The 125,885-nt window shown below is 39.6% G+C and overlaps 4 protein-coding genes across 8 annotated transcripts; 1 reads left to right on the top strand and 3 right to left on the bottom strand.

The window, feature by feature from the left end:
* Nucleotides 1–5,077: 5,077 nt before the first annotated feature.
* Nucleotides 5,078–76,481, bottom strand: rinl (Ras and Rab interactor-like). 4 transcript variants are annotated; one of them, XM_061925363.2, is made up of 11 exons: nucleotides 76,350–76,481; nucleotides 76,054–76,269; nucleotides 67,036–67,147; nucleotides 53,865–53,937; nucleotides 34,638–34,726; nucleotides 25,478–25,563; nucleotides 19,718–19,946; nucleotides 11,033–11,701; nucleotides 8,227–8,544; nucleotides 8,031–8,162; nucleotides 5,078–6,230 (listed from the first exon to the last, which is right to left on the bottom strand). In XM_061925363.2, exons 2-11 carry the CDS (start codon nucleotides 76,231–76,233, stop codon nucleotides 5,908–5,910), a joined length of 2,211 nt encoding a protein of 736 aa, XP_061781347.2. In that variant the 5' UTR covers nucleotides 76,234–76,269; nucleotides 76,350–76,481; the 3' UTR covers nucleotides 5,078–5,907. The 4 variants fall into 4 exon arrangements, with proteins under 4 accessions (XP_061781347.2, XP_061781348.2, XP_061781349.2 ...); XM_061925364.2 differs by lacking the exons at nucleotides 76,054–76,269; nucleotides 76,350–76,481 and adding an exon at nucleotides 68,354–68,414; XM_061925365.2 differs by lacking the exons at nucleotides 53,865–53,937; nucleotides 76,350–76,481 and having other exon boundaries at nucleotides 76,054–76,163.
* Nucleotides 40,111–44,769, top strand: LOC140676722 (uncharacterized). 2 transcript variants are annotated; one of them, XM_072911952.1, is made up of 8 exons: nucleotides 40,111–40,192; nucleotides 40,680–40,765; nucleotides 40,859–41,079; nucleotides 41,561–41,736; nucleotides 42,121–42,195; nucleotides 42,590–42,704; nucleotides 43,453–43,643; nucleotides 44,527–44,769. In XM_072911952.1, the coding sequence occupies exons 3-7, from the start codon at nucleotides 40,908–40,910 to the stop codon at nucleotides 43,563–43,565; spliced, it is 651 nt and encodes a 216-aa protein (XP_072768053.1). In that variant the 5' UTR covers nucleotides 40,111–40,192; nucleotides 40,680–40,765; nucleotides 40,859–40,907; the 3' UTR covers nucleotides 43,566–43,643; nucleotides 44,527–44,769. The 2 variants fall into 2 exon arrangements, with proteins under 2 accessions (XP_072768053.1, XP_072768054.1); XM_072911953.1 differs by lacking the exon at nucleotides 40,111–40,192 and having other exon boundaries at nucleotides 40,513–41,079.
* A 6,172-nt stretch (nucleotides 76,482–82,653) lies between the features above and the next one.
* sirt2 (sirtuin 2 (silent mating type information regulation 2, homolog) 2 (S. cerevisiae)) lies at nucleotides 82,654–97,428 on the bottom strand. The gene is made up of 16 exons (XM_061925361.2): nucleotides 97,256–97,428; nucleotides 97,084–97,130; nucleotides 96,919–96,967; nucleotides 94,947–95,057; nucleotides 94,827–94,868; nucleotides 94,649–94,755; nucleotides 94,436–94,492; nucleotides 94,267–94,335; nucleotides 94,056–94,185; nucleotides 93,936–93,995; nucleotides 93,773–93,828; nucleotides 93,621–93,697; nucleotides 93,487–93,538; nucleotides 93,326–93,393; nucleotides 89,504–89,570; nucleotides 82,654–84,402 (listed from the first exon to the last, which is right to left on the bottom strand). Exons 1-16 carry the CDS (start codon nucleotides 97,269–97,271, stop codon nucleotides 84,283–84,285), a joined length of 1,128 nt encoding a protein of 375 aa, XP_061781345.1. The 5' UTR covers nucleotides 97,272–97,428; the 3' UTR covers nucleotides 82,654–84,282.
* A 3,224-nt stretch (nucleotides 97,429–100,652) lies between these two features.
* On the bottom strand, nucleotides 100,653–108,875 carry dmac2 (distal membrane arm assembly component 2). The gene is made up of 6 exons (XM_061925928.2): nucleotides 108,817–108,875; nucleotides 108,384–108,574; nucleotides 105,371–105,451; nucleotides 101,469–101,608; nucleotides 101,200–101,362; nucleotides 100,653–101,106 (listed from the first exon to the last, which is right to left on the bottom strand). The coding sequence occupies exons 1-6, from the start codon at nucleotides 108,832–108,834 to the stop codon at nucleotides 100,968–100,970; spliced, it is 732 nt and encodes a 243-aa protein (XP_061781912.2). The 5' UTR covers nucleotides 108,835–108,875; the 3' UTR covers nucleotides 100,653–100,967.
* Nucleotides 108,876–125,885: the final 17,010 nt, after the last annotated feature.

Here is a 125,885-nt window from a genome sequence, read left to right as displayed (position 1 = left end):
GAGGTGGCGACTTGTCCAGGGTGTACCCCGCCTTCCGCCCGATTGTAGCTGAGATAGGCTCCAGCGCCCCCCGCGACCCCAAAGGGAATAAGCGGTAGAAAATGGATGGATGGAATCCGATACCAAGTAATTACAGAATCATACATTGGTCCGATTTAAAGTACTCATGTTGTCCAGGGACATATTTATTATAAACTTAATTTACATTTAAGAAAAGGGAAAAAAGACTTTGCAACAGTAAAACATATCTATGTTATCATTGTAGTATCGACTGGATACGTTCTTGTACTTGATATAATTACACAAGATGTCATGTGTAGATCCATCCATGGCAGTTGTTTACATTCACCCTCTCTTCTCAGAGTTTAGACTCTTGCCCTCAGGATGCAGGTGCGCCCCTAGTAATAGAAAGGCCAAAAACCACAGATACATAAGATCCTTTCTTCCCTCAGCTGTTGACTTTATAAATGAGCTTCTTAAACAAGGTTAGCTGCTATGCAGTCACTTTAGTTTATGTTACAAATGTTTTTTGTTTTTAGCTCAATGCCTTCATGATGGTTTGTATGTTGTATGTATTTTATGTATTTGTACCTTGTTTTTACTGCCGTACCTTGTTTTTACTGTTGAACCTTGTTTTTACTGTTGCACCTTGTTTTTACTGTTGTACCTCGTTTTTACTGTTGCACCTCGTTTTTACTGTTGTACCTCGTTTTTACTGTTGAACCTTGTTTTTACTGTTGTACCTCGTTTTTACTGTTGAACCTTGTTTTTACTGTTGCACCTTGTTTTTACTGTCGTACCTTGTTTTTACTGTTGAACCTTGTTTTTACTGTTGCACCTTGTTTTTACTGTCGTACCTTGTTTTTACTGTTGCACCTTGTTTTTACTGTTGTACCTCGTTTTTACTGTTGAACCTTGTTTTTACTGTTGTACCTCGTTTTTACTGTTGAACCTTGTTTTTACTGTTGCACCTTGTTTTTACTGTCGTACCTTGTTTTTACTGTTGAACCTTGTTTTTACTGTTGCACCTTGTTTTTACTGTTGTACCTCGTTTTTACTGTTGCACCTCGTTTTTACTGTTGTACCTTGTTTTTACTGTTGCACCTCGTTTTTACTGTTGAACCTTGTTTTTACTGTTGTACCTCGTTTTTACTGTTGAACCTTGTTTTTACTGTTGCACCTTGTTTTTACTGTCGTACCTTGTTTTTACTGTTGAACCTTGTTTTTACTGTTGCACCTTGTTTTTACTGTTGTACCTCGTTTTTACTGTTGCACCTTGTTTTTACTGTTGTACCTCGTTTTTACTGTTGAACCTTGTTTTTACTGTTGTACCTCGTTTTTACTGTTGAACCTTGTTTTTACTGTTGCACCTCGTTTTTACTGTTGTACCTTGTTTTTACTGTTGTACCTCGTTTTTACTGTTGTACCTTGTTTTTTACTGTTGTACCTCGTTTTTACTGTTGAACCTTGTTTTTACTGTTGTACCTTGTTTTTACTGTTGAACCTCGTTTTTACTGTTGAACCTCGTTTTTACTGTTGTACCTTGTTTTTACTGTTGTACCTCGTTTTTACTGTTGCACCTTGTTTTTACTGTTGTACCTCGTTTTTACTGTTGCACCTTGTTTTTACTGTTGTACCTCGTTTTTACTGTTGTACCTCGTTTTTACTGTAGAACCTTGTTTTTAATGACTACTGCTGCAAACCAAATTGCCCCTCGGGGACAATAAAGATTTTCTAAGTCTAAGTCTAAGCCTAAGTCTAAGTCAGGAGCGCTAGCTTTTGTTAGCGGTGATGCCGCTTACCTATTGTATCCTCCTACGGTGTGTAGTGAAGCATGTTTAGCTATTCCTCGTCCTGCAGGGATGATACTTGTAAGAAACGTACTTTATTTGTCGCCATGGAGGCGAGGATTAGTGATTTAGAAGGAGCCGAAACACTGCGGACTGGGGATGGACGTTACCCGCTAACTCGCTAGCCAAGTTTTGAAGCACCTCTTGTAGGGCGGCGCTTCAGTGTTATAGCTTGACATCTATCGTTAGTTTTTAAGCCAAAATGCGTCCGTTCTCCCTTTTCTGTCTACACACTGTGTTTGCTTGTAAGTACTCTGTGATTGTGCGCTGCCGAACATGCTCCTCTGCTCGTAAAACCAGCAATGTCACGATATGACGACGGCGTGCCGTTATGCCCGTTAAAAAAAAAAAATAATAAAAAATTTAAAAAAAATATATATATATACCGGTGTATATATATATATATTTTTTTTTTTCAGGGAGTTCCCTTAGAACAGAGTTGTGTATAAAGAGAAACTCCTGAACAATTGGTCAAAAGGCACTCAGGTGACTACCGTACTTCCAACTTTGAGCTGATCCTATTTGTTTGCCTTGCTTCCTTGTTAGTTTTTCGCCATGTAAAAAATGTCCTGTTGTGCAGCATAAAGTCCTGCGTGAATTCTGGAAAGCGTTTCCATAGCTTTACCAACAACCCGGAAATCAGGCAATTATGGGAAGTGACGGTTCGCTGTCAAACACTGGAGAGCCAATAATAATAATAATAATAATAATAGAAGAAATTAATACATTTAACAGAATATTTGACAAAAACAGACTAACTTTGAATCTCAGTAAAACTAAAATAATGCAACTTAGTAACAATAGAAGAGAAAGTCAAACGCAAATACAAACAGATAGAGAAAGAGTAAAAGAAACCACATTTTGGGTGTAATAATGGATGAGAAAGTGAACTGAAAATCTCATACAAAAAAACATACAACATAAGGTGGGAAGAAATATGTAAATAATGAATAAAGCAAAACATGTTCTGGACCGAAAATCACGCCATATTTTTTATATTCTGAGTTATTGTGCAGAAATATGGGGAAATGGGTCGAAAATGTACACTTATTAACTTAGCATGATACAAAAAAAGAAAGTTTAGTTCGAATAATACATAATGAGTGATACATACAGTGATTACAATGCATTGGTGGCAGACACCACAGTTGACATACTTCACACAGAAAGCACTATTTCTGCGTGATTGTTGGTCTAAAGCAGGGGTGTCAAACTCATTTTAGATCGGGGGCCACATGGAGAAAAATCTACTCCCAAGTGGGCCGAACTGGTAAAATCACGGCAGGATAACTTAAAAATAAAGACCACTTCAGATTGTTTTCTTTGTTAAAAAATAGAACAAACACATTCTGAAAATTTACAAATCATAATGTTGTTGTTGTTTTTTTTACACTTACATGTTGCGGTTAATAGTATTCTACCTTTATTTGTCGTTATCTATATTTTCGGAATAAATTATGTGATAATGTTCATCAGTCAATTTTCAATCAATCAAGATGAAAAAATAATATAAAAATCAAATTACAGGATGTTATTTATGTAGTTTGCTCATTTTCCTCGATTGGTGCACTAACATCATGTGGTTTGAATTTTTTTTTACACATGTAGCATCATCTACAAAGATAGAAATAATTTCTATTGCGACATCTAGTGGACACATTTAGAACAGCTGCTTCTTTCATTTAAAAATTTCGGCTCATTTTTATACTTGGCAAACTCATCCCGCAGGCCGGATAAAACCTGCCTTACGTTTGACACCCCTGCTCTAAAGCTAAAGAAGATTTTGGCAAAATGAGAGGAGCAAGTTATTTTTTGGTCGTTCTGTGTATTTTTTTTTTTTTTACGTTTGTTGCCCCGCCGAGTGCGTGTCAGAGTGCCTGCTGGTGGCAGGAAGGTAGCAGCAGAGTACGTCGAATAGTGCTGCAAAATTATACTTTGACAAAAGTGTATGTTTAGAACTACAAACCCCGTTTCCATATGAGTTGGAAAATTGTGTTAGATGTAAATATAAACGGAATACAATGATTTGCAAATCATTTTCAACCCACATTCAATTGAATGCACTACAAAGACAAGATATTTGATGTTCAAACTCATAAACTTAATTTTTTTTTGCAAATAATCATTAACTTAGAATTTCAAGGCTGCAACACGTGCCAAAGTAGTTGGGAAAGGGCATGTTCACCACTGTGTTACATCACCTTTCCTTTGAACAACACTCAGTAAACGTTTGGGAACTGAGGAGACACATTTTTTTAAGCTTCTCAGGTGTAATTATTTCCCATTCTTGCTTGATGTACAGCTTAAGTTGTTCAACAGTCCGGGGGTCTCAGTTGTGGTATTTTAGGCTTCAAAATGCGCCGCACATTTTCAATGGGAGACAGGTCTGGACTAGAGGCAGGCCAGTCTAGTACCCGCACTCTTTTACTATGAAGCCACGTTGATGTAACACGTGGCTTGGCATTGTCTTGCTGAAATAAGCAGGGGCGTCCATGGTAACGTTGCTTGGATGGCAACATATGTTGCTCCAAAACCTGTATGTACCTTTCAGCATTAATGGTCCCTTCACAGATGTGTAAGTTACCCACGTCTTGGGCACTAATACACCCCCATACCATCACAGATGCTGGCTTTTCAACTTTGCGCCTAGAACAATCCGGATGGTTCTTTTCCTCTTTGGTCCGGAGGCCACGACGTCCACAGTTTCCAAAAACAATTTGAAATGTGGACTCTTATCAGACCACAGAACACTTTTCCACTTTGTATCAGTCCATCTTAGATGAGCTCAGGCCCAGCGAAGCCTACGGCGTTTCTGGGTGTTGTTGATAAACGGTTTTCGCCTTGCATAGGAGAGTTTTAGCTTGCACTTACAGATGTAGCGACCAACTGTAGTTACTGACAGTGGGTTTCTGAAGTGTTCCTGAGCTCATGTGGTGATATCCTTTACACACTGAAGTTGCTTGTTGATGCAGTACAGCCTGACGGAACGAAGGTCACGGGCTTAGCTGCTTACGTGCAGTGATTTCTCCAGATTCTCTGAACCCTTTGATGATATTACGGACCGTAGATGGTGAAATCCCTAAATTCCTTGCAATAACTGGTTGTGAAAGGTTTTTCTTAAACTGTTCAACAATTTGCTCACGCATTTGTTGACAAAGTGGTGACCCTCGCCCCATCCTTGTTTATGAATTACTGACCATTTCATGGAATCTACTTTTATACCCAATCATGGCACCCACCTGTTCCCAATTTGCCCGTTCACCTGTGGGATGTTCCAAATAAGTGTTTGATGAGCATTCCTCAACTTTATCAGTATTTATTGCCACCTTTCCCAACTTCTTTGTCACGTGTTGCTGGCATCAAATTCTAAAGTTAATGATTATTTGCAAAAAAAAATGTTTATCAGTTTGAACATCAAATATGTTATCTTTGTATCATATTCAACTGAACATGGGTTGAAAATGATTTTCAAATCATTGTATTCCATTTATATTTACATCTAACACAATTTCCCAATTCATATGGAAACGGGGTTTGTATATTTAGACGTATTATTTCGGTTTATTTGGTCCGAAAAGCGAACATCAAAACGACAGCAATTGCATGCATCTGCAGGTCGCACACGTCCTTGGTAGCAGTCATGGCGCCTGTTGCTTAGTTGGCCATGCTCTCTTTATACACGACTCTGCTTCAGAACACGCATTACTGCCCCCTGGTGGCGAATAAGCGCCACTGACGTTGTACAATATTTTGTGTTTCATTATTCTTATGGTTATTTATTTACTGTCAATTTTCATCAACTTGGCTATGATCCAGGTGTCAACTATACAAAAATATAAATCAAAATCTAAACATCTATTTATGCTATGATAACAATCTATACATTTTTATGAGTATAACACAAAGTCCCCAATGACATGTAAGCAGTAATATACTGTGTGTTCTTTCATGTGTTTACTGAACAAAGTTAGTCATATTCCCATGATATCAATTTGAATATTTACCATAATTTGGCTTTCTGGGTGGGATGTGAGAGTAAGTTTATGAACAGACACATTTAATCTTGTGTCCAGTTGTCATTAGAGTCCAGCGTCTCATCCGTGTTCATTTCTGTCTGCTGCTGTGGATCATCCATCACACTTTTCCCCACTTCCCCGGTGTCGCCGTCCTCCGCCTGCACGGCCTTCTCAGGACTTGTCTGTCTGCGAATGGTCCGCTGTCGCTTACTGTGCCGGGATTGGTTGCTGTGCACGGTGCGCCTGCGATGCCATTGGCTGAGAGAGTGCTGGGCTTCCACGCTGAGTTGACGGGCGGCCAAGCGCGGCCGATAGCTGCTGACGTAGTAGAGAGCGGCGTACAAGGTTGTCAGGTAGTAGCCACCTGTTGATGAAGAAAGCGACAATTCAATCTCGAAAAGTACAAAAATGGACAAAAGGATTCTACGTCTTAAACGGGGGTGTCAAACTTGTTTTTACTGAGGGCCACAGTGCAATTATGGCTGCCCTTAAAGGGCCGCATTTAACAGTAAGTATATATGAATATACAAACCCCAAAACCAGTGAAGTTGGCACGTTGTGTAAATCGTAAATAAAAACAGAAAACAATGATTTGCAAATCCTTTTCAACTTATATTCAATTGAATAGACTGCAAAGACAAGATATTTCATGTTCGAACTGAGAAATTATTTTTTTTGGTACAGGGGTATATTTACCACTGTGTTACATGGCCTTTCCTTTTAACAACACTCAGTAAACGTTTGGGAACTGAGGAGACACATTTTTTAAGATTCTCAGGTGTAATTATTTCCCATTCTTGCTTGATGTACAGCTTAAGTTGTTCAACAGTCCAGGGGTCTCCCTTGTGGTATTTTAGGCTTCATAATGCGCCACACATTTTCAATGGGAGACAGGTCTGGACTACAGGCAGGCCAGTTTAGTACCCGCACTCTTTTACTTTGAAGCCACGTTGATGTAACACGTGGCTTGGCATTGTCTTGCTGAAATAAGCAGGGGCGTCCATGGTAACGTTGCTTGGATGGCAACATATGTTGCTCCAAAACCTGTATGTACCTTTCAGCATTAATGGTGCCTTCACAGATGTGTAAGTTACCCATGTCTTGGGCACTAATACACCCCCATACCATCACAGATGCTGGCTTTTCAACCTTGCGCCTATAACAATCCGGATGGTTCTTTTCCTCTTTGATCTGGAGGACACAACGTCCACAGTCTTCAAAAACAATTTGAAATGTGGACTCGTCAGACCACAGAACACTTTTCCACTTTGTATCAGTTCATCTTAGATGAGCTCAGGCCCAGCAAAGCCTACGGCGTTTCTGGGTGTTGTTGATAAACGGTTTTCGCCTTGCATAGGAGAGTTTTAACTTGCACTTACAGATGTAGCGACCAACTGTAGTTACTGACAGTGGGTTTCTGAAGTCTTCCTGAGCCCATGTGGTGATATCCTTTACACACTGATGTCGCTTGTTGATACAGTACAGCCTGAGGGATCGAAGGTCACAGGCTTAGCTGCTTAGGTGCAGTGATTTCTCCAGATTCTCTGAACCCTTTGATGATATTACGGACCGAAGATGGTGAAATCCCTAAATTCCTTGCAATAGCTGGTTGAGAAAGGTTTTTCTTAAACTGTTCAACAATTTGCTCACGCATTTGTTGACAAAGTGGTGACCCTCGCCCCATCCTTGTTTGTGAATGACTGAGCATTTCATGGAATCTACTTTTATACCCAATCATGGCACCCACCTGTTCCCAATTTGCCTGTTCACCTGTGGGATGTTCCAAATAAGTGTTTGATGAGCATTCCTCAACTTTATCAGTATTTATTGCCACCTTTCCCAACTTCTTTGTCACGTGTTGCTGGCATCAAATTCTAAAGTTAATGATTATTTGCAAAAAAAAAAAAAATGTTTATCAGTTTGAACATCAAATATGTTGTCTTTGTAGCATATTCAACTGAATATGGGTTGAAAATGATTTGCAAATCATTGTATTCCGTTTATATTTACCTCTAACACAATTTCCCAACTCATATGGAAACGGGGTTTGTAGTTGTAAGTCCATGTATCATCCCAAAAGTGATGAAAATATTTGATGAAGATTGAAAAGTTACTTAGTACTGCTTTAATTAGTGTTAGTGGAGTCTGGGTGTATCTTCCATACCTTCTCCCTGAAGCTGTGCGGGGTCCAGCAGCTCCATCATGTAGTCTGTGTCAATCTGCAAGTTGAGCAGGTCACTGCGCAGCAACACCCACGTCAGGCAGGGCAGGAAGTCGTCAGCTCCCAATACAACATCTGTAAGACAGGAAAGGAGGACTGGGACTATACGCCATCTTTCGTGCGACAAAAGAAAAAGTACCTGAATTGGCATTGGCACTCATGCTGTGGTAGATGCTCTTGCAGACTTTGAGCAAGATATGGACCTTCTTGTTGGGGGAGTAGGCCTTGTGCATACTTGCCCATCTTTGCTGGATCCGCTCAAGGGTGACTAAGTCCGGAACTCCGGCGCCCGGCGCTCCCCCCAGCGCCTCCACGCCGTTGTCTTCCAGAACACGCTGGTTGTGCTCCAGACGCTGCAAACTGCCGTCGTTGGACCGCTGGATGTGGATGCAGGAGTAGAGGTGAGCCGACACAGGCTTTAAGGCCACCTTGTGCACGGAGAGCTCCACCAGGGGGTCTATTGAATAGGGAAAACATCACTATGGTTACCAATATTAATCTATGTGTGTATTGGACTGTACAGGCAGTTGTGCAAAATGGTACCGATATCTGATACTGACATTTTACAAACCTGTTTAAAAAGGCTGCAAACATGTTCAAGTCTCTCCCAAGTTTGGGACTGAACTTAGGAGGGCAGTCTGGTGTCAAGTGCTCAATAGATACATTTTATTTTATTTTATTTTATTTTATTTTTTTTTTTTTGTCCTGTCCAGCTACTCAGGCAAATGATATAGTTGATGTACAGTCGTGGTCAAAAGTTTACATACACTTGTAAAGAACATAATGCATACTTGCCAACCTTGAGACTTCCGATTTCGGGAGGTGGGGGCGTGGGGGGCGTGGTCGGGGGTGGGACGGGGGCGTGGTTGAGGGCGGGGGCGTGGTTAAGAGGGGAGGAGTATATTGACAGCTAGAATTCACCAAGTCAAGTATTTCATATATATATATATATACATACATATACATATATACATATATACATATATATATATATATATATATATATATATATATATATATATCCTGAAAATATGCAAACAAAACTGTGTTTAGATAATTGATACTTCAAACTTGCATAAATAAATCTTAAGGAATATAACATAACTTGGCTTCTGAGAGCTTCAAAATGTAATGAATAAAATGCTAAAGTTGTTGATAAACAAGCAATTATTTTAATATTTAAATATGGTCATTTTAAATGAATTATTATGTTAATTTGAAATTAATTATTTCCAATACGTTTATTTTAATGTATAATTCTATGGCTGGATGTAATAAGGAGTCCGAAAAAATACAAATAAAAATACAATTAATTTTGATGTTTTTAGCAAAATATAGTAAAAATTTATTTATTTTTTTAAATTAATAAAAATGTTTATTTTTAGGTAAAATAAACATAATACAATGTATCTCTGGTCTGGATGATTTAGTTCTTGTCACCCTGTTGTCCTCCCGTCATAAAAAAAGGCTGTCCTCACTCAGGTCCGCATGGAGCTGGAGGGGGCGTGGCCTCCAGCTCCGGCTGAAAATCGGGAGGTTTTCGGGAGAATATTTGTCCCGGGAGGTTTTCGGGAGAGGCGCTGAATTTCGGGAGTCTCCCGGAAAATTTCTACAACTCTGATTTTTTTGTGATAGAGTGATTGGAGCACATACTTGTTGGTCACAAAAAACATTCATGAAGTTTGGTTCTTTTATGAATTTATTATGGGTCTACTGAAAATGTGACCAAATCTGCTGGGTCAAAAGTATACATACAGCAATGTTAATATTTGCTTACATGTCCCTTGGCAAGTTTCACTGCAATAAGGCACTTTTGGTAGCCATCCACAAGCTTCTGGTTGAGTTTTTGACCACTCCTCTTGACAAAATTGGTGCAGTTCAGCTAAATTTGTTGGTTTTCTGACATGGACTTGTTTATTCAGCATTGTCCACACATTTAGGTCAGGACTTTGGGAAGGCCATTCTAAAACCTTATATTTCTAGCCAGATTTAGCCATTCCTTTACCACTTCTGGCGTGTGTTTGGGGTCATTGTCCTGTTGGAACACCCAACTGCGCCCACGACCCAACCTCCGGGCTGATGATTTTAGGTTGTCCTGAAGAATTTGGAGGTAATCTTACTTTTTCATTGTCCCATTTACTCTCTGTAAAGCACCAGTTCCATTGGCAGCAAAACAGGCCCAGAGCTTAATACCAACACCACCATGCTCGACGGTAGGAATGGTGTTCTTGGGATTAAAGGCCTCACATTTTCTCCTCCAAACATTTTGCTGGGTATTGTGGCCAAACAGTTTGTTAAAGAAACAAGTCCATGTCAGAAAACCAACACATTTAGCTGAACTGCACCAATTTTGTCAAGAGGAGTGGTCAAAAATTCAGACAGAAGCTTGTGGATGGCTACCAAAAGCGCCTTATTGCAGTGAAACTTGCCAAGGGACATGTAAGCAAATATTAACATTGCTGTATGTATACTTTTGACCCAGCAAATTTGGTCACATTTTCAGTAGACACATAATAAATTCAGAAAAGAACCAAACTTCATGAATGTTTTTTGTGACCATCAAGTATGTGCTACAATCACACTATCACACAAAAAAAAAAGAGTTGTAAAAATGATTGGAAACTCAAGACAGCCATGACATTATGTTCTTTACAAGTGTATGTCAACTTTTGACCACGACTGTAGATGCTCATATCGGCTGTACGAATTTACTTTACAAAAGAAAAGTGTGGGATAAATAAATAAATTTTTCAATTAACAAATGTTTTTTTTGCTGCCCATTAGACTATTGAGACCCCCACATTGCCCAGGTTCAAATATACAGTGAAAAAAATAGCATTATTGCATTTAAGTATTTTAAAATCAACATTTTTTAGGTCAGGCTTTTGCATTGGATCTGTCCAAAACTGCGAAAGAAAAAGGTTCCCTGAAATGATATCACTTACCTATCTCTGAGTCACTGAAGTCGGTCATACTGTCCAACAGCGCCTGGATTTCAGGGTAATCCAGGAGAGTCTCCCTCAGTGATGTAAGCGATGACCTCACTTCCTGTAAGAACTCTGACCCCGTGATGTCGCCCGGATCAGTTCCTCTCTCCAGCGTTGCCTCCACAAATTCTTTCACGGCCATTGCAAAAGGTCCCCGTTTCCTGTCGCTCAGCTCCACAACGCGATTGGTCAGCCTCTTCTTCTGACACACCAGGCTGCCGAGTGCCTGGCCCACTGCGGAGAGGCGATTTATGACTTTGTCAGCCAGCCGGTGGGCCGACGGGTGATGGGACGTGGGGCTCGGCGACCGATGTTCCTGTTCTTCTTCTATGCTGCTGATGGACAGCGAGTCCAGCTCAGGGTACGGTGGCGGGAGTAACGAAGAGGGCCTGGTGGGCGGTGGCAGCCAGAAGCCATCCTCGATCCAGGAGACCCTGTGAGGGGACTGAGACCCGACGCTGTCACGGTTCAGCAGCTCAGTGCTAGAAGCAGACAAGCTCCCCGTGCTCCCTTTGTTGGAGAGGCTGGAGGTGGAACCTTGGCTGGACCTCCTGAGGACAACGCCTCCTTGAGGGGATGACACCGACGAGGTTGACTCGGATTCTTCAGACTTGCGTCTGATCAGACCTGGATATCAAACAGGATGATTAACACCTCATGCCTGTCACATGGTAAAACACGGTAAAGATTAGGGGTTTCCCGATCACTTCTGATGCAATACTGATATGGGAGCCTTAAGTATCGGCCGATACCAATATTGATCCGATACAACATCGGCACAAGTCATGCATGCTTTTAAAATGTTGTATTGTGGACTGTTTGAAAAGGCTTTAAACAAGTGAAATTACTCAAAAGAACAATAGCAGGTGAGGGTGCTCAAAAAAATCGATTCACATCTTAATCTCAATTTTTATTTATTCCGATTCTAAATCGATTCATCATTTTCGAGAAGTGACAAAACAAAAAACATTTTTCTTTTTTGTGCAAATTTCTTTTTTCTTTTTAAAAAACAAAACATTTTTGGATTAAAACCAGTGAACAACTATTATATATATTATTGTTTATACTGTTGCTTTATTACATTTTTGGTTTTCTTTTTTTAGTATTGTATTTAAAGTTAAAGGGGAACATTATCACCAGACCTATGTAAGCGTCAATATATACCTTGATGTTGCAGAAAAAAGACCATATATTTTTTTAACCGATTTCTGAACTCTACAACGTGACGTCACATCGGGAAGCAATCCGCCATTTTCTCAAACACATTACAAACACCGAGTCAAATCAGCTCTGTTATTTTCCGTTTTTTCGACTGTTTTCTGTACCTTGGAGACATCATGCCTCGTCGGTGTGTTGTCGGAGGGTGTAACAACACCAACAGGGACGGATTCAAGTTGCACCAGTGGCCCAAAGATGCAAAAGTGGCAAGAAATTGGACGTTTGTTCCGCACACTTTACCGACAAAAGCTATGCTACGACAGAGATGGCAAGAATGTGTGGATATCCTGCGACACTCAAAGCAGATGCATTTCCAACCATAAAGTCAAAGAAATCTGCCGCCAGACCCCCAGGAAAAGAGTGCGGATGAGAGTATGTCCAGAGGTGGGTAGAGTAGCCAGATATTGTACTCAAGTAAGAGTACTGTTACTTTAGAGATTTATTACTCAAGTAAAAGTAAGGAGTAGTCACCCAAATATTTACTTGAGTAAAAGTAAAAAGTATGTTGTAAAAAAACTACTCAAGTACTGAGTAACTGATGAGTAACATACACACACATATCATATATATATATATATATATATATATATATATATATATATATATATATATATATATATATATATATATATATATATACACACACACACATATATACATATATATATATATATATATATATATATACACACACACATATATACATATATATATATATATATATATATATATATATATATATATATATATATATATATATATATATACACACACAGCGAGCTGAATGTAGATAAAAGTAGCGGAGTAAAAGTAGCGTTTCTTCTCTATAAATATACTCAAGTAAAAGTAAAAGTATGTTGCATTAAAACTACTCTTAGAAGTACAATTTATCCCAAAAGTTACTCAAGTAGATGTAACGGAGTAAATGTAGCGCGTTACTACCCACCTCTGAGTATGTCTACAGAATATATTAATTGATGAAAACTGGGCTGTCTGCACTCTCAAAGTGCATGTTGTTGCCAAATGTATTTCATATGCTGTAAACCTAGTTCATAGTTGTTAGTTTCCTTTAATGCCAAACAAACACATACCAATCGTTGGTTAGAAGGCGATCGCCGAATTCGTCCTCGCTTTCTCCCGTGTCGCTGGCTGTCGTGTCGTTTTTGTCGGTTTCGCTTGCATACGGTTCAAACCGATATGGCTCAATAGCTTCAGTTTCTTCTTCAATTTCGTTTTCCCTACCTGCCACCACACTACAACCATCCGTTTCAATACATGCGTAATCTGTTGAATCGCTTAAGCCGCTGAAATCCGAGTCTGAATCCGAGCTAATGTCGCTATAAACTTGCTGTTCTATACGCCATGTTTGTTTGTATCGGCATCACAAATGGACGGGTGTATATAACGATGGTTAAAATCAGGCACTTTGAAGCTTTTTTTAGGGATATTGCGTGATGGGTAAAATTTTGAAAAAAACTTCGAAAAATAAAATAAGCCACTGGGAACTGATTTTGAATGGTTTTAACCCTTCTGAAATTGTGATAATGTTCCCCTTTAAAGTCCCAACGATAGTCACACACACACTAGGTGTGGTGAAATTATCCTCTGCATTTGACTAGAGATGTCCGATAATATCGGCCTGCCGACATTATCGGCCGATAAATGCGTTAAATTGCAATATTGGAAATTATCGGTATCGTTTATTTTTTATTTTTTATTAAATCAACATAAAAAACACAAGATACACTTACAATTAGTGCACCAACCCAAAAAACCTTCCTCCCTCATTTACACTCATTCACACAAAAGGGTTGTTTCTTTCTGTTATTAATATTCTGGTTCCTACATTATATATCAATATATATCAATACAGTCTGCAAGGGATACAGTCCGTAAGCACACATGATTGTGCGTGCTGCTGCTCCACTAATAGTACTAACCTTTAACAGTTACTTTTACTAATTTTCATTAATTACTAGTTTCTATGTAACTGTTTTTATATTGTTTTCCTTTCTTTATTATTCAAGAAAATGTTTTTAATCTATTTATCTTATTTGATTTTATTAATTTTTTAAGTACCTTATCTTCACCATACCTGGTTGTCCAAATTAGGCATAATAACGTGTTAATTCCACGACTGTATATATCGGTTGATATCGGTATCGGTAATTAAAGAGTTGGACAATATCGGAATATCGGATATCGGCAAAAAGCCATTATCGGACAGCCCTACATTTGACCCATTCCCATGTTCACCCCGTGGGAGGTGAGGGGAGCAATGAGCAGCAGCGGTGGCCGTGCTCGGGAATCATTAGGTGATTTAACCCCCAATTTCAACCCTTGATGCTGAGTGCCATGCAGGGAGGCAATGGGTCCCATTTTTATAGTCTTTGGTATAACTCGGCCGGGGTTTGAACTCACAACCTTCCAGTCTCAGGGCGGACACTCTAGCCACAAGGCCACTGAGTAGGTTATACATTTGTATGTCTTTTCAATTGCTTGTTCAATTTCCAACTAAGTATTGTAAAGCTTTAATTGGGTTGGAGTTGCTCTATTTTCTTTCATTATATTGATTAACATTCTGTGATTTTTGTAAATAAAATGTTTAAAATAAATAAACAAAAATATGTTGTTTTAGGCCAACGGATGTGCGTCGTATAAGTCCAATGTCAGCTGCAAAGAGGAGCTTTTGTAACTTGTAACCTGTTCTAAAAAGGTTTTATTATAATTTACATACTAAAAAATATATTACAAGAATCGTGTTGAATCGAGAAGCAATTCTGAATGGACTCGCCACCCCAAGAATCGGAATCAAATCGAATTATGAGGCACCCACAGATTCCCACCTTTACTGGTAAGTATTAAAAACACTCACTGTCTGGAATGGACTTATGTCGTCTTTAAGTTGAAGTGGAGTGTTTTTTTTTTTTTGGCAAACCCCAGTGGCCACCATGATTCATGAAGTTAAGATAACAATGCAGTAAGTTGAATGATGCGGACACGCTTGTTACTGGGTACTTTATAATATGCTTTTGCCTTGGGAGACCGAGGCACCATATTTGGTAATGCAAATGCATTCCAATACTGAGTTGATCCAGGGAAATATTATGTTTGGAATTGGTATTATAAGTCATCTATACCCAAAGCAGATGTATTCAGTATGTATTTGATGTTAATTTGAAAATATACTTCGCTGAAAAATGTAATTTTTTTTATTTCAAATGGGTAATTTTACTTTAAGTGTTTGTGGGCTGATTGCTGCTGTGGTGCCAGGTGTGGGTAAATTCAGTTTGTTTAGCTCAATTGAGCCAAAAGTCTCACAATTTTCCTGACCGTGTGTTACGTGTTTCGCGCTTGTTTGATGTGTAAAGTGTAATACTTGCCACACACAATATAATGCCAATGCCAAAGCCAATATAATATGATACATGTTTGATATCAGACCGATGTCTGTAAATAATATTAGATTGGGACACCGCTGCTAAAGATAATTAGGTTACTATTGTTGCGTCCGACCAGTCTTCCTCTCAGGGAATAAAACACACTAGTCAATCCCAAGTTCTTTTGGATGACATATATGTTGAGTAAGAAGGACCACCGAGACAGAATAGCAATATTATCAAGTTTTACTAAAACTTTAGGAGACCAGTCCATACAAATGCGGTAATAGCAGCATCAAGAAGCGGTCTGAAAATCAAACGGAAAGAGTCAGCTAAATTAGTATGAAAACAGCCCTCTGCCGCCCAGAAAGAAATACAGCCTTATTGTGCTAAACTGGCTCCTCCACAAAAAGGGAGTACATTATACTCCCAATCATACTTGCCAACCCTCCCGAATTTTCCGAGAGACTCCCGAATTTCAGTGCCTCTCCCGAAAATCTCCCGGGACAACCATTCTCCCGAATTTCTCCCGATTTTTCCAGCCGGACCTGAGTGAGGACAGCCTGTCGTCACGTCCGCTTTTCCTCCTTATAAACAGCGTGCCGGCCCAGTCACGTTATAACATCTACGGATTTGGAGCTCAGTGCGCAACTGCACACACAACAAGAAGGAGACTATTAGATATGTCTCCATCATCCATAGGTTTATTTATAACCCATAAAGTAGGCAGGCACGGAGCTATTTCTCAGCGTGTGTTTATTCCAGCCGGCACGTTAATACACTGACACAAAACATCCGGATTCCCATCATGCATTGCTTCAAAACTACGGCAAGTAGTAATGTCCAAAAACATAACAGAGATGAAGCAGAAGAACGAAGAAGAGACAGTCACGGCGACGACGAGTAAGAAGAAGAAGTATGTTTGCAAGTTCCAAAATGATTGGAAACAAAAATTTCAGGTCATCCAGGACAGCTGGAAGGGGAAGGGGTATGCTAGGGAGAGATGGAAGATTCCAGACTCTGGTGCATTTGATGAAGGCACTTTTGTGCGTGCCACACAGCAATGCATCGTCAGAGAGGGTGTTCAGCATGGTTAGAAAGATAGTGACAGAGAATAGAACGAAGATGGACAATTCAACCCTAAACTCACTCGTTTCCTGCAAATTAAATTTCACAGATGCTGCCCATACCTATGCTCCTTCAAAGGCTGTGCTACTGGCTGCAAAGCATTGCACTTCAAATACAACAATGAGTAGAGGAGTGCTATGTGTGTGTATACGTGTACATAAATGAACACTGTCAAGTATTTATTTGAATATATATATATATATATATATATATATTCAAATAAATATTTGAATTTCAGTGAATTCTAGCTATAAATATACTCATCCCCCCCTTGTTTATTTGAAGTTCTGTGGTCTCGTTCATAAAGCTGGTGTACACATAGAACAGGAACATTTGCGTACCATCTTTTTCACACAAAAGTAGGCAAACTATAAAAAACACAGCCAGACGTTAAAATTTGTACCTGATGTACACACTTTTTGCAGACATGGCAAAAAGGCGACACACATGTCAAAGTGGTGAAGTAGAAATAAAGGTTTATCAATAAAAGGGAAATAAACTGTTGTGTAACATTTATTTTAGAGCTGTTACATTTTTAACTCCTGCGATTAATCACAAAACGTTATCTCAATAATCGTGTATATACACAGATTAAACACGCAATTTACTTTGACCGCTTCTTTACCTTAACCGTGGATGATTACGGTCAGTGATCGGGTCGATGCATACGTGTGTGGTGTACAAGCTGGTCATTTCAATAAAATAAACCCAGACATGACCTTAGATAAAACTGTTAGCCAGTTTTGAGCAAATAAATGACATACCGTATTTTTCGTGCGACTTATACTCAGGAGCGACTTATGTGGGAAATTATTAACACATTACCGTAAAATATCTAATAATATTATTTAGCTCATTCACGTAAGAGACTAGACGTATAAGATTTCATGGGATTTAGTGATTAGGAGTGACAGATTGTTTGGTAAACGTATTGCATGTTCTATATGTTATAGTTATTTGAATGACTCTTACCATAATATGTTACGTTAACATACCAGTTGGTTATTTATGCCTCATATAACGTACACTTATTCAGCCTGTTGTTCACTATTCTTTATTTATTTTAAATTGCCTTTCAAATGTCAATTCTTGGTGTTGGGTTTTATCAAATAAATTCCCCCCAAAAATGCGACTTATACTCCAGTGCGACTTTTATATGTTTTTTTCCTTCTTTATTATGCATTTTCAGCAGGTGCGACTTATACTCCGGTGCGACTTATACTCCGAAAAATACGGTATTTTATTTGAACTAAGCAAAATTATCTGCCAATAGAACAAGAAAATTTGGCTTGTCAAGACTTTCCAAAACAAGTAAAATTAGCTAACCTCAATGAACCCAAAAATACCTTAAAATAAGTATATTGTCACTAATAACAAGTGTACTACTATATGAGTACGTATTTTCTATTGTTTCATTGAAAATAAAACAGCAAAGCCCATTTGGCTGTCATCTGTTTTAATATGAGACACAATTGTGTCAAAGTCATGATTTTTTTTTTTCCATGCTTGAAATAAGAAATTATTACTTTAAAAAAGTAGTTTTATACTTGTGAGTGTTGATGACACAGCTTTGCATCAGTTGATATTCTAGTTTCAAGCATGTTTTACTCAATATAGGTCATAAAATCTCAGCAACAAGCTGTAATATCTTACTGAGATAATTTAGGACCAAAACTCTTAAAACAAGTAAAACACTCTAACTAAACTAATAAATTTCCCCCAAAAATGTGACTTATACTCCAGTGCGACTTATATATGTTTTTTTCCTTCTTTATTATGCATTTTCGGCAGGTGCGACTTATACTCCGGTGCGACTTATACTCGGAAAAATACGGTACATTCAAGTAAAACATAAAAAAAAAAAATGGTAACACTATAGTATGGGGAACATATTCACCGTTAATTAGTTGCTTATTAAAGTAAGAAAGACTTAATTTAGAGTTATTTGGACACTAGGGGAACATATAAGGGTTAGGGTTAGGCTTACTAATAAGCAATAATTCTGAGGTTATTGAGGGAAGACTCTTAGTTAATGACTTACTGGTTGTATAATAAGGCCATGCAGAATAAGACATTAATAAGTACTTAATAATGACTAATTAAGAGCCAATATGTTACTAATGTGCATGTTAATAAGCAACTAATTAATGGTGATTATGTGTTCCCCATACTAAAGTGTTACAAAAAAATAATATGTATGACATTCTGACAATAAAATTGCATTGTGTCCAAACTTAATTGAAATTATGCAAGTGAGTAATAACCTGTGATTAATGGCGGTTATTTCAAAATGTGATTAAAAATGTAAATGTTTGACAGCACAGATTTATTTCCTTAATCCTTGCTCTCTTTTTAAACACACGAGTGGTCAGGATTATGTGTGGAAATGATGACTTTGCCCATTTTCATGATAACTACTACACAAAATTAGTTCCCAATAAGATTAATAACAATTCTTAATATTAACAATACCTATTAATTATTACTAATATTTCCATGCTGTTAATGTCGACATGATCTTAAATGTGAATCCACCTTCAAATCAAAAAAAGTTTTACGACACTTATTTTAATCTAAAATATTTGCATCAATTAGATGCATGTCTTAAAAACATAATGGATTAAAATGAACATATGTATGTTGTGCCAGGCGCACTCAAGCTGGCAGTATAAGTAAAAGCTGTCCTCAAATGCATCATCTATAATGCACATGAATATGTTGAGTGTTTTTGGTACATTCAGTTAAATATGCTGGCCTGGAAGTTGATCAAACAAATTACAATTACAGAAAAGGAAGGAATTAACGAATTAACAAAACAACTTCCAATTGCGCAAACCAAACGTTAAAGTGTTTTGCACTTCCAGTCCACCGTAATTCAGCAAAGGACAAAAGTGTGACAATCAGGAACAAAATCTACCTGAGCCTTCAGTGCCAACAAAGGCTTCTTGGTCCAGAGAGACGGCTCGGCTGCTCCTCAGGCCGGCACCAGCCCACTTTCGAGTGGAACTGAGGCGCCTCTCTCGCCTGTAAGTTGGCGTCTGTGTTGGGCATTGCACGCTGGTTGCCTGATGTGTCAGCCAATCATCTCCATGCTCAAGAAGATAGAGCGGGTTGATGACACACAGAGCTCCGTTGGCTGAGGTTAACTACAGGAACACACACAAAATGTGGACAAGCTGTAAATGCAATGTATACAGTCGTGGTCAAAAGTTGACATACACTTGTAAAGAACATAATGTCATGGCTGTCTTGAGTTTCCAATCATTTCGACAACTCTTATTTTTTTGTGATAGAGTGATTGGAGCACATACTTGTGGGTCACAAAAAAACATTCATTAAGTTTGGTTCTTTTATGAATTTATTATGGGTCTACTGAAAATGTGACCAAATCTGCTGGGTCAAAAGTATACATACAGCAATGTTAATATTTGCTTACATGTCCCTTGGCAAGTTTCACTGCAATAAGACACTTTTGGTAGCCATCCACAAGCTTCTGGTTGAATTTTTGACCACTGCTCTTGACAAAATTGGTGCAGTTCAGCTAAATTTGTTGGTTTTCTGACATGGACTTGTTTCTTCAGCATTGTCCACACGTTTAAGTCAGGACTTTGGGAAGGCCATTCTAAAACCTTAATTCTAGCCTGATTTAGCCATTCCTTTACCACTTTTGACGTGTGTTTGGGGTCATTGTCCTGTTGGAACTAGTGATGGGATCGGCAGTTCTTTTGACTGTACTGAATCACTAGAATCAGTTCCTTAAATTGAGTCGTTCAATAAATTCGTGCACCAAATCCCCCCCCCCCAAAAAAAAAAAAAAATAGGAGGGGGGCGGGGGTGTGTGCGTAGTACAGTACAGTGCAGACATTCGCGGGAGAAGCAGCAAATAGGGTGAACGCGAGTCCCTACACAGCTCTGTGCATGCAGTACACCAGGCAGTGAGTGACTGACACAGCGCCACAGTCAGCACAGTTCAGTAAGTGAACCTGAATCACTTCTGCAGCAGCAGTTCTGTGTGCAGGTCGGCGAATCATGAGTCAGTCAGTAACAGCTTCCCCAGCGGCAGATCTCGGTGTCTGTCAGTTCGCGAACGACACAAGCCCTCAGCACCCAATGAACGACGCGCACAGTGACTGAACGAGAGCCTCAATGTAACGTCGTCCTCCGCGACACAGTCATCTCTCTGTGTCAGTAGGTTCGCGAGTCCTGATTCTGTCGTTCACTGAGTGATTCATGTCGTTAATCCGCGGTGAACGAATCGTTCGCTCAATCCCTCCCCCCGCCCCCAAGATTCGTTCGTTCGAACGAATCGTTCGCAAACGACACATTAGTTGGAACACCCAACTGCGCCTAAGACCCAACCTCCGAGCTGATGATTTTAGGTTGTCCTGAAGAATTTGGAGGTAATCCTCCTTTTTCATTGTCCCATTTAAAGCACCAGTTCCATTGGCAGAAAAACAGGCCCTGGGGCCGTATTTATCAAGCATCTTAGAATTACTCCTAAGAAGTCTGCTAAGAGTTGACTTATTATGAGTAAAGAAATTCTTCGCTGAAAGCTGCACTTAAAAGTTAGTTATCAAGCGTCTTACTCACACTTTCAGCGAAGTGTAGGACTGAATCTTAAGTGTCACACTCAGAGCTGAATTATGACATCACTATGTGCCGTAAACGGAATTTTAGGTGACGTCATTTCTGTGTCCACAGAAATGACCAATCACGGAAGGGAATCCCTTGTCTAAGAATAAAGAAATATCTTAGAAATATTTAAAGGGGAACATTATCACCAGACCTATGTAAGTGTCAATATATACCTTGATGTTGCAGAAAAAAGACCATATATTTTTTTAACTGATTTCCGAACTCTAAATGGGTGAATTTTGGCGAATTAAACGCCTTTCTAATATTCGCCCTCGGAGCGATGACGTCACAATGTGACGTCGCATCGGGAAGCAATCCGCCATTTTCTCAAACAACGAGTCAAATCAGCTCTGTTATTTTCCGTTTTTTCGACTGTTTTCCGTACCTTGAAGACATCATGCCTCGTCGGTGTGTTGTCGGAGGGTGTAACAACACGAAGAGGGACGGATTCAAGTTGCACCAGTGGCCCAAAGATGCGAAAGTGGCAAGAAATTGGACGTTTGTTCCGCACACTTTACCGACGAAAGCTATTCTACGACAGAGATGGCAAGAATGTGTGGATATCCTGCGACACTCAAAGCAGATGCATTTCCAACGATAAAGTCAAAGAAATCTGCCGCCAGACCCCCATTGAATCTGCCGGAGTGTGTGAGCAATTCAGGGACAAAGGACCTCCCTAGCACGGCAAGCAATGGCGGCAGTTTGTTCCCGCAGACGAGCGAGCTAAACCCCCTGGATGTCTTGGCTCACACCGTCCCGAAGATGATCAAGAGAAGAATATCGACCCTAGCTTCCCTGGCCTGCTGACATGAGGGTATGTCTCCAGAATATATTAATTGATGAAAATTGGGCTGTCTGCACTCTCAAAGTGCATGTTGTTGCCAAATGTATTTCATATGCTGTAAACCTAGTTCATAGTTGATAGTTTCCTTTAATGCCAAACAAACACATACCAATCGTTGGTTAGAAGAAGATCGCCGAATTCGTCCTCGCTTTCTCCCGTGTCGCTGGCTGTCGTGTCGTTTTCGTCGGTTTCGCTTGCATACGGTTCAAACCGATATGGCTCAATAGCTTCAGTTTCTTCTTCAATTTCGTTTTCGCTACCTGCCTCCACACTACAACCATCCATTTCAATACATGCGTAATCTGTTGAATCGCTTAAGCCGCTGAAATCCGAGTCTGAATTCGAGCTAATGTCGCTATAGCTTGCTGTTCTTTCCGCCATGTTTGTTTGTGTTGGCTTCACTATGTGATGTCACAGGAAAATGGACGGGTGGTTAAAATCAGGCACTTTGAAGCTTTTTTTAGGGATATTGCGTGATGGGTAAAATTTTGAAAAAAACTTCGAAAAATATAATAAGCCACTGGGAACTGATTTTTAATGGTTTTAACAATTCTGAAATTGTGATAATGTTCCCCTTTACGTGGACAATGGGAGTGTATATTTTGACAATAAACTACAAAATAATACAAAACAAACAAAAATATTGGCAATGAATCAAAAATAAATGTTTCCTTTTCTTTCCAATTCATTTTCCCAGTGGCGAGATATCGAAGCATTGTGATGACCTTTAGTTCTGCTGTGAAAGCTCTGCAGCGTGATGTTGCTGATGAGATGACACCCCTTATTAAATCTGTGACAAAAATAATACCCGCTCTGTCTAAACGATACCGTTTGATCAGCTGCTCGTCATCAAACAAAGCCAGGACATCCTTCCGCTCCCTGAACGTTCGCGCATGTATCTCTCGCCTCAGTGCCATCCCTCGCTGGCAACTCCTAACCACTTCGGACACCTCTGAAGGTCTCTTAAATATCGTGGAGAGTAAGAGTGATTCTTAGACTTAAGAAAGTTGATAAATAGCTTTTATTCTTAAGTTTGAGAGTAGGACAAAATTTCGCAAATTCTCAGGACTTAAGTGTAAAATGGCACTCTAAGACGCTTGATAAATACGGCTCCAGAGCATAATACTACCACCCCCATGCTTGACGGTAGGAATGGTGTTCCTGGGATTAAAGGCCTCACCTTTTCTTCTCCAAACATATTGCTGGGTATTGTGGCCAAACAGCAACATTTTTGTTTCATCTAACCCCAGAACTTTCCTCCAGAAGGTCTTATCTTTGTAAAAAAAAAAAAGTGTTATCTTTGTCCATGTGATGTCAGAAGCTTGTGGATGGCTACCAAAAGCGCCTTATTGCAGTGAAACTTGCCAAGAGACATGTAACCAAATATTAACATTGCTGTATGTATACTTTTGACCCAGCAGATTTGGTCACATTTTCAGTAGACCCATAATAAATTCATTTAAAGAACCAAACTTCATGAATGTTTTTTGTGACCAACAAGTATGTGCTCCAATCACTCTATCACAAAAAAATAAGAGTTGTAGAAATGATTGGAAACTCAAGACAGCCATGACATTATGTTCTTTACAAGTGTATGTAAACTTTCGACCACGACTGTATATACTTGACATTAGGGATGTGCCGATTGATTGGTATTGACCGTTTTTATGTGGAAAAAGTATGTGATCGGCCATTACCGATTAATGCCAATCACAAACGCTGATCCTCTCTGGCTAAACTAATACTATTCACTTCCATTAGGGCAAATAAAGTGCATTTCTTAGTATCTTAAGTATCATTGTCAAGTATTATTATCATTGGAGGACAAAGCTAGAGAAAGGATAACATGACAACAACTGTTGACGTGTCAGCATTGTCACAGTAAGTGGTGGTGTCCGTACCAAAGGGTAGTACCAGTATAGGATCGATACTAATGTGATCAGATCGATATTTTTACGTACTCAAAATATTTTGTTGTTTTTGTCACGGTTTACAAATTAAGGGAATAATTTCCTAGACACCACCAAAGGGTTTAAATGAGTAACTAAGTCAGTAGTTCTTAACCTGGGTTCGATCGAACCCTAGGGGTTCGGTAAGTCGGCCTCAGGGGTTCGGTAGAGCCTCCGCCGCGGAGGTCAAGACACACCCAACTCATCGTGTAAACAAAAACTTCTCCCTGTTGGCGTATTATGGATACCCCGAAACAATGTTCCCTCTAATTTTCCATATGTGTGAGCAAACGCAAAAACTCCTTGAGCATTCAGTGGAGCACATGTGAGCGACGTCAGACGTGCACATGCACTGTGTTCACACCTGCAGCACACCTGTCCCAAACCTGACTAAATAACAAGTTCAATGTTTTATTATTATAATCAAATGACAGCAGTCATTTCCATGAGATTATTTTCTAATATAAGTGTTTTGGCCCACTTACAATGACTATAACATATTGTTTTTCATGAGCTGTGTACTAGTATTATATGTCTGGGTGGGGGGTCCTGCTTTGGAAGTAATGTGTACCCCTTTCAGATATCGCATTTAGTTCCCACTAAAACATTCACATGTTGCACAATGAGATGTAAACATTCATGTAACTTTCTGTTTGTAACATATATCTTTATTAGTATTTCTTTCATATAACAACATCATTTTATGATTACGGTTCGGGTTCGGTGAACGCGCATATGAAACTGGTGGGGTTTGGTACCTCCAACAAGGTTAAGAACCACTGAACTAAGTAGTTTTTGCTTTGGTTTAGTTATTTTATACAATTGACTTAGTTTTGCTGAAACAAAAGAGAAAATGACCTATTTTAAATATTGTGTTGGTATTGATGAAATGTCTCACCATAAATACATTGAAAAATGTACAGTTGATACATGATCAGTATTGGTATCAGCCGATCTCACCCATGGATGATCGGCATCGGAATTGGCAGCAGAAACCCTGATGGGAACATCCCTACTCAACATGAATACACCTGCAGTTCACCATCCCATTTATCCGTCCCTCAGTATAACAATATTTCATTGCATATATACACAACTACAGTACATTGAAAAAAAATTATAAATCAAATTACTGCACATTAATATCTTTATAAAGGCATTTGCAGCGCTTGTATTATAAGCAGCTCTAGTTCAGTTCTTGATTTTGAATTTCCACATTATACTCATTATTATTATTATTATGTCATACCTGTATGGAGCACATCATGGTATTTGGCTCCAACTCCTTCACGTCGGCATCCGTCATCAGGTCAGGCGGTGTGCCGAGCCAGGTTTCTACATGACGAAAGTCATATTATATATTCGTCAAACATGTTGATGGTCCATGACAAGGAATCATTGATTAGGCACTTTTGCCATCAGACAGTTTACATAATTTGAATGGAGGAAGGCATGAGTACAGATTTTAAAGCGGATTTCCTGGATGTGGCTGACATAAATATTAAAAACTCTAAAACGTATGTTCTTATTGTTCCTATAAGGACAGTGATTCCCAACCACTGTGCTGTGGCACGTTGGTGTGCCATGAGAGATCATCAGGTTGGCGGTAAAATATCCAATTTCATTTAATTGGTCTGAAAATGATTATTTATTTACTACAGTTTTAAGATTAGATTAATGTCTGACTAATTGAAATGTACATATCCCACCAGTATTTACTCTATTAGTGGAAATTGTTCTAAAATATCATTATAATTTAATCTGTCTTGCGTTGTTTGTACTGTATACATTCCATTAGGTGGTACCATATCTGCAGGCTTTGACAATCAAATCACTATTTACAAAACCCAAAATCAGTGAAGTTGGCACGTTTAGTAATTCGTAAATAAGAACAGAATACAATGATTTGCAAATCCTTTTCAACTTATATTCAATTGAATAGACTGCAAAGACAACATATTAAATGTTTTTTTTGGCAAATAATCATTAATTTAGAATTTAATGGCAGCAACACATTGCAAAAAAGTTGACACAGGGACATTTTTATCACTGTGTTACATGGCCTTTCCTTTTAACAACACTTAGTAAACATTTGGGAACTGAGGAGACCAATTTTTGAAGCTTTTCAGGTGGAATGCTTTCCCATTATTGCTTGATGTACAGCTTAAGTTGTTCAACAGTCCGGGGTCTCTGTTGTGGTATTTTACGCTTCACAATGCACCACACATTTTCAATGGGACACAGGTCTGGACTACAGGCAGGCCAATCTAGTACCCGCACTCTTTTACTATGAAGCCACGTTGTTGTAACATGTGCAGAATGTGACTTGGCATTGTCTTGCTGAAATAAGCAGGGGCGACCTTGAAAAAGATGTTGCTTGGATGGCAACATATGGTGCTCCAAAACCTGTATGTACCTTTTAGCATTAATAGTGCCTTCACAGATGTGTAAGTTACCCATGCCTTGGGCACGATTACACCCCCATACCATCATAGATGCTGGCTTTTGAATTTTGCGCCTTCAACTGTCCGGATGGTTCTTTTCCTCTTTGGTCCGCAGGACACGACGTCCAGAGTTTCCAAAAACAATTTGAAATGTGGACACGTCAGACCACAGAACACTTTTCCACTTTGCATCAGTCTATCTTAGATGAGCTCGGGCCCAGTGAAGCCGGCAGCAATTCTGGGTGTTGTTGATAAATAGCTTTCGCTTTGCATAGTAGAGCTTTAACTTGCACTTACAGATGTAGCGACGAACTGTAGTTACTGACAGTGGTTTTATGAAGAGTTCCTGAGCCCAGGATGTCGGTTTTTGATGCAGTACTGCCTGAGGGATCGAAGGTTACGGGCATTGGCGCTTAGGTGCAGTGATTTCTCCAGATTCTCTGGACCTTTTCTTGATATTACGGACCGTAGATGGTGAAATCCCTAAATTCCTTGCAATAGCTCGTTGAGAAATGTTGGTTCTTAAACTGTTCAACAATTTGCTCAAGCATTTGTTGACAAAGTGGTGACCCTCGCCCCATCCTTGTTTGTGAATGAGTGAGCATTTCATGGAAGCTGCTTTTATACCCAATCATGGCACCCACCTGTTCCCAATTAGCCTGTTTGCCTGTGGGATGTTCCAAATAAGTGTTTGATGAGCATTCCTCAATTTTCTCAGTCTTTTTTGCCACCTGTGCCAGCTTTTTTGAAACATTTTGCAGGCATCAAATTCCAAATGAGCTAATATTTGCAAAAAATAACAAAGTTAACCAGTTTGAACGTTAAGTATCTTGTCTTTGCAGTCTATTCAATTGAATATAGGTTGAAAAGGATTTGCAAATCATTGTATTCTGTTTTTGTATACAATTTATACAACGTGCCAACTTCACTGGTTTTAGGTTTTGTACTAGGGCTGTGAATCTTTGGGCACCACAGGATTCAATTTGATTCGATTCTTAGGGGTAATGATTCGATTCAGATTTGATTCTCGATTCAAAACGATTATTGTATCAAAATGTATACTTTTTTAATAACATTGGATGCAAGTTCTATGATTAACTACATTCCTCCATAAAGTAGATAAACAGCTCTGATCAAGTTCTATATTACTTAAAAGAAAAGTGGTTTTGTTGAAAGAAATGCTTCCAAACAATAATACAGCAGATATGGGCATCTACATCAACAATATGAGTTGCCAGAGTGTCTGGACAGGACAGATTGCCCCCCAAAAAATATGTTTTTAATTTTTTTTAATCGATTTAGAATCATTACAAATAAGAATCCTGATTAATCTGAAAATAGATTTTTTTTCTGATACCCCTACTATTTTCTACAACCTAAACACTTTGTGGCACAATAGAAACTATGCAAAGTCCAGCAAACTAATACTTTCCACCAATATTTGAACAATATACAAAAGCATGCAAATAAGAATTAAATGTATACGTTGTATGTATAAATGTATATGTTGTATATAATATTGTTATAAAATTGTACTACCCTACCGCCTGAACTACTTTTTTTCAGTCGCTAATACATCCTCTTTCTTGGTACAGCAGTAAAAGTGGCGCACACATGTACTATAGGCAGCGTGGGCAAATTTAATATAAAATCACTTGCAAACTGCAACTCCCAACTGGGAATCGGTTCTCAAGGTTCACTTAAAAGAGCCATTCAAAAGACTTGACTCGTTCGCGAACAGCACATTAGTTTAGTGGGGCGTAGCTGACATTGTGGATTATGATACTCGCAGCTCGTTTGAACACAACCACCTTTTGGGTGCAAACTTCGTCTTTAATAATCTGTCCACCGGTAGAGACCTGGTGTAGTGTCTGGACTAACCTCTGAGAGGCAGAAATGAGCCACAGGTTACGCAGTCGGTCAAAATATACAAAAAAAAGAAGAGCTAGGCATAACTGTTAGCACATATGCTAACTTCATTTCAGGGGAATTTGTGCCAACTCTTTTGTGTTTAGACACAATAAAGGCAAACTGCACTTGGAGAAGCTTGCTGAGAAGGAAGAATTAAATTGAATTTGAGAGATCCAGCAGGGACACACAGAGCAGGCAGGTCATTGTTTTGACTGCTCGAAGAAAACAACATCTTAATCTACGATTTGACTCCCTCGAAGGGCCTTGATGCTATCTGGAACAGGCTGTTCTGAAGAACTCCCCCGAGGACTCCTCAACGATGGACGTTTTTGACCTTCCTTTTTTTCCAACAACACCTGGTGTCGAACTTTGAGATCGGCCCCAGTCCACAAAAACATTTCAACATCTCACCCAAGTTAATTGGGCATACATGCACGCACCCGCCCCTCCCCCAATCAACGCCTTCACCACTGCTTAATTCCTCTGGGGTTGTGGATGGCTGAGTGGCGCTTTATAGCGGCAGCCGGCCTCCAGGGCCCCAAATCCCCCCCCTCCCCCCTCTGTTGCGAGTTGTTGTGATTACATGTATCATGTTTATGTGTGCCATGCTATGTGCAGTTTTTTCCTCTGACTCAGTCTGGACCCCTCCTGAGGGTCCAGCCTTAGACTAATATTTTTTTTTACTCTTCCCCCTTTCCCAATGTCACCTTTTACCCCACCTTTTTTAAGGAGTGCCGTAAGTGGCTGATCCGTTGGCGGTCCCGTCTTGTCCCCTTGTAACGTATGTCTGCTCTTAGTGGCACTGTGCCAAAAATGTAATTTCAGTTCTTATGTGTCTTGTACATGTTAAAGAATGGACAACAATAAAGCATCTTAAATCTTGAATCTTGATCTTGAATCTTTTTTTTAAAATGTTGCCTATCATTCACAATCATTATAAACATGGCGACAGATGGATTTGTTTTAATGCGTCCTAACTTGTAAATAAATGTAAATAAAAGTCAATGGGAGGTCCTCTGTTTCGCCCATAAAATCCAATAAATAACCATTCAAAAAGCGCCAACAATACTCCATTTCCATTTCGTGGCTTGAATATTAACCAACTATTAGTGACATTGTAATTATAAGCGCGAACGCAGACGGACTATAGCGGCGCCGTGATCACAAGCCTGTGTACAATTTCGATATGATAGACTGGTGAGGTGTTTTCTAACGACCTAGCTCTCTGGAAGTTTATTGTAGATCATAAATCATGCATCTTTGATTGATTGATTGATTGAGACTTTTATTAGTAGGTTGCACAGTGAAGTACATATTCCGTACAATTGACCACTAAATGGTAACACCCCAATAAGTTTTTCAACTTGTTTAAGTCGGGGTCCACTTAAATTGATTCATGATACAGATATATACTATCAGATATATACTATCATCATAATACAGTCATCACACAAGATAATCACATTGAATTATTTACATTATTTACAATCCGGGGTGTGGAGGGGGGCGGGGGGTAGGTTTGGTTGTTATCATCAGTCATCAACAATTGAGAACAGAGAAATGGATATTGGAACAGTGTAGGTCTGACTTGGTAGGATATGGACAGCAAGCAGGCCCGGCCCTAACCAATCTGGCGCCCTAGGCAAGATTTTAGGTGGCGCCCCCCCCACATCGGCAGTGAAGTGTATATACTCACAAGAAACCGAATAGCTTTGTCTTTGACCTTTTTTTTTTTTACTTACAACTATACCTAATATATAAAGGGGTGGACAAGTGACTATTACCTGCAGGGCAAACATTAGCTAACCAGAAGGCAATAACAATGTAAACAAAAAACACCTGCTTAAAAGATATAATACAAATGTCCCTGAGGAATGTAAGGTGGGAGTACTGTAATTACCTAACGTTACATTATTATTTTCCATAACAATTTAGCCCCCTCCACAATATTAACCCGACGTTAAAACAGAACTAGCTATTTATTGATTAGCAATTGCCGAATCATGTAACATTAGCTTAATGCTAAAAAGCCAGGTTACTATCACATTCTGTAACAGACAAATCATTTCATGTAGGCTAACGTTACCTACCTGCTAACTCTGTCTTTTCTCGTTTCTACTCTTCTTTTCTCTTTTTTCTTCCCTGGGCACCTGACAGTTTTGACCGTTTTGACATCTTGTGTTGATTTTTTGATGTGGTGACGTCCAAAAAGAGTCTTGATACGGGAAGGGAGGGGGCGCACCGTGCGGGGGAGAGGGGGGTGGGGGGGGGGGGGCGTAATGTTGTAACAAATAATATTTCTATTAAATAGGCTTTACTTTGCATTTTAATTAACGTGGGATTATTTTTTGTATTTAGAAATAATAATACCAACTTTTTTTTTTTCTTTTTTTTTTCTCCAACATTTGTGGCACTGGCGTGGCGCCCCCTGATGGACGGCGCCCTTAGCATTTGCCTATACGGCCTGTGCCACGGGCCGGCCCTGACAGCAAGTAGTGGGCAGAGAGAGAGAGAGAGAGAGAGAGAGAGAGAGAGAGAGAGAGAGAGAGAACAATCAGAAGGCATAAGAAAAAGTATCTGCATTTGATTGTTTACATTTGATTATCAGAGGTGGGTAGAGTAGCCAGAAATTGTACTCAAGTAAGAGTACTGTTACTTTAGAGATTTATTACTCAAGTAAAAGTAAGGAGTAGTCACCCAAATATTTACTTGAGTAAAAGTAAAAAGTATGTTGTGAAAAAACTACTCAAGTACTGAGTAACTGATGAGTAACATACACACACATATCATATATATATATATATATATATATATATATATATATATATATATATATATATATATATATATATATACACACATACATTGATATATACAGTATATCATTTATATTTATTTATTTTGCCGTATTTGTTTACATGTTAAAGGTGTTTTAATGAATATACATGCATGTTTAACACATATAGATTCCTTTCTTTCATGTTGACAAGAATATAAGTTGGTGTATTACCTGATTCTGATGACTTGCATTGATTGTAATCAGACAGTAGTGATGATAACGTCCACGTTTTCAAATGCAGGAGAAAAAAAGTTCCTCCTTTCTGTCTAATACCACATGAAAGTGGTTGGTTTTTGGTATCTTATTTGTCCAGCTTCCATATTCGTTTTCACACACTTTACAAGAAATACATTGGCGGCAAATTCCGTAGCTTGCTAGCTTGTTTGCGCTGGCTTTCGGAGACTCTTATTTTGAAAGCGCAGGCGCGATGGAGCGGCACTTTTATTGTGAAGACAGGAACTGTGCAGTCAGTCTTTAGGCTTGTGACGGGATGTACGTTTGAAATAAAAAAGTGTCTTTTTTCCTTCACACTTTTGATTGATTGATTGAAACTTGTATTAGTAGATTGCACAGTACAGTACATATTCCGTACAATTGACCACTAAATGGTAACACCCCAATAAGTTTTTCAACTTGTTTAAGTCAGGTCATGTGACCGCCTGGCTCTGTTTGATTGGTCCAACGTCACCAGTGACTGCATCTGATTGGTGGAACGGAGTCAAACGTCACTAGTGACTGCATTTTATTGGTGGAACGGAGTGAAACGTCACCAGTAAGGCAGGCACTTTGAAGGTCTGTCTGACAGACCAAAACAAACAAAGCGTGCATTAACAGATCGATAAAAATTAGTAGCGAGTAGCGAGCTGAATGTAGATAAAAGTAGCGGAGTAAAAGTAGCGTTTCTTCTCTATAAATATACTCAAGTAAAAGTAAAAGTAAGTTGCATTAAAACTACTCTTAGAAGTACAATTTATCCCAAAAGTAGATGTAACGGAGTAAATGTAGCGCGTTACTACCCACCTCTGTTGATTATTAACAATCCCGGGAGGGTGTTAGTTTAGGGTTGTAGCTGCTTGGAGGTGAGCTTTTATTGCGGTTTTGAAGGAGGATAGAGATGCACTTTCTTTTATACCTGTTGGGAGCGCATTCCACATTGATGTGGCATAGAAAGAGAATGAGTTAAGACCTTTGTTAGTTCGGAATCTGGGTTTAACGTGGTTAGTGGAGCTTCCCCTGGTGTTGTGGTTATGTGGTCTCACCTAGACAGAAGAAGTCTGAATAGGTATTCCGACAAGTTGGTATACTTTGACAGTCATTTAGGACCCGGAAATGGCGAGGACGATACGAAAAGACGTTTGGTCACCCCACCCCATTTCTCCGAAGATTATGAGTCATTCTTCAACTAAATGGGAATATATCAACATCCAAGCAGTCGGCATCCTAATGACAGCAGACGTTATAAAGTAAGTGATGTTTTATTATGTTTGTTAGCTCTCATAAAGTCTGCAGTGAGTAATAATCAGTGATGAAGAAAAAAAAAAGCAAACATTGTGATGTGTTTTTTAAATTAATGCACCGTATATGCTCAAAATGATCTAAATATGTAAATATTAAATGTTATTATAAATGTCCATGTTACGGCCGTGCCAGCAACTTGAGGGTTGCAGGTTCGATCCCCGCTTCCGCCATCCTAGTCACTGCCGTTGTGTTCTTGGGCAAGACACTTTACCCACCTGCTCCCAGTGCCACCCACACTGGTTTAAATGTAACTTAGATATTGGGTTTCACAATGTAAAGCGCTTTGAGTCACTTGAGAAAAAGCGCTGTATAAATGTAATTCACTTCACTTCACTTCACTTCACTACTACATGCACAGTACTTACGGCAGTAAGTCGGACACGTTTCCAGTGAGGGTTGGACTCCGCCAAGGCTGCCCTTTGTCACCGATTCTGTTCATAACTTTTATGGACAGAATTTCTAGGCGCAGTCAAGGCGTTGAGGGGATCCGGTTTGGTGGCTGCAGGATTAGGTCTCTGCTTTTTGCAGATGATATGGTCCTGATGGCTTCATCTGGTCAGGATCTTCAGCTCTCACTGGATCGGTTCGCAGCTGAGTGTGAAGCGACTGGGATGACAATCAGCACCTCCAAGTCCGAGTCCATGGTTCTCCCCCGGAAAAGGGTGGAGTGCCATCTCCGGGTTGGGGAGGAGACCCTGCCCCAAGTGGAGGAGTTCAAGTACCTCGGAGTCTTGTTCACGAGTGAGGGAAGAGTGGATCGGGGGATAGACAGGCGGATCGGTGCGGCGTCTTCAGTAATGCGGACGCTGTATTGATCCGGTCGATCTAGGTTCCCATCCTCACCTATGGTCATGAGCTTTGGGTTATGACCGAAAGGACAAGATCAAGGGTACAAGCGGCCGAAAATAGTTTCCTCTGCCGGGTGGCGGGGCTCTCCCTTAGAGATAGGGTGAGAAGCTCTGTCATCCGGGGGGAGCTCAAAGTAAAGCCGCTGCTCCTCCACATCGAGAAGAGCCAGATGAGGTGGTTCGGGCATCTGGTCAGGATGCCACCCGAACGCCTCCCTAGGGAGGTGTTTAGGGCACGTCCGACTGATAGGAGGCCATGGGGAAGACCCAGGACACGTTGGGAAGACTATGTCTCCCGGCTGGCCTGGGAATGCCTCGGGATCCCCCAGGAAGAGCTGGACGAAGTGGCTGGGGAGAGGGAAGTCTGGGCTTCCCTACTTAGGCTTCTGCCTCCGCGACCCGACCTCGGATAAGCGGAAGAAGATGGATGGATGGATGGATGTTACTACATAACATATACTTACGTCATGTATATAAAACCTTAATGGATGTAGGTGGATGTTTTTTAAGGTCTTTATTGTAATGGGACTTTTGATTGCATTTATTTATTATATAGAATGCAAAAAAATAAAAAATATCCATCGTTTTGTCTCTCATAATGATTAAGAACGATAGGCAAAATCCTCCAAAAGGTGCAGTTCCCTTTTAAATAAACGTAAGTATGAGTTGCATTTCTGTCCATCTTATATTTTGTCTTCGCAGTCCAGATGGCGCCGGCTTTATATTTGCGATAGTTGGTTCTGATCATTTTGTCCAAAAAAATCCTCCAACACCATAAGATCAGCCTGATTATGTTGATGTGTGTAGTTTGTGTGTATACCGAGCTCATGACTCAAACAAAATACTCACTGGGTTGGAGCTGAGAAAGACGATCTTTGGCGATCCCAGTTACATTGTAGACCCAGCGAGGAAACTTTAGACAGACAGCCAACACGTCTCTAAAATGGAAGATAAACATACATTTAAAGCACAGGTTTACATAATTCAAACTTCCAATACAGAGGGTACTGGTTTAAACCCCACTGTTGACAAAAATAGGAATTGAAACTAGGAATGTAACGACCAACATTTTTGGCCTCTGATGCAATTTATTTGGGTCTCATATCGGATAATATAGAAGTGAAAATGTTTTATAGCGATTACAGTAACTAAAGTTAACACAATAACACCTTTTTATGAAGCTTATCTTATTAAATGTAGAAATTTGCTGGTTTTGTTGTAAATCAAATGATGTGTTAAATGTGTCGTATTGAATGCTACATACCATTTTTTTAACAAAATAAAGTGGCGAGTGCACTAAACAAAAACTATTGGCTCCCATTTAAATCATTCCTCTATCCATACACTTACTCCCGGAACGTGTTATAACAGAAACGACCAAAAAAGTTATTTTGTAACTTCTTTACCATGTGGACCCCGACTTAAACAAGTTGAAAAACATATTCGGGTGTTACCATTTAGTGGTCAATTGTACGGAATATGTACTGTACTGTGCAATCTACTAATAAAAGTTTCAATCAATCAATCAAGAACAAGAAAAAGAAAAATATTGATCGAATCACTTTAGTATCGTTTATGTACTGATAGTACTCTAGGTATCAATAGTATCGACGTCTGGATCGATCCCCCCTACTTTACACTAAAGCTTTAGCCGTTTGTTGTGTCATACTGCTCGGTGTGTGAGTATGTGTGTGTGTGTGTGTGTGTGTGTGTGTTTGTGTGTGTGTTCTTGTATTTCTACCCTTCTTGAGACATCAACAAGGAAAAGTACCTTCCATATGAGGACCGGTGAACAAGTTAGACCCTTGCATCTAATAGAGAATGTCTCATTTGCACCGCTGGTGGTGAAATCTATCAAAATTAGGGTGGTCCCAAAAAGGAGGGATTTTTCAAATTGACTGTGAGTCGGTTTTAACATATGATATAACATATGACATAACAAGTGTATGGCCAACATATGTAATAACATATGTGTGTAAGAAATTGAAATGTGCCCCCTTTGGCCAAAATTAATTAAAAAAAATATGTATAGAGAGACATACTGTCATAACTTTAAGTAAATAATGAAGAATACAAAACAATTACAAACAAAACAACAACAAAATAACTCAAAGCTTACCTTTTTTAAATTTGCATAGTATGTATATATTATCAATGTTGTAAACACAAATCTTTACATATCTAGAAAGGGTGGTCCTAAAGATGTAGGCATTTTACGGAGGTCTCAAGAAGGTAACAAATACAAGAATGTGTGTGTGTTTGTAGCATGCTTAGCAATTCCTTTTTCTCTAGTCCTCCAGTGAGAACTTGGTTCATTTTTCACCATGGTGTTGAGGATAAGTATCTCAGAAGTGGCTTTACGCTGTGGATAGACAACATGTTTGTTTTTTTAATGTTAGTTTTTTTATTACGCTTTAGCAGATACAGGTTTAAGAAAATACATCCAAAGAACCTATCTGTCTAGGTATATATGAATTAAATGTTTAATGAATAAAAGTCCTTGAGCTTGAAGGGATTACAGTCCGAAACTGAGAGCTGAAGAGGTGTTTGTTCAGCCTCTTCTTAAAGGGGAACATTATCACAATTTCAGAAGGGTTAAAACCATTAAAAATCAGTTCCCAGTGGCTTATTTTATTTTTCAAAGTTTTTTTCAAAATTTTACCCATCACGCAATATCCCTAAAAAACGCTTCAAAGTGCCTGATTTTAACCATCGTTATATACACCCGTCCATTTTCCTGTGACGTCACACAGTGATGCCGACACAAACAAACATGGCGGATAGAACAGCAAGCTATAGCGACATTAGCTCGGATTCAGACTCGGATTTCAGCGGATTACGCATGTATTGAAACGGATGGTTGTAGTGTGGAGGCAGGTAGCGAAAACGAAATTGAAGAAGAAACTGAAGCTATTGAGCCATATCGGTTTGAACCGTATGCAAGCGAAACCGACGAAAACGACACGACAGCCAGCGACACGGGAGAAAGCGAGGACGAATTCGGCGATCGCCTTCTAACCAACGATTGGTATGTGTTTGTTTGGCATTAAAGGAAACTAACAACTATGAACTAGGTTTATAGCATATGAAATACATTTGGCAACAACATGCACTTTGAGAGTGCAGACAGCCCATTTCAGGCACGCTAAGAACATATATTTTTCCACGATTTCAGCACTCAGGTTAACCATACCTAAATAGACACAAAATACTGCATTACACAAGACTACCCGAATGTACTCGAATGATTGAAAAAAATGTTTTTAAGCTAAATTATTGGTAAACACAGTTTATGTATAACAATTTACGTAAACCCGCGAGTAATGAATAAAGTTTTCATCAATTAATATATTCTGTAGACATACCTTCATCCGCTCTCTTTTCCTGAAAGCTGATCTGTTCAGTTTTGGAGTTGATGTCAGCAGGCCAGGGAAGCTAGGGTCTTTATCGTTGGAAATGCATCTGCTTTGAGTGTCGCAGGATATCCACACATTCTTGCCATCTCTGTCGTAGCATAGCTTTCGTCGGTAAAGTGTGCGGAACAAACGACTGACCATTTCGTCGGCTTTCCCCACACCCTCGTATTTTGAACAAATTTCGTCCAATTTCTTGCCACTTTCGCATCTTTGGCCACTGGTGCAACTTGAATCTGTCCCTGTTCGTGTTGATACACCCTCCGACAACACACCGACGGAAGTGAGAAAATGGCTGATTCGTGACGTCATCGCTCCGAGAGCGAATAATAGAAAGGCGTTTAATTCGCCAAAATTCACCCATTTAGAGTTCGGAAATCGGTTAAAAAAATATATGGTCTTTTTTCTGCAACATCAAGGTATATATTGACGCTTACATAGGTCTGGTGATAATGTTCCCCTTTAAAGGCATGAATACTTTTTAAAGGAAGCTGAAAAAACACTTCCTCAGCTTGTGACAGTTTCGTTGTAGCTTGTTCTCAAATCCGAGCCAAGACACGCGCCTTACTGCGCAACTCCTGCATGTGTGTAACAAGGAATATGGAAATGTAATTGTGACCCTTTTGAAGGAATCTCTCAGGAGAGTGAAATCTTTAGCCATGTAAACATCAAGCAGTAAAGATCAGTTAAAAAAGGTTGATATCAGCCTCCAATCTGATCCCATTTTAGGGAAGGGACATCTCTAAATGAAACTGTTTGTTGGATATATGCTAGGCTCATTTATATGCATTTGACATTGTTTTCTGCATGTAACACTATAAATATTCTCTATAAAATGTGTTTGTGTTATTATTTTTGGGTGTCTGGAACAGATACATTGGATTAGTCTTTGTCGGACGTTGTGGAACAAACTAATAACGAAACTGAGGTACAGCTGTATGTTTTTTTTAATTGTTTGCAGCAATAAAGAACTTCGCTGTGTCATACTTACATTTTTTTTTAAAATAGGTGCCTTATTTACTAGCTAGGGTGGAAAAATATTGGACACAACCCCCATTATAACGCAGTGCAGTTCTACACTGTTGAAAATGACCGCAGTGATAAATACATATGATAGTAAATACTACACTGCAAAAACTGACATCTCAGTAAGATTAAATATCTCAAATAAGGGTGATATTTGCTTATTTTCTGTCTGATAAGATAATTCTTCTCACTAAGCAGATTCAATGTTAGAGTGTTTCACTTGTTTTAAGGGTTTTGGTCCTAAATGATCTCAGTAAGATATTACAGCTTGTTGCTGAGATTGTATGACCTATATTGAGTAAAACATGTTTGAAACTAGAATATCAACTGTTGCAAAGCTGTGTCATCAACACTCACAAGTATAAAACTACTTTTTTAAAGTAATAATTTCTTATTTCAAGCATGAAAAAAAAAATCATGACTTTGACACAATTGTGTCTCATAATTAAAACAGATGACAGCCAAATAGACTTTGCTGTTTTATTTTCAATGAAACAATAGAACATACGTACTCATATAGTAGTACAGTTGTTATTAGTGACAATATACTTATTTTAAGGTATTTTTGGTTTCATTGAGGTTAGCTAATTTTACTTGTTTTGGAAAGTCTTGACAAGCCAAATGTTCTTGTTCTATTGGCAGATAATTTTGCTTAGTTCAAATAAAATACCGTATTTTTCAGAGTATAAGTCGCACCTGCCGAAAATGCATAATAAAGAAGGAAAAAAACATATAAAAGTCGCACTGGAGTATAAGTCGCATTTTTGGGGGAAATTTAACTAAAGAATAGTGAACAACAGGCTGAATAAGTGTACGTTATATGACGCATAAATGACCAACTGAGAACGTGCCTGGTATGTTAACGTAACATATTATGGTGTTAAGAATTCTCCATGTTTATCTATGTTTTCAGATACTTTATTTTGAAGCATTTCTTGACAGTGTCCTTTCCGCTTTCTTCCTGTAGGGGTCACTTCCGCTTCCCTTTTGACGTGTGTTAATGTGTGCTGACTTGTTTCTCTGCTACGTTAAATCGGTGCTCTAGTCTTTGACGATGTGAGTATGTTGATTATTATATAAGACTAATTTAGTTTATTAATAGACATCACTGTGTTTGTGTAACATTTAGTGGTGTTTTATGAGTATTCCCTGCAAAAAATGTTCTATAGAATCTCTATAGAAATATATAGAACGCTATAGAATTTCGTCGGAATTTCTTTAGAACTGAAGATTCTATAGAATATGTATTCAAAATTCTATAGAAATTCTATAGACATCAGCTTCATGTGCTGGAAGGTCTTTTCACTGTTCTATAGAGCTGGGAATTCTATAGAATATCCTATAGAAATTCTATAGACATTACATTATCTGATGAAAAGTCCATAGATTGTTCTATAGAACTGGGCATTCTATAGAATGTCTAACAGAAATTCTATAGACATTATCCTTTATCTGCTGAAAGTTCTATAGATTGTTCCATGGAATAAAATTCTATAAAATGGCAGCAGCGCTATCACCATAGCATTGATTAATCTCATTAAGTTGATTCACCAGACTTCAGCTTGTTTTTTGAACAATGCAGGATGTCTCCCTCAATTATGAAAATGTTAATTTTGTATCATTCAAAATTGTGAGGTGTCATTTCAAGGCGGACACCCAGAACTTCGGCAGACTTTATTTTTAAAAGTATATTTATTCCAATAAATCAATTTATTTTTATTTTTTAGAGTTTTTGAGTTATCTATAAGTAAAAAGTGTGAATATTTTCGTAACTTACTTTTTTATGTGATAAAATTAATTTTATTGGACTTCCAACATAATTTGATTTAGCAAAACTCAGTTCAAAGGTTTAAATCAGACCTAAAACGTCAGGACCCGCCCACGTACCTGCATGCAGCTGTGGAAGAACAAGCCCAGACACGTTTCTTCACGGAGCCCAATAGGAAAACACTTTACCGAACTCATGTAAGTAACAATTTATATTGTTAAAAGTCAGTATTTGCCAGGATTTAAATGTATACATTTTCAAAATCATGGTTCAATGTTATATTTAGTTTACTACTTTGCCCGCCGTAACATTACAACCCCCCCCCCGCCCCCCCCCCCCAAACACGATAGATAGAACTGCTCTCGTTTTGTTATAAAATAACAAAACTGTTTTAAGGCTGCAATCACAACCAAATTCATGTATAGTTGGTAATAATCGCGTTGTATCAATGTTTCTCATATCCGACACTAATAAGTGCGAATATGTTTCAAATCAACTTTTTTTTTAAAATTATTTATTTTTCCCCTTCGCGCTTGCCGTAGTTGCAAAGCAGATTTCGCGGGCAGTTTGAGTTGGTGATGGCGGCCACAACGTCCATGTTGACTTCACTCGCTCTTTCTAAGCTGCCCAAGTCACGTCGGAGTTCATTGACGGTAACTTTGTTGGCTTAAACATCACATTTAGGTTTAGGGTCTTCTAGGCGCGATGCGAGACGTCACAAGCGGGCTAACGTTGAGCCAAACAGCAGCTTCGAGGCACGGGCGGAAATGGTGAGCTAGCAAAACTAGCCTCATTTATTATTATTATTATTATTATTATCATCCCTCCATTGTTTGTAACGTCAGGCTTGTGTGATCACACAGAGAAGGAGTTTGGCCCCCAGTCAGGTCGCCAAACGGAAGCAAGGGGAGAATGATCATCGAGACGAAATATAGTATATTAACCACGAGCGGTTCTCGAGAGAAGATGAATGGAGAAAATTGGGACAGTGATGAAGAAGTCCAAGTTCCATGGCCACTCAACAAAGCAGGAGGAAGGAAGCAGTCACAAACCAAATACGTGGCAAGAATTCTGAGATTTGGTGGTAATTAATAAACAGTTGAAAACTTTTCAATTCAATTCAGTAAAAAGTATACGTTTTACCAGAAGTACATATAAATATAGATATATTTAATATAGATATATTTAATGTACTTCTGATTTTACACCTTGAACTTTCGACTTTGTTTATGTAAAGTTAAATTTAATTAATATAATTTTTTTTCTTCCATGATTGATAGTAATTTCTCATCAGTGCAGCCCTGGTATACTGAATGTTTCAATCTGCAATGCTGAGGTGATTGTCATGATAGTACAGACTTAACCTTGACAATTTTTTAATATGGCTGTAAGCCTGTAAATAAGGGAAAGTAAGGTGAAATTTGTTTCTCGCTGAGGTGAATTTCTGAATCATCAGAACTGTAGGTATACCAAAGTAATTTAGTGATAACAATCTGCTGCTGAAATGTGTGACTAACTGTACAGTTTAATTTAGCTTAATGTGGCACATATTTGTTTTTACACAGAAGACACACGTGAACTGACGCCATATTTGAAAGCCGCTCAGGATGGCAAGGATGTACCCCTTACTGGTGATTTGGAATATGGCAGAGGCAAGAGAAACAAACAGCCAAAGTCTTGGTCATCAGACAGTGAGAGCAAGGATGAAAGTGTTGAGGAGACTCTATCTGACAGACAGCAGGTACTTTTATTTCAGTGGTGTTGTCGCGACATGACCGAAATAGTGTTGAAAGCGACGTTAAACGTTAATTCACTCACTCACTATTTCAGTGGTGTTTCAACTGTGTGAGGTTTTGTAGGATTCAATCCCATACTTTTGAAGTACCTTGTCAGTTTTTCTTTATCATAAAAGTTAATCAAATCATGTTTCATTGTAGGCTTTAAAGTTATTGAATATTTTGATTCAATTCGACCAACTCAGACAGAATAATATTCAAGACAAATTGAGGTGTTGACAGACTTTCTGCATGTACTCGAAAATCTATCATTTCTGCAAACATATTTCTTCACTTCAATGGCATATAAAAGAACTGAACACGTTTTCTTGTTAATCTTGATTTTTCAGAAGAAAAAGAGGAAAGTAAGCCGTACAGCTGTGGGATATGATGCTCGGGCACAATTGAAGGCCCAACTTGCTGCTGTGAGTACATGAATAGAATAGAATAGGATTTTATTGGTTAATCAAAGCACCCTCTCGAGGCAAACAATCACAAGTGCCTAGCATTCATTTGAAATCGAGGACGTAAAAATTGCATCCCTGGCAACTGGTTTAAAACACAAGTTTATACTTTTACTTATATGAAAATAACACTACAAATACCTGATGAACAGTGCCTCCTGTGTGAATGGCTTACTGCTACATGTACATGTAGCATATTCTAATTAATGTGCCTACAAGGTTGCTTATACATGTAAAACTTATATGGTGCTGTCAGGGCCGTATCCAGGACAAATTGCTTCCGGAAAACATATGAGCGCCCAAATTAATCATAATACAAATTATTTCATTTGATTTACTATTTTGACATTTTCAGCTGGGAAGAACTTCACCGAAAGATACATGTACAGAAATGGAATCCCTGAAGAAGGAAGCCCTCCAGTTGAGAGAGGAAAACAAATCCCTTCGAGATGCATTGAGGGTTGTTGAAGGTAGGTTTTCTTATTCTAGAAGTATGTTATTGTAATTATCATAGGTTGATGGAAAATATGCTTACATGTCGATGTATGAAATAACTTTCTTATTACTGTATTTTCATCTAACTTTGGCCTACGGGTATTGTCGTCATGTACGGCTGTCCATCCGTCACCGCAATATTTACAGAATCGTTTCATGTACGGAAACCAAACTTGTTACATCTATTTATCTTAGTGTAACAAGAAGCCTATCGAAAATGAGTCGTCTCGGACAATATTTTCCAGAGTTATGCCCCTTTTTTCCAATAAAAATCCATTTATGATTTGGGATAATTTCAGAACTGTTGCATATACAACATCCTAAGTTGTGATGTCCTCCCCTCTAAATAAGGGGAGGACATATGGTACTTGTTTGTTTGTCTGTCTGTCCGTCCGTTTTTGTGTGTTTCTCTTATATTAGCAAGAGTTACGTCCCTTCCTTCTTGATATTTTGTCTCAGCTGGATATCTGATTAATACTTGACCGACAAATATTAAATCTTCGCGTGGTCAGGATGAATTAATATATATGGTTATATATATTTTTCATCTTTGATTGCTTCCTTACCATGTTTCCCTTGACTTGAACAAGATTCCTATCAAAATACCCTTACATTATGATAGCTGGGGTTAGAGCCGAGCGGTTTGGATATCGCCAGCTTCATGTTATTAATGTATTTTTTTTTTATTGTGTCTGCATCACAATGTACTTTTTTCTATTAAAGGACTTCCTGGCCTGCTAATGAAGATGGACGACTTATCACGTCAGGCAACAATACTATCAGCTCGACGTCCTGCTGTCGCTCTGCCAGAGAGGAGCTGGCCAACAGCAGCTTGACAGGAAAAAAATCCAATGCTTTTAAGGATAAGCATGAGAAACCAAAACTGGATGACAAGAAAGTGTCTGCTATTATTGGTGAGTATAAGTTAAATCAATCTGATTAAAACCATATCCACATCAGGGAAGTGGATCTGACCCTTTTCCTATCTCCAAGTCGTTCCGTGATCGTTTGGCATGAAGTATAGATATCCATAGCTTCCAGTCTGCTTGGTCCATGAATTGACTGCGAGATGTTCGTTTTGACAGATTTATAGGCATGGGTGGTCACATTAGCTTTGATCTCGTCGGAAACCAACATCAAGTGACAAAGCAAAAACCGCAGCGCACGGATATCTACACCTTTTTCTCGTTTGATATCTTATATCGGCATTCTCCGCCTTACTATTTAACAACTAGCGTCGGGAATTTCCGTGAGTTCTGCTGCAAGTTGAGAAGTGAACGACTTTTAGATAGGGAATGTGTCAGATCCCCTTCCCGATGTGGATATGGTTTCAATCAGATTGAAGTTAAATATTTTTATTAGAATTCTATTAATGCACTTTCGTGATTGTTCGAACGCCATTGGGGACACCCATCAAGTACACAACAAGATTCACAAGAAAGTGAAATCCTGAAAATAATTTGAAAAATATTTCACACACTGAATGGATTTTCTATATAGCTAATGAATAGTGTACATGCACTGTCAGAATTTGATACAGATTTGTTGCAGTTCGTAAAGCCTGGCATGATTGCACCACATATGATTTTGTGTGCGTCAAGCAGTGCAAGTGCCTTACAGCATAGAAACGCGTGATATGCAATGTATGCAGTGTGTTGACTATCCATTGCATTGATTAAATGATAGACATCACTCTCTTTATCGAGCTGAAAAATGCCATAGTGTAACTCATTGCATGACAGCTAGTGTCTTGGTGTCTGCAGACACTAATTCTGGTATATTTTATTGATCTTTCAGATTTTGTGAAGAAGCTCCATCCCTCAAGTGAAGCAAATGTGATAAAGAAAATCATTGGAGTGAAACTGAACATTGCGCAGAAAATGGGAAAAAAAGAAGGCCTCAGAAACAAATTCTGCTGGACGTCTAGCCGTCTCTAACAGTCGGGGAAGCGCGGTGATCATGTTGATTTATGCTGCTGACATTTATTTATTACGTCAAGATTTGAGTTACATGTATATAATAAATACAAGTCAACATTCATTCAACTGCAATATTTGTCTTTCTCCATTGCCAGTGTTAGACCACAGATTTTGTAGAATGCCTGCCCAATCATTTCTACATCATTCTGAACCGTATTCCACAGAAAGCCATTCCATAGGAGCCTGTTCTATAGAACTACTCTTTAGAACTTTCTTCTATAGCACTGTTCTTTAGAGGAGATCTATAGAACCATTCTTTAGAACCCTGTTCTATAGAACCATTCTTTAGAACCCTGTTCTATAGAACCATTCTTTAGAACCATGTTCTATAGAACCATTCTTTAGAACCATGTTCTATAGAACCATTCTTTAGAATCCTGTTCTATAGAACTTCGGTCCTAAAGTTCATTAGAAATTCTATAGAGATATTCTTTAGAAATTCTATAGAACTTCGGTCCTAAAGTTCATTAGAAATTCTATAGAGATATTCTTTAGAAATTCTATAGAACATTTTTTGCAGGGTTATTGGTGCTGTGTTGTCAGAATGCTACGTGCTAACATCTCCCTGTTAAGGATAGCATTGTTGCTGCTAATGTGGCTAGCTCACATGCCATTGTAGAAATGCAATATATTATGTCTCTAGTATTTTACTTTGAGCATATATTTATATTGTTGTTTAGTTAAATGACATAAATGTTGATGGGTGTTTGCTTCTGATTTACAGATACTAACTAACTAAAGAAATGAACCTAAACCAATATGCACCATTAAAGTTGGAAGAGTCCAAATGATGACTGTGTGTTCTCTGACCGGAACCCCAACGTGGTCAATATCCGAAAAAACCCAGTCGCAGAGTTTAATACTCAACAAAGGTCCTTCGAGCCGGATATAATTGGCTACAATGGAAATGTCATCAGAGGATGAATCTGCTTCTCCATTCCATCCTGATGTACGAGACCGATCGGTGAGGGAACGCCGTACCCCAAAACATCTTGAAGACTACATCCTTGCCTATAATGTGCACCGACCTGCCCTTTCCTCCCCCCCTGCCGAGATGGGGGAGCAGAGAGAAGCAGCGGCCGCAGTGAACAGTAGCCGAGCAGATGCATTGCTTCAAATAGATGACCGAGTAACCTCACATCGTGCCACGTCAGTCGACATGCTGAATGTTTCATCACTCAGGAAACTAATGGAATCAGTATCAGTAAAGGAAAAGGAGGAGACGGATGAAATTACTCGACTTACTGCTAAACTCCGCCAATATGAGAGCAGACAACAGCGACGGCAACAGCTGATGGAACACATATCTTCCTTCCTCATGGAAGAAGAAATGGATGGAAATGACCTTCATACGGACAAGGAGCCTTCACCAGCACAACCTCCTTCAGTGAGCGAGAGTTGTGCTGCAATTTCCATTCCACATACTCCCTCACCTGAACCAGTAACAAAGCAGCTGCACTTTGTAAAGCCTCCACTTGGGGGATGTATAACAGCAAGCACGCATTCAGTGTCAGGGAATGAAACTAATAAAGTGGACATCATTCCCACAGCTGCACGTGAGAAAGCTGCTTCCCCACTTACATTAACACAAGCATTCTCACCACAATGCCCAAGCTCCCCCTCCTCTGTTGCTTCATATAGAATGGTGTTGCCTGCTGTACATCAGGAACAACTCCCCAGCCAAGACACATTATTACTACAACTCAAGGGCCCCCCTCAGCACTGTGGCAAATCTGGAGAATACATCCAACCAGCCGATCATCAACGCACTACAGTAACCTGTACACCTACAGTTGCTTCTTACAACCCCCCGAATGTGCTCAGTCATCCCTTTCCACCTGCAATACCGGACGCTCAATCAGGTGCAAACGTAACTCATTACTACCTCCCTGGGCTCACAGCAGTACCAACACCTCAGTACCCATTATACACTTCACCACTAGAGGGTAGCATGCCCACAGTCTATCAGCCACAGATGCTGTCAAGTCACAATGTTCCCCCATTACCCACTAACTTGTCACAACGCTCAACATATGGTGTGTCACAACGCTCAACTTACGGGGTGCCACAACCTAAAATTCCAGATTTTACTGCAGATAGTGAAAGAGAGTTTGCTAACCTCAAGCTTGCTCTTTGTAACCTACTCGAACCCCATCCAGACTTAAGTGAGAATTATAAATATCATGTGCTACTTGAACATCTCAAGCTTCCAGAAGCCCAAATGATAGGTCAGTCGTGCCGCCACCATCCATACCCATATACAGCCACAATGCAAGCTTTGCAGTTCCAGTATGGTCAGCCACATCAACTTGCTCAAAGCGAAATAGCTGCCATTCTGACCTCCCCAGATGTCAAGCCGACTGATGCTCGCACCTTTCAGAGCTTTGCTCTGCGTGTCCATCTCCTAGTAAGCATGCTGCTCTCCTTAGAGGGACCACAAGGCATGGAACTGAACTGCTGCTCACATGTCGATCGCCTACTTAGCAAGCTGCCAAAGTACCACAGAGATGGGTTCATCGAGCATCTACAGTTACAAGGCAAATTAAATGGCACAAGTCTGAACCCCTACAACCTGCAGGACCTAAATGGATGGCTTCAAGGTAAAGCACAACAGCAGCGCCTTTCCAGCAGATTGGTGCAACGCTATCAACAGGAGAAACCATCGGGGAGCGCAACAGAAAAAGGTCCCTTCAGGGTCAAAGGTCAAGCTACAGCTGTATATCATGGAGCAGCGCCAACACGACAGGGTGCATCCACTAAGCACGCTCTTGCTGACACCAACAAAGCTAACAAAATGCATTGTCTCTTCTGCAATAGCAAGGAACACTTGCTATTGACAGATCAGTTTTCTGATCTGTCAACAGATCAGAAAACATTCTGCGGCGCACCTGGATAAATGGATAGTAGAAGAAGGACGATGCTGGAGATGTGCACGTGCTCATGCACCCGACGCATGTACTCTCAAGAAGCCCTGCAGCGACTGCAATGGTATTCACCTCCAAGTTCTCCACAATGTAGCTCAAAGGTATACTGAAGACACCCAGATGACTCCCACAGAGAGTCGTGTCTATTTGACTCCCAGCATCACCTCAAGTAGAGTGCTCCTGAAAGTAGTTCCTGTACTGCTGCATCATAATTCAAAATCAATGGAGACATTTGCTGTCTTAGATGATGGGGCTCAACGAACTATGATTTTACCTGACGCAGCACAACATCTACACTTGCATGGCCAACATGAAATTCTTGCCCTGCGCACCGTGCGCACAGACCTTACCCACCTCAAGGGTTTAACAGTTGACTTTGAGATTTCCCCTATAAAGAACCCAGGAAAACGGTACCAAGTGCAAGGTGCGTTTACTGCACAAGGTTTGGATCTGATGGAGCAGACCTACCCAGTTCAGAGACTTCAGAGGAAGTACACCCATCTACGTGGGATTTCGTTGCAACCATTTTCCAATGCACGCCCCCTAGTGCTAATTGGGTCAGACAATGTGCACCTGATCACTGCCACGAAGCCAGTCCGCCAGGGAAATAATGGAGGACCCATAGCCATCCACACAGCACTTGGATGGACGTTACAGGGGGCGGAGGAAAGAACACAAGGACAGAGCTCAACACAATTGTGTCTCTTTACCTCACTCGCCACTCCCAATGACATCTTGTTTCGTAATGTGGAAAAGTTATGGCAACTTGATGTTTTGCCTTTCAGGAACGAAAAGATGGTTGTTCGCTCTCGTGAAGATCAAGAAGCAATCACCCTATTGGAGACAAGAACTCAGCGAATCGACATAGAGGGTGTCCAGCGCTATGCAACACCCCTCCTAAGAAAGAAAGATATGCCTAAACTCAACAGTTCCATATCCACCGTTATGGCTCACTTGAGAAGCACAGAGAAAAGGCTCAGGAAGAATCCAGAGAAAGTCCCTTCCTTTTCTGCTGAGATCGCTAAGCTCATTCAAGCAGGGTATGTCAAGAAGCTCTCGCATGAAGAGACGGAACAGTCCAATGAAGCGTGGTATCTTCCCTATCATCTCGTGTTCCACAATGAGAAGGCAAAACTTGTCTTCAACTGCTCGTTTCGACATCAGGGATTGTCTGTGAACGACCAACTCCTCCCTGGGCTTGTGGACACCCACAACAATCCTGCTGATGACATCACCAGGAGGAAACCCCTTCTGGAACTTGCGGAGGACGGGCGCTGGAGGCAAGGACCCCCATTTCTCAGGCAAAGTGCGGAATACTGGCCAAAAAGACCGGAGAAAGATTCAACCCCGACTTCATCCGAACTAAAGAGCATCACTTTCTGTGGTCTTGCAGTAGTGCAAAGCGACAATAATATTCCGGATGCTTCTCTATTCAATACCTGGAAAGAATTAGTAAAAGTCACTCAGCAGGCGGGACAGGAAGGACCAAGAGGCTCGACACACAGTCAGACAATCAGCTCCCAAGAAGCTGACTTTCTGTTGCTGAGAAGATGTCAAGTTCAAACCTTTCCCGCAGACATCATGTCTCTTAAAACACAGAACGCAGTGTCAGCTAAGAGTCGTCTGGCGTGCCTCTCCCCTGAGTGGGACTCAACTACAGGGTTAATTCGAGTTGGGGGTAGGCTGCGACGACTCCAGAACCCGGACCTAGAAGAGATCCATCCTATTGTGCTGGACCCAAAACATCAGATAACTAAACTCCTCATCAAGGACATGGACGAACGTCTTCTGCACCCAGGTACAGAGCGAGTGTATGCAGAACTTCGAAGACATTACTGGATTTTGCGAGGACGACAAGCAGTCAGGCACCATCAGCACAATTGCCCATCTTGTCAACGCTGGCGAGCTCAACCGACAGTCCCAAGAATGGCAGATCTGCCACCACAACGCCTCAGACTTCTCTGTCCACCCTTCCATTCAACAGGTGTGGATTGTTTTGGACCTTATCTGGTCAAAGTGGGCAGAAGATCAGAGAAACGGTGGGGTGTCATTTTTAAGTGTCTTACAACTCGAGCAGTTCACATCGAACTCCTCAACTCCATGGATGCCGATGCATTCCTTCTCGCTCTACGTCGGTTCATTGCCAGGAGGGGAAGACCAAGAGAGGTACTGTCAGATTGTGGGACCAACTTCCGAGGAGCCGAAAGAGAACTCAGGACAGTGTTTGCAGAGATGGAACCTCAACTAAGAGAGCAACGGACAGAATATCAGATTGACTTCAAATTTAACCCTCCAAATGCACCTCATTTTGGTGGGGCATGGGAACGGGAAATTAGATCCATCAAGGCCAGTCTCCAAGTCGCAGTAGGAAGGCAGTCAGTCACAGAAGATGTCTTGCACACAACTCTAGTGGAAGTGGAGGGGATACTGAACTCAAATCCACTAGGGTAAGTATCATCTGATGTTTCTGATCTGGACCCAATCACCCCAAACATCCTTCTCATGGGGCGGCGGGATTCTGCACTGCCGCAAGTAGTTTACGTCCCAGCTGTCATGGGGCGGCGGAGATGGCGCCATTGTCAAACACTTGTGGATCAGTTTTGGATCCACTTCATCCGCAGTTATCTACCCACTTTGCAGACCAGGTCAAAATGGCAGAGGTCGTCCGAAAACATAACCATCAACACTGTAGTTCTGATGGTGGACCCTTCACTTCCAAGAGCACAGTGGCCCATCGGCAGAGTGGTTAAGACCATTCCGAGTCAAGATGGACAGGTCAGGGCTGCTGAGGTTATGGTCAAGAGTAAAGTCTACATCAGACCGGTAGCTCGCTTGATCCCACTTCCAAGTTTAGAGGATGACAGTAAGGACACTTGAAGAATTCCTGTAGTTACACATTTGTTGTACAAATGTGGGGGCGGCTGTTAAGAATTCTCCATGTTTATCTATGTTTTCAGATACTTTATTTTGAAGCATTTCTTGACAGTGTCACTTCCGCTTCCTTCCTGTAGGGGTCACTTCCGCTTCCCTTTTGACGTGTGTTAATGTGTGCTGACTTGTTTCTCTGCTCCGTTAAATCGGTGCTCTAGTCTTTGACGATGTGAGTATGTTGATTATTATATAAGACTAATTTAGTTTATTAATAGACATCACTGTGTTTGTGTAACATTTAGTGGTGTTTTATGAGTATTATTGGTGCTGTGTTGTCAGAATGCTACGTGCTAACATCTCCCTGTTAAGGATAGCATTGTTGCTGCTAATGTGGCTAGCTCACATGCCATTGTAGAAATGCAATATATTATGTCTCTAGTATTTTACTTTGAGCATATATTTATATTGTTGTTTAGTTAAATGACATAAATGTTGATGGGTGTTTGCTTCTGATTTACAGATACTAACTAACTAAAGAAATGAACCTAAACCAATATGCACCATTAAAGTTGGAAGAGTCCAAATGATGACTGTGTGTTCTCTGACCGGAACCCCAACGTGGTCAATATCCGAAAAAACCCAGTCGCAGAGTTTAATACTCAACATATGGTAAGAGTCATTCAAATAACTATAACATATAGAACATGCTATACGTTTACCAAACAATCTGTCACTCCTAATCGCTAAATCCCATGAAATCTTATACGTCTAGTCCAGGGATCGGCAACAAACGGCTCTACATGCGGCTCTGTGGCGCCGCCCTAGTGTCTCTCTGGAACTCTTTCAAAAATGTATGAAAAATGGAAAAAGATGAGGGGGAAAAAATATATTTTTTGTTTCAATATGGTTTCTGTAGGAGGACAAACATGACACAAACCTCCCTAATTGTTATAAAGCACACTGTTTATATTAAACTTGCTTCACTGATTCGAGTATTTGGTGTGCGCCGTTTTGTCCTACTAATTTTGGCGGTCCTTGAACTCATCGTAGTTTGTTTAAATGATAAATGATAAATGGGTTGTACTTGTATAGCGCTTTTCTACCTTCAAGGTACTCAAAGCGCTTTGACACTACTTCCACATTTACCCATTCACACACTGATGGAGGGAGCTGCCATGCAAGGCGCTAACCAGCACCCATCTACATGTATAACTTTCTCCGACTTTCTAGGACTTGTTTTATGCCACTTTTTTTTCTGTCTCATTTTGTCCACCAAACTTTTAACGTTGTGCATGAATGCACAAAGGTGAGTTTTGTTGATGTTATTACTTGTGTGGAGTGCTAATCAGACATATTTGGTTACTGCATGACTGCAAGCTAATCGATGCTATTTAGGCTAGCTCAGGGGTCGGCAACCTTTACCAGTCAAAGAGCCATTTTGACCAGTTTCACAAATTATAGAAAACAATGGGAGCCGCAAATTTTTTTTGAAATTTTAAATGAATTAACACTGCATACAAAGTTTTTTTTTTGCTTTGTGCTATGTACAACCAGGGGTCTCAGACACGCTGCCCACACCTTTATGTGGAATTTGAAAGCTGGTGCGGCACGCGGGTTTTATTTAATGGCGCTTGTCAGCGTCATGCGTGCCGTGATTGCACAGCATATAGCACCCACTACAGTCAGCGTGCCTGATCAGCCACACGTTGTATGGGGCTTCCGCTTTGCTCACGTAGGCAACAGCAACGCATACTTGGTCAACAACCACACAGCTCACACTGACGGTGGCGGTATAAAAAAAACAAACTTTAACACCCTTACTAATAATGCACCACACTGTGAACCCACACCAAACAAGAATGACAAACACATTTCGGGAGAACATCTGCACCGTAACACAACATAAACACAACAGGACAAATACCCAGAATCCCATGCAGCCCTAACTCTTCCGGGATACATTATACACCCCCGCTACCAAACCCCGCCCACCTCAACCGACGCACAAAGGGGGGGGGGGGGGGGGGGGGGGTGTAGCAGGGGTGTATAATGTAGCCCGGAAGAGTCAGGGCTGCATGGGATTCTGGGTGTTTGTTCTGTTGTGTTTATGTTGTGTTAAGGTGCAGATGTTCTCCCGAAATGTGTTTGTCATTCTTGTTTGGTTTTGGTTCAAAGTGTGGCGCATTATTAGTAAGAGTGTTCAAGTTGTTTTATATGACCACCGTCAGTGTAACCTGTGTGGCTGTTGACCAAGTATGCCTTGCTGTCACCTACGTGTGCAAGTAAAAGATGTATATTGTATAACAAGTGCTGGGCTGGCACTCTGTTAATACAGATTGTAGAGGGCGCCGAATGTTGTACCATCATGGCACGCCCTTATTAAGGCCGTAAGGGTGAAAATCGGTGAAAGTTTTCTGCGAGAGGCACTGAAATCCGGAAGTCTCACGGGAAAATTGGGGGGTTCAGCAAGTAAGCTGCTGAGCCGCATCAGAGTGATCAAAGAGCCGCATGCGGCTCCGGAGCCGCGGGTTGCCGACCCCTGGGCTAGCTAAATGTACATATTGCATCATTATGCCTCATTTGTAGCTATATTTGAGGTCATTTGGTTTCCTTTAAGTCCTCTTAATTCAATTTATATCTCATGACACACTATCTGTATGTAATATGGCTTTTCATTTTTTGCGGCTCCAGACAGATTTGTTTTTGTATTTTTGGTCCAATATGGCTCTTTCAACATTTTGGGTTGCTGACCCCTGGTCTAGTCTCTTACGTGAATGAGCTAAATAATATTATTTGATATTTTACGGCAACGTGTTAATAATTTCACACATAAGTCACTCCTGAGTATAAGTCGCACCCCCCGGCCAAACTATGAAAAAAACTGTGATTTATAGTCCGAAAAATACGGTACCCCTAATTTTTGTATTTTTTTTCCTTGTTTTTGAACACTGACTTTTTGCAGTGTAGGGACTCACATTCTGATTCTTGGGGTGACAATTTGACTCAGAATTGATTCAGGATTCAATTTGATTTTTGCAGTATATTATTTGGTATAAAAATGATAATACAACCTTTTTAAATCAGGTTTCAGGTTATAAAGGCTTCTATTGGCTGCTGACGTGACGTATACACGCAGCGAGTTAACACAGAGATGTTTTTTTTCCAAAATGTTTTTTTTCAATCCATTTTTAAATAATAATCGTGATTTTGGATGTGAATCGATTTTTTTCTCCAGCATCTCTGTTCAAAGCCCTGTGACAGTGTCAATCAAAACTAAGCTAATAGTGTGAGCAGATTGTGCACAGATTGACACGTTGCTTGGTTTTAGCTCAAATAAATTTAGCCGCACTGCAAAGCTCACCTGCTCAAAGAGTAGAAGAACACCAAGTGAGCCAACTCCGAGAAAGAAAGACACGACTCAGACAGCTGGAAGACTAAAGTAGAAGAAACAGAGAAGAGTGGGCAATGGTGTGAAATGTTTTTACATTCTTGTAAACACTGAAAATATTGTACCAGTTATCATAAAAGGGGATTTCTGAAGCTGGCCTGGTCTTTATTTTAGTTTTTATACAATACTCCATCATGTTTTTGTATTTTTTTGTGTACTGTATCTTTTTACTTGTGCTAATCAAGCTGTCACTTGTTCAATAGAACATTCTGTTGTGCATGTTTTACCCCTTTCGAGTGTTTAAAGCAGGGGTGTCAAAGTCATTTTAACTCAGGGGCCGCATGGAGGAAAATCTATTCCCAAGTGGGCCGGAATGGTAATATCATGGCATGTTAACTTAAAAATAAAGACAACTCCAGGTTGTTTTCTTTGTTTTACTTTGGCCAAAAATAGCACAAGCACATTCTGAAAACGTACAAATCACAAATAATCCTCTGGACAAAACACTTCAAGTTTGTTGAAAATTCTAAGGAAATTGGTGCAGCTTCAAAAACACAATGACCGTAGACTTTGTCTCAGTGTATCTACAAAGCCAGGATTAAACTTTAAGTCTTTCTGGATTGAACAAAAAACACAACATGTAAACTATTCTAGGTATCAAATACCTCCATTGTCATGTCCACGTATCAATCCAGTGCTAACTCAACAAACTGTAAGAAACAAAAGGGTTAAGTGGGGGGTGTATATTGTAGCGTCCCGGAAGAGTTAGCGCCACAAGGGGTTCTGGGTATTTGTTCTGTTGTGTTACGGTGCGGATGTTCTCCTGTAATGTGTTCATTCTTGTTTGGTGTGGGTTCACAGTGTGGCACATATTTGTAGCAGTGTTAAAGTTGTTTATACGGCCACCCTCAGTGTGACCTGTATGGTTGTTGACCAAGTATGGATTGCTTTCACTTGTGTGTGTGTGAAAAACCGTAGATAATATGTGATTGGGCCGGCACGCTAAGGCAGTGCCTAAAAGGCACGCCCCCAATATTGTTGTCTAGGTGGAAATCGGGAGAGATTCGGGAGAATGGTTGCCTCGGGAGGGGCACCAAAATTCGGGAGTCTCCCGGGAAAATTGGGAGGGTTGGCAAGTATGACTGGGAGACGCAACTGCTCTGTACTTCTCCCTACGTCCGTGTACCACTCTGTACAGCGGCGTTTTAAAAAGTCATACATTTTACTTTTTGAAAACGATACCGATAATTTACGATATGAGACTTAAATAAATAAATAAATGGGTTGTACTTGTATAGCGCTTTTCTACCTTCAAGGTACTCAAAGCGCTTTGACACTACTTCCACATTTACCCATTCACACACACATTCACACACTGACGGAGGGAGCTGCCATGCAAGGCGCTAACCAGCACCCATCAGGAGCAAGGGTGAAGTGTCTTGCTCAGGACACAACAGACATGACGAGGTTGGTACTAGGTGGGGATTGAACCAGGGACCCTCGGGTGGCGCACGGCCATTCTTCCACTGCGCCACGCCGTCTTAGACTTTCTTTTTATTGTCATTCAAATGTGAACTTTACAGCACAGATAAGAACGAAATTTCGTTACATAAGCTCATGGTAGTGCAGGATAAAAAAGCAATAAGGTGCATATATAAATAAATAAATATATATAAATAATATATATAATATATATATAAAATAAATAAATATGTATAAATAAATAAATAGATTACTGTACAGATAAATATATTGCACTTTTTCCACATGCGTCCACGTTTATGGATGTATGTTATATTGTCTTTTTTATTCCAGCGAGTTAATCCTTTTTGGGGGGAGTTGAAGGGATAATTTAATTATGATGCGTTCAAGAGTCTTACGGCCTGAGGGAAGAAGCTGTTACAGATCTGCTTCGGAGGCTGCGGAACCTCTTTCTAGAGTCCAGCAGTGAAAACAGTGTTTTGTAAGTCCACTTTTCAAGTTAAATATTATACATTATTATTAAACACTTTCATAGTAGTACATTCTATTGTATTGTTTTTAAACAGTTGTTCTTATCTAAAAGTTAGTTTTTCTTTTTAAAAGGCATGTTACATGTTAAGGCAGCATGGTGGCACAGGGGTTAGTGCGTGTGCCTCACAATAAGAAGGTCCTGGGTGGTGCTGGAGCCTATCCCAGCTGCATTCGGGCAAAGGCGGGGTACACTCTGGACAAGTCGCCACCTCATCACAGGGCCAACACAGATAGACAGACATTTTAAAGCATTTATCGGCCGATAATATCGGCAGTCCGATATTATCGGACATCTCTACTTACAAGCTTATTTGGTTTTGTGACATAGCTCTTAACTCAAAACACTTGTATCTAAAATCAACATCTCCCAATAAAATTAATTAAAATCAATTTGACTCATGCTTTCCCCTCCACAATTTTACATGTAACATCCATCCATCCATTTTCTAACCCTTGTCCCTGTCGGGGTCGCAAGGGTGCTGGAGCCTATCCCAGCTGCATTCGGGCAAAGGCAGGGTACACCCTGGACAAGTCGCCACCTCATCACATAGCCAACACAGATAGACAGACAACGTTCACACTCACATTCACACACTAGGGGCCATTTAGTGTTGCCAATCAACCTATCCCCAAGAGCACCTGGAAAGAACCCACGCAGTCACGGGGAGAACATGCAAACTCCACACAGAAAGACGGGGATCAAACCCAGGACCTTCCTATTGTGAGGCACACGCACTAACCCCTACTACACCATGCTGCCTTAACATGTAACATGCCTTTTAAAAAGAAAAACTAACTTTTAGATAAGAACAACTGTTTAAAAACAATACAATAGAATGTACTACTATGAAGGAGTTTAATAATAATGTATAATATTAACTTGAAAAGTGGACTTCTACGGTATTTTCTTCCAACTGCTTCTTCGTCAAACACACCATCAGCAGCTTTTCCATATTTTAATTGATTAATGACTGCCGTTTAGATATCATTTTAATATTCTTGGCTGGCATTAGACTCATTCTGCTTCGGTAATGTGCACATGCTCTGCCATGTTGTTGATTAATCATTTTTTTAATTCAATAAATATTATCCACTTCTTATCCTCAGCACTGTCCTTCACACTCACTTTCTACCTAATGTCGATCTCTAGCAATAAGCTAATGCTAGCGAGTAAAAACAGATGTTTGGGTCGAGCTCACAGGATTCACCGTGACAACAGTTACACCAACTAATGGCGGAGATGCTCGTAACTTAAAATTTAGCTTGCAACCTGAAGCAGAAAAAATAGCCGAAAGACCGGTCTTATCTCAAAACATTCTTAATGTCAGATATCGCTATAGTGTAAAACTGTGTAAAACGTGTAATAAGCCCTTCTTACAACTTAAAATGCAAATATAAAATGTATATTTAAAAAAAAATCATGTGCATATTTAGCAAAGAAAATACATGGATTCAAATACTTACGTTACAATAATTATTTACCTTTAAACCAGGCAAGGTACTATTTAACTTTGTACATAATAAATAATGTCCCCTTTAAAAACAAGATATCCTCAGTGAAGAGTAAAACGTCAGGCCTGTGTTGGCCATTATATGCTTTTTTGCATCATTGGGCTTTGGTGTCACTTGATGGCAATGTTGGATCCCCTTTACCCTCTCTCCCTTTGCAACCAAATGGCTGTACATACAGTACTTTGATTGATTGAGGACAAGCTGTTTTTAACCACCAATAAGAAGGTGGTGTAATGTTTTATTGCATATATATATATATATATATATATATATATATATATATATATATATATATATATATATATATATATATATATATATATATAGTACAGGCCAAATTTTTATTGCATATATATATATATATATATATATATATATATAGTACAGGCCAAATTTGTATTGCATACATATATACATATATATATATATATATATATATATATATATATATATATATATATATATATATATATATATATATATATATATATAGTACAGGCCAAATTTTTATTGCATACATATATATATATATATTTATATATATATATATATATATATATATATATATATATATATATACATACAATTAATATATAAATATACATTTTATAAATAATATATAATATATATATATATATATATATATATATATATATATATATATATATATATATATATATATATATATATATATATATATATATATATATATATATATATATATATATATACTTACACACACATACATATATACATATATATATTAGCAATGAACAGTTATAAAAATTTCATATCACAGGTTTATTTATTTGTTTATTTTAAAAGGATCCCCCAATTAGCCGGTGCCACGGCAGTCAGCTAGTCTTACTGGGGTCCACACAAAACGTCACGTAATGCAAAACTGTTTAAAACATTGCAAAACACATTAAAAAACAAGAGTAAAACCAAAGATTGTACATGATTTCACAATATAATTCATCACTATCAATATATTTATAAAATATGTTTAAAAAAAGGATTCAATTGCGTCAATCAACATAAAAATTAGCATATGTACAAAATAACACATGAAATATCACAAATTAATTTAGTTTAATGTTATTGCCTCAACTGTATACATTTGAATGCATTTACACTCTTTTTCTAAAGGCTGATTTAACTTTTATTAGACAAATGGTAAATTATTCCAAAAGGCAATGGCTCTATAAATTACTTTTTTTTTTCATTGAGTTTGTCTTTGAACTAGGTATAACAACAAAACTTATATTGTCATTATGTGCATTGTTACAGTAGTCCAGTGGTTCTCAAATGGGGGTACGCGTACCCCTGGGGGTACTTGAAGGTATGCCAAGGGGTACGTGAGATTTTTTTTAAATGTTCTAAAAATAGCAACAATTCAAAAATCCTTTATAATTATATTTATTGAATAATACTTCAACAAAATATGAATGTAAGTTCATAAACTGAACATCAAATTAAGTAGGCTATTCCAATCATTACCATAAACCCAGAGTTTCCCCCATGCCATGATGGTTTGACCCTCACTAAAATGTCTGTCAAAAAGAAGTGTGAAAAGAAATGCAACAATGCAATATTCAGTGTTGACAGCTAGATTTTTTGTGGACATGTTCCATAAATATTGATGTTAAAGATTTATTTTTCTGTGAAGAAATGTTTAGAATTAAGTTCATGACTCCAGATGGATCTCTATTACAATCCCCAAAGAGGGCACTTTAGTTTATGATTACTTCTATGTGTAGAAATCTTTATTTATAATTGAATCACTTGTTTATTTTTCAACAAGTTTTTAGTTATTTTGATATCTTTTTTTCCAAATAGTTCAAGAAAGACCACTACAAATGAGCAATATTTTGCACTGTTATACAATTAAAAAAATCAGGAACTGATGACATAGTGCTGTATTCTACTTCTTTATCTCTTTTTTTCAACCAAAAATGCTTTGCTCTGATTAGGAGGTACTTGAATTAAAAAAATGTTCACAGGGGGTACATCACTGAAAAAAGGTTGAGAACCACTGCAGTAGTCGATCTAGTCAAACAAAAATGAGGGCAATTTTGAGCTGGTAACACAACAGAAAAATGTGGCCAAACCTGAAGAAATCCTTAGCTTAATAGTGAGCCATGAGAGGCTAGAATGCTAGTTCGAATAGAACAGCCCAGAGCAAGTCTAGCAGCCCTGTTTTGAGCAATCTGTAATTTAACAAGATTTGTATTAGCTGTGGATGACCATACTATTGAGCAATAATCCAAGTGACACAAAATTAATGATTTACGAACTTGGTATTGTGACCAAACTTATTCCTGTGATTATTATCGTGGTATTGTTTAATGTGCTCAAAAAGTACTTATACACAACACACACTTGTGATAATTTATGTTAAGATTGGGGTCCAACGTTTCTTAATGGGGAAAGACGTTAATGTCTCTTGTGTTCATGTTAGCATTTAAGTTAGTTAGCAAGCTAACAACAGTCGGTTCATTAGTGTACCGTATTAAAACGTGGTTATCAATCACAGTTTTTCAACCATTTTAATTTAATAAGTTGATACTGTCGGGAGTTTTATCATTATTATCGTTCATTGTTACATCTCTAATATATACAGTACAGGCCAAAAGTTTGGACACACCTTCTCATTCAATGTATTTTCTTTATTTTCATGATTATTTACATTGTAGATGGTCACTGAAGGCATCAAAACTATGAATGAACACATGTGGAGTTATATACTTAACAAAAAAAGGTGACATAACTGAAAACATGTTTTATATTCTAGTTTCTTCAAAATAGCCACCCTTTGCTTTGATAACTGTTTTGCACACTCTTGGCATTCTCTCGATGAGCTTCAAGAGGTAGTCACCTGATACGGTTTTCACTTCACAGGTGTCATACAAACCCCGTTTCCATATGAGTTGGGAAATTGTGTTAGATGTAAATATAAACGGAATACAATGATTTGCAATTAATTTTCAACCCATATTCAGTTGAATATGCTACAAAGACAACATATTTGATGTTCAAACTGATAAAACATTTTATTTTTGACAAATAATCATTAACTTTAGAATTTGATGCCAGCAACACGTGACAAAGAAATTGGGAAAGGTGGCAATACATACTGATAAAGTTGAGGAATGCTCATCAAACACTTATTTGGAACATCCCACAGGTGAACAGGCAAATTGGGAACAGGTGGGTGCCATGATTGGGTATAAAAGTAGATTCCATGAAATGCTCAGTCATTCACAAACAAGGATGGGGCGAGGGTCACCACTTTGTCAACAAATGTGTGAGCAAATTGTTGAACAGTTTAAGAAAAACCTTTCTCAACCAGCTATTGCAAGGAATTTAGGGATTTCACCATCTACGGTCCGTAATATCATCAAAGGGTTCAGAGAATCTGGAGAAATCACTGCACGTAAGCAGCTAAGCCCGTGACCTTTGATCCCTCAGGTCTGTACTGCATCAACAAGCGACATCAGTGTGTAAAGGATATCACCACATGGGCTCAGGAACACTTCAGAAACCCACTGTCAGTAACTACAGTTGGTCGCTACATCTGTAAGTGCAAGTTAAAACTCTCCTATGCAAGGCGAAAACCGTTTATCAACAACACCCAGAAACGCCGTCAGCTTCGCTGGGCCTGAGCTCATCTAAGATGGACTGATACAAAGTGGAAAAGTGTTCTGTGATCTGACGAGTCCACATTTCAAGTCCACAGGAGCAACATATGTTGCCATCCAAGCAACGTTACCATGGACGCCCCTGCTTATTTCAGCAAGACAATGCCAAGCCACGTGTTACATCAACGTGGCTTCATAGTAAAAGAGTGCGGGTACTAGACTGGCCTGCCTGTAGTCCAGACCTGTCTCCCATTGAAAATGTGCGGCTGCTGTTTCTGCTGCCGTTTGTTTGTGGTGTGGGCGCCTGTGGCTGCTGGGTCTGGTGCAGGGGTGTGGCTGATGTTGTGACTGGTGGCAGCGCGCGCGCGTGATGGCTGTCGGGGCTGACGAACTGTGTATATGTATGTATATGTGTGTGTATGTATGTATGTTTATATATGTGTATGTGTACATATGTGTATGTATATGTATATATGTGTATGTGTGGGTATGTATACATGTATGTGTGTATGTGTATGTATATATGTATATTTCTGGGGGTACGCTCTGGGCCTGCCTGTCAGACGGGGGTCGACGCCTCAGGCTACTGCATACGGACTGCGTGTCTGGAGCTCCTGGGTCCCGCTGTCCATCCCTTCCGGGTGCCCGTCTTGGTTGGGGCCTGTTGGGCCTAGTCCCTGCGTCTATTGTGGTAGCTTGGTGCTGCAAGGTATTCCGAGGTGCTGCGAGTCGGCCAGTTGCTGGGGTAGTGACCTTGTTTGTCAGCATGTCTGTGATCTTCTTTTAATTCTTTTTTTTTAAATTAATTAATTAATTAATTAATTTATTTATTTATTTTTTAATATATTTTATTAATATTATTTTTTAATTTTTCCCCTCCCTCAGGGGGGGGGGCTCGGCGGGGCGGTTGCTGGTTGTTCCATCTCCATCGTTGGGGTCCCTGCGGGTGGGGTGGGTGGTTCCCGTGGCCCTGTGCCTGGGTGGTCCTGCGGCGGCCGGTTTGGGTGGGGTGGCCGGGGGCTGGCCTCGCCGCGCTCTCCGGGGGTGGGGGGTGGGCTCGTGGGGGCCCGGTTGCCGGTGGGGCGGGGGCGGTCTTCCCGTCCGGTTGCGGGGAGTCTCTGGGTCCCTCGGGCGGGGCGTCTCGCCTTTCTGCCCGTGTGGGGTGTGGTCTCTCGCTGGCTTGGGGTCTGGCTGTCCCCTGCTTTTCTCGTGCCCTGTCCTCTGCCGGGTGCGTCTGTCTGCGGCCTGCTGCTGGCCCTTGTGGGCGGTACGGTGGGTCGGGCTCTGGGGTTCCTGTCGCTGGCCGGCTTGGTTGCGTGGGGGCGGTGGTCCCTGGTTCCCTAGGCACCACGCCTCCTGTTTGTGGGTTGGGCTCTCGGGGGTGATGGGGCCGTGCTCTGGCTCCCACGCACTCTGGGAGTCGAATGTATTGTACATGCAAATTCACATATGCTCACATACGTACATAGGTACCTACGCTCCCACATACATACACAAATACAGTACATATTTACCTACCTAATGTTCGTACATCCACACGCACATTCAATATACAAACATACACATACACATACTGTACATATACATTCACTGTACAAACACATATACACATTCTGTACATATACATTCATTGTACAAACACATATACACATTCTGTACATATACAAGTACATATGCATACTTACACTCATGCACATAATCACGTTTCATCAAACATATATTAACGTTGTTGCCCTAGGGTAAACTGGGTGTAACACATGGCACACTGACAAAGCTTAACCTATTGTGACTATAACAATCTACAAGGTTAATGTAGGTTGCTTCTCTTTCTCCCCCTCCATTTTTCTGCATTCTTTCGTATCTCAAGTTATCATTACGTATATGTATTGTTGCATTTAAACAACTGTATTGTTGATAATAAAGGTAAATTATTGGTATTGTTCATTATCAATAGCGCTATTTCTATTGGTATTTGTATTGATCCATTTGTAGTGTAATAATGCTCATTGTCATTTCTGTATTATTTTTTTATTTTTCGCTAACTGCTTATTTGCTATTACTTTTACCATCATATTTGTACATGTCATATTTGCTGATGTTGCTCTATTGTTGTTGTTGTTGTTGTTTGCTGTTGTTGTTTTTGTCTCTCTGTCTAATCCCCCTCTTGTCCCCACAATTTCCCCCTCTGTCTTCTTTTTTTTTTCTCTTTCTATCCCCTCCTGCTCCGGCCCGGCTGCACTAAATGATAATATAAATACATTTAATAAAGTCAAATACAAATAAGGCAACAAGAGAAGTATCCTACACTTCTCTTTTGTAAAGTAAATCTGAACAGCCGACATGGGCATCTACATCAACTATATGATTTGCCTGAGAAGCTGGACAGGACATAAAAAAAAAAAAAAAAAAAAAAAAAATGTGTGGCGCATTATGAAGCCTAAAATACCACAACGGAGACCCCTGGCCTGTTGAACAACTTAAGCTGTACATCAAGCAAGAATGGGAAATAATTCCACCTGAGAAGTTTAAAAAATGTGTCTCTTCAGTTTCCAAACGTTTACTGAGTGTTGTTAAAAGGAAAGGCCATGTAACACAGTGGTGAACATGCCCTTTCCCAACTACTTTGTCATGTGTTGCAGCCATGAAATTCTAAGTTAATTATTATTTGCATTCAATTGAATATGGGTTGAAAAGGATTTGCAAATCATTGTATTCCATTTATATATATATATATATATATATATATATATATATATATATATATATATATATATATATATATATATATATATATATATATATGTATGTGTGGGAAAAAAAATCACAAAACTATTTCATCTCTACAGGCCTGTTTCATGAGGGGGGGTTCCCTCAATCATCAGGAGATTTTAATGGGAGCATTCACATACCATGGATTATATAGGGCACAGAGTGGGTGGGTACAGGCTGGTGTAGGGGCGTGGTGATTGGCTCATGTGTTACCTAGCAGGTGTTTCCGTCTATGGCGGCATGTTGTTACAATTTCGCTGCGCTTGTTGAGGGATGACAGGTCTGGACGGTAAATAATAAACAGTTTTTCTTTCAAGCATAGGTTGCATCTTTTATTACCACTATTGTAAGGTGTGCTGGATGCAAGAATTTGCCATGTTATTGAATATTCAACATTATTGTCTTTGAGGTCCCAAATGTGTTTGCTGAGTTCTGTGGTATTCCGCAGGTTTTGGTTCCTAAAAGAAGCCTTGTGATTGTTCCATCTGGTTTGGAACTCTCCCTCAGTTAATCCTACATATGTGTCGGATGTGTTAATGTCCTTGCGTGTTACCTTAGATTGGTAGACAACTGATGTTGTCGTATATTGTTCATACAGCTGTAGCTCAATTTAATGTTGTTCTTGTTGAATACTTTTCTTAGGGTGTTGTCTTTGGGAAAGTGTTTGTCAATCAGATTGAGGAATTTGTGTCCAATGTTAGTTGAGACGTTTTTGCTGTATGGGGGGTTGTACCAGATGATGTCGTTTCGTTTTCTGTTCTTTTTCGGTTGGTTTCCTGGCGTGGGTTCATAGGTGAGGGTGAAATTGTATCCGCTTTCATCAAGGGCTTTTTGGTACGGGGGGGTTGCTTGGTCAAATTCAGCTTTGCTAGATGACAGCATCGATAGCCTTTTATTAATTCCGGTAGGTATTCTTTTCGTGGTGGTGGGTGGGTGGTTATATATATATATATATATATATATATATATATATATATATATATATATATATATATATATATATATATATATACAGTATATATATATATATATATATATATATATATATATATATATATATATATATATATATATATATATATATATAAATATATATATATATATATATATATATATATATATATATATATATATATATATATATATATATATATATATACATATATGCATGCATAAAAAGCGAATCCAAATTCTGACAAGTTTCTTTTGACTCTGACTCATTTTCTAGTCCAGTCGCAGTCAGGTGGCACGCACATGCAATTTGAGGACGCTGTTTTTGCATGTGCATAAAAAACGGCACCCAAACGAATGGCTCAGGACTGCGAATCGGTTCTAATCGTTCACTTAATAGAGCCGTTAAAAAGGCGCGATTCGTTTGCGAATGTCACATCTCTACTTCCGGCCCCAAAAAGCGCTTACAAGTGAGAAATAACGTGACAGCACAATGACAAAACCATGGTGGGACATCTCTGATCTGGTTTTACTTGACCTAGTTTCTCCATTTAAAGAACGTTTGACGTCTGTGCTTTTGACACAAGTTGAAAGGGAGCGTCTGTGTGGCTGAGAAAAACTCCTGAGCCTTAATGATAAAATAGCTACTAAATATAAAACATTCAGTGGCCTTTTTTTTAACCAAAACAAACTGCAAGTCTCATGGCACCAAATTCTAGGACCCCCATACACAAAACTCCTAAAGAGCCCCCCATCCCACCCTAAACCCAACGTGGCCTCCCCATACACACTTGATTTGTTTACATCAGGGGTGTCAAACGTAAGGCCCGCGGGCCTGAACAGGTTTGATCCGGCCCGCGGGATGAGTTTGCCAAGTATAAAAATGAGCCGAAATTTTTGAATGAAAGAAACTGCTGTTCTAAATGTGTCCACTAGATGTCGCAATAGCAATTCTTTGTATCTTTGTAGATTATGCTACATATGTAAACAAATAAAAATAAACCAGTGCACCCGTCGAGGAAAATGAGCAAACTACATAAATAACATCCTGTAATTTGATTTTGGTATAATTGTTTTATCTTGATAGTTTGAAAATTAACACCAATGAGTTGACTGATGAACATTATCACATAATTTATTAAAAATTATGACAAAGATACAATACTATTAACCATGTAAGTGTAAAAAAAAAAAAAACACAACATTATGATTTGTTCATTTTCAAAATGTGCTTTTTCTATTTTTAAACAAAGAAAACTATCTGAAGTTGTCTTTATTTTTAATTTATTGTGCTGTGATTTTACCAGTCCGGCCCACTTGGGAGTAGATTTTTCTCCATGTGGCCCCCAATCTAAAATGAGTTTGACACCTCTGGTTTACATGCACACAAAAAAAAAATATTGCATAGATTTGGTTGAAATCAGCTTTTTAAAACACATGTGAAAACTTTAATTTTATTTATTCATTTTTTTTTAAAGATAGGTTTAACATATCCACAACATATCTTGATAAAACCCCCAAAATAATTTAGTTTTGTTAAAAAAATTGTTGTTGTTTTTTTTTACCAAAAAAAGCCAACAAATTCAGAATATGAATTTAAATACTCATACTACCTGCCATTATTGTCTTGAATATTATTATACATATGGCAAATGTTCCTTGACTTCAAAATGTAAAAGAGAAATTAGCTGATTCACATAACATTATCAGTGGATATAATGAACCATAATAATAAATCACTTTATTATTATGTGCATCTCCTGGGGGTTAAGTCTCCCCAGTCTTTAAAAACTAGTGACACCTCTGTTTATAACTTTAATAGGGCGTCCTTGAATGCACCACAGTTATGTGCAATGAGATATATAAGTGAAACCTGAACATATAGATAGATTTACTTTTATTATATGTTTTACCTTTCTTCTATTATTGTTCCAAAATGCTGGTGCAGTGTGTGAATGCGTAAAGCGGAGCTTTGATGACATTAGGACGTCTGTGTTGAGTGAAGTGTTCAAAGCTAGGTCATTTTTGATATGGGGTGTAGGTCATCTTAGATATTCTTAATTTGATTCGAGCAACCTTTTTATTTAACTTTCAGGGCTATATGAATCTTATATTAACATTTATGATGTATTTGTAAAGAACACTAAATACATATTTAAATGGCTGAAAAAAGAAAAGCTCAAGTGCCCCCAACCCCTGTGTGGGGGGCCCTGCTACAACATCCCCACTTACCCCCCCAGTGGGACGCCGCTGTATACCTGTGCCTGTGCATGTGACATCATAATCAAGAACCGCTTCATCCTCTCCTTCTGCAGAAACGCACAGCAAACTGGGCAGAGATGTCAAACCATCCCGCACGACCATGAAACTCTAGAGGAGACACAGAATGACTCATCTCAGTATCTCAAACGGAAAGACGTGACAGCGGCCTGCTGAGAAATACTAAAATACAGCAATGACCAAAACAAAGAAGAAGCCTGGAAACTATCTTGAAAGTTAACCATGACGTCACAGCATTGCTGGAACATTCACTCGTTTTTACACATTTCTATGCAATTGTTAATTCATTTAGAAATGTCTTCTGTCAGTTGCACATTTAATTGAATGAATAAATAATAAGTCAATAGCGGTCATAGTAGAAACTAAACCACTGCTCTCAACCATTAGCATGTCTGAGCCTTTCAATTGGCCTCAGAGACCTCACATCTATCCAGGGGATATTTTTTATATTTAATATTATATCTCACTTGTCAGTTCACCATGCATTATATATGGACATACCATGCTCACTATAGATGCTTTTTAAATATGACGTGATCTATATTTACATGTAGCTTCTGCAAAAGTGAGAAACAACACTTTTATTCCATCATAGCCCAGATGTAATTATAAAATATTACATTAGCCTTTGTTTTTCTTTTTAGCTGTTGTTGGTCACCTCAATAGTTTATTATAGTGAATTGACATCCTGTCACAAGTCTAGGAAATGATAAACATTCATGGCGTAATAATGATAGATGACGGCTTGAAAAAACCTTGTTGCCATTCCCGGGCTTCATTATAAGCCTTTATTGTCGGCCACAAGGCCGTAGGAATAATGTAAGGACAGATTTGCATAAGGTGAGTAAAAAACATGAAAATGAAGGATGCGCCACATAACCTAAAATCTATATCACCATATTTTATTCGCCATATAAATAACAAAATTAACATTTCAAAATGGGTTACAAAGGCTCTTAATTTGGCTGCTGTAACATTGCGTTCATTTGCAGTTGCCATTTTGATCTTTTTTGCCCACCCCTAATCAATACTAGCTTTTGTCACTGCAACTTTGCACGTGGCTTTACTTTTGCACTTAAACAGGAAGTGGCTTTGTGCTCACTAGAATCCAGTTTCAGTACTGACTGCATGAACCCGACAGAATAGCGAAGAAATACCTCCTAAAAAAAATAGGTTAAACATGATCTAAGCCAGAATCTTCCCGTATTTCCTTCCACACTACACACTGTAAGACATGCATTCATGCATTTGGGGTTAGTAACGTGCTGTAAGATGAAATATAAATGCAGAATCTACCTTGTTGGTCCTCACATCCTCGCTCAGCGTGATATGTCAATGCTTTGCTCTTGTATTCTACTACTTGTGCAATCAACTTATGTTCTGTCATTGGATGCCAAACAGAAAAAAGGAACTATAGTTGTTTGTCAAAGAACAGCATGTCCTTTTATAGTAGTAGCTTGTGCAGTTGCAGAAATCTACTTTAGCACAACAAAATGCATTTGTCTAGTGCATTTTTTTGGAAAGAAATACGGACAGATAACCTAGTTAGGACATAAGCAGCATGATGCACTTCTTTGATTGTTTTTTGTAGTGGTTTAGAACTGTATTGTATCGGAACAGGTGTTTATATCTTTATTTTTGCTCCTTTAAAGTACCTGTACAGTGGAAACTCTACTGACTTTATATGCTTATTTGTGTTTCATTGTATCCATTAAACCATAGCCAATTGTATTTAAAATCTGCAAAGTATGTGAAAATACCGTCTATAAAACCTAAAACCAGTGAAGTTGACACGTTGTGTAAATCGTAAATAAACAGAACACAATGATTTGCAAATCCTTTTCAACCTACATTCAATCGAATAGACTACAAAGACAAGATACTTAACGTTCGAACTGGAAAACGTTGGTATTTTTTGCAAATATCAGATATTTTGGAATTTGATGCCTGCAACATGTTTCAAAAAAATCTGGCACAAGTGGCAAAAAAGCCTGAAAAAGTTGAGGAATGCTCATCAAACACTTATTTGGAACATCCCACAGGGGAACAGGCTAATTGGGAACAGTTGGTTGCCATGATTGGGTATAAAAGCAGATCCCAGTCTTGACCTTCGATCTCTCAGGCGGTACTGCATCAAAAAGCGACATCCGTGTGTAAAGGATATCACCACATGGGCTCAGGAACACTTCAGAAAACCACTGTCAGTAACTACAGTTGGTCTGTAAATGCAAGTTAAAACACTACTATGCAAAGCGAAAGCCATTTATCAACAACACCCAGAAACAGCACCGGCTTCACTGGGCATGAGCTCATCTAAGATGGACTGATGCAAAGTGGAAAGGTGTTCTGTGGTCTGACGAGTTCAAATTTCAAATTGTTTTTGGAAACTGTGGACGTCGTGTCCTCCGGGACAAAGAGGAAAAGAACCATCCGGACTGTTATAGGCACAACGTTCAAAAGCCAGCATCTGTGATGGTATGGGGGTGTATTAGTGCCCAAAGCATGGGTAACTTACACATCTGTGAAGGCACCATTAATGCTGAAAGGTACATACAGGTTTTGGAGCAACATATGTGCCATCCAAGCAATTTCTTTTTCATGGACGCCCCTGCTTATTTCAGCAAGACAATGGCAAGCCACATTCTGCACGTGTTACAACAGCTTGGCTTCTTAGTAAAAAAAAGTGTGGGTACTAGACTGGCCTGCCTGTAGTTCAGACCTGTCTCCCATTGAAAATGTGTGCCACAATAGGAAGCCTAAAATATCACAACGGAGACCCCGGACTGTTGAACAACTTAAGCTGTACATCAAGCAAGAATGGGAAATAATTCCACATGAAAAGCTTCAAAAATTAGTCTCCTCAGTTCCCAAACGTTTACTGAGTGTTGTTAAAAGGAAAGGCCATGTAACACAGTGGTAAAAATGCCCCTGTGCCAACTTTTTTGTAACGTGTTAAATTCTAAGTTAATGATTGTTTGTAAAAAAATAAATAAATACGTTTCTCAGTTCGAACATTAAATATCTTGTCTTTGCAGTTGAAAAGGATTTGCTAATCATTGTATTCTGTTTTTATTTACGGTTTTCACAACGTTGTGTTTTGTAAAATGTCACCAAATTCCACAAATTCAGTCAGCCATTTTGAATATTCCGCTCCCAACACCTTCGGTAATGTTTGTAGATTGACATTACAATTGACCATATTATCAGATCAGTCATACTGGAAATATGAAAAAAATTGTAAAGAGGTGTGCTGTTTATCATTCATAGTCCTTATGTAAGACAAGAACATATATGCTTGGCTTTTGTATGCATTTGAAATTGTAAATAAATAGCTAACAATTGAGTCAACAGATCAAGGGTCCTCTCATTATACTCTCTCTACAAACATCCAGAAACCACTAACAATACTCTTATTCTCACGTCATGACCTGAAAATGAACCAAATATGAGTTATCTTGTTACTATAAGCGCTAACGCATACAGACTATTTTAGGGGCGCGTTGATAGCAGTGAGCTAATGCTAGCTTACGCTGCTGCTGTTGACACACTATAAGCCGGCGGCTGCTTTTGCTTCGTCTCAAACTTGCTAAAAGTACATTCTAGATGCATCTCTCACCTGGTAGTAGACAAATATGACAATGGACCGACAGGCTGGTCGACTTTCACATCCCCCGAGATGGCGAGGATGGTACAAAAAGACGCTTGTTTCAGCAACTTTTTCCTGACCCTTTGTGAGGATTGTGATTGAATCTTCATCTAAACAGGATTATGGAAGCGTCCCGTCGGTCGGCATCCCAGCGGGAGTGGAAATATTACAGTGTTTGTTTTATCATGGTTTAATATGGTTAGTTTGTAGTGATGGGCAGTAACAAACTACATGTAACTCAGCTATGTAACTTGACTACATTTTCCAGTAGCTTGGCTACTTTTTTTTAATGAGTAGCTTTCATACTTGCCAACCCTCCCGATTTTCCCGGGAGACTCACAAATTTCAGTGCCCCTCCCGAAAATCTCCCAAAGGCAACCATTCTCCCGAATTTCTCCCGATTTCCACCCGGACAACAATATTGGGGGCATGCCTTAAAGGCACTGCCTTTAGCGTCCTCTCTCACCTGAAACCATCTCCCCTTAACAGCTGCATGCTGTCCGCTTTTCCTCCATATAAACAGCGTGCCGGCCCAGTCACATTATAATGTAGCGTTGGACGGGTTTAACAATGGTCTTTACTCGAAGATGTCAAGAAATACTGACACGTTGTATGATCTTTTAACTGGTTTAATGATAACGTTAATTTCAAGCACACTCACACACTCACACACACACACACACACACACACACACACACACACACACACACACACACAAGTGAATGCAAATGCATACTTGGTCAACAGCCATAGATGTCACACTGAGGGTGGCCGTATAAATAACTTTAACACTGTTACAAATATGCGCCACATAGTGAACCCACACCAAACAAGAATGACAAACACATTTCGGGAGAACATCCGCATCGTAGCACAACATAAACACAACAGAACAAATACCCAGAACCCCTTGCAGCACTAACTCTTCCGGGACGCTACAATAACATCTACGGCTTTTGGAGCTCAGTGCACAACTGCACACACAACAAGAAGGAGACGAAGCAGAATAACGAAGAAGAGACATGGCGACGACGAGTAAGAAGAAGAAATACGCTTGCAAGTTCCAAAATGATTGGAAAAAACAATTTCATTTCATCCAGGACAGCTCGAAGGGGAAGGGGTATTCTGCCTGCACCTCAACCCCGCCCCCCCCAACCCCGCCACCTCCCCCCCATCTCCCGAATTCCAAGGTCTCAAGGTTGGCAAGTATGGTAGTTTTTTCTGTAACTTAGCTACTTTTAGGCCCCGTTTACACTAAGCCGGATAAGGTTATCCAGGGTAAATCACACCGAACCTTACCCGTGTCCACACACAACAACGCCACCGTCTAAGACCCCCTCCACCCCTCCGGCGCAACGCGACCGAGTACGCATACGCGGAAAAAAAAAAAAAAGAAGCGTCCATCTGCTCCTCGCTCTCCAGTAGATGACTTTACTTGACTGTGAAGTTATTTAAAAGAGCTATATTGTAAATAGTTTGCTGTGCATTTTACATTTGTTTGCTGTGTTTTGTGTGTAAGTTTTTAAATTAAAATGTATCTGTCATGTCTGTGTAATTATGTTTTGTTTTGTTTAGTTATTGGACTCTTTAGTTTCTGGCTTTTCACTCCCTTGTCTTGTTTCCATAGTTACCTATTAGTTTAATCTGTTCCACGTTTGGACTCATTGTGCACTCTTGTTTGTCACCATAGCAACCCATTAGTTTTCACCTGCCCTCACAACTCACGCACCTGTCTTTAATCATGTCACGATTATTTAAGCTTCCAGTTGCCAGGCTGTCTGTCTGGCGACATCTGTCAGGACTTGGACTATGGCGTTGTTACGCAGAGGTAAACAGAGTGTGACAGGGGTCTGAACCACGCCATAGTCCAAGTCCTGACAGATGTCGCCAGACAGACAGCCTGGCAACAGGAAGCATAAATAATAGTGACATGATTAAAGACAGGTGCGTGAGTTGTGAGGGCAGGTGAAAACTAATGGGTTGCTATGGTGACAAACAAGAGTGCACAATGAGTCCAAACGTGGAACAGGTGAAACTAATGGGTAACTATGGAAACAAGACAAGGGAGTGAAAAGGCAGAAACTAAAGAGTCCAATAACTAAACAAAACAAAACATGACATGACTAAAACAAAACATGATTACACAGACATGACAGTATCTCCTTTGAACAATATCCATTGTTGTGGTATTTCAATGAACTAGAATCCAGTGTGCTGTGAGGCTCTATTGACATCATAAATTCATCAAATCTTTATTAGACATGAGAAAGTAGACAATGCGATAAACAGTTTGGGACACGAGGGGATGGTTCCATCTTTCAGCTGCGCGCTAATGGCGGAGTTAGCGAAGATGCGGGCATCATGCACACTGCCTGGCCATTTCACAGTCACATCCATAAAGCAATATTTGTAGTCACACACTGCCCATCACGATCACATCCACGGGAGGAAGGGAGCAAGTTTTTCGGTAAATAGACTCACAGCTGACTCGGACATTTCAAAGAGAATTGTTGTATCCGAAATAGCTATAATCGCTTTTTCTTAAGGTATTTACAAAAGCGCCTGTATATGTACAAGAAGGAGAAACACGGGCATGTCTGGATGATCCGCCTCCATCTTTGCTATGTCCGCGCCGCGCCTGTGTGGGGCATACGGAGAAAATCCATGATGATTGCTTGGTGTTCATGTGATGAGTCACAATTGGCTAAAGTTAGGGCAAAACATTACGGACTGGCCAATCAGAAGAAATATAAGGCGGGCGATCATCAATCATAAGAGTCACGCATGTCACATGACGACGAGGGTGTCGGAGACAGAGGGACGCTTTAAGCTGTCGACTCAAAAAAAAGAATGACAGACGACTAAATGACTAAATGACAGATAGTTAATAGTAATGGACCCTTATTTGTACACTCTCCGTTACAATAACATTGATATTATAAATGTGGGCTCATAAATATAAATGCTGTTTAAATGTAGCTTTGATGTAGTAAGCTACTTTTGCCGTGTAGCTTGTAGTGGCGTTCGCTACAATTCTCCAGGGATAGCTTCCACTGTAGCTGAGCTACATTTGATTGAGAGTAACTTGTAGCTTAGCTTACTACAATTTCCAAGTAGCTTGCCCATCACTGTTAGTTTGTATGTTTAGCAACTAGCAATGCTGCGGATACTAGTGTCACAATAAAGCTGCATCCGTTCAGCACTTGGCTTTCTAAAACCTATAGTATAACTAATACTCTTTGTGTTCGGGTTCAAAAATATAAGGTTCTGGATCATAATTTTTCACAAAGTTATCGTTGTTGGCTCTCACAGAGTCTGCTTGATTAGCATTGTTGTTGATGGAGAAGGGATCTTTGTTTCCTAGCGCAACGTCACGTAACTGGCTTCCTCATTAACTCTCAAAATTGTTCGGGAATCTGTGAGATTATAATAATAATAATAATGGATTCGATTTTATATTGCGCTTTTCTATTTCAATCATATCTATTTATTTGTAAACTTTGGAAGTCTTTAGGTGTCATAAATCAGATATATATGATAATAGCTTTAATATAGAGGCAACTTGCCTTTCCGCTTTACTGGTATTTTAAGGTGACAATATCAATAGAAATTAGGGCTGTAAAAGTTAACACGATAATGCGTTGACTACAAATTCTTTCAACTGCGATCATTTTTTTAACGTGCATGTGTTCTGACTCATTTTTGAACCTCGGTCCATTCCGTAGCGTGAGAAAACGTAATAGCGTTCAGTTACTGTTGAGCCACAAGCTCGAAAATTACGAGCAGAACGCATACTGGAAGGGAGGTAGAGCTTTACTTCCATGTTTTAAATATGCTAGAGCGCATTGATAACCTAAAATGTAGATTGTTACACTAACCACTGTAGTAAAATGGAATACAAGCTCAGCAGAAAAACAGACGGTAGAGAGTCTTGAGTCAAGACACCTCTTCTCAAACCAATCACACACTTCCGGCTTCACAATAATAATGCTACGTCAAACTACTAAAACAAACTGAAAAATTGTCTTACATTAGGATCATGCTTTGTAAAAATGGTTGTAATGTAATCTGTGATACTTCTACCGAAATAAATGTTTTCTGGCAGATTTAATTAAAGTGTATATTCTTCTATAACCAGTTCTGATTGATAGTTCGCAATTACAGAATGTTTAGCAGGCTGAATATTACATTTTGATAATGAATAGAGAAGGTTAAAACATTGTCATGCAGAGATATCAATACAATAAACTTGTAAAACATGTAATGAACAGGATATCAGAAGCCTTTTTTAGGTAGAAATATAACAGATAGAGATTACATTACCACCTTTGAAATTCAAAGCAATTGATGCGTGAACCTGCTGTCTAAACATAGTGTAGCTCCTCATCTAAATGCAAGTGCTTCTGCAGCAGCAATACAAATTCTGTAATCCTACAAAATACAAAATCTAGCAAGACAACAACACTTTTTTATAGTCATTAAAAGCATGTACATGTATTTTTGTGTTGAGCCGTTTAAAAAAGCATAATGTTTAAAAAAAATGTCATTAAAGTAAACTAATGTTTAGTCATGGTATTTAAAACTTGAAAATAGGGATGTGCGATAATGGCTTTTTGCCGATATCCGATATGCCGATATTGACCAAACCCTTGATTACCGATACCGATATCAACTGATACCAATATATACAGTCGTGGAATTAACACATTATTATGCCTAATTTGGACAACCAGGTATGGTGAAGATAAGGTCCTTTTAAAAAAAATAAAAATAAAATAAAATAAGATAAATAAATTAAAAACATTTTCTTGAATAAAAAAGAAAGTAAAACAATATAAAAACAGTTACATAGAAACTAGTAATTAATAAAAATGAGTACAATTAACTGCTAAAGGTTAGTACTATTAGTGGACCAGCAGCACGCACAATCATGTGTGCTTACGGACTGTATCCCTTGCAGTCTGTATTGATATATATTGATATATAATGTAGGAACCAGAATATTAATAACAGAAAGAAAAAACTCTTTTGTGTGAATGAGTGGGGGAGGGAGGTTTTTTGGGCTGGTGTACTAATTGTAAGTGTATCTTGTGTTTTTTATGTTGATTTAATAAAAAATAAAAATAAATAAAAAACCGATACCGATAATAAAAAAAACGATACCGATATTATCGGACATCTCTACTTGAAAATGATCAATCTAGGTACACCGAAATAATGATGAAAAATTATACCTGATTCATTTTGAGTTAACTATGAACAAACTGTGATTAATCGCGATAAATATTTGAATCGTTTGACAGCCCTATTAATAGAAATACATTCTCATGTAAACCAATAGCAGCTCACCCCAGCAGGCGTCCCACAGAGGGCAGAGTGGGCCTGCGCTCGATCCCAGGGCGCCACGGGGCACCAGGCTCTCTGACAGCCTCGCAGGTGCTCCAGGAGAGACATGTTCCTCATGCTGCGCCTCCTTGGAATGGCTGCTGTCCCGTTAACTGGACAGGGATCCGCCCTGGACACGTGCATGTTGCTTTACGAACGACCCTTGCGCCACCCCTGATGCTGTGTGTGCACAAGCAGAGAAATGACCAAAAAACAAAAATCAGATTGTGTCACAAACTGTAATCTTTTGTTGTACTTACATGCTTTGTGGCTATTTCACTTCATCTGTACTCAAACGTCTCCACATGATGCAAGCCTCTCTTCCTTTCTGCATGGCACAATCTATTTCAGCACAGACTGAAAAATAGGAAGCTAACAGTGTTGTCAGAAATCTTCCCAGAAAGCAACGAATGAACAACTGTCACTTGGTGCTTCTGTCCTTTTAACGTGCTTGCAGTTTAAAGTCAAACTGTTCACCTGTGGTTTCTCTCTCTGCGGTTCGCCCTGCAGGATGTCTGCAGCATGACATACAAAATGGGTCCTGTTGTATTGTCTTTCTTTAGAGGCAGCAACAAATATACAAACCCCGTTTCCATATGAGTTGGGAAATTGTGTTAGATGTAAATATAAACAGAATACAATGATTTGCAAATCCTTTTCAACCCATATTCAGTTGAATGCACTACAAAGACAAGATATTTGATGTTCAAACTCATAAACTTATTTTTTTTTTTTGCAAATAATAATTAACTTAGAATTTCATGGCTGCAACACATGCCAAAGTAGTTGGGAAAGGGCATGTTCACCACTGTGTTACATCACCTTTTCTTTTAACAACACTCAATAAACGATTGGGAACTGAGGAAACTAATTGTTGAAGCTTTGAAAATGGAATTCTTTCCCATTCTTGTTTTATGTAGAGCTTCAGTCGTTCAACAGTCCGGGGTCTCCGCTGTCGTATTTTACGCTTCATAATGCGCCACACATTTTCGATGGGAGACAGGTCTGGACTGCAGGCGGGCCAGGAAAGTACACACACTCTTTTTTTACGAAGCCACGCTGTTGTAACACGTGCTGAATGTGGCTTGGCATTGTCATGCTGAAATAAGCAGGGGCGTCCATGAAAAAGACGGCGCTTAGATGGCAGCATATGTTGTTCCAAAACCTGTATGTACCTTTCAGCATTAATGGTGCCTTCACAGATGTGTACGTTACCCATGCCTTGGCCACTAATGCACCCCCATACCATCACAGATGCTGGCTTTTGAACTTTGGGTCGATAACAGTCTGGATGGTTCGCTTCCCCTTTGGTCCGGATGACACAATGTCGAATATTTCCAAAAACAATTTGAAATGTGGACTCGTTGGACCACAGAACACTTTTCCACTTTGCATGAGTCCATCTTAGATGATCTCGGCCCCAGAGAAGGAGGCGCCGTTTCTGGATGTTGTTGATAAATGGCTTTCGCTTTGCATAGTACAGCTTTAACTTGCACTTACAGATGTAGCGACAAACTGTATTTAGTGACAGTGCTTTTCTGAAGTGTTCCTGAGCCCATGTGGTGATATCCTTTAGAGATTGATGTCGGTTTTTGATACAGATATCGTCTGAGGGATCGAAGGTCACGGTCATTCAATGTTGGTTTCCTGCCATGCCGCTTACGTGGAGTGATTTCTCCAGATTCTCTGAACCTTTTGATGATATTATGGAGCGTAGATGTTGAAATCCCTAAATTTCTTGCAATTGCACTTTGAGAAACGTTGTTCTTAAACTGTTTGACTATTTGCTCACGCAGTTGTGGACAAAGGGGTGTACCTCGCCCCATCCTTTCTTGTGAAAGACTGAGCATTTTTTGGGGAGCTGTTTTTATACCCAATCATGGCACCCACCTGTTCCCAATTAGCCTGCACACCTGTGGGATGTTCCAAATAAGTGTTTGATGAGCATTCCTCAACTTTATCAGTATTTATTGCCACCTTTCCCAACTTATTTGTCACGTGTTGCCGGCATCAAATTCTAAAGTTAATGATTATTGGCAAAAAAAAATGTCAGTTTGAACATCAAGTATGTTGTCTTTGTAGCATATTCAACTGAATATGGGTTGAAAATGATTTGCAAATCATTGTATTCCGTTTATACTTACATCTAACACAATTTCCCAACTCATATGGAAACGGGGTTTGTACGTCATCAATGCATATAGAGACTCTAGGTTCGGTTGCGTGATCTCATAGCCTTTTTTATGTTACCAGCATATATTTCCATTGATAAAACTATATTATTTCTTCATCAGAGGCCCTCATTCTTAAAAGTACTGTACCTGTCAACATTTGTATTCGGATAAAAAAAAAGGACATTTTCCAGAAAAATATGTCAAATTGTGATGGGGAAAAACCTGAATGCCCACTGTGGTGCAAACGTGTTATTTTACCGATGTGCTTTTATTTTGACTACAAAGATGCATTACATTGATGTTTCACAAAGGCTTATGGCTTTCTGTGGCCCTAGACAAGATTTGGTTTGGCTTTCATATTAATCTTGTAGAACGCAATAGAGAGTGGGACTGAACACAGCTTCCAAGTTTACAGATCTCAAAGGTAACTATGTGGGTATTATTTCCTGACTAGAGGGCTATTTTTATGTTAAAACCCATATTTAGAAATACCTCTGAAAAGATGATTAAAATCCAGTATATACTTAACAGCCGGCCCAAATTAGTCCTTGGGGTACTCCTACTCAGCTGTCCAAAAGGGAGGACATGGTGCTTTTAATTCTTTTACGGTGTTTTGTTTTGTTTAATGTTGATTTCAAACATTTCAGTGTATGTTCTGAGATGATAATTATGAAAAATATTATATTGTAATTTACTGTATTATATATATATTTTTTCCAGATCCAAAAGTATGGCTTCCACAAACTCAACTTAAATATTAAGTGCTCAACAAAGTAAGCTTAGTGTTGCTGACATGTTCCCAGACTTGGCAGGAAGATATAAAGTCATGCAAATGTTCGCTACAAATCTAGATATGGATATGGTTAACTAACTAGGGAGCTGGTTAAGGTCTTTCAGGCTAAAGTTATCCAACCAGGCCTTTTTTATGCCATACTTGCCAACCCTCCCGGATTTTCCGGGAGACTCCCGAAATTCAGCGCCTCTCCCGAAAACCTCCCGGGACAAATTTTCTCCCGAAATTCAGGCGGAGCTGGAGGCCAAGCCCCCTCCAGCTCCATGCGGACCTGAGTCCGCTTTCCCACGATATAAACAGTGTGCCTGCCCAAACACATTATAACTGTAGAATGATCGAGGGCGAGTTTTTGGTTTCTTATGTGGGTTTATTGTTAGGCAGTTTCATTAACGTCCTCCCAGCGCGGTAACAACACACAACAACAGCAGTCATGTTTTTGTCTACCGTAAAGCAGTTCGTCTGCCGTAAACAGCAATGTTGTGACACTCTTAAACAGGACAATACTGCCATCTATAACATCAATAACATATACGGCTTTTAGAGAGTGCAGTGCACAACTGCGCACACAACAAGGAGACGAAGCAGAAGAACGAGGAAGATACAGCCATGGCGACGCCGACGACGAGTAAGATGAAGAAATACGCTTTGTTGCACCTTTCCTGCCTGAGTCCGGCAATTAGTTGCAAATCTTGCTTTATTGATTGCTTGCACACAGCCAATCCAACACAAAACAAACTAGTCCCCGCCCGCACTCACGCTACCGCTCCCTCTCTTCTCTCGCCCACACACTCACTGACGTCACTCACCTCACATGCTCACCTATTAAAGGGCCACACACACACATACGCTACTCTCATAACAGCTTGTAAGTTCCAAGCCACAGCTGCGATTGGACCTGGATAGCCTCCGGGAAGAAGTAGTGGACTACCAAGTGCTTGGCACTGAAGATCTTCCTCAGGAAGCAAAGATTGACCGGTTTTGGGCCATGCTCGGGAGAGATGGAAGATTCCAGACTCTAATGCATTTGATGAAAGCACTTTTGTGCGTGCCACACATCAATGCATCATCAGAGAGGGTGTTCAGCATGGTTAGAAAAATAGCGACAGAGAATAGAACAAGGATGGACAATTCAACCCTTAACTCAACAATGAGTAGATGAGTGTTATGTGTGTGTATATTTGTAAATAAAGGAACACTGAAATTCAAGTATTTCTTTTATTTATATATACATATATATATAATAAAATACATATATATACACAGGTAAAAGCCAGTAAATTAGAATATTTTGAAAAACTTGATTTATTTCAGTAATTGCATTCAAAAGGTGTAACTTGTACATTATATTTATTCATTGCACACAGACTGATGCATTCAAATGTTTATTTCATTTAATTTTGATGATTTGAAGTGGCAACAACTGAAAATCCAAAATTCCGTGTGTCACAAAATTAGAATATTACTTAAGGCTAATACAAAAAAGGGATTTTTAGAAATGTTGGCCAACTGAAAAGTATGAAAATGAAAAATATGAGCATGTACAATACTCTATACTTGGTTGGAGCTCCTTTTGCCTCAATTACTGCGTTAATGCGGCGTGGCATGGAGTCGATGAGTTTCTGGCACTGCTCAGGTGTTATGAGAGCCCAGGTTGCTCTGATAGTGGCCTTCAACTCTTCTGCGTTTTTGGGTCTGGCATTCTGCATCTTCCTTTTCACAATACCCCACAGATTTTCTATGGGGTTAAGGTCAGGGGAGTTGGCGGGCCAATTTAGAACAGAAATACCATGGTCCGTAAACCAGGCACGGGTAGATTTTATTTGCTGGTAGATTTTACTTGCTGGTAGACGGCTGCGTTGACCCTGGATCTCAGGAAACAGAGTGGACCGACACCAGCAGATGACATGGCACCCCAAACCATCACCCAACCATGCAAATTTTGCATTTCCTTTGGAAATCGAGGTCCCAGAGTCTGGAGGAAGACAGGAGAGGCACAGGATCCACGTTGCCTGAAGTCTAGTGTAAAGTTTCCACCATCAGTGATGGTTTGGGGTGCCATGTCATCTGCTGGTGTCGGTCCACTCTGTTTCCTGAGATCCAGGGTCAACGCAGCCGTCTACCAGCAAGTTTTAGAGCACTTCATGCTTCCTGCTGCTGACCTGCTCTATGGAGATGGAGATTTCAAGTTCCAACAGGACTTGGCGCCTGCACACAGCGCAAAATCTACCCGTGCCTGGTTTACGGACCATGGTATTTCTGTTCTAAATTGGCCCGCCAACTCCCCTGACCTTAGCCCCATAGAAAATCTGTGGGGTATTGTGAAAAGGAAGATGCAGAATGCCAGACCCAACAACGCAGAAGAGTTGAAGGCCACTATCAGAGCAACCTGGGCTCTCATAACACCTGAGCAGTGCCAGAAACTCATCGACTCCATGCCACGCCGCATTAACGCAGTAATTGAGGCAAAAGGAGCTCCAACCAAGTATTGAGTATTGTACATGCTCATATTTTTCATTTTCATACTTTTCAGTTGGCCAACATTTCTAAAAATCCCTTTTTTGTATTAGCCTTAAGTAATATTCTAATTTTGTGACACACGGAATTTTGGATTTTCATTTGTTGCCACTTCAAATCATCAAAATTAAATGAAATAAACATTTGAATGCATCAGTCTGTGTGCAATGAATAAATATAATGTACAAGTTACACCTTTTGAATGCAATTACTGAAATAAATCAAGTTTTTCAAAATATTCTAATTTACTGGCTTTTACCTGTATATATATATATGTATATATATATATATATATATATATATATATATAGCTAGAATTCACTGAAAGTCAAGTATTTCTTATATATATATATATATATAGCTGTAAATATACTCCTCCCCTCTTAACCACGCCCCCGCAACCCGACCACACCCCCCGCCCCACCCCCGACCACGCCCATCCCACCCCACTCCCCCCACCTCCCGAAATCGGAGGTCTCAAGGTTGGCAAGTATGTTTTATGCACCCTCATGGTGCAGCACAAAAGGACATGTTTCCAAACTATTCCCACAGATGCGAGCATAGTCCTTAGAATTCAACAATCAAAGAAGAAGGCATTAAAGATCAACTGTGCAAAAGTCTTACGTCTCCATTAGAAATGTTGTTTTACAACTACTTTTACATCACACAAATGTCAAATGTAGATCACTTCCCGAATAATGGAAGATAAAAAAACAAAATCTAAGTGGCTCGAACTGTAGTAACACTTTCTGGTAATAACTTCTTTATCCATAAGCTCATCAAAATGTAATTTTTATTTGACCCTTGTCACCCCTTTACAATGTTTGATAAAAATCGGTTTTATATTTTTAGCGTAATCCCCCTAATTGTGCTGCTCATTCTATTTACTGTTTTGAAAATCGATTGCTGTGAGAAAGTTCACTGAGTGGAATTTTGCACTGTACATTTCACCCTGGCTTTATTAGAATGTTTTTAGTGGTTGTGCTTGTGTGACCTAAATCAGGGCTTATCACTCACACAAGTGGTTAAATGCATGAGGTTGAACAATAAAGCAGACATCTTCAATAAGACAAGAAACATAAATGAGTTTAAAAAAAGTAAAATTTATTGCCAGACTTTATTTATGCATTGTTTTGCACGTATGGTAATATTGAGTTCACTCATTAAACAGATGTTGCATCGCACTGTCATTTTTTGATTCAACACACCTAATATTGCAATTTCTGTCCAAGCAAATTAAATATTTCAAAACTGCAACATCACCCATCACCCCCCCCCAAAAAAAGATTGCACTGTTATTACTGACGACCCACCTCACTTTACTTACAGTACAAAATTGTCCATTGTTAGTCCATGACATAATTATTTTTGACTGTAACAAGAGAAACCATGTTAGATAAAACCAAGCAGACTGGTTATATGATTCCCCCATATTACTTAGTTGTTGTAATTCTCCTAAAATAAACCTATTGTCTGTCTTTTTTCCAACTTTCAATCTGATGAACTACACACAATGTCGATTAGCCAAAACGAGCCTAAAATGCCCCATTTGAGTGCCACGACCGAAAATAACAGGAGTGAGATTTTAGCATACAATTAGCAAATACACAAAATTGACATAGCGTTTATGCTAATCAGATGTTGACCCCAGCCACAGTAAATCCATTTTTTTTTTCAAAAATAGCAAATCAAAATTATTCAATGATTAATGTCGTAAACAGTATCTTCGGAAATACAGAAACATAAATGAGTGGACCTACTTTAGGCGGTCACATGGCTTGAATAGGAGCTGAATTATGCAACTTCCTGTGGATCATGTTACTTGTTGAATATTCCAAATTTAGTTAGGGTAACAGTGACGACTTAGTTGTGAAATATAACCAAATTGTTGTTTTTAAATAAAACATATGGTTGGACATCGGAAGTATCAGATATAAAAAAATACAATTTATTTATTGACTTAATTATTTTTATTGAGCATGGACTCATAATAATTAAATGTAATGCTTTTTTTTCAAAGAGAATGAAAATAAAATAAAGTAAAATAAAGAATGCATGATATTATTATTAATAATAATATTAAAAATTATTTCAATAATAATAGTGATCTATACAAAATATTATGCATGTATTATAAATTACAGGTATTATATTTCATGGTAAAGTCAAAGTAGCTTAAATTAATATTTTAAATTGTTTTAAATATATGCAATATATTTATATATATAATATATATATAATAATATATATATATATATATATATATATATATATATATTTATAATATGCAATCGGTTCAATCCACAGGACACTTTGCTTAGTAAAAAAAAATATATTAATTTTATCGGGAATTGATATGCATTTTATTTCCTAGGGACCCAAATCAACCGATTCAGTGGAATGGCCATGATAAAGCATCAGTAAATTTGCACTCAATTAGATCAATATATGTTTTGATCTTGATTACCCATCACTGTCAACTCACTAAAATGTATTGGCACACCTCACAGGAAAATAAACAGCTGTGTGGTATACGGTATCAAAAAAAAAACTGAACAGACATAAGATTTTTCATTGAAGTGCAAAATAAATGCAGTTTAGAGCATGTTAGTGTACACAGAGCGTCATTTGTGAACAATAAATATAGCCATAATAATCTCCTTTCAAAGGACAACTTCTACCATCATCTAGCTTTCTTAAAGATTACACTTCTTATTTGGACTCTGGTGCCACTGAAGAAGAGCTTGCTCCTTGGCTCTGGCTCGACTTTCCTTCCACGTCCTGAGCGTCGATTCTGGCGTGCTCTCGCTTGACTAATTCTTCCAGCTCAGCCTGGTGACACGAGACAACTTTTGGTGACTCAAACTGACACGGATGTCATACTCAAGAACCAACAATTGGGTGTAATATTAATAGCGCAATACTGAGAAGACCCTCCGCAGTGGTGACGAGCGACCACAGAGCACAGGAACACAGAGGGTACATTTGAAGCTGTCTGTGGTTTCTGTTGCTGGTGTGAATTTAGAAGAAACTGACAATATGTCCTTTAAACTAAGCCACATTTCCAACATATATCAATCTAAAATTCACCAAAATCAAAAGAACCTATTTGGTGTTGTTGTTTTATTAGTTGTAAATAGTGCAATCATTTAGCATGCAATAGGGTTATTATCATTATCTTTACTCGTTTTTAGTTTTTTTATTGTTTGTATTACGTTTTACTTTTTTACCGTATGTGAAATATGCACTGCAACCACAGAATTTCCACATTGTGGGATATATAAAGTCCATCCTATTGTAATGAAATAAACTACATGTTGGCGAAGTTGCTAGAGTGGCCGTGCCAGCAATCGGAGGGTTACTGGGGTTCAATCCCCACCTTCTACCATCCTAGTCACGTCCGTTGTGTCCTTGGGCAAGACACTTCACCCCTTGCTCCTGATGGCTGCTGGTTAGTGCCTTGCATGGCAGCTCCCGCCATCAGTGTGTGAATGTGTGTGTGAATGGGTAAATGTGGAAATACTGTCAAAGCGCTTTGAGTACCTTGAAGGTAGAAAAGCGCTATACAAGTATAACCCATTTATCATTTATCATTACTGCACAACTGGAGCAAAACAACGACACCTATTGGTAAATATGTGGAAGTGAATCAGGCATCAGGAAAGAGTATACTTTATACATATAGTTTGTATACTCATTTGTATCTCTAGCCCAGTAGTCCCCAACCGTTTTGAAACCGCAACGCTTGAAAATTTGTCCCACGGAAGGGTGGGGGTTTATTTTATTTTATTTTTTGTCATTAAAAATACAATCATGTGTGCTTACGGACTGTATCCCTGCAGACAGTATTGATATATATTGATATATAATGTAGGAACCCGAAATATTAATAACAGACAGAAACAACCCTTTTGTGTGAATGAGTGTGAATGAGTGTAAATGGGGGAGGGAGGTTTTTTGGGTTGGTGCACTAATTGTAAGTGTATCTTGTGTTTTTTATGTTGATTTAATAATTTAAAAAAAAACATGTTTTTTAATTTTTTTAATTTCCTGTGCGGCCCGGTGGTTGGGGACCATTGCTCTAGCCTTTAAATAGACCCCCTTTTTAGACCAGTTGATCTGCCGTTTCTTTTCTTTCATCCTCTGCCCCCCTCTCCCTTGTGGAGAGGGAGACACACAGGTCCGATGGCCATGGATGAAGTGCTGGCTGTCCAGAGTCGGGACCCGGGGTGGACCGCTCGCCTGTGTATCGGTTGGGGACATCTCTGCGCTGCTGACCCGTCTCCGCTCGGGATGGTTTCCTGCTGGCCCCACTATGGACTGGACTCTCACTATTATGTTAGATCCACTATGGACTGGACTTTCACTAATATGTTAGATCCACTATGGACCGGATTTTCACAATACTATGTCAGACCCACTCGACATCCATTGCTTTCGGTCTCCCCTAGAGAGGGGGGGGGGTTACCCACATATGCGGTCCTCTCCAAGGTTTCTCATAGTCATTCACATCGACGTCCCACTGGAGTGAGTTTTTCCTTGCCCTTATGTGGGCTCTGTACCGAGGATGTCGTTGTGGCTTGTGCAGCCCTTTGAGACACTTGTGATTTAGGGCTATATAAATAAACATTGATTGATTGACATTGAGTACAAACTTTGTACGACGTAAAGCTGTACAAGCAAGAGTATACATTTGAAATACTACATTTTCAATCAGTTCATACAATGTTTTAGTTGTACTTAAGGGGGTCCTATCCTATGCTACTGGATCCCAGCACTATAAAAACAAAAATACTCGTTAAATCTAACGTGTACTGTTAGAGATGCTACCTCAGTCGAAGCATTTAAGTCCCATCTTAAAACTCATTTGTATACACTAGCCTTTAAATAGACCCCCCTTTAGACCAGTTGATCTGCCGTCTCTTTCCTGCTCTGCCCCCCTCTCCTGCGTGGAGAGGTTATTAGGTGACCACAGATGACGCGCGAGCTGTTCAAAATAGGTACCCGAGGTGGACCACTCATCTGTGCATCAGTTGGGGACGTCTCTGCGCTGCTGACTTGTCTCCACACAAGATGATCTCCTGCTGGCCCCACTATGGACTGGACACTCACACTATTAACTAGATCCACTCCACGTCCATAGCACCGGTCGCCCAGGGGTGGGGTCCCCACATCTGCGGTCCCCTCCAAGGTTTCTCATCGTAGCCCATTGGGTTGAGTTTTTCCTTGCTCTGATGTGGGATCTGAGCCGAGGATGTCGTTGTGGCTTGTGCAGCCCTTTGAGACACTCGTGATTTAGGGCTATATAAATAAACTTTGATTGACTTTGGATTGATACTGGGTAAATCTGCATTCTCTCCTCTTTTCCTGACCAAGCCTACTCTGTTGCAATTGGTCAGGGGACGACACCTTCTCAAGCGGTTACATGCTAATGGCTATTAGCGAACAGTAAAGAAGAATTAGATAGTGGATATATTTGAATGACTATTGGAGAATCCCAGTGTCCAACTGTGCTTTGTTCACGAAACAGCTGTGCGAGAAGTAGGGAGGGTACCATTCACATTTGAACTGATACGGTGCCAATTCCTAGTACCTGGGAATCAATACAAATACTCAATGGCATGTGTTAATGTGTTAATAAATGTTAATTCTTTATTAATAAAATAATTGTTTTATTTGAAATTTAACAATAAGCTAATTATAACTATACTGTCCAGTATTTTGTCTTACACTACTGAGTCTAATGCTCAGTTTCAGTCACTGATGCTTACCAGTAGCACGTATATGGCAAAGCCAAAGTATATTAGCATCGAGGTAGTGCATTTTGGAAAATTAGAGCCTTTCTTTTAAGCGTCCTATTTTTTATGTTTTGTCTGGGACCGCCTTATAATGTCTGCAATAGGATTGTCCCGATACCAATAATTTGGTACCGGTACCAAAATGTATATCAATACTTTAAAAATAAAGGGAACTACAAAAAATTTCAATATTGGCTTTATTTTAACAGAACATTTTATGATACATTAAACAAATGTTTCCTATTGCACTCAAAGAACAATTTCAGATGGTTAACAAATAAAAGGCATTAAACACATTGGGCTTTTCTTGTTGCACCCAAACAACAATTTACAATTTTCCATATTACATATAGTCTGCCATAATCAATGATTAAGTTAGAATAAAATAAAAAGCTATATTGACATTATATTAAATGCTTCATTATTTATGATTACACCTCCTGGTCTGTGCTTTAAGAACAATACGATTATTAGTAAATACTAAAAACAAAACTATGGATAAAAGTACACAGATAAGCCATGTAGCATGTAAAACTCACATTGTAAAAGATACAACACAAATTGTAGTAATTTGTTACAAAATTCAGTGATTTCACTTGCATTAGTTAGCTAATTGGGCGGTTTCAACTCCGCTAATATTTGGCATCAAGACAAGCAGCCCTGTGCTACGTATCTACATGTGCACAGCAGGGGAGCTGGTTAACTATGCTATGAGAGTAGCGTATGTGTGTTTGTGAGAATGGCAAAGTGTTGGCTGAGTGATATCAGTGAGTGAGTGGGCGAGTAAAGAGAGAGAGGGGTGGAGTGTGCACTGTGCACTGCGCAGTAGAGTGATGAACGGGTCCGGTTTTGTCCTGCAAAACTAATAATAATCGGCGGCCTCGTTTGAAAGCGGAGCTCATCAGACCCATTGCCGGTTAAAGTGAAGGGTGTTGCCCCCAACGAATACATCGACCATGGAGGGAACTCGAATACGGTCTGCATGTAGGTGTAACAACTACAATATTGCCTGTCACTTATAACTCATTGTGCAGCTCTGAATGCTTTAAGGCCCCACTATGGACTGGACTCTTACTATTATGTTGGATCCACTATGGACTGGACTCTCACAATATTATGTCAGACCCACTCGACATCCATTGCTTTCGGTCTCCCCTAGAGGGGGGGGGTTACCCACATATGCGGTCCTCTCCAAGGTTTCTCATAGTCATTCACATCGACGTCCCACTGGGGTGAGTTTTTCCTTGCCCGTATGTGGGCTTTGTACCGAGGATGTCGTTGTGGCTTGTGCAGCCCTTTGAGACACTTGTGATTTAGGGCTATATAAATAAAGATTGATTGATTGATTGATTGAAGTTTGAAGCAAAGGTGGTAATACTAATCGCCACATTTGGCGAGGTACGTTTTAAAGCAATTCTTGCAGCGTGGCGCCTCCCTGTTTTTAGTTTTGAAGCCCAAATACCTCCATATTGCGCTTCACGCATTAATCAGTAGATTTGACATTTTTTTGCCATTCTTCCTCTCCATGATGTTATTGCTTGTATGCACTTTGTGTGTGTGTTTTGACAAACTCAACATCATGCACCTCGGCATATGGATGAAAAAATGGTATCGGTATTTTTCAAAAGCAGTATTGTAACATTTTAATTAATTGCTACTGGTATACCGTACAACCCTAGTCTGCAATCCGTTATGTGAGGGGGGCGTACAGTTTGCAATTTGTTCATTATTTACCTGTGTTTAGTATCACTTTCTGTTCTAGTGCTCTTGTTTTGACAAATATATATACACATATATATCTACATACACGCACACGCACACCCATACATACAGGCTTATATATATATATATATATATATATATATATATACATACATACACACACACACACACACATACAGGCTTATATATATATACACACAACACATACATAAACTGTACACACACACATATATATACACACAATTTATATATATACATATATATATATGTATAGCATAGTGCCCCTTTAAGAGTAGAAAAGGTAAATTCCTTTCACCAACACAGCACAAATGCTTTAAATTGTTGTTGCAAGTGAAGTGCCTGACAGTTAAAAAAATTACTGAAGAAACAGAAGTAAAAAACAGTGATATTACCTTCCATCCCAGCAGCTCAGCTAGTGCCATACAGCCGTCATCGCATGTACTGATATGAGCAACATCTCTGGTTAGAGAGGAAAGAGAAACCACCCATGTATTATCTGGATCAAACATTTTCTACCAGCTATTTCTGATACTAATCACAACAATAAACACAACTTACATCCTCTTTTATATCAGCGGTGGGAGCAGCAGTAGCAATGTGCTAAAATGTTCCTCTGTCTATGTTTTGTATATAAATTATTAATTTACTTTCCTGTAGCTTTGATTTTCTAAAATATTTATCCTGTTGAATAACACACTGTAGATTTTTTCTTCTTCGGTGTTGCAAATAATACCCTTACTATTCATAACTCAGTGATACCTTAGACGTAACATATCATTTAACATAATTTTTAGTTAGTATACATCACAACTAGGTTCAACAACAACACTGGTAGCAGCCACCAATCTAGCATCTTAGAAGAAGGTACAGTACTGAAACGTTGTTCTTTATACAAGCAGAAAAATTTACATTAGAAATGACATGATCTCTTAGGATTTTATACCTAAACGTGTATAAATATGATTAAAACTACATTGCAATTGACGTCAGAAGGACAATTCGTTTTATAATTTTATTAAAATAGTTTTGAGGAAAGTTGCAATTATAAATGAGGTGCATATTGTTTTTTAATACATTTTGCTGACTTTAAGAAAAGGTAATTAAAATCGCTGGAGGTAAATCAAATGATCTTCCAAACAAAACAAACACACCAATGAACACTTTCTAACAGAGACAATAATAATCTTTGCCTTTGGCATCTTCTGGTTGTATATACCAGAAGGTGACTGTTACAGTATCCATTCATCAGTATAGTACAGTATCCATTATCCATCCATCCATTTTCTACTGATTGTCCTTCTTGGGGTAGCGGGGGGATGGGGTTTTGGGTGGGCTGGAACCTATCCCAGTAATCGCCACACAAATCATTACCTCCATCAGATATTGTTTTCACCAACTTGGCCTTAATGGTTTGTTAGCATTACCTGTTCGTCATCTTATCAAACATAATGATACAACCGGGGCCATTAAACCGGGCCATTAAAAACAACAAACGGGACACCCCTGCTTTTATTGCTTTTTGTCAGGGTGAGCAACCACAATTCTTGTCGATAAGTTAGCTTGTTGGATTCCTTTGTCATGAGTGTACATTGGTAATTAAAGAAAGAAGGCAAGTGTTATTGCAGCTGGAACTTATCAATGCTTTACAACAGTCATTTTTCATTTTCAAGTGTTTATCCAACATCGGAGAAGGTGTCCGCTTGTAGCCAACTCTTAATGAGTCGATTATACACAGGAGGTTATTTCCTACAAGCTGAGAAAACACAGCCTTCAGGGTCTGCACCAACGCAGCGTTAAGTTTGTCTTAGAGTTACATGCACCCTATGTGGGAGGGTTTGCAGGGGGAGGAGATAGTCGGTGTAGTGAAAGCTATGTATCCAGGTTTCGAAGACTGAACTCGAAACTGAAACTTGCTAAGTGTAACAAAATGCAAGAGTCAAAATGCTTGCTGCGTAGGCAAGAAAATGGCCTAAAAATCTATACAGAAGAAAGTACGCAGTTATTAACATGAAATTAATAAGTATATCCATAAGAGTCTAAAGAGAGAATAATACAACTGTTGGAGTGTCAGCATTGTTGTAGCCAGAGGTGCACAACACGTGAGAAAGGCGGATCAAGCTATGAATTGTTAGCGTGGAGAGCAAGGGTAATATCAGTATATGATCGATACTAGAGTGATAAGGGTGATATTAAATAGTTTTTTTTGTTGTTTTTGTTAATGTTTACAAATTCATGGAATAATTCCTTGGACACATACAGGGCAAAAGAATTAGAATGTCTTATAGATAGTAGAATTTGGTTTTGTTTAGCTTTTGTGTGCTATTGACTTTGTTATGTTCAAACAATTGTATGTAATAAAAGAGAATAAGGAAATACTTTTAATATTGTGCTGATATATACTTATTTATAGATAATGGAACCCTTTGAAAACAGGTTACAAAGGCTCCTAAATTTAGCTGCTGATGTATGTCGTAACATATTGCGTACTTACCAGTTGTATTATTACTTTTAAACTATATTGTCAGGCGGGCAGCACGGCGGCACAGGGGTTAGTGCATGTGCCTCACAATACGAAGGTCCTGAATAATCCTTGGTTCAATCCCGGGCTCAGGATCTTTCTGTGTGGAGTTTGCATGTTCTCCCCGTGACTGCGTGCGTTCCCTCCGGGTACTCCGGCTTCCTCCTACCGCCAAAACCATGCACCTGGGGATAGGTTGATTGGCAACACTAAATTGGCCCTAGTGTGTGAATGTGAGTGTGAATGTTGTCTGTCTATCTGTGTTGGCCCTGCGATGAGGTAGCGACTTGTCCAGGGTGTACCCTGCCTTCCGCCCGAATGCAGCTGAGATAGGCTCCAGCACCCCCCGCGACCTCAAAAAAGGGACAAGCGGTAGAAAATGGATAGACGGATATAAGTCAGGCTTGCTACTGACTGTTTGGTCGTGTTTGTGTTTTCCTGTGTTTGGTGTTTCAATTCCTGTACGGTGCTCGTATTTCTAGTTTCTACTTCCTGTGTTTTTAAATCATTTCCTGTCTTGGTGCTCTTGTTTGGTCAGTATTTCCTGTTTGGTCTCTATGTTTTGAAAAGCAAGATCAACAACAATCAAGAGCCTAAATGGATTAATCTACTGTGGAACTTTATTAGACGTCTTGGATTGTTTGTTAGCTGTCTGCCTGTGTGTGTAGTTAGTATGTTCCAATAGCAGCAGAAGTGCACTTTTTGGAGAGCTGTATTATTTTCAGTTTTGTGCCCAAGGGACTGATTTTATTTAACACTATATCATTATTTATACACCTATAGTGATCACAGAGACAGGTTGTTTTTGTGTTACTGTATATATTTGTTTTTCTGAAAAATCCCACATAATATACTTTGGGTAACAACAGTCAATATTTATTTATTTTATTTTTTTAGGGGGGGTAACAGTCAATATTTATTTATTTTATTTTATTTTTTTCTTATACAATAAAAGTGAGCTTTTGTTAAACCAAATATTTGTTTTTTTCCATATACAACAACCTATCTGGATTCGATAAGAGAATCGATAAGGAATCTGTTCGATAAGAGGATTCGATAATTGGCTCGAACTCGATAATTTCTTATCAAACATCATCCCTAGTTCAAACCCCAGCCGAGTCATACCAAAGACTATAAAAATGGGACCCATTACCTCCCTGCTTGACACTCAGTATCAAGGGTTGGAATTGGGGGTTAAATCACCAAAAATGATTCCCGGGCATGGCACCGCTGTTGCTCACTGCTCCCCTCACCTCACAGGTGGTGAGCAAGGGGATGGGTCAAATGCAGAGGACAAATTTCACCACACCTAGTGTGTGTGTGACAATCATTGGTACTTTAAAATCTTTTTACTTGTTAGTCGGCTGTTGCAAATAAATAAACTTCTACCTGGTATCCGTTTGCTATTTCCTTATCCTACAAGCATCTACTTGCTAATTTACTGTTCCTAGCTTGTTACTTTCTGCTGCAACGCAGACCCATATACCGTTCTATTAGAATGTAACAAGAACTTATTATTTTGTTGTTTGGATACAAAAACTACTTTTATTTTGAGACAATAATCATTCTAGTAATTGCCATATACTGATGCTATATTGTGTATCGTTTCTGTTTACATTTGTATTGATCCGCCTACCCCTGCAGACAGGTGTGTGAAATAGCTGCATAGAAATACGGTAGGTGCATCACATCTTACCTGTAAGCATTGTCTGAGTCAAAGTCCATCCCTCCTCCAAAACCCAGCATACCTAGCATAGGGTCAGACTAAACAAACAATATGGTTTAAAGTATACCAGAAACATAATTAATACTACATAAATCGGAGCAGAGTTATCGGATACAAGGTAAGGACCTCACCTGGCCGGCTTTTTCCATGTTGATGAGCAACCTGGGGCAGGTTTTGGAAACCCTGAATAGAAAAAAACAACACAGGAAGGGAGAATGAGAAAAGATACAAACTATTCAGCAAGAGTTTAAATGATTCACAGTACCTGTTGACCAGACTTGCAAAAGGTTGCACCTGCAGAGACGTGCCCATAATGATGAGAAGATCACAGCGGGGGAAGTCCTGGATGTGCCAAGAGAAAATAAACAGATAACTTGCAACTCATCCTTTGCAAATGCAGCCTCCATGTCAGCTCACCGTCTTCATCGAGGTAAAGAACCGCACAGGCAAGCTCTCTCCAAAGAAGATGATATCTTGGAAAAGGAGGACGCACAGAGGATGACTGACATGTTTTTGGTCAAAAGTAAGGTAGATTGTTGAAGGGACAGCAGAACAATTAAATTGGGGGGGGGAAACTGACCTGGTTTGACCAGACTGTTGCATTTCTCACATTTTGGAATGTCATCCGAAAAGATTTGTTCTACAAAGAGAAGGAAGTTTTAGTTCCAAAACTGAAAGTGGAAATAACCTAAATAAACACCTTTCATCCAGTCCAGGTCGTACTCTTTGCGGCAGGTGAATTTGACGCAGTGGGACTTGTGAAACGTTCCGTGAGCTTCAATCAGATCGCCGCCCTTAAGCCCGGCCACGCGCTCCAGTGTGTCGATATTCTAAATGGTCACAAATAAGTCAATATTAGTACGGAAACTGGTGGACGTATGAAAAAGAGACCCGATTTTTTTTCTCCTTGCCTGCGTGTAGCAGCGTTTGAGAAGACCCTTGTCTTTCAGCAGCTTCATGAAGTAGTGACAGACGGTCGGCTGTAGCAAAAGAAAGAAGAAACACAGCTGAAGTGATTCCATTGCTGAGGTTATCATTCAAGGCATGTACAGTATGTTATCATGGCTGACTTGACTTTACCCTAAATTCTCCAGGGAAAAGCTCCTTGGCCAAGGCAAAGAAGGGCTCTGGATGTTTCTAGGATAAAAAAAAAGGGGTCCAAAGTGTAAAAGTTACCTTTTCACTGCCATTTGATTTATTTTGTGAGCAATCATGATAGGCATACTACAGTGTTATAGTCCATGATTTTAGGTCAGTTGCATTTGCTTTTAACAAAAAAAAACTTCAACCAACCTTAAAGTAATCTAACTGGAAGATGGCCTCTGGGTATGGAAGGTTATATTGCTGCAGGTTTGCATACAGACCAGTACCGGGTGAGCGAAAATCGGGAATCCCAGCCGCTGTGCACATTTTGAGTTATTGAAGTGAAGCCTTGCTTAAAGGCGACTATCTCTTTCCTTTAAATACTCACATGTAGATATGCCTGCACCAGCCAAGCAGATGATATTTTTACCTGTAAAGAAGCACATTGTAGTCAACTTCACAACACAAAAGTTGATGACAAAGTGAAACAGCACGGACAGAGACTCACATTTGCCACTTAGAATGTATTGCGCCACTCCTTCCAAAGTCAAATCATCCAAAACCTTTTCTGTTGAGCCGAGGCCCAAAGAGCGAGAAAACAAATTCCGCAGGAAGTCCACTGGCAGGATGACAGGGACAAGAGCAATGAAATTAACTCCACTTTTAATGGTGGCTTATGATTGTTGCACAATAGTATATACAAACCCTGTTTCCATATGAGTTGGGAAATTGTGTTAGATGTAAATATAAACGGAATACAATGATTTGCAAATCCTTTTCAACCCATACTCAATTGAATACACTACAAAGACAAGACATTTGATGTTCAAACTCATAAACTTTATTTATTTTTTTTGCAAATAATAATTAACTTAGAATTTCATGGCTGCAACACGTGCCAAAGTAGTTGGGAAAGGGCATGTTCACCACTGTGTTACATGGCCTTTTCTTTCAACAACACTCAATAAACGATTGGGAACTGAGGAAACTAATTGTTGAAGCTTTGAAAGTGGAATTCTTTCCCATTCTTGTTTTATATAGAGCTTAAGTCGTTCAACAGTTCGGGGTCTCCGCTGTCGTATTTTACACTTCATAATTGCGCCACACATTTTTGATGGGAGACAAGTCTGGACTGCAGGCAGGCCAGGAAAGTACCCGCACTCTTTTTTTACGAAGCCACGCTGTTGTAACACGTGCTGAATGTGGCTTGGCATTGTCTTGCTGAAATAAGCAGGGGCGTCCATGAAAAAGACGGCGCTTAGATGGCAGCACATGTTGTTCCAAAACCTGTATGTACCTTTCAGCATTAATGGTGCCTTCACAGATGTGTAAGTCACCCATGCCTTGGGCACTAATGCACCCCCATACCATCACAGATGCTGGCTTTTGCGTCGATAACAGTCTGGATGGTTCGCTTCCCCTTTCGTCCGGATGACACAATGTCGAATATTTCGAAAAACAATTTGAAATGTGGACTCGTCAGACCACAGAACACTTTTCCACTTTGCATGAGTACACCTTAGATGATCTCGGGCCCAGAGAAGCCAGCGGCGTTTCTGGATGTTGTTGATAAATGGCTTTCGCTTTGCATAGTAGAGCTTTAACTTGCACTTACAGATGTAGCGATGAACTGTATTTAGTGACAGTGGTTTTCTGAAGTGTTCCTGAGCCCATGTGGTGATATCCTTTAGAGATTGATGTCGGTTTTTGATACAGTGCCGTCTGAGGGATCGAAGGTCACGGTCATTCAACGTTGGTTTCCGGCCCTGCCGCTTACGTGGAGTGATTTCTCCAGATTCTCTGAACCTTTTGATGATATTATGGACCGTAGATGTTGAAATCCCTAAATTTCTTGCAATTTAACTTTGAGAAATGTTGTTCTTAAACTGTTTGACTATTTGCTCACGCAGTTGTGGACAAAGGGGTGTACCTCGCCCTATCCTTTCTTGTGAAAGACTGAGCATTTTTTGGGAAGCTGTTTTTATACCCAATCATAGCACCCACTTGTTCCCAATTAGCCTGTACACATGTGGGATGTTCCAAATAAGTGTTTGATGAGCATCCCTCAACTTTATCAGTATTTATTGCCACCTTTTCCAACTTCTTTGTCACGTGTTGCTGGCATCAAATTCTAAAGTTAATGATTATTTGCAAAAAAAAAAGTTTATAAGTTTGAACATCAAATATGTTGTCTTTGTAGCATATTCAACTGAATATGGGTTGAAAATGACTTGCAAATCATTGTATTCCGTTTATATTTACATCTAACACAATTTCCCAACTCATATGGAAACGGCGGGGTTTGTACATGAATAGTTTAATCAACACTACTAATCACTTTATTGACTAATGAAAACCCAATGCTGCATCTCAAGGGGTTTTCCATTAATAAATACATTCAAATTCAATTTTAATGTAAGAAACAACTTAAGTCATGGTGATAACTACAGTGATGACCAATAAATAAAGATATGATTTACTCTCTGAGTTTCCAACTGCTTCCTCCTCACTGCTGTCGTCGGATTGCTCCTAGCAGACAAACAAGTGAAACGACGTCATTGTACTAATTAGGTCATGTTTCACTATATGTGCTACAATGTCTACTCGTGATAGCATGCTGGATATGCAAGTGTCCATTATTTTACCTCCGGTTCAGATGTAGTGTCTTCTTCTTCCTTTTTATTAGGCGGTCCTAAAAACGTAAAACAATTCACAATGAACAGTTTTGGGAATCAGTTGTTAGCGTTTATGCTAGCTATGGCTAGCTAAACCAGAGCGAAAAAATACGTCATCCGAATAATGTGACATTTATCCTACCTGATGCATCAGACATTTATTCACCTTTTGGACCCTTTCCTATTTCTAGGGCCCGCTTAAACTTGCTGTTTTCACACAGTTATGACTGATGTTCACTCGCGATTAGCCACCAGCCAGTTAGCCTATGTTATTGTCCGCCTCAAAATAGGATCCGGGTTTCAAGTGACGTTAAGCGCGTATTTGGTTCCCCTCATAACAAACACATTCTGTGTTTCCTCAACCAAAAAAAAAAAACAATATCCATCCATCCATCCATTTACTACCGCTTGTCCCGTTCGGGGTCGCGGGGGGTGCTGGATATATTGCCTCTTTTGTTTTTTGTTTTTTTTATAAACACATTTTTAAACGTTCAAGCACTAATACGATTGACCCTGGGACTTAAATATGTTTTATTATACGACTTGAACAATTTAAGAATACACAGGTACTAAAATATCGATCAAAGTCATCCATCCATCCATTTTTCTACCGCTTGTCCCTTTTGGGGTCGCGGGGGGTGCTGGAGCCTATCTCAGCTGCATCCGGACAGAAGGCAAGGTGCACCCTGGACAAGTCGCTATCTCATCACAGGGCCAACACAGATAGACAGACAACATTCACACTCACATTCACACACTAGCCCAATCAAAGTTTATTTATGGGGCGGTATGGCTTGGTTGGTAGAGTGGCCGTGCCAGCAACTTGAGGGTTCAAGGTTCGATCCCCGCTCCCGCCATCCTAGTCACTGCCGTTGTGTCCTTGGGCAAGACACTTTACCCACCTGCTCCCAGTGCCACCCACACTGCTTTAAATGTAATTTAGATATTGGGTTTCTCTATGTAAAGCGCTTTGAGTCACTAGAGAAAAAGCGCTATATAAATATAATTCACTTCACTTTATATAGCCCTAAATCACGAGTGTCTCAAAGGGCTGCACAAACCACAACGACATCCTCGGCTCAGATCCCACATCAGGGCAAGAGAAAACTCAACCCAATGGGCTACAATGAGAAACCTTGGAGGGGACGGCAGATCGACTGGTCTAAAAGGGGGGTCTATTTAAAGGCTAGAGTATACAAATGAGTATTAAGATGGAACTTAAATAATAAAGACAATGTAACAATTATAACAACAAAATAGCACAATTATTACCTTTAATAACATACAATTGTACACACATAATTAAACAAAAGCAAAAACTACTATAAGCTCTCATTCCAATCCTTAAGCCCACGAGTCCTGCTGTGTCCAAGGACTTATTCTAAGATTTGTAAACAATATCAAATTATAAAAACATAACAATATATAAAAAACAACACAAGAAAAGACACAAATAATTGTGGAAATACCAATCGAACTTGCCCACCGCTTGTTTCTTTTTTCGTAATATTACAGTTAGTCCTCGTCTGTCGCTGTTGAGTGGTTCTGGGCCTGACCGCGGTGAATTAATTTCTGCAATGTTTGTGCTACTTTTAAAATAAATATTTTCATAGCTAGAGCATAAAAACTAAATATATATAGTTTTTAACACTAAGAGCCCTATAGACCCCACATAGTGACTTTTACACTTGTTTAATCTAATGCAACAATGAACCAATCAGTGGCCACAATACTGATCAGCACGTTCTAATTGGTGTGATGGTTGGTTCTCATATAGCGACCAACACTATAAATGATAAATGATAAATGGGTTATACTTGTATAGCGCTTTTCTACCTTCAAGGTACTCAAAGCGCTTTGACACTATTTCCACATTCACCCATTCACACACTGATGGCACAGCTGCCATGCAAGGGACTAACCAGCAGCCATCAGGAGCAAGGGGTGAAGTGTCTTGCCCAAGGACACAACGGACGTGACTAGGATGGTAGAAGGCGGGGTTCAATCCCCGCCAGTAACCAGCAACCCTCCGATTGCTGGCACAGCCACTCTACCAACTTCGCCACTACTGTAGTCCATCCATCCATCGATTTTACTACCGCTTGTCCCTGCTGGAGCTTATCTCAGCTGCACTCACATTCACACACTAGGGCCAATTTAGTGTTGCCAATCAACATATCCCCAGATGCATGTCTTTGGAGGTGGGAGGAGGAAGCCAGAGTACCCGAACGGAACCCACGCAGTCACGGGGAGAACATGCAAATCCACACAGAAAGACCCTGAGCCCGGGGATCGAACAAAGGACCTTTGTATTGTGAGGCACCTGTTCCACCATGCTGTCACTACTGTAGTATTGATATTTATTTTCATTTTTCTATTGATAGGCTTAAATAGTGTTTATTTCAGGTCAAAAATTTGATTTAAAAATTCTGTAAATGAGTGAAGCTGCAGATTTTGAAGCACGATGTGGCATGGGATGACTATGTGTATTTGACTTTCATACACTCACACTGGCAGTACCAGCTGCGATGACCCATGTTGTCCACAGGAGACAGTCGCTCTCTATAAAATGCTTAATCTTAATCGTATTGTTATAAAGACTTAAGTAAATAACAATTAGATCATCATTATCATCATCATCATTTATCCATCCATCCATCCATCTTCTACCACTTGTCCCTTTCGCAGCATCATCATTTAAAATAATATTTTTCCTAAGGCATATTCTATGTATTTTTGGCCTAAATTCAGCCTAAAATGGCTGAATAAACTAAAAAATGCAGTAGTATTGGCCAAAAGATGACACCAAACCAATCAGAGCATGCTCTTCAATATCGTGGCCACTGATTGAATCACCCTCAGGCAACATTACTATATTGGATTAAATGAGTGTAGATGTGACTTTCATCCATCCATTTTTTTTTTAACCGCTTGTCCCTTTTGGGGCCGCGGGGGGTGCTGGAGCCGATATCAGCTGCATTCTGCGGTAGGCGGGGTACACCCTGGACAAGTCGCCACCTCATCGCAGGGCCAACGCAGATATTCACACTCACATTCACACACAAGGGCCAATTTAGTGTTGCCAATCAACCATGTCTTTGGAGGTGGGAGGAAGCCGTAGTAACCGGAGAGAACCCACGCAGTCACGGGGAGAACATGCAAACTCCACACAGAAAGACCCCGAGCCCGGGGATCGAACCCAGGACCTTAAGGCACATGCACTAACCCCTGTACCGCCGTGCTGCCGTAAATGTGACTTAAGGGTGTTATTTCAAGTCTAGAGGGCTCTCATTGTATTAAAAACACTTAGAAGGTAATAAACAGGCTCGACTATGCTATACCTGTGCTACTTTAATTTCTAATTTGAGGCAATTCATTAACTAGACAGGCCGGGAACCAATTAATAGCGAGAAAGAACAGATTTCTGTAAGGTTCAAGTCAACATAATTTGGTTTTGATTGACATTACAGCAAGTATTGTGTATTAGACAATAATTAGAAATATGACCTGAGGAGTTATATATTCAAAAATGACACTGGTTCAATATCATATCAGCCTTTATTATTTATTTAACACATACAATTATTGCCATGTAAACAAGCAAAATCAGCATTGTCTAGACAGGGACATGATTGGACTTTCAGTAGACAGGAAAGAATGCAAGATAATGATAAAAATAACTATGGGTCATACATGTATAGCGCTTTTCTACCTTCATATTGTGATATAACATGGATGGCAAAATAACCAAATGTCTTATCTCCAATAAAGTCCTCATTAGACATACCATGTGTGCGATGCAGTACATCGTTTATTGTCCTTGTGTAAACTCTATTCCCAACTTGTCTTGTACCTCAACTCACCGACTCTAAACTGTACTCATAGCCGTTAGCGATGACCTCGCATTGTGGAAGCATTTCTTCTAACAGTATGACCACCAAACCTGGATTTCTAATCCCTGGGAGGGATGACACATCCAAACGGCGCAGGCCCCTGCAACATGCAGATTAAAACAATTAATATTTAACATAAACAGAAGTGATCATCAACATTAATTTTGAAGCTGATCCTGTGAGTATGAATTACTTGAGATTCCTCAGGGCAGCCAGCCCGCCGATGGTGATGCGTGGACAATGAGAGATGTCCAGCTCCTTTAGGCAGTCTTGGAACACATGGAGCCTGGCCAGGAACCAGTCGTCCACTTCAGGACACCCTCTTAAGGACAGAGTCTGCAAAAGTTGCTGCCTCTCTTGGGGAGGACGACCCATGCAAAACACAATAATAAAGATTAATGGCATTACCAACTCAGTAGGGTGTGATTTTTTAAAATGGGAAATAAAAACACTAATATTTACCCAGATTGGACAATCCAATCCAATTCATGATTGTATAGCTCATGTCGACTTCCTCAAGAGGTGTGTCTTTGTAATTCAAGAAGTCCGAGTTGAACTTGCCCCTGCGGTCTGCACGGAACCATTCTGACTGGCCAACAAAGCTAAGGATGCACAATAAACATGCAGTAAATATATAGTTTTGTAATACATTGGTACATCAAATGTTTTGAGATAAGAGCTGTCTCTTGGCTAATTGATATGCTTTAAATTGTAAGCAAAAATCAAAGTTACAAGCATCCCCGCCATTATAGTTGGCGCAGCAAATGTCACACTGAACCCCGTAAGATCCGAACAAAACTTCTGGTCTTACTCGCTAGCATTATCTTATAGCTAGAGATTGGCATGACTTTGTTTTCCAACCATGGGAAGGCAGAAAGTGAGTGTGAAGGACAGTGCTGAGAAGAAAAGGTGAATGATATTCATTGAATGGAAAAACAATAAATAATCAAAAACACGATAGCTCGTCTGCCCTATACTGAAACAGAATGAGTCTAACGCCAGCCAAAGAAAAATAAAATAGGTAACACTTTAGTATAGGGAACATATTCACCATTAATTGCTTAATAACAAGCAAATTAGTAACATATTGGCTCTTAATTAGTCATTATTAAGTACTTATTAATGCCTTATTCTGCATGGCCTTATTATACAACCAGTAAGCCATTAACTAAGAGTCTTCCCTCAAAAACCTCAGAATTATTGCTTATTAGTAACCCTAACTCTAACCCTTATATGTTCCACTAGTGTCCAAACAAAACTAAATTAAGCTTTTGTTACTTAGAATATGTTCCCCATACTATAGTGTTACCAAATAAATAATATCTAAACATCATGCATTAATCCATGAAAATAAGGAAAAGCTGCTGATGTTGCGTTTGAACAGAGAAGCAGCTCAAAGGAGATGGATACCCAAGAAGTCCACTCTCCAAATGCTTTACATTATTATCACATTACTTCATAAAACTATTGTAGTTGTTTGTATTACATTCTATTGTATTGTTCTCCATACTATATTTATTGTATAAAAGTTTTTTTTTAAATGCATGTTACATTTTCAAATTTGGTGGAATTTGGAGGCAAGGGACAAGCACCAATTAAATTGATTTTTATTCATTTCAATGGGAGACGTTGATTAGAGACACAAGTGCTTTGAGTTAAGAACACAGAGCCAATTAAGTCAAAATTAGCACGTTAACGCATGGAATTAATGACAAAAAAACAACGCAATTTATTTTGACAATACAAAGGATACATATGTACAAAAATGAGTGAGCAGACTCTGATTGGTGTGCTCACTGACACATTTTATTTTTATTTTTTATTTATTTTTTGTCCTGTCCAGCTTCTCAGGCAAATCATATAGTTGATGTAGATGCCCATGTCGGCTGTTCAGATTTACTTTACAAAGGAGAAGTGTAGGATACTTTTCTCTGACACATTTAACTCAAATGAAGAACTTAAAGTAAAATTGTTACCAACTTTTGTGCAAATAAATGACATGCATTCATGTAAAATGTTTGAAAATGTTCCTTAATGACATTCTGACAATAAAAGCCAATCTTAAGCAAATTTTTTTTTGCAAGCAAGCAATAACCAGGCTGTGATTAATCCGATAAAAAAATAAAATAATCATTTGACAGCCTTATATATATAACGTACTTTTCGGACTATAAGGCAAAATTTAAATCCTTTCATCTTCTCAAAAATGACAGTGTGCCTCATAACACGGTGCGCCTAATGTAAGTAATAATTTTGGTTGCGCTTACAAAGCTCGAAGCAATTGTGTTTAGTACATGGTGTAATGATAAGTATGACCAGGAGATGGCAGTCTACCAAAGTCGTGTACAAAGAGAGTATGGCCAACTAAACGTTAGTTTTGTGACGAACTCAGCCAAAATAATAAGTCCATACATAGTTCTAAACATACTCCATCTCATAAACTTAGAATAAAACATGTTTTTATTTCGTCAAAGTATAATTTTGCGGACGTATTTAACAAACTTTGCTGCTACATTTCTGCAGTGTTTAGCGACCAGCAGGCACTCTAGCACTCACTCGACGGCGCATTAAACGTGAAAAAATACACATAACGACCAAAAAAATGACATACTACCCTCATTTTGCCAACATTCTCATTAGCTTTGGACCAACAATCACGCAGAAATAGTAACTTCTGTGTGAAGTATGTCTACTGTGGTGGCTGCCTCCAATGTATTGTAATCACTGTATGCATCACTCATTATGTATTATTCTAACTTATTTTTTTTTGTAACATGCTAAGTAAATAAGTGCACTTTTGTACCTATTTCCCCATATTTCTACACATTAACTCAGATATTGTAACACTGGTAAGCAATAGAGAATATGGAGTGATTTTTGGTGCAGAACATATTTTACTATATTCATTATTTTTGCCATTTTATTTGGTATATCTCTTATGAGATTTACAGTTCATTTTGTCATCTATTATTACACCAATAATTTCGTTTCTCTTTCAATGTTCGTCTATTTGTATTTGTGAATTTAAAAAACAGCATTATTTTTGGTTTACTGAGATTCAAAGATAGTCTGTTTTGTCAAACCATCACTTTAATTTACGAATTTCTTCAGTTATTTGTATTCGCTTGTGTGTGTTCTCTCCTGAACACAATGCAGACATTGTGTTGTGTGTTTGCCTGGCACAAGACGCTGTAATCAGTGGCTCTCCAGTGTTGATGGCGAACCTTCACTTGGTTCCTGCTGGTGTGTATTTGGGATCTGTATAAGTCATAGTAGCCCGCGCCATTGTCAATAACCTTCTTTTCTCTATCGTCTTGTTATGGGGCATTCATCCTCCACTATTGCCAGTTCTAATACAAAGTAGCGCACAATTATATCTTATATCTGTCAGTATACTCACTATGGTAGCGCTAAACACTACCTGTACAGCAAAGACGACGGGGAGAAGACGCTGTCAAAATGGAGCCACGTAAATAAGACCGCCCACAAAACGGCGCATCCTAAAGAGACGGTCTGAAAGCGGCTTGAAGATTGTCTGTAAAAACATCATCTACGCAACATTTTGACCACAGAACCACCATTACATTTTATGTTGGCTACAAGGAAGTGTTTTAAATGTACATTTGTTTCATAATATGACTCCTTTAATGTGTCCGCCTTTTAATCCTTTTGTATGAAAATAGACCTGAATAGATCCACTCATAGACCCAGTGCGCCATATACAGTACAGGCCAAAAGTTTGGACACACCTTCTCATTCAATGCGTTTTCTTTATTTTCATGACTATTTACATTGTAGATTGTCACTGAAGGCATCAAAACTAGGAATGAACACATGTGGAGTTATGTACTTAACAAAAAACGGTGAAATAACTGAAAACGTGTTTTATTTTCAAGTTTCTTCAAAATAGCCACCTTTTGCTCTGATTACTTTTTCGCACACTCCTGGCATTCTCTCGATGAGCTTCAAGAGGTAGTCACCTTAAATGGTTTTCACTTCACAGGTGTGCTTGAAGCTCATCGAGAGAATGCCAAGAGTGTGCAAAGCAGTAATCAGAGCAAATGGTGGGTATTTTGAAGAAACTAGAATATAAAACATGTTTTCAGTTATTTAACCTTTTTTTTGTTAGGGTACATAACTCCACATGTGTTCATTCATAGTTTTGATGCCTTCAGTGACAATCTACAATGTAAATAGTCATAAAAATAAAGAAAACGTGTTGAATTAGGAGAAGGTGTGTCCAAACTTTTGGCCTGTACTGTATATATATATATATATATATACACATATTTACTAATACTAATAGCAATTTTTAATAATACCAACGTACACCATAAACATGAACAATCTCAGACACTACTTACCGAAATCCTCCCTTTAGTTTCAAGACAAAGTAGGCGGAAGCAATGTCAGCCCCGTAAAGGCTCTCAGTGTAACTGAAGTAACTGTGAAAGACAAGGAGACACTTAGGTCAGAGAATCGAATGTTTATTGCATTACATAGTAAATGACATTGGTAAATCAATTGTGTTTTGGTCTAGTTTTTGATTTACAAGCAGCACATTATATTTGTATTTAATACAAATGTATATGTCTACAATCTATTTAGAGAAAATGACTAAAAAGGTTGGTTATAAACTTTGTATTATGTGTACCTAATGGCGGTGTTTTTCAACCACTGTGCCGCAGCACACTAGTGTGCTGTGAGATACAGTCTGGTGTGCCGTGGGAGATTATGTAATTTCCCCTAATTGGGTTAAAAATATTTTTTGCAAACCAGTAATTATAGTCTGCAAATTATGTGTTGTTACTGAGTGTCGGTGCTGTCTAGAGCTCGGCAGAGTAATCGTGTAATACTCTTCCATATCAGTAGGTAGCAGCAGGTAGCTAATTGCTTTGTAGATGTCGGGAACATGGTTTGTCGTGATCACAATATGCGGGAGGCAGCGTGCAGGTGAAAAGGTATCTAACACTTAAACCAAAAATAAACAAAAGGCGAGTGCCGCTAAGAAAAGGTATTGAAGCAAAACGAAACTAAAACTGAACTGGCTGCAAAGTAAACAAAAACAGAATACTGGACGACAGCAAAGACACACAGCGTGTGGAGCAGACGGCGTCCACAAAGTACATCCGTACATGACATGACAATCAACAATGTCCCCACAAAGAAGGATTGTGTCCGCACAACTTAAATAGTCTTGATTGCGAAAACAAAGCAGGTGCGGGGAATACCTTTTAAGGAAGGCATGAAACTGCTACAGGAAAGAGGAAACGCCACCAAAATAGGAGCGCAAGACAAGAACTAAAGCACTACACACCAGAGGTGGGACCAAGTCATTGTTTTGCAAGTCACAAGTAAGTCTCAAGTCTTTGCCCTCAAGTCCGAGTCAAGTCCCGAGTCAAGACAGGCAAGCCCCGAGTCAAGTCCAAAGTCAAGACTGGAAAGTCTCAAGTCAAGTCCTAAGTCCTGCATTTTGAGTTTCGAGTCCTTTCAAGTCCTTTTAACCACAGACTAATATATTAACACAGATTGTGTATGCTTTTCAAATGCTGTATTTATTTATTAAAACAAGTGCATTTTAAATTGCAGGAAAGAAAATTGTGCTGACATTGCACTTTATAATAGTACTATTAACCAGTCATTTTAAACATTAACTCATTCCTTTACAGAACAAACACATTGAAAAATAAAGTGCAAATGTACTTATTTGTACAAAAGTGTTAACATTGAAAAAACATGACATATACGTGAACATAACAAAAAAGTTGTACTTTTTATATGTCAGGGCCCTATGCTGCATTGCATTTGCAAAAGACCAAATTAGCCAAGAGTCTGTCAGTCATTTGTGCACGATGGGGGCGTAGTATGATGCCACCATGGCTGAAAACTCGCTCCACTGGAGCACTGGAGGCAGGCACTGCCAAGACTCTCATGGCCACTCGGAACAGTGAAGGAAGAGTCTTCATGTTCAATGCCCAGAACAAAAGGGGAGAGAGAGTTGTTTTGGGTTGGTGCACTACTTGTAAGTGTATCTTGTGTTTTTTATGTTGATTTAATTAAAAAAAAAAAAAAAAACAATTCTTGTGCGGCCCGATACCAATCGATCCACGGACCAGTACCGGGCCGCGGCCCGGTGGTTGGGGACCACTGAGGTAAACAACCAACAGTATGTCAGAAAGCTAGCTAAAACGGTACACATATTCATAATATAGTATACATTTTAACTGACCTTTATTTTACTATTTTTGTCTTTTTTTAGGTGGCTAAAATACGCGGTGCTGCTGACCGCCGTCTAACGTTACGTGTGATATATTGACTAACGTAACCCTGCTTAAAAAAAAATCACTGAACAAAAAGTATGAATAAGGTAGTGAACTGCAACAGATTCCCGTGTTTGCAATAACGTTATAACGTTAGCAGTGAGTTTACAGCCTCACTGATTTAACTACACAGCAAATAAAAGTCACGTTACTTAGCCAATATAAACGTTATCTTACATTCAAAACTTACCCTTCTTTGTGCAACTTCAAATGCCGGACGAAGTTGGAAGTTGTTTCCTCTCCATCAGTAATTTTCGAACCGCATGTGTTGCATACTGCAAACCGTTTTGTGTTGACCACCTCGTAATTTTTATACCCAAACAAAATTATTTTAGGTATCATTTTTTGTTCACTGGCGTGTGGTTTGGACATGTCTTCTTCGTTGGTTGTCCTGCAATTTGATTGGATGAATGCTGTGTGATGAAAACAAAGTAGATCTAATTTGATTGGCTGTTGTACTGAGAGCACACCAGCTGACACACGCAACGCTGATAGACAAGTACACAATGAAAAATACGGAGCGCTCCCGAATAACTTTTTCATCTTTGGGTTTTGGGGAAAGTAGCAAGTCATGTCAAGTCATGTCAATTCAAAAGGATCAAGTCCAAGTGAAGTCACAAGTCATTGATGTTAAAGTCTAAGTCGAGTTGCAAGTCTTTTTACATTTTGTCAAGTCGAGTCTAAAGTCATCAAATTCATGACTCGAGTCTGACTCGAGTCCAAGTCATGTGACTCGAGTCCACACCTCTGCTACACACAGGAAAACAGCAAAAAAGTCCAAATAAGTCACGGCATGATGTGACAGGTCGTGGCAGTACACCTACTTTGAGACAAGAGTTATATTGATGCTTGGTTGGTTATGGTTTAAATTCATATCCAACAATTGCGAGAACGACTTGTTATTGTCAATATCAGCTACTGAGTTGAATTTTTTGTTTTCTGCGTGGTGTGCCTCTGAACTTTTTCAATGACAAAAATGTGCCTTGGCTCAGAAAAGGTTGAAAAACACTGGAGTAGAGGACCAACATGCTGCAGAAACAAAACAAAAAAATCTTACGCGTTCTTCCTCTTTTGTTGTCTCCTTTTCAGCTGAAACTTCCAATTGAAGAACATCTCAACGTCATAGAAGCGCTGGGTGAGGAAGAGAATCATCTTTGTGTACAGGGAAGGCGGGCTCGCGGGGCTGGAGCTCCATGGTCGCTTGGCAACAAGGAGCCAAGATGGTCGCTGACAGCACCTGAGTAGAGACTTAGCAAAGGTACCCAACAGCTATAATAAGCCATCATATTGACTATCGCTTTTTACTCGGCCATTTGTAACAGAACGTGTAGCCCTTTGCGCATGTGCGAAGTGAACGTTTAAACAACATGAATATGACAAACAAACATTTAAATACGGCAGCTGAGCTAAAGGTGTCGTTTATTTCGACACTTTTGCAAACTAGTTGAGGTTTATTCACATAATAGAGCCAAACGTGAGGGGTAACTTACCACCAAGGTGGCCGACATGTTGTTCTACAGGAAGCTACGAGGGTCGAATTGTACTTCCGTGTAGTAATGATTTCTTTGACCACATGGTGTCGCTGTAGATACGTGCCTTCCCTATTACAGCTTACACGAGATGGCATACACTTAACAGTATTTATGTAGTATATTACACATAAAAGGTTCAAGCGTTGCAATTCTTCAAATAAAACATGTTTAATCCTCATAAAAATAGAAAATAAACAAAATATTTTATTGATGGTGTTAGGGTATTTTAATTAATCCATGTCATGTAATTAGCACAATTGTGAGATGTCAGGGTGACTCTAGTACACATTTTGTATTACCTTGGGACAGCCAAAAGCAGGTTAAGCGCTCAGCTGGCAGATGTGACCCCGGTCTGCCTCCAATGCGTGCGCACACAGAGTAAACACGCGCACGCGCACGCGCACGCACGCACACAAACACACCCACACCCACACAAATAACACTCTCGTGTGAAAGACGTCTGGCACCTGCTGGTATCACCAATTAGCAACAACAACCAAAAAAACAACCCATCATAGCTTACTCTTTCCCTTTATGAAAAGACGTGCTAGTGTATGGAAACTACATGAACGAACCAAAAAAAAAAATGTGGTGAAAAGATTAATAAATTGTTCAGGGTGTGTACAGTGCATCCAGAAAGTGTTCACAGCACTTCACTTTTCCCACATTTTGTGTTACGGTACAGCGGGAGAAGAAGACGGCGTCATTTTAGTTCTATTTATTTAACAACGTGTAGTGATTATATGTTGACTGTTACCGGGAGTTGTTGAAGGTGCGTGTTGAGTGAGAGGCGGAAGTCCAAGATAGGGCAAAGCAGGCTGGGGAGTCCAGAGACAGGCGGAAGGTCAAGGGCTGGAGCGAGGCATCATAGTCAGAGGGTAGGCCTGAGGGCGAGATCCAGAGAGGCAGCAGAGGGTCCAGAGGGTATCCGGGAAGACGAGACACACAGCTCGACAACGGGGAAGGAAGACGGTAATCTGGATGACGACACAACACGGGACACAATGAGCACGACGGGGAAGAACACAAAGAGCGAGAGAGTGAGCATAGAGCTAAACACGGGTTGGCTTACTGTACGGAACAGGGAACTACGTTCTGGCCCGGAACGCAGGTTTGCTCTGGCTTAAGAAGCTCGGCGTCTCATCAGCTACAGGTGTGCAGATTGCTGACTAATTGCACCGGTGAAGCTGCTGCCGGAGTGCCGCGCGCAGGTGCACGCTTGGAGGTGCGCTCAGCGCAGCGCACCGATGACTACGCATTAGAATGCGCCTGGACCATGACATTTTGTTATCCATCCATCCATCCATGTTCTACCGCTCGTCCCTCACGAGGTCACGGGGGTGCTGGAGCCTATCCCAGCTGCATTTGGGCAGAAGGCGGGGTACCCCCTGGACAAGTTGCCACTTCATCGCAGGGCCACATTTCGTTAAGTTACAGCCTTATTCCATAATGTAATACATTCATTTTTGTCCCCAAAATTCTACACACAATACCCACTAAAGACGATGTGACATTTTTTATTTTTTTTGGAGACTTTTGAAAATTTAATACAAATAAAAAACAAATGAATAATACATAAGTATTCACAGCCTTTGCCATGAAGCGCACAATTGAGCTCAGGGCCATCCTGTTTCAACTGATCATCCTTGAGATGTTCCATACAGCTTAATTGGAGTCCATCCATCCATCCATTTGCTACCGCTTGTCCCTCTCTGGGTCGTGGGGGGTGCCGGTGTCCACCTGTGGTAAATTCAGTTGATTGGACATGAGGACCATAAGGTCCCACTTTTCACAGTACATGGCAGAGCACACACCAAGATTGAAGTCGAAGGAATTGTCTGTAGACCCTCGAGACAGGATTGTCTTGAGGCACAAATCCGGGAAAGAGTGCAGAAAAATATCTGCTGTCTTAAAGGTTCCAATGAGCCCAGTGGCCTTAATCATCGATAAATGGAAGAAGTTTGAAACCACCAGAACTCTTCCTTGAGCTTGCCGTCGTCTAAACTGAGCGATTGGGGAAAAATGGCCCTATTCAGGAAGGTGATCAAGAACCTAATGGTCACTCTGAAAGACCTTTATCATTCCTCTTTGGAGAGAGGAAAACCTTCCAGAAGGACAACCATGTCTGAAAAGTTTGCCAAAATGCACCTGAAAGACACTCAGACCATGAGAAATAAAATTATTTGGTCTGATGAGACAAACATTGAACTCTATGCCGTGAATGCCAGACGTCATGTTTGGAGGAAACCAGGCACCGCTCATCACCAGGCCAATACCATACCTACAGTAAAGCATGGTGGTGGCAGCATCATGCTGTGGGGATGTTTTTCAGGGGAAGGAACTGGGAGACCAGTCAGGATAGAGGGAAAGATGAATACAACAATGTACAGAGATATTGAAGTGAATTATTTAACTCATATTATGTGTTGCATATGGTTTATACATCTTGGAGAAAGCAAACCACCAAGTTTAATTAAATATTGGCATTTCAGTTTGAGCACGTAATAAGATAAGGCCCCTTAGTTTGATATTTGCAGGTGGATTGGATCACTTCTCGTAGGAAAGAGGCCCTAATTGGGACTTCGGAATTCAAAAGTGATAGCCCTATACTTGTGAAGAGACTACATGCCTAGCTCAACGTCAACATTTAAGATATGACTACAGTTGTTTTCCAGACACCTACACACGAACATCTCCTTTTATGGTTAGGGTGTGCTGTCCCGACTTAGCACACAACCAGAGACAGAAAAGACCCGGCTGTGACCCCGGGGGAACATGCTTTTCTCCGTACCAGAATATGACAAAGCGTATGTAGCACTTGGCTTCACTGTAACCATGGTGGGAGACCAGGAAAGGCCAGTGTGTTGTTTTCCTTTAATGTTAAAAAAGCTTACAATGTTATGCAGAGGTATAGTTATAACAATTTTATAGCTAAATTATACTATTTATAGTCACAGTGGAGAAATATTTTTGTCTTCCTTGGGGGGGCCGTAACAGAAAAAAATTGAGACGCATGTATTACTCTCCAAACCGGGTTTCTGTGCAGTATGTCCTGACTCTTAGCACAGAAGCGGATGATTAGCATTCTGATGTGTTGCGTACATTAATATTCTATGTGTGCAACATTGATATTTCTCTGAACGTCCTCGGATCAATCAGTGGCAGGTTCAGATCCCAGTTCATCCAAAGCCAAGAACGCTGACGTGATTGCATCAAAGTATTTCCCTTTGAAACTATCAAACGGTAATATTGATTGGGTCTTTGTTGGTATCTGGTGCAGCCACTACATATGTTGGTCTCATCAATCTTTTATTCAAACGTTAATGCACGCTTAAAAAGGCAATGTTTGGGGGCAAGAAAGTATACACGGCATATATAAAATGTATAGTTTCTTAGTTTCTTAAAGGCAGTACATTCTTGAAAAGCGTAGTACTACTTGATGGTCGACTTCCAAAACGCTGTCAAAATGAAAATCACTTTCAGCATGTTTTTTTATTTTTGTTATTTTTCACAGCACAATACATGTTAACATGACACATTTCATATTCATCATTAAAGTTAAAGTACCAATGATTGTCACACACACACTAGGTGTGGTGAAATTTGTCCTCTGCTTTTGACCCATCCCCTTGGTCACTTCCTGGGAGGTGAGGGGAGCAGTGGGCAGCAGCGGTGCCGTGCCCGGGAATCATTTTTGGCGATTTAACCCCCAATTCCAACCCTTGATGCTGAGTGCCAAGCAGGGAGGTAATGGGTGCCATTTTTATAGTCTTTGGTATGACTCGGCCGGGGTTTGAACTCACGACCTACCTACCCATCTCTATAAGACATCAACGTCTTAAATCCTTGAAACACATCCACACCTTTTTTTTACAATTCTCTTCAGAAGAACCAACAGAAATGCTTTTAAATCCTGAGGTTTGAGAGCAGCTGCAGCCTCGTTTTTACGGCAAGTATGGAGTAAGTGATGTCCTTGTGGGAAAGCCATTAGCCTCGGGTTGTCTCGCTCCTTCTTTGGCTCTGAAACAAACACATACACAAATACATGGCGGACTGTAGGACACAGCTCTTATCTGCGCCGTTCTCAAGACCGTTAGCGTCTGTCAGCGGTTGGTCCCATAAGACTAGTGGACTCTGTGGAGCTCTGTAGTGCGGGAAAGCCATTAGCAGATGGACCACATCGGACCAATGGCTTCATGTTGATGCTGGCAAAGACAATTACCACTACAACAGGGGTGTGCCTACCCACAGTGTGGCCTGTAGGTAACATTGTTGTTTGCAAACTCTTAATCCCATTTTATTTTATACAACTGAAAAACACAAGTACAAGCACCTATTCTCTAGGAAAACCTTTCTTGTAAAAGTAATTTTTTCTATCATGGCCAGTTCTAGACAGGCATATATGAGGGGGCACCAGAAGACTAACCTCCTGCTGGTATATAGCTCTTAAGGTCACTGAGGTACGCAACCCTTCAACCATAATAGGGTGGAAATCCCCCAGGGGGAAACTAAAGAAATCAAAGCAAAATAAATCAAATTAAAGTATCTTTCATCCACATTTCATCAACGATCACAGCATTTATCTGAACTAGATGGCCTAAATCTTACATTTAATTTAACCCTAAGTAGGGTTTCACCCAAAATAGTCGATATTTACAAAACTGAAAAGTACAGTAGTCTTATGAATAGTACAAAAACTAGGGATGTCCGATAATATCGGACTGCCGATATTATCGGCCGATAAATGCTTTAAAGGGAAACATTATCACCAGACCTATGTAAGCGTCAATATATACCTTGATGTTGCAGAAAAAAGACCATACTTTTTTTTAACCGATTTCCGAACTCTAAATGGGTGAATTTTGGCGAATTAAACGCCTTTCTATTATTCGCTCTCGGAGCGATGACGTCACATCGGGAAGCAATCCGCCATGTTCTCACTTTCGTCGGTGTGTTGTCGGAGGGTGTAACAACACGAACAGGGACGGATTCAAGTTGCACCAGTGGCCCAAAGATGTGAAAGTGGCAAGAAATTGGACGAAATTTGTTCAAAATACGAGGCTGTGGGGAAAGCCGACGAAATGGTCAGTTGTTTGTTCCGCACACTTTACCGACGAAAGCTATGCTACGACAGAGATGGCAAAAATGTGTGGATATCCTGCGACACTCAAAGCAGATGCTGACATCAACTCCAAAACTGGACAGATCAGCTTTCAGGAAAAGAGAGCGGATGAGGGTATGTCTACAGAATATATTAATTGATGAAAACTTTATTCATTACTCGCGGTTTTACGTAAATTATTATACATAAACTGTGTTTACCAATAATTTAGCTTAAAAACATTTATTTTTTTCAATCATTCGAGTCCCTCATAACTGCCTTCTCTTCGGTGCAATAACCCATTCCACCAACCACCCTGTTTTTGTTTTGTTTTTTTCATGTATATATTCATTTCACACCATATTCATTGCACTTCTACATTTTTTAAATTTTTATATATTTGCACATTGTTTTTCTAGCATGCACACATCGCACTGTATGGAATGGCCTCAATCTCGTTACCTTGCGTAATGACAATAAAGCTGATTCTGATTCTGACATTCGGGTAGTCTTGTGTAATGCAGTATTTTGTGTCTATTTAGGTATGGTTAACCTGAGTCATACTTGCCAACCTTGAGACCTCCGATTTCGGGAGGTGGGGGGCGTGGTTAAGATATATATATATAAAAAAATACTTGACTTTCAGTGAATTCTAGCTATATTTATATATATATATATATATATATATATATATATATATATATATATATATATATATATATATATATATATATATATATATATATATATATATATATATATATATGTGTGTGTGTGTATATATATAAATAAATAAAAGAAATACTTGAATTTCAGTGTTCATTTATTTACACATATACACACACATAACACTCATCTACTCATTGTTGAGTTAAGGGTTGAATTGTCCATCCTTGTTCTATTCTCTGTCACTATTTCAGAACACACACATTATACAAATATACATTATAAAATCAATAAGAAAACGGGAGCTCTAATTTGGGAGTCTGAATTAGGATCAGAAGTTCCTATATAAACATTGCTTACTCACGTCGCCTTTTTGTATTGATTACTGCAGCTGTGCACTGGATTCATTCACAAATACAAACTACAACTCACAAACACTTTAGGGTTAGGCTCCACCATCAGAATGTGTACTTAAACTTATAAAGATCACATGGATATTATTCAGTGAGTTGATTCACCAAAACTAACCTGTTATACAGGAGGAAAAAGCACACAGGACGTTTCAATTGTTCACAGACTGGTCGCGCTCATCAGAATGACAAGACACTTCCGGTCTGCAGGTGATAGCATTCAATTGGGAAGAAACGCCCTACTGCCCCCTACTGACCAATGTGAATACTGATAAATGTGTAATGACAGCTCCAAAAACGAATTCAAACCACAAAATAAAATAAATAAATCAACACAAAAATGTGACACATTATGGGTGGGTCACATATGCATGTACAGTAGATGGCAGTATTGTCCTGTTTAAGAGTGTCACAACATTGCTGTTTACGGCAGACGAACTGCTTTACGGCAGACGAAAACTTGACTGCTGTTGTTGTGTGTTGTTACCGCGCTGGGAGGACGTTAATGAAACTGCCTAACAATAAACCCACATAAGAAACCAAGAACTCGCCCTCGATCATTAGCTGTTTACATTGTGGGAAAGCGGACGTGTGAACAGGCTGTCAACACGTCACTCAGGTCGCATGAAGCTGGAGGGGGCGTGGCCTCCAGCTCCGCCTGAATTTCGGGAGATTTTCGGGAGAAAATTTGTCCCGGGAGGTTTTCGGGAGAGGCGCTGAATTTCGGGAGTCTCCCGGAAAATCCGGGAGGGTTGGCAAGTATGACCTGAGTGCTGAAATCGTGGAAAAATATATGTTCTTAGCGCGCCTGAAATGGGCTGTCTGCACTCTCAAAGTGCATGTTGTTGCCAAATGTATTTCATATGCTGTAAACCTAGTTCATAGTTGTTTGTTTCTTTTAATGCCAAACAAACACATACCAATCGTTGGTTAGAAGGCGATCGTCCTCGCTTTCTCCCGTGTCGCTGGCTGTCGTGTCATTTTCGTCGGTTTCGCTTGCATACGGTTCAAACCGATATGGCTCAATAGCTTCAGTTTCGTCTTCAATTTCGTTTTCGCTACCTGCCTCCACACTACAACCATCCGTTTCAATACATGCGTAATGAATCGCTTAAGCCGCTGAAATCCTAGTCTGAATCCGAGCTAATGTCGCTATAATTTGCTGTTCTATCCGCCATGTTTGTTTGTGTTGGCTTCACTATGTGACGTCACAGGTAAATGGACGGGTGTATATCACGATGGTTAAAATCAGGCACTTTGAAGCTTTTTTTAGGGATATTGCGTGATGGGTAAAAGTTTGAAAAAAACTTCGAAAAATAAAATAAGCCACTGGTAACTGATTTTTAATGGTTTTAACCCTTCTGAAATTGTGATAATGTTCCCCTTTAAAAATGTAATATCGGAAATTATCGGTATCGGTTTCAAAATTATCGGTATTAGTTTCAAAAAGTAAAATGTATGACTTTTTATAACGCCGCTGTGTACACGGACGTAGGGAGAAAGGCAGTGCCGGCCCAATCACATAATATTTACGGCTTTTCTCACACACACAAGTGAATGCCAGGCATACTTGGTCAACCGCCATACAGGTCACACTGAGGGTGGCCGTATAAACAACTTCAACACTGTTACAAATATGCACCACACTGTGAATCCACACCAAACAAGAATGACAAACACATTTCGGGAGAACATCCGCACTGTAACACAACATAAACACAACAGAACAAATACCCCCTGTTACCCCCTAGCCCTCTCCCCCTCCACCTCAACCTCAACCTCCTAATGCTCTCTCAGAGAGAGCATGTCCCAAATTCCAAGCTGCTGTTTTGAGGCATGTTAAAAAAAATAATGCACTTTGTGACTTCAATAATAAATATGGCAGTGCCATGTTGGCATTTTTTTCCAAAACTTGAGTTGGTTTATTTTGGAAAACCTTGTTACATTGTTTAATGCATCCAGCCGTGCATCACAACAAAATTAGGCATAATAATGTGTTAATTCCACGACTGTATATATCGGTATCGCTTGATATCGGTATCGGTAATTAAGAGTTGGACAATATCGGAATATTGGATATCGGCAAAAAAGCCATTACCGGACATCTCTAACAAAAACATTCTTCTCACACGAGTTTGTCATCAGGTCAGCTGCATCATGCCTCAAAGTTTCTGTATTCTTTACTCCTTTACTCAGGGAAACTTAATTTTTTTATGCTATACACCTCTGGTGGTGTGAAACAAAGTTAAGATGCATACCTTCATCATAATTTGTTAATGAGTCCGGGAGAAGCAGCAAATACACAAAGCTGTGTATTTGCAGTTAGGTATGTTAACTGTTTGTGTGTGCGTGTACGTGTGCGTGTGTGTGCAATTGTGTTTGTTATTGTGCCTTTCTTCATTGCATTACAAATAGCTAGCAATGTACAAAATAACAATCTTACCGAATCGAGAACAGATCCTCCAGTCTAGATGTCCAAAATTCCTCCGCTTTTAACGCAGATATACACAGGAGGCACAACACATTGATACAACGTTGATTATACATACATGTGCTTTAAAACTGACTTTGAAACAACGTTGCAAAAAAGTTGTATTTGTAAATTGAGACAACGTTGGTGTCTAACGTTGGATCCACTTTGTTGGTTGGGAAATGACCAAATTTCAATGGGCAAATCCACGTCATAACCCAACGTTGATTAAATGTCATCAAAAGGCATGTTGTTCCAACATTAAGTTGGAGTTGCTCAACGTTTTTTAATGTCTTGTGCCTGCTCGATCGTGTCCTAAAAACAAGATATCTGAAAATGTAATTTCAGTTCTTATGTGTCTTGTACATGTTAAAGAATGGACAATAATAAAGCATCCTGAATTCCTGAATCCTGAATATGCTTTTCAAAATGAGCAAGGTATTCATATTTTTTAACAAGAATAGGAGGAAATATTCCCAAACTTAAAGGGGAACATTATCACAATTTCAAAATTGTTAAAACCATTAAAAATCAGTTCCCAGTGGCTTATTATATTTTTCGAAGTTTTTTTCAAAATTTTACCCATCACGCAGTATCCCTAAAAAAAGCTTCAAAGTGCCTGATTTTAACCACCCGTCCATTTTCCTGTGACGTCACACAGTGAAGCCAACACAAACAAACATGACGGAAAGAACAGCAAGCTATAACGACATTAGCTCGGATTCAGACTCGGATTTCAGCAGCTTAAGCGATTCAACAGATTACGAATGTATTGAAACGGATGGTTGTAGTGTGGAGGCAGGTAGCGAAAACCAAATTGAAGAAGAAACTGAAGCTATTGAGCCATATCGGTTTGAACCGTATGCAAGCGAAACCGACGAAAACGACACGACAGCCAGCGACACGGGAGAAAGCGAGGACAAATTTGGCGATCGCCTTCTAACCAACGATTGGTATGTGTTTGTTTGGCATTAAAGGAAACTAACAACTATGAACTAGGTTTACAGCATATGAAATACATTTGGCAACAACATGCACTTTGAGAGTGCAGACAGCCCAATTTTCATCAATTAATATATTCTGTAGACATACCCTCATGTCAGCAGGCCAGGGAAGCTAGGGTCGATATTCTTCTCTTGATCATCTTCGGGATGGTGTGAGCCAAGACATCCAGGGGGTTTAGCTCGCTCGTCTGCGGGAACAAACTGCCGCCATTGCTTACCGTGCTACCGAGGTCCTTTGTCCCTGAATTGCTCACACACTCTGGCAGATTCAATGGGGGGTCTGGCGGCAGATTTCTTTGACTTTATCGTTGGAAATGCATCTGCTTTGAGTGTCGCAGGATATCCACACATTCTTGCCATCTCTGTCATAGCATAGCCTTCGTCGGTAAAGTGTGCGGAACAAACGTCCAATTTCTTGCCATTTTCGCATCTTTGGGCCACTGGTGCAACTTGAATTCGTCCCTGTTCGTGTTGTTACACCCTCCGACAACACACCGACGAGGCATGTGTCTCCAAAGTACGGAAAACAGTCGAAAAAAACGGAAAATAACAGAGCTGATTTGACTCGGTGTTTGAGAAAATGGCGGATTGCTTCCTGATGCAACGTCACATTGTGACGTCATCGCTCCGAGAGCAAATATTAGGAAGACGTTTAATTCGCCAAAATTCACCCATTTAGAGTTCGGAAATCGGTTAAAAAAATATATGGTCTTTTTTCTGCAACATCAAGGTATATATTGACGCTTACATAGGTCTGGTGATAATGTTCCCCTTTAAAATGTTTCACCCCTGATGTTGATGCGAGTGGCGGTGCTGACTCGCATCCTCCGGAAGATCACGAGCGATGACGTCATGACCATGTCGACAAATTTCCACTTGCCTCATATTCCAATCATTTGAAAAAGTAATTGCTACCACCTGCAATTACTTCAAATTCTGCGCAAAAATAACATGATTCGAGATGAAGATGCCACCAAAAGACACATTACGCAATATGAAATTGCCTCAAGTCGTCTGTAAGCGGGCTGAAAATGTGCTGAAACGTATTAGAAACTAGACCAAAATTCACGACTGTGTTTTTAAGTAAGTAGGTAAGTACATTTTATTTATAAAGCGCTTTTCACAGATAAAGTCACAAGGCGCTGTACAAAACACAGGTGAAGTAAAACAACAATTCAATTTAAAACAACAGGTGCAACATCATAAAAAGGATACAAAGTGGATTAAAAATGATAGTTAAAAAGGAACATTAACTAAACGCTTTACTAAAAAGAGAAAAAATTTCTAATGTTTCTTAAAAGTTTCAACACAGCCAAGATCACGGAGGGACTGGTGTAAATTGTTCCAGAGTGTGGGAGCTATAGCCTGGAATGCCAGGTCTCAACAGGTTTTAAAACACATTTTTGGGATCTTTCGAAGACCCTGGCCTGAAGACCGGAGGCTGCGCCCTTAAGAGTAGGGACCAAGCAAGTCAGTGATGTACTGAGGGGCCCCACCATGCAACGCACAGAATGTCAGGACTAAAATCTTAAATTCAATGCGGAATTTAACTGGAAGCCAATGAAGACTGGATAAAACGGGGATAATATGGGCTGTTCTGGGTGCACCGGTCAAAAGTCTGGCAGCTGCATTTTGTATAGTCTGAAGACTCTTTTGTGTTGACTTGTTGAAGAGAGTGAAAAGAGAATTGCAATAGTCAATGCGAGACGAAATGAATGCGTGAATGATCATTTCGAGATCCAATTTTGACAACAAATTTCTCACTTTAGAAATATTTCTGAGATAATAAAAACAGTTTTTGGTCAGTTGATGGCAGTGACCCTCCAAAGACATGGACTGATCAAACACAACCCCAAGGTTTCTGAGGCTGCTTTTAACAGAGTACCAAGGGAGTTGTTGATCAGGGGGATCTTTTTATCGGGAGAAATGATCAGAGTTTCTGTTTTGTTTGAATTTATCTAGAGAAAATTTGAGAACAACCAGTTTTTAATACCAGAACTATGAAATAAGCAGAGGTGGGTAGAGTAGCCAGAAATTGTACTCAAGTAAGAGTACTGTTACTTTAGAGATTTATTACTCAAGTAAAAGTAAGGAGTAGTCACCCAAATATTTACTTGAGTAAAAGTAAAAAGTATGTTGTGAAAAAACTACTCAAGTACTGAGTAACTGATGAGTAACATACACACACACACACACACACACATATATATATATATATATATATATATATATATATATATATATATATATATATATATATATATATATATATATATACATTGATATATACAGTATATAATTTATATGTATTTATTTAGCTGTTTTTGTTTACATGTTAAAGATGTTTTAATGAATATACATGCATGTTTAACATATAGATTCCTTTCTTTCATGAAGACAAGAATATAAGTTGGTGTATTACCTGATTCTGATGACTTGCATTGATTGTAATCAGACAGTAGTGCTGGTAACGTCCACGTTTTCAAATGGAGGAGAAGAAAAGTTCCTCCTTTCTGTCTAATACCACATGAAAGTGGTGGGTTTTTGGCATCTTATTTGTCCAGCTTCCATATTTGTTTTTATACACTTTACAAGAAATATATTGGCGTCAAACTCCTTAGCTTGCTAGCTTGTTTGCGCTGGCTTTCGGAGACTCTTGTTTTGAAAGCGCAGGCGCGATGGAGCGGCACTTTTATTGTGAAGACAGGAACGTCCTCATGTGCGGTCAGTCTTTAGGCTTTTGACGGGATGTCCGGTTGAAATAAAAAAAAGTATCTTTTTTCCTTCACACTTTTGATTGATTGATTGGAACTTTTATTAGTAGATTGCACAGTACAGTACATATTCCGTACAATTGACCACTAAATGGTAACACCCGAATACGTTTTTCAACTTGTTTAAGTCAGGTCATGTGACCACCTGGCTCTGTTTGATTGGTCCAACGTCACCAGTGACTGCATCTGATTGGTGGAACGAAGTGAAACGTCACCAGTAAGGCAGGCACTTTGAAGGTCTGTCTGACAGACCAAAACAAACAAAGCGTGCATTAACAGATCGATCAAAATTAGTAGCGAGCTGAATGTAGATAAAAGTAGCGGAGTAAAAGTAGCGGAGTAAAAGTAGCGGAGTAAAAGTAGCGTTCCTTCTCTATAAATATACTTAAGTAAAAGTAAAAGTATGTTGCATTAAAACTACTCTTAGAAGTACAATTTATCCCAAAAGTTACTCAAGTAGATGTAACGGAGTAAATGTAGCGCGTTACTACCCACCTCTGGAAATAAGTGTCAATATTGTCAGCATTAGAAGGGACCCATGCGCATTTGAATGTAAGGTCTTTTTTATCTTCTCATTATTAAAACACCTGCGCAAAAAGGCTATCTTTATCACCTTGTTATCTCTCTCCTTCACACATCTGTGCTAATTTCCATTGGCAGAATTCATTACCATGGAGACTAACCTCACATCGGCCCAACCCCTCCTCCTTTGGCAAGCTGTGAAATTATACAACAGCACCATTATCTTTCAGGGAGAAGTCACTGAGAAAATAGCTCATTGGCCATAAATAGCTTAAAATATCAGAGGATTAAAATAATTCTGACACACCAGAAATGACCTTTTCTCTCAGAATGTTAAGTGGACTGAAGTGTGCACGCATATTCTGCTACAGTATATCATACAGTAGGTCCACAAATTGCATTGGCGAGTCTTTCTGACCCTGTGAAGAAACCTCCAGAGTGGCTGTGTCGAGTTGAAAAGTAGAGGTTATGCTTCTCACAAGAGACTTCCTTTCAGAAAATGAAAGTTTCATCAAACCCTTTGAACATTCTCATGCACTTTCACACATCTTAAAAACACCATGGAGTTCTTTGACTATCTGGTCCCCTGAAGGACCGCGACTGTACACCCTGTACGACAATTCCCGATAGGCTGGAGAGATTATTTCCAAAGCGTCAGCTACATAGTAGCAGTTGAATTATTCAAGGGAAATAAAGGGCTTTTTTCTGCACAACAGCTACATGAGCAATGACACCTCATACGGAAGTTGTAAACTAATGCAATCCTCTGCCTTGCTTCCGCCGTCATTAGAAACCTCCTCTCATCCACCGGCCCTTGATCCCGCACATGAGTAACTATGACACATTTGAAGTAAGGTAGGTAGGTAGGTAGGTCTTTATTGTCATTGCACAAGTACAACAAAACTTTGTTTTCAGCACAAACCCGTTCAAGATTAGACAAACAAACAGTGTACAGGGTTACAGAACGCTGATGGGTCACCACAAAGATGGGAAAACGGTAAACGCTGGGGAAAGATGAGAAAAAAATACAATCTAGACTGGGCTCCTAAGGGGGCCCAGTCTGGAGTGGGAAAAAAAACCTCCATAGCTAAGCACATATACATATTACAACGTACATCTCGAGATATCTAGCAACAGAGGGGAGGGAGTGGGGGACCATGGTGGCCGGCTGCAGCTCTCAGGCGCTGCCTATCCTTCCATCACCCCTATGGGATTTGCGTCAAGGACGTTGGATTGGGGGTGGGGTATATTTTTGTGGATGCATGTGTGTGTAAGCCTGCAGTGTGTCTCTGTTCCATGGCCTTGATGTTGTGCAGTCGATAGTCAGTCCAAAGTCAACAACAACAGGTGTGTGTCCATGAGAAACAAGAAGGGAGTTTGTTGTGTCTTCGCCGCACTGTCCTTCGGGAGAGTCTCAAAGCCAGGGAAACATCCATCCATCCATCCATCCATTTTCTACTGCTTATTCCCTTCGGGGTCGCGGGGGGCGCTGGAGCCTATCTCAGCTACAATCGGGCGGAAGGAGGGGTACACCCTGGACAAGTCGCCACCTCATCGCAGGGCCAACACAGATAGACAGACAACATTCACACTCACATTCACACACTAGGGCCAATTTTAGTGTTGCCAATCAACCTATCCCCAATGTTTTGTATGCGAGTGAAAATAAAATTAGCATTTCACTCTAAATTGTCTATGACTGATCCGCAAAATCCTGCGGGGCAGACAGTCCGATGTGATCCAACCCTACATTTGAAGTAGGGTTGCACGACATAGACAATATAAATGTGATGTTATCGTCATATCATGTTGATGATACATTCTAGCTGCGTCCTGCACATTTGACAGCAACAATTGAATGACTCAACGCAATGTAGCATTCTCGCTAACGAGATAGCAGCTAACGTCTCTCCACAGTGCAAAGCCGCGACTAAGTCGGCAATCCTCAACTCGGTGGCGAAAAATAAACCATGTTTGTTTGTATGTTTGTTATGTTTTGTTGTGCTTTTTAAGTGCAATGACAACAAAGTTCCATTTAATTTTCAGGAGCAAAAAAAAAAATACATGAAGCAAGAAGCCCAGGTTTTTTTTGCCAGAAGAAAACATTTACACAAACAACCCTTTCCTGTGAAAGAACATGCAAGACAGATTTTGAATCTACATATTATGCTCAGTGGGATCGTTTCTTTTTCTATTCTTTACCAATCTGCCCTCTCGTTGCCCATGTCAACACTGCTGACATACGTCAGAGCTTGAGAACAGAAAAACGCCCACGCTTTTCAATCAAAAACTAGTAGAAAAGGTAGAGAAAATGGCAAAGAGTCAATAGATTTATAACAGCAGCGCGTTCCAGCTGAAACTCATGAATAACTTAAAACATGGTAACAGTGCACTCTTCTTCCTCTTCTTGGGGTCATCAATCATAGTCACGCCAGTGTGACTTCATTAGCCTGATAATGGAACCTGCACTGCATGTCAACCAATGAGTGTTTGTGTGAAAGTAAGGCTTTGTCTACATTAAGCCGCATAACTCCTTAAACGAATCATTATTTAGCCTAAGCCCCGTTTCAGCCACACTAAACCATCGTTTAAGGTCCCCCTCCTTGGATAATTTTTTACACTGGTAAGTGCGCCGTGTATTTCTTCAATCTCCGGCTCTTATCTTTGTATGGACTCATCAATTGTTTACAAACTGAGTTCGGAGAGGAAGTGACGTCGGAAACAACGTGCCACAGCCCGCTTCATAACAACCTGTTTCCACTCGGAGGTAAACACTAGAAAGATGGAGGCGAGTCATCCAGACATGCCCGTGAATGCCTTAAGAGAAAGTGATTGCAGCTATTTCTCAGACGACAAGAGAACGTTCGAATGTCCAGGTCAGCTGTGATTCTACGTACCAAAAAACGTTGTGCATTTGTCGAAGGAGAGACAACGAGAATGCGTGCTCCCGTTGATGTGATAAAAAAAAGTAGCGTGTGCTTTGTATTACCTGGCCGACGAGGGAAGACTACTGTTAGGTTCAAAACACTGATGACATCTATTAAACAAGACAAGAAGCAAGGAATTAAACAGACATAATTCAATTGAGCTCAATCGAGGAGGGTACAGTGTCGTCCCACACCTAGACGAAAGATTGTACGCCTCCTCTTTTATTTGGACTTTCCCTGATTACATGGCAACAGCTGTTTCTAAGGGAGGGGGTCGTAAACAGCCATCGCCTTCGGTTACAAAACAGTTCAAAGAAAAGGTGCCTGGAGGAAGGTCAGGCCCTGCCTCCTCTCCACTTTGTAGATCTGGGGTAAAGACAAAATCTTCTTGTGGATTACAATACATCAAAGAAACCGACACCCTCATGTCGCTCCCCATCCTACACAGTGGAGTTTTACAAGCCTTTTGCTTGGTAGGATCAAAGACAGCTTTTGTCCTCTCGCAGGGCGAGCTGAACTCAATGTAACACAAAGTTTTGTGATAACTTGGATACAATTATTCTGACAACTACGGAAAACAGCGAATGCTTTTGGACTGGCAAAGCAGACTATATCAGTTATTGTCCGCCATGTCTGTTGTGGACTCAACGTCTATGTCAAGAGTATATAAAGTCAACAACAACGAATGGACAATGAAGGTGAAGGCAAAAGAGTGATGAGTGTCCTGACCAGATATCCAGATCCCTAGGTTGATTGATGTAAAATGTTCTTTATCACATTGTTTACTTTCACGGGTCCATTAAAGATGTCATTCATTTATGATGGGTCAGGTGTGATTCACTACAATAGCGCACTGGATTCCAGTTAATTGAAATACCGCAACACTGGATATTGTTCAGATAAGTTAAATTTAATTTAAGAACTTGCACACAAAGCAACACTGGAGGTGACTATGACGTGTGCATTAGGTCGCGGGGAAGGGCATTCTTAAACAACCGTTGTGTGTGGACAAGGATAAGGTTAGGTGGGATTTACCCTGGATAACCTTAGTGTAGAAGGGGTCTAAGCTGAAGTAACTTGCAGTGAAGCCAATTTCACTGTACTGTTATGCTCTACTATCGCTGAACTATGCTTTTAAAATCTTTGATTTGAT

This window comes from Nerophis lumbriciformis, linkage group LG30, assembly GCF_033978685.3.
Source record: "Nerophis lumbriciformis linkage group LG30, RoL_Nlum_v2.1, whole genome shotgun sequence".
NCBI lineage: Eukaryota > Metazoa > Chordata > Actinopteri > Syngnathiformes > Syngnathidae > Nerophis > Nerophis lumbriciformis.
The sequence above is the reverse complement of the archived record's forward strand: the minus strand, read 5'-3'. Positions and strand labels throughout refer to the sequence as shown.

Coding starts and splice junctions, on each gene's coding strand:
- dmac2 (XM_061925928.2), bottom strand. Junction 101,363..101,468: donor GATTGGATTGTCCAATCTGG/GTAAATATTAGT, acceptor GTCCTCCCCAAG/AGAGGCAGCAACTTTTGCAG. Junction 101,107..101,199: donor GCTGCCCTGAGGAATCTCAA/GTAATTCATACT, acceptor TGCATGTTGCAG/GGGCCTGCGCCGTTTGGATG.
- sirt2 (XM_061925361.2), bottom strand. Junction 94,336..94,435: donor TTTTCCCTGGAGAATTTAGG/GTAAAGTCAAGT, acceptor CTTTTGCTACAG/CCGACCGTCTGTCACTACTT. Junction 93,539..93,620: donor TTTGCAAGTCTGGTCAACAG/GTACTGTGAATC, acceptor TTTTCTATTCAG/GGTTTCCAAAACCTGCCCCA.
- rinl (XM_061925363.2), bottom strand. CDS start 76,233: ATGCACGTGTCCAGGGCGGATCCCTGTCCAGTTAACGGGACAGCAGCC. Junction 53,938..67,035: donor TGTCACATGCACAGGCACAG/GTATACAGCGGC, acceptor CTTCTACTTTAG/TCTTCCAGCTGTCTGAGTCG. Junction 34,727..53,864: donor TTCTTCTACTCTTTGAGCAG/GTGAGCTTTGCA, acceptor CTTCCATTTTAG/AGACGTGTTGGCTGTCTGTC.
- LOC140676722 (XM_072911952.1), top strand. CDS start 40,908: ATGATCATCGAGACGAAATATAGTATATTAACCACGAGCGGTTCTCGA. Junction 41,080..41,560: donor AAGAATTCTGAGATTTGGTG/GTAATTAATAAA, acceptor GTTTTTACACAG/AAGACACACGTGAACTGACG. Junction 42,705..43,452: donor TGCATTGAGGGTTGTTGAAG/GTAGGTTTTCTT, acceptor TTTCTATTAAAG/GACTTCCTGGCCTGCTAATG.